The 144,179-nt window shown below is 39.6% G+C and overlaps 7 protein-coding genes and 1 non-coding gene across 13 annotated transcripts in view; 4 read left to right on the plus strand and 4 right to left on the minus strand.

Moving 5' to 3' along the window:
- Positions 1-1,232: 1,232 nt before the first annotated feature.
- On the minus strand, positions 1,233-35,100 carry gucy1a2 (guanylate cyclase 1 soluble subunit alpha 2). Its single transcript, XM_022748522.1, has 9 exons — positions 34,654-35,100; positions 27,929-27,990; positions 26,511-26,635; positions 23,540-24,441; positions 11,331-11,543; positions 10,112-10,384; positions 8,027-8,170; positions 1,899-2,053; positions 1,233-1,573 (listed from the first exon to the last, which is right to left on the minus strand). The coding sequence occupies exons 1-9, from the start codon at positions 34,972-34,974 to the stop codon at positions 1,354-1,356; spliced, it is 2,415 nt and encodes an 804-aa protein (XP_022604243.1). The 5' UTR covers positions 34,975-35,100; the 3' UTR covers positions 1,233-1,353.
- Positions 35,101-41,802: 6,702 nt separating this feature from the next.
- On the minus strand, positions 41,803-63,375 carry cwf19l2 (CWF19 like 2, cell cycle control (S. pombe)). Its single transcript, XM_022748422.1, has 20 exons — positions 63,274-63,375; positions 61,484-61,591; positions 60,874-60,999; positions 60,588-60,710; positions 60,123-60,242; positions 59,921-60,014; positions 58,180-58,295; positions 57,094-57,327; positions 56,754-56,895; positions 56,223-56,457; positions 54,223-54,349; positions 52,735-52,836; positions 50,217-50,345; positions 49,409-49,546; positions 43,923-44,135; positions 43,388-43,504; positions 43,048-43,203; positions 42,832-42,912; positions 42,524-42,625; positions 41,803-42,076 (listed from the first exon to the last, which is right to left on the minus strand). The coding sequence occupies exons 1-20, from the start codon at positions 63,364-63,366 to the stop codon at positions 41,936-41,938; spliced, it is 2,697 nt and encodes an 898-aa protein (XP_022604143.1). The 5' UTR covers positions 63,367-63,375; the 3' UTR covers positions 41,803-41,935.
- Positions 63,376-65,687: 2,312 nt separating this feature from the next.
- Positions 65,688-77,386, minus strand: alkbh8 (alkB homolog 8, tRNA methyltransferase). The gene is made up of 12 exons (XM_022748476.1): positions 77,249-77,386; positions 76,039-76,172; positions 75,803-75,903; positions 75,458-75,589; positions 75,058-75,153; positions 74,577-74,681; positions 73,790-73,860; positions 70,418-70,524; positions 69,988-70,148; positions 69,314-69,594; positions 67,351-67,500; positions 65,688-66,631 (listed from the first exon to the last, which is right to left on the minus strand). The coding sequence occupies exons 1-12, from the start codon at positions 77,384-77,386 to the stop codon at positions 65,852-65,854; spliced, it is 2,256 nt and encodes a 751-aa protein (XP_022604197.1). The 3' UTR covers positions 65,688-65,851.
- Positions 77,387-83,662: 6,276 nt separating this feature from the next.
- sln (sarcolipin) lies at positions 83,663-85,298 on the plus strand. Of its 3 annotated transcripts, none has more exons than XM_022748551.1 (2): positions 83,663-83,871; positions 84,482-85,298. In XM_022748551.1, exon 2 carries the CDS (start codon positions 84,620-84,622, stop codon positions 84,713-84,715), a length of 96 nt encoding a protein of 31 aa, XP_022604272.1. In that variant the 5' UTR covers positions 83,663-83,871; positions 84,482-84,619; the 3' UTR covers positions 84,716-85,298. The 3 variants fall into 3 exon arrangements, with proteins under 3 accessions (XP_022604272.1, XP_022604274.1, XP_022604273.1); XM_022748553.1 differs by having other exon boundaries at positions 84,562-85,298; XM_022748552.1 differs by having other exon boundaries at positions 83,664-83,871; positions 84,565-85,298.
- Positions 85,299-85,392: 94 nt separating this feature from the next.
- Positions 85,393-91,477, minus strand: kbtbd3 (kelch repeat and BTB domain containing 3). The gene is made up of 10 exons (XM_022748550.1): positions 91,370-91,477; positions 90,719-91,004; positions 90,434-90,599; positions 89,544-89,726; positions 88,949-89,122; positions 88,554-88,844; positions 87,836-88,078; positions 87,457-87,747; positions 87,168-87,317; positions 85,393-86,697 (listed from the first exon to the last, which is right to left on the minus strand). Exons 1-10 carry the CDS (start codon positions 91,434-91,436, stop codon positions 86,575-86,577), a joined length of 1,974 nt encoding a protein of 657 aa, XP_022604271.1. The 5' UTR covers positions 91,437-91,477; the 3' UTR covers positions 85,393-86,574.
- A 1,618-nt stretch (positions 91,478-93,095) lies between these two features.
- On the plus strand, positions 93,096-120,268 carry fam168a (family with sequence similarity 168 member A). Of its 2 annotated transcripts, XM_022748508.1 has the most exons (8): positions 93,096-93,223; positions 109,564-109,671; positions 110,372-110,463; positions 113,729-113,809; positions 117,504-117,649; positions 118,574-118,760; positions 119,433-119,559; positions 119,791-120,268. In XM_022748508.1, exons 2-7 carry the CDS (start codon positions 109,610-109,612, stop codon positions 119,543-119,545), a joined length of 681 nt encoding a protein of 226 aa, XP_022604229.1. In that variant the 5' UTR covers positions 93,096-93,223; positions 109,564-109,609; the 3' UTR covers positions 119,546-119,559; positions 119,791-120,268. The 2 variants fall into 2 exon arrangements, with proteins under 2 accessions (XP_022604229.1, XP_022604230.1); XM_022748509.1 differs by lacking the exon at positions 109,564-109,671.
- Positions 120,269-132,809: 12,541 nt separating this feature from the next.
- Positions 132,810-144,179, plus strand: part of p2ry6 (pyrimidinergic receptor P2Y6) — a 13,927-nt gene continuing 2,557 nt past the window's right edge. The window contains exons 1-4 of one of the 3 annotated variants that reach the window (XM_022748511.1): positions 132,810-132,898; positions 133,033-133,123; positions 141,740-142,176; positions 143,101-144,179. The exon at positions 143,101-144,179 is cut by the window's right edge and continues 2,557 nt beyond it. In XM_022748511.1, the coding sequence (XP_022604232.1) occupies positions 133,121-133,123; positions 141,740-142,176; positions 143,101-143,773 (1,113 nt within the window). In that variant the 5' untranslated portion in view covers positions 132,810-132,898; positions 133,033-133,120 and the 3' untranslated portion in view covers positions 143,774-144,179. Of the gene's footprint in view, positions 132,899-133,032; positions 133,124-138,288; positions 138,335-139,164; positions 139,237-141,739; positions 142,177-143,100 lie in introns of those variants that run through there. The other 2 variants (XM_022748510.1, XM_022748512.1) reach the window with 2 other exon arrangements.
- Positions 138,027-138,099, plus strand: trnaa-agc. The gene has a single exon. It is a non-coding gene; the product is annotated as a tRNA-Ala (tRNA).

Raw genomic sequence — 144,179 nt, forward strand, 5'->3', positions numbered from 1 at the left:
GTTACTATAGTACTATATTATCAGTACTGTATTGTGTGAATTATTGGTTGATCTGGACAAAACAGATGTATTGAATTTCAAATATTTGAAGAGCACTTGATTTATTTTTTGCTAGCCACTTATGACTGTCTCAAAATGAAGTACACAACTAGTCGGTACTGCGGGCGGCTCGCTGGGATAAGGTTCCCCTGACTTGCAGGATCCTGGGTTCAAATGTGGCTTATAAACTTTGGCACATGTCATTTCCTCATTCAAATCCTTCACTCTCTAGTGTAGATAATGGCACAGAAATGTCTTCAAACAAGTGGAGACATAAGATAAATGAAGCGCTCTTTTTCTTTTTTTTCAAATATTTAAAATGAATCCATCTTGTATTTGTCCTGATTTGAGCAGTAAAAAGGCACTGAGCTGGGAATAATTTTCAGTCCTAAACATATTACCTGCAATGAAATGGCTGGATTGTTGTTGGTTATAGTTTGCTGTGGGTTAGAAGCAGGAAAGGCTCTAAGATCAGCTTAGCATTTTTGGCATTTGTCCTAAAATGACCCCTTTTCAAACCTTATCTGTGCCTCTCATTTATCTCTCCCCACCCCAACTGGTCCTAGACTTGATGTATGAATGTAACAAGCATCAGATGTTTAGTAAAGCATGATGTGATTTTGGGACAGTTGGAAGGGGAGGAAGGGGGAGTTGTATTGTTCTTCAGTAGTGGTCTTCCGTGTACAAGAGGCCATGATGCACAGCAAACATTTGCGTCAATGTTGCCATCTTTCAAAAGTTCATACAACTTCATTCCTCAGCATCCACTTTGTTAATGGAAAGTGGATTTGTTCTATTTGCGCAATTCCATTGCTAATGAGTGCAACACTGGTCGTGTAAATGGTCTCTCTCCAGGTTTGCTCCAAGCATTGTTGCCTCTAAACCCAGGTCAGGGTGCCCTTTGGGAGAGAGGACCACTTGAGAGAGCTGGACACCAGGTACAGAGCTGAGGAATCCAGCTAGATATTAAGTTTTAAATTAAGATTTCTCGACTAATTGCCCCAACAGTACACTTCCTTGGGGAAGGGTCCATGTGAGACTAGGACAGTTGCTGTTCCTCAGGTCTTTTGAACCATATCCTCCTTGCACAGGGGAGATGAGGGCATGTTGTTCTTTTACACCTGTGATGAAAGCATTTTTGTTTTTCAAATTTGATTGATACAGGCCATCCCACAGGCCTGAATCCAAGTTTTCACATAATGCATTTGCATATCCAAAGATCCGAGTGATCGTTTCCCTGCATGTTCCCCAGGTTCAAATCCAGCCTCTCACTTAATGAATATGTACCTGTGCATCCTAGTCTGTGTATGGGACCTACAAACTTGTTTCTCTTAGAAACATGGTCCCAATGCTGTAGGAGACTTTCCTCATAGAGGCCGGGGGAGCGGAGCGAGAGCTGGTCAGCGAGGCATGACTGTGAGACGTCCCTGCCTCCAGGAAGTAACATGTCCCTGGGATCTCTTTGGGAAAATTCTCAGGGAGCTCCAGTCGTGAACGAGGTACAAATGAAAAAGAACGGTCATCTTTCAGCAACCTGTTGAGAAGAGAAGAGAAGAGAAGAGAAGAGAAGAGAAGAGAAGAGAAGAGAAGAGAAGAGAAGAGAAGAAATGTTATTAAAGAATAAGGTTGAAAAAATAAACAGAGAAAATTAGATAAAATGAGACAAGATCCATTACAGCAAACATAAGTAGTCATGAGACGTGCACACACACACACACACACACACACACACACACACACACACACACAGTTGGAGTGCTATGCAAAGTCAGGGGTGATCACAGAAATTTCTAATATCAAGTGATGTACACATAATTATATACAGTCTGTATATTTGTATGCATACTGCAGTCACTTACTGGTAAGTTGTGGGACTAACATTGATACACCTCGGATGGCTCCCTGATTCAAACTTGCTGGCCAGTGTCACATTGTTCCCGAACAGGCAATAACGTGGCATTTTAACCCCGACCACTCCTGCCAGCACTGAGCCCGTGTGGATTCCTATCCTTAGCTAGGAGAGAAAGGGAGGAGGAGGAAGGTGGTGGGAGACGATTGTGGAGAATTAGAAGGGAGAAAGAGAGATTAGGGTAATAACATAATCAACAGGACTCAAAAAGGGCAAAGAGTCTAAATAGTGTTTCATGTATATTCCTTGAAAAGGCAAAGGCAACTGGCCTGACAATCGGAGCTGATGTTGTGTCTTTACTAAAATCTGTGTTTTTATTAATTTCTTTACAATGTATGTGCATGCAGCTTGGCTGGTATGTAGCCATGCTAGTCAAAGTTTGACCTGGAGCTGAAAAGATTAGCCGTGTTTTGTGCATGACTTTAATCCATCCCGGCATGTAAGATGACCTGTGCTACGACAACATACCCGACAATGTTGTGAATGTTATTGAATTAGATCTCCCTGCGGAACTAATGTCTATTCATTCACGTGCTGCCTATCCTGCGGCATTAAGGCCATCCTCTGCAGAACCAGAAGTGCATTGATCCACTAAGTGAAAAATGTACCGCAGCAATCATACTTATAAATTTGTGGAGCTGTTCTTATCTAATCTGATATCCTGTGGTGGCAGATTTTCAGTGTTGAAAGTCCTAAAATAGCAAGGGTGAGAATAGGAAATTGATCAAATAAATAATTGCTTTCATCTCCTCTTGGTAACGAATATAGGACAGCAACATGGTGCTCATATTATAGTCTGGCTGAAATATGAATCTATAAATGGCTGGAGGCAGAGTGAAAGCTATCTAGCCATCATTCCAGTTTGACCATCCCACTTCATGTCCACTCGACCAACTATTGATTTCTTCCACTTGGATCATCACAAACATACACACACACACACACACACACATACACATATAATATGCACACACAAAAGCCAGTGGAACCCAGTAGATTTCTAATGATCTACTTGAGCATCTCATCACCTTGGTAACCAACGCCACTATGTGCATGCCAGCACACTGCAAGGTAGTCATGGCAACAACAGGCGATGGGGTAGTGAGGTAGAAAGAGCACAGACAGACAGAAAGACAGAAAGGAAGACAATGGAGAAAGAGAGAGAGAAAGACAGACAGAGAGAGAATGAGAGAGAGCGAGAGAAAGAGAGAGGCAAAAATAAATGTATAATTAGATGGCAAAATCTTGACACCACCGGAGGAGAGATAAAGAAAACGAGAGACAGAAAGCGAGAGCGAACGGGCTGATAGGTGCACTACTGTGACCTATTTTTCAGTTATCCTTCTTACAGATGGCCATAGACTTGTCTGTCTGTCTGTCTCTACAACAGACAACCACTCACAGACACACACAAACAAATCTGTATCCAGCGCCCACTCTCCTCTTTATTTCTTAGTCTCAAAACACAGACACAGTAACACTCATACACTCCTCCCCTCCTTTTTGCTGTGAGTCAGCATCCACAGCACATGGCCCTCAGCGAGCCAATGAGCAAGCGCCGTGGCAGCACAGACAACCAATCGCATTCTAGCCTCAGGCCAAGCTGACAAAGGTATACAGGGATGGAGATAGACTGAAACCAAGAGAGGAAGGAGTTGTTAAAGAGTCAGTGTCAGGTACCAGTTTATTAGGTATACCGAGCTAAAACTAAGGTGGGCAATACAACAGTCTGTGTGGTCATTTTGCAAGATGTAGTTTGTGCTACTGATGAACAGTATTACATTATGCAGAGAGATACAAACTCTCATCAAGCTAAATGAGGTGGACAAAACACCTGCCCATACAACGCAAACTGAACATAATAATAATAAAAAAAATAAATAAAAAAAATAAAATAATAAAAAAAAAATAATAATAATAATAATAATAATAATGATTATAATAATAACCATAATAATCATAATCTTAATCATAATCATAATCATAATCATAATAACTTAATTAAAACAGAGTTACACAGTGCTGTACATACAGAGAAACAAAACAAAGCAATAAAACACACAGAGAAGAGAGGCAAAGTGTCAAGTATTAAGGCAAGTATGACAGGGAGAATTATAAATATGTTATGTTAAAACAAAAAAATCAATAAAACAGACAAAATAAAATAAAAACCAAAAGTAAAAATCAAAATAAAAACCAAAGATGAAAGCATTGAAATCAAGAATTAAAAGCTGCTTTATACAAGTATGTTTTGAGTAGTGATTTAAACGATTCAGCACGCCTCAATAATATACCTTCATAACCTTCATCAAGGTAGGATTTATTGCAGTACTGTTGTATCAGACTGCATTAAGTTTAGCTAAATGTACTTAAGCTGTTGTAAACAAATTATAACACACACAAAAGCATTGGTAGAATTTTGTCAAAGGGAAAAGTCGTTTTACGGTTTTCAATTAAAATTGTCATAAATGCTGGTTCTCACCTCTCAAATACAAGACTCTGCAGCTAACACTGCATGCAGAGGGTCTAGAAAAGAGCACGTATAGAGGATGCTATAGTTTTTACAAAGGTTATTATGGTAAGAAAACCATAACAATATTAGCACCATGTCCCTGATATCGACACCCACTCACCTACTCATACACCCACTCATACACACAAGCACACACAGATGCAAAGATCATGCTACAAGCCTCAAATTGAAGCAGTATTATAAAAATGAAAACAACTAACAGTTTTTGGTTTGTATATGTGTTTCTCTCTTGACATCTAACTCTTCTGTATATTTATCTCTGTGTCCCTGGATCACTCTGTTTCTCTCCCGCTAAACAGTTTCTCTCAGTTCTCTCTCACAGCTCTCATGCTAGTTTGCATAACAGTGCAACACTGGCTGGAGCTGAGTGCACTCACTGACCAGCATTTATCATGCTGAAGTGTTGAATCCCTATAACTCTCCTTTATACCAACATGAAGTGAAGAGAGATAAGAAAGAAGAGAGCATAACAGAGATCGCAATGTATATAAAAACAGTACAAGAATAAAGAGTGGGAGAAAAATCGAGTAAGAAACTGCGGAGGAAAATGAAAGGGGTGGGTTGGAGAGAGGCTGCAGAGGAAAGAGTGAGGGAGGAGAGGACAGGGGGAAGGGGGGATAGAGGGGTAGAGGAAAAAAAAAGAGAGAAAGTGGAAGAGCAAGAGAGCAGGCCAAAAACGCTTGGCAAGGCCTTTCTATTTTGAGACGAATGGACAATGTTGGGAGCACAGCAGTACACAGAACAGTGTCATGACTGTTATTCAGCAGCTATCTGTCTCAGCCTCTCGCTCACATTTTGTTCCAGTCTGTGTCATTCTCTATTCATATTTTTATACAAGTCAAAACCAAATGTGCTCAATAGCAAAAAACATCATTTGTCTCATTATCAACAAATTTCATGAAAAGACCAAAAGCAACATCTTGAACAATGTCTTAACACTTTCTAAATCATCTTGTCTAAGACATTCAGCTCCAAGCCCATTTCATGCTTCTGTAAATATAAAAACAAGTAACAAATATACAGTTTCTTCTTCTTTCTTTTTAAATATACAGTTTCTTCTTCTTTCTTTAAAAAAAATTCATTTCCTTAAACAACAGACCATTGTAGTTTTTATCTAATGTTACTCAAACAGAAGTAATCAGAGAACTTACTAGAAGCTACTTCTATTTCAACGGAGTTTTCCACCGTAAGACAGAGCATGACAACAATGAAACCGTTCCAAATGTCTTTCATTGTTTCACCTGTGGGTTCTGTTTCATAAATGATCTGTGCCGAACCAGAACTAAAATGCAATTTCTTGTATGACTTTGATTCATATTTATATCATTGCAAGTAAGCACCCTGGCCTGCAAAGCTGCCAAGGCAACCTGAGAATCATGGGTGACCATGACAGAGACTGAACTGAGGATAGACATAAATAAATGATATCCTGTGTCCCCTTTTCATTTTACTGAATTAGCAGGAGAGATTTAAATTCAGTTGAGTCTCTTGCCTTCTCTCCATACTTAATCATCTTTTCTCTGGCTCTCTCTCTGAAGTCATACACCATTCAGTTGGTTTTTAACTAGATATCATATGTTATATCAACCATTACTCCATAAATACATAAATTATTGTTAAATGCAATTCCACAACTGACATTGATTTTGTGTTAATTTTGTCTCTACAATGATAGTACCTGCTGAAGGTGGACTCCACACTCACAGGACCAGCTACAATGCATGTGATGAAAAACAGACAGTTCTACTGTTAAAACTTAACATAACATAAGCGATTTACGTGTCCCATTGCCAACACGCAAAAATAAACCATGATGGTAAAAATAAGATAAACCAAGAGGAGCTTGTTATATTGTATACTGTCCAGGTCCAGAGTAAAATACAGCAAATTTATGTGCAACACAAAACATAAACTACAGAAAAGAGTAAACCATTAGAAAATGTGTTTCCTGCAACAATGTCAAGCAACCATTGGGAGGTTGAGTAAGGTGAATACACTGTAAGCACAGCGAAACCATGTCATCATATCTCATCTTTATACAGTGCAAAATGGAGAAAGAGGAAGAAAATAAGTACAAAATTAAGAAAAAGAATTGAGTGACGCAGAGAGAGGAAGAGAGAGAGATGGAGAGAGAGTAGACTAGAGTAACAAAGCTTAGACAGCTGACAACCAACACACACACATACACACACACACACACACACACACACACCACGATCAGAAACTTATGGTACATACAGTAAATAGCACACAACATCACATACATACACCCACTCAGCACACATAGGCACATATAAGCATGTGTCCACTGTAAACACAAATGCATGTACATTAAGAAACATCCATGGAGACAAACACGGCAGCATGCTGTGTGTAGACCTACTGTTGATTTTATAGTGTTTCTTGTTGAATGGCACATGCAGCTGGCTGGTAGAAAATGAGTGTAACTCAAACACAGACACACACTATTAAGGTGCACCATGTCTCTTGCCTCATTTCATGAAAACACACTCCATGAACCATTAGCACCCAAGACTAAAATAACTATTCTGTTACACAGCATCTCTTACCATTATATTCATCTATTCTCCTACCTTAACCCTTAACACTACAGGAAATGCAATTTACTTTATTAAAAATAAAATAAAAGATTGATTATAGTACTGAGAGTTTTCTGGGTTTTGTCATGCAAGTCCAAACACTGGGATGACAATTCACAAGTCACATTTAAAGTGGAATTACAGCATGTGGTTTTGTGTTGAATGCTCAGTAAAATGTGCACTGCATATAAATACCCCTGTTGTTGTTCCAAAAGGTTTTGAACATTTTAATCAGTCTGTTAATAAGTTGTAATCCCTAAACACTAAGTCGCTGATGAAAAATTTTAATCACTAACTAAGCACTTAGAGAGTGCAGCTCAACACTTTGCTATTTTTATTAATGTAAAACATTTCAATACTTTTTAATCTGGCTCTGAATCAGGTTTTCCCTGAGAAAACACAGAGTGGTGTTTAATAATGAGCTACATATGCCAGATATTTTTCATCAAAGAAACAGTAGGGAAACGCCGAATAATTGTTGACAATATTTGTAGGAGCATCTGAAACGGCCACCCCATAACACAAGTAAGTTTCCTACACATATAATCTAAATGTGTTACAGCAGTGTCATCATGGGATCAGGAAGGATTGGGTAAACATGTTAAATACAGGAAGGGAGAAATGCAGGAATATGAAATGGAATGTAAGCACAGATGAAGAAAACACTGCAAAAAAACAGGGAGACAGTATAAGCTAGTTTCTGTGTGCTGACAGCAGAGAGGTGTTACAAAAATAGCCATCAGGCTTTTTAGAGCAGATTCCCATGAAGGCTCCAAAATTGGCAGGTTCAGGGTGGCTCTAACGTCCCTGCATGTTTCTCTCAATGATCACAGCAGCTTTAAAGAATAAAGAGAAATCTCACAGACCTTTGTCACTACCCAGCCAGCCTTATGCCAGTTAGACCTGCCTCAGACACTGCATCGTGGGGAATGAATGAAAACTCACCTTGATAGGTTTTCCATCAGGTGTCAGCACTTCTTCGGAAAGTTCCATCATCTTCAAAGCCATGTGTGCAATTGGCCTCGCATGACTATCAACCTTCTTGTGAAGTCCTCCTGCCACACAGTAGGCATCACCTATTGTCTCGATCTGTATGAGAAATGGTGGAGGAGGGGTGGAAATTAAATTAATAAGTGCGGTTGTGAATATAATGCTGACGTGTGAAACTAAGTAGCAATTGAACAACTCATGCCATCTCCACTGAGGAACAGAAATTAAAAGCACTCTTTCACTCCTCTTGTAATATGAGAACTACAGTATCTGTCTGTTTCTCTCTCTTGGCCTACATCATTCACATCAGAGTTAGTGAGTGTTTGGAGAGGACCTTGGTAAAGCCACTTCTGACGCCTTGTGCTGCTTCTGACCCAGTCTGAGAAGTCAAAAAAACCTAACCATAAAAAAATTGCCAATTTGCAGAACATCCCCTACATCACCCATACCGAGGTTTACTGAAATGGCGCTTCGCCTTTACCATATATTGTCACATATAGAACCCAAAATTGCCAGTGAAATGCTCACACAATCTCCCAGTGGTTGCTCAGAGGGTACTGATCTCCCAGGATATTTTAACTGTTTAAATTATAGTATTAATCAGTCAAAATTCTTATTGGTGGTTAACAGTTTAGTGGGTCATTATGAAAAACACTAGTTCCCACCAAAAACTGTCTTTTTTGTATCTATTCCTTTCAAACATATTTGTGGAAATACAGCTGACAGCTGAGAAAAAATGTTGGAAATTCTACCTCTGTGGTGAATAGCTGTGTTTCCATATTATTGATTGGCTACAACACTAAGGGATGCTTTATTCTCAATACATATTCTTGTACATGACAGTAAACAATAGCTGCATACATGAACTAAGATTTAAGACATGAAGATAAGTCATTCCTAGTACTTGTTGGGCTTACTATCCCAGAGATTACAGTTGTAGGAAATCTTCCTTGTTTTAAGAAATTACTTCCCGAAGCCAAATTAGCAAATGTGAATGAAGCAAACAATGAGTACCACTTTCACTTCCAGGTGAACGAGTGAGCTAGGTGACATGACAGTTGACACAGTCTTTATAAAGAAAAAAACAGAAGGCACAGGGGGAGAAAGGGAGGGAAAAAGAAAAACTAGGAGACAAACTGCTCTCATTTAGGCCTGCCTCCAGCTAAATCATTTCGACAGTAACCATGACAATGGTAACATATGGGTGCCTCAATCTTCTCGCCATGTCCTCCTGTTTCTGTTTTCTCATACACACACACACACACACACACACACACACACACACACACACACACACACACACACACACACACACACACACACTCACTCACTCACTCTTCCACAGCTATACACATAAATCCTCTTACATACAGTCAATCTGTCTGCCTATCTGCATCTCTTCCTCCTTTTCTCCAGACATCTGATACATCCTTGAGAGAAAACACTGAGGAAAAGCATGTTTTTATGGGAAAGTGACAAGTATGTTGTCGTCACAGGGACTAAGGTAATGAGATAGAGAGGAAAGATGCTGGCAAAGGTGACGACAGAGAGAAGCAAGTGCGGAAAGAGTGAAGAGGAAAAAGTGATCTGATGGTAGAAGGTAAGGATGAAGAGGGGGAAAGACAGCAGACAACAGTGATGACTGTAACTAGGCCCAAAGCCACACTGTCAGATGGACAATATTGACACATCTTTGTTAAGCTCCCACAGACGGGCCATTAATCAGTTACTTTTTCCACAACACACACACACACACACACACACACACACACACACACACACACACACACACACACACAATCTAACTGAAGTGCTAACACTTTAAAGACCCCAAGTAATGAGGGGTGGGACACTGTCACTTCCTGGAAATACAATTAATCTTTGATGATGACAGTCTGCACAGGTTTCCACATGAACCAATAAAGCTATTACATTTTTTTGAGGCAATCCCAGCTTGTTTCACAGTCTAGAAAACCTCCCCATGTCAACAGGTATTACTGCATCACATAAGCAAATGTGTGCATCTTTCCGTCTACTGACCTTATAAACATCCAGAATGCCACACTGGTAGTCGAAGCGTGTGTAAAGCTCGTTCAGCATGGAGATAACCTGCATAGGTGTGCACTGGGCGCACACAGCAGTAAAGCCCACGATGTCTGAGAACAGCATGGTGACGTCATCGAATTTGCGAGCGGGCACCGGTTGACCCTGCCACAGTTTCTGTGCCACATCACCTGGAAATATGGAGTAAAGGAGATCCACGGTTCTCCTCTTTTCCTCTTCCAGTGCCTGGTGAGTCCGTTCTAATGTGGCCTGGGGGAGGAGAGAAGAGAAGGAGATTAAGAGGTTTTGTTCAGTGTGTTTTGCGTTGATGACAACGATGCTGAGATGTGGGAGTACTGCACCAAACTTAAACTGCTGGTGTGTGCGAAAGAATTTGTGTATTAGTTTGATTTTTTTTTTGATTGTGTGCATCTGCATATGCTTATTTGTGTCCGCGGGTGAGCTTCTTAATGCAAAGTCTGTCTGCTGTGGTGCTATACCATTGTTCAAGCAGGCATGTCGACTAAGATATCGCTATTTTTAACAGTGGCCTGGGGGAGTAGCTGCAGTGAGGGAGTGATGCAGCGAGCAGATGCACAGGACTGGGTCAAGACTCAGTGACTTGCTCAATGGTACTTTGAAAGACAATTATAAGAACAAGTCCCAGGAGTCACAATCTCTTCAGCCAGAATGGATTTACCATCGGTGAGTGGTCTCGCACATGATGGAAAACTAAAATAAACACCTGCAAAACATACTGACACACATTTTTGTGTATTTTCACTATTTTAGTGTCATGGTCACAGGTTCTCACCATAGATCTCAATGGACCATGACTGTTATCACTCATCCTCTAAGTATTTGGTTTGATTTCTGTCTGCATCTGCTCTTAACCTATGAGCTGAACCACTGCAGAGCTCCAGGCATGATTGGCAACACAACAAGAGGATGCTGAGGAGCATTCGGTGTATGTTGTGGCCTGTTAGTAGCTGGTAAAGCTTAGTGGTAATAAAATCTTGTAGACCTTACAATTACACTGGTAAATCATTTTACCAGTACTACCTGTGCTGTGACACAAGCTAGTGCTTATTTATGCTGGTCAAATAGCCAGTTATTGACAAGCCTATTTTTTCACAATGAAAAACTGGTCCAATGAACTGAAATTTTCTTATCTGTAAATACGGAAAGACACCGATTTAACAATCGACCATTCTACCTTAAGTTTGTCCATTCTCTTCTTCAGGCCATCCTGGGCCTTGGCCTGCTCCCCCACTAGGATAACATCCCGCGTAGCATCATGGATGGGGATATCTGACAGGTGGAGGCCCCTGCCCATCAGCTCCTCCAACTTATCAACACGTGGTGAGCCCAGAAACATCAGGGAGCAGGACTCGGGAACGTGGATCATCTGACCCTTCAGTTCCATGACCTGGCAGGGAGAGCGATCAAATGGGAAAGAAAAGGTAAATTAAAGGCCAGGTCTAATATATTATGCATGCTGACCTGTATGGACAGAGCCTGTAAAAACTGGGTAAACTGCTGACCTAGATATTAGGGAGACAATCCATCCAAATCTCCTTGAACAAGTATTTGAGTGGGTATAAAACAAATGAAGAAGCAAACCTGTCAGCTGAAGTACAGCTATTTTTGTCAGAAGGCGTGCTATTTTTGAATGAACACCAACAAGCAGGTCAAACAAACAATTGTAGCATTATTGCCAATAGTATCTGCAAAATATGAATAAGAATTTGTTTCACTAGCTTCTTGACATTTTGCTCACAAGCACTTACACATGATAACAAATATGTGCAGGGCCCGCTCAACACAGGTGTGAGGAGCACAAACAAAACAAGACTACCTCTTATTCCTGGCAGATATAGAAGAGAGAGATTGAAATGGGCATGGCTGGCATTTTACCCAAGGAGATGTTGAGGAAAGACATTACTGCCCGTTCGAATATGACTCTTGGCTGTTTCACAGTGCTAACTACCTCTGCTTGAGGCCCTGTGGATAAGCCACTGCTCTCCTTTTCCCTCAGCACAATTTCTCTCTCTCTCTCTCTCTCTCTCTCTCTCTCGCTAGGTCCTTGCCGCTGTTCCTTTCTTTTCTTTAGTTTCTCTTTTCCCTTCTCCCTCCATCTTCACCTGTCTTACATTCCTGCCCCTCTCTCTCTCCAAGCTCCTCTTCTTCCTGTCTCCCCCATTCCTGCTCTCTCTCTTTTTCTCCATAGTGTCAGATAGATTATTCCGCCAGTGAACACACTGCAGCCCTGTTTTATTTATAGCACAAGGCTCTCCTAGGTCTGCATAATGCATACAGTCTACATCTACACACACACACACACACACACACACACACACACACACACACACACACACACAGTATTTCCCTACACACAAAACACACAATACATCCAGCAGGGAGACACACACACTGCCTCTGACTATCTGTTTCTCAGAAACACTGACATACATATATATAAACACACATGCAAACATATACACATATGCAGCCTACAATCCAGAGGGTCCAAGTTCAAAACACACCCATCCCCTGAAACACAACTTGGTGTGATTTAGTATATATACCGTGTATGTATATACATATATATATATATATATATATTATCTATATGGAAGAACGTGAGCTTACTATCAACCATCTCCATGGAGACTGTAAAAGGGAAGCCAGATGCAAAATGAATAAAAGACTCCAATGCTGCTTGTACAAATGTACTACTCTCTCTGTCGCCTCTACTCTGTTTCTCATGTCTATGAACTCAATAAACAAAATATTAGAAGTTTACTCTTTAAACAATAAGGTGGTTTCAGGTAAAGCTGAAATTACAAATTGATCCCCCACATTAAAGAAAAATTGCGATTTAATAAAACTTTGATGTAATTTTTGTCATTTTGGCCATCATTTATGACAAAAGTGTACTCACAGTAATTACTAAGATCTGGAAACAAGTAAATATGCTTCAAGTTAAGTCTGACTGTTCATCATAGGGCTTTACTAGTTTCACTGTATGACTTTGTTTCACCATTTCCATCTCAGCCATTACCTTAGTGTATAATGATATTAATAATGGTAAGAATGATGAAAATAAGAGCTGTAAAGTTGTTACAGGATCGAGGGCCAAACAATCCTACATATGTCTGTCAGAACTAGGTTATTATCTGGATCTGCTCCACATTGTACAAAATCATAGATGTCAACACCATAAATATGTCTATTTTTTTTACATCAAGATCCATACATTATTTCCTAAGAAATAGACGGCAGAACCAACATTTAACGGGTTCTTCCTTGGATCATGTCCCTTCTATCCACCAAGTTTGGTTCAAATCAGTTCAGTACTTTCTGAACAAATAACAAACAGACATGGTTGAAAACACAACCTCCTTGGCAGAGGTAACAATGGAGAGTGGTTTGTTTTATTCTTTGAAAGTACTGATTCATAGATTGTAGAAAATGGGTTGCAGCTCACTATCAGGAGGACTATCTCATTTGTACATTCAGCGTGTTTATCTGATGGCAACATAAATGTGACATGTTGTGGAATGAGATTGCTACAGTTACAGGTTAGGTACTTTTAATTATTTGTTACAAGTCTTTTTTTTTTACAGTAGTAGCAGTATGAGCAATAATAAAGATTGTGCAGCTAGTGCAACTTGCAATTCCCATGAAAAATCACAACTGTAGGTGCACTCTTACTTAATATAAACTTACTTATAATGCCTCATGAGGTCAAGCTTAAAGCAAAGGTCACTACACTATGAAGTCCAGACTTAGTCAGTGTCCTGTGTGAACTGTAATGCCTCCAATGTGGATTGCCCTGCATCGCAGCATCAGGAGACGGATCCTGCCAGAGGCCAGCGACTTCATTAAATCATCCTGCGTCTCCTCTTGAATGTTGTGCTGTTTTGTTTTCCTGTAAGTGTTTTACTGCTTTACTGCTACAAAATGAAGGTTTTGAATTTTTATCCAACAGCTGTTGTTGTGGCTTTTTTGATCATGTACAGTAGGTGTAATTATACCAGTGTCTCACTACCTTACTCTCTGTGTCTGTCTCTGTTTCTCTATCACTCTCATTTTCTGTCTTTCTCTGCCACACACACACACACACACACACACACACGCATGGATACAAACATGGGCACACACATTCGCACATCCCTGGAGGCAGTTGTGTTGGCCTAGTTGTGCGTCTCTGTTTAACTCAGCACTCTCCTCTCCTTCTGCCTGCATCTCTGTCATCTCAGCGCTGAGAAGGAGGAGGTGAGTGAAGGAAGGGCAAAAGGATTGTGGCTAGGAAAAAGAAAGCAACACAGACAGACGGGAGACAGAGAAAGTGAGTTGAAGAAGGCTGGATGAAAAGAAGAGAATTCTCTGGAAGAGAATGGGTAAAACTATTTAGAGATAGTAGCACTGTAGACGTGATGAAATCCCGATGAGATGGTAAAAACATGATAAAAACATTCAGAAAGAAACAAAAATACAACAAGCAGGTTTGACTGATCTTGAGGGAGGCCATAAAGAAGTCATGTAAATTTTTTTTTTTTTTATAAAACACAGCAAACTGCGAGAAGAGGCCAGTTGCTGTGTCCCAGTCCAGTATGTAGTGGTGATTATCATTATTATAGCAGGTTATTACACATTTACACTGCACACTTGTTCAAGGTCACTGCATTGTCACCACAAGGAGATAACATGTTTTTTTTTTTTTTTTTTAAGTAATTTTTTTTGGGCTTTTATGCCTTTAATGGACAGCACAGTGGAGAGTGACAGGAAACGGGGAGGCAGAGAGAGGGGGAATGACATGCAGTGAAAGGCCGTCCGATGCGGGATTCGAACCGGGGCCGACTGCAGCGAGGACTGTAGCCTCTACACATGGGGCGCCTGCTTAAACCACTACGCTACACGACGCCCCAGGAGATAACATGTTTAACATGTTTTTGTAACTATGAGAAATCTTCACAGATAAGCTGCTTGTTAGAATGTTAATAATGCTACATATCAGGACATGAAAACATCTTGTATTGACAGCTTGTGCAGTAAAAAGAAAACCATTATATCCTTTATGTCCTTGGTAGCCTGGTTAAAAAAAACAAGTTTCATCAATATTTTTTCTGCACAAAACTACTAGATACACATAGTATCGAGCATTTAAACCCTATATTGGTACTGTTTGTAATGAAATTAACAAGTGAAAATTAAGATTAGAACTTTGTTCACACAAATACTGTATCCACTTAAACAACACCAAAACAAGGCATCTAATTCAGCATCAACTGGTTTTCCAAAGCTTGACAGGTCAGCAGGGAACTGACCTAACAGTTCTTTTTTTTCCTTTCTTTATCAAATTACACTAAAGCAAATTTTTATTATGATCAAACCTACTGTAAGTATTATTGATCGCTGTCCTGAAGCATTGTGAATTTCTTTTCTCCCATATGATTCCTAGTTTGTGTATTTTGTGTTTATGCATGCTTGAGGTTTGTGCCGTAATGCACAAGTCTGTGTAAATTTTTTTGTGCCTTGTAATCGTAAGAAGTGAGCAGCAGCACACACTGTGATGCGCACATTTCACAGATTACAGATTATCCAAATGTACAGATTCAGGTTACTGTCGCCACAGGCAACAGGGAGCTGAAGGTAGATGAAAGGGGGAGAGGAGGGAGGGGAAACGGCCAGAGATGGAAATAGAGGCAGAAAGAGAGGGGGAGTAAGGAGAGGGGGAGAAAAGAGAGAGACGCACACAAGAAGAAGGAGACGCACTGGACTTGAAAAATAGAAGAAAGGTACGAAAGACAGAGAGAGAGAGAGAGAGAGAGAGAGAGGAGGATATCGAGAGGTGGAACAGACAGCTAATGGATTGTCTTTTGTGAGCAGACTCTGCATGTCAACAGACTCTCATTTGCATGAACAAGCACTGAGCAGCAAAGAGTCAATGAGTCAGCCTCTCTCATCCCTCTCTCTCTCTCTCTCTCTCTCTCTCTCACACACACACACACACACACACACACACGCACACACGCACACACGCACGCACGCACGCACGCACGCACGCACGCACGCACGCACGCACGCACGCACGCACGCACGCACGCACGCACGCACGCACGCACGCACGCACGCACGCACGCACGCACGCACGCACGCACGCACGCACGCACGCACAAAATGCTGCAATGCTCTTATCTTGTCAAACCCTGGCTATATTGTGCAGTACAGTACTTGTTACAGTACATCCAACTCTCACAATAATAAAACATGTACGCAACCACAAACACACTCAAAGCATGTAACCTAGATAAATACCACCGAACAAAAAAAAAGGAAGGAAACACACACACACACACAAGGTGCAAGGTACAAGGACATGAGGTGTCTTTGGACTTTGCTGTTTCGGATGAAAAAGTCAGCAGAAGCTCAAAAATGCTGATTCCATATTAAAAAGAAAATCACACCTGTATGGTAAATTCATTTTACACTTGATTCAGAGGTTGATGTGAGTCTTCGTGAAATAAGCGCAGAAATGTCATAAAGCAGGATCTTTGCAAGCAAATGCTAAACATATCTAAGAGATTCATCTACACTTATTATATACATGTTTTGCTAATTATGACCTAAAGGTATCCTCCAGAAATGTATGATTTTGGCCTCTGTGCGTACCAAAATCAAAGTCAAGTTGCTGGCATCTTAAATAAATGCTAAACACTGTAGCATGACCAAGAGGCCAAGAGTTAAGTTTTGAAAAGCAAGAATGGACAACTACATTAAGCAGGTTTGACCCAAGTATTTTATATGATCAGTAACTGATCAGTAACCCAAAGTTATGACTGATAATGGATGGTCCACACCTCACCCTTAATTTCTGCTTTCTGGCTAGTGTGATCCCTCCAATAAATTGAAACTCAAATCACCATCTAATAATTACTCCATGTTTTTAACTACCTATACCGAATCTTCCTAGTAACAGTAACAGACCATGGGCATTTTTAGCATTTTTAGGACATATCACCCTGTCAGGAACAGTGCACTCTGATCAACATCACTGTAAATGCACCAGTTGGCCAAGTGTTGCTGTTTAATCTGTCTCTATGCCCAATGTTGAAGTTGGCATTAATCAAATGGACTTTTGCAAGTGAGTGGAAATCTATTTTGTCTTTTTTCATGATCACTTTTTCTACCAACTGAAGTGGTATGCCTGAGAGAGTGAAGTAAAAAAGTAAAAGTATGAAGTCACCAAACATTGTCATGTTCATTACTCGTGGTTTTCGTCTTTTTGCCTCTTTTTTGTCCTCCCTTGTATTTTCATTTACCCTGTTTTATAAATTCATCAAGAGTAGACAGGGGCAGGGAGGGCAATGATTTTCAAAGCACCCTCCACTGAACAAACAAACCATCATGGCAGTGATTTATCTCGAAACAGATCAAAGGTGGTGCTAATGTCAAGATTCTCTTTGTTCTCAGACACGCAGGTGCACACATGCACACAAAAACAAACCTGATTCAGACACCCCTACAAATACAATACAGTAGCATTTGTTAAATATCAAGTATGACATTGCATATTTGATGGTTTCTTAAGCAAGTACTTGTTGGCCTTCATAGTCTTTTTTGTTGTCAATCTCCATTTTTAACTAGCCTGTTACATGGGGTATACAAACATCATAGAAAGGGGCAGGATTTGTATTTGAATACTCAAAGCATGTCAACAACCGCTCAAAATCAGCTGAAGCCACAGCAGCTGCAGGTTTAGGCTCCAGCTCCTGCTACATGTTTGCACTAACATATAACACTCCACACATACTGTTCACTTAGATTTAGACTTTCAGGACCTAATAATGCACTGACTCATCCTAACCAGAATTATGACTCTTTGACCCAAAGAGTCTGGGAACTTTTGGGTATTTACAGAAACAGCATCACTACTGTGGAGGCAGGTGTTGTGATTCATGGATTCTCTGACTTATTCACCCTTTTATTTTTAAGAGACAGAAAATATCAGCATCCAAGTAAACCTACATCCACACCTTGGCTCAAACGCATGGCATCAACGTTTATGTTTTCCCTGTTATACATCGAGCAGGCTAAATTCTTCATACTTCATGTATTATGGCTGACAATCAATAAAACACAGAAAAGGTGAGTCAATGCTGATATCTGAACTCAGCTCTGTGCCATGCTTCAAACTCATATAAGAAAATGATTAACTTCCACCACCAAGTAAGTGGGGCTGAAGATTGTAAATCACTGATTCTGGGTTTGTTCAAACAACTCAGCACTTGATCATGTCATGATGAAACTACTTTTGCAGGCATTTACTCTTAAGTCCCATGTATCTTTTAAACTCTGATGAATTATACTAAAACTTGGCTACGGTATGCCAAAGCCAAGTCAGCAAGAGATATATAAAGATATCAGAAAGTGCAGTGCGAAGGAAACATGATGAATAAGAAGATGTGGTGGTTGGTAGAGAGTTTTTGACAGTGCACCCTGTGTACACTCCCCCATGTGCTGACCACAGCACTCACACCAAGCAGAGACACAGAGAGAGAAGCGATTTGACCTTTTCAGTAGGTCTTTGGATGTCTCTTGCACAGCCCATGGCCCTGGGCGAAGAAAAACTGAAAATCCACTACAGGCCACTCAAACACACACACACACACACACACACACACACACACACACACACACACACACACACACACACACACACACAGTGCAGCACAGCGGAGAGTGGCCTCTTTACCTTGGCCTGTCGCCTTCTCTCGCTGCCCTTTCTAGTGAAAATGTCAGCCCTTCCTTCTCTTTCTCTCTCTCCTTTTTCTGCTTCTCTGCCCAGGTGACACAAGATTCATACGGCAAAAATGAAGAAAAACAATGTCCACCCACCCTGCTCCACAAACACACACTGTACCACAAATGTTTCAAGCGTCTAGTTGATGGTGTTTGGAGCTTGCAGGCAGTGTCTAACTTAAACTTCAGCAGTGCAAGGCATGATCACTGCTGACACACAAAATGGAATAGAAAAGGCAGCTACACTGACTCAGTGAAACCAGCATGAATGTGCTGAAGTACCTTTCTGACCAGTGGGCAGTAGATGAGACGGACATGATTATGAGACCACTGTACAGAACCAGAAAACAGATAACCCTGAGCTGAAACACACACACTAACTCACACACATTGCCAATGCCACTCATCTGGCATCTACAAAAGCTAGAAATCAAATCTTATAAATGTTTTTAGTTTTTTTTAAACAGTGTTACAGCCACTAATGCATACTGTTTTCATTCACAAGTCCTTGCAAAACAAAAGTAAACTCTTCAAATAAAAAAACCTTAGCTTCACTAATGCATTCATCTTCCTGAAATATGAAGGATTACACAAAAAGTACAACAGCACTTCATCTGATCCTCAAAACACAGAACAGATATAATTGAAAACACTGTCATTTTAAAATAAGAGATACTGTTCCATCATAACCTGAAAATGCTTAGCAACAGCTACAGTATATTTGTGAGTGATCTGCTCTGTTGCAACTACCCCAAAATGTAACACAAGGCGAAACAGAAAACAGACTAAAGTCTGTCTTATCAGGGAACTCTAATAGAGAAGTGGAAACAGGAGAAAGGAGAAGACTCATTAAAGAGAAAGCATTTTTGAGCAGCTCTCATTGCCTTTCCATTTATTGAGCAGCTGTAAACTCTTTTAAAATTAATTTATAGCCTGAACACATAAGAGGGAGAAAATTAAAAACCTGGAAATATGTAAAAAGAGAAACAAGAAGGCTTTGTGAGGAAAGAAAATTTAAATTGGTAAACAGGAGAGAGGTAGAGAGAATATAGGGAATTTATGAGAGACACTGGCAAAGACAAGATGAAAGCTAGAGAGGAGGTGTACTGTGGTGTTAGTCAAGGTCAGACTGTGAAGAGGGGAATCCTACTGCTACTCCTGAGGGCATGTGGACCGTGGACATTGTGGTGTGTTATTATGTGCATCTGCATGCATGTAAGGTGGATCTGTGAAACTACTTTTTGTTGTCATCTATTAAGATAAATGCGCAAAACTCTGGGATTGATTTATTTGGCCAAAGCAAGACCTAAATTATCCAATTACAGCTCTGTGTACACAAAGCTGAAACACACTATATTTCAAACATCTTTCATGAGAGGAGTCCATATGAATGAGCCCATTGTGGTGTTCACTCAAATATACATTTTGTCATAGCTTAAGTTCAAATGTTGTGCCACACTGACTACTACTCCTAATTATGATTACAAACAACCATGGGCAATGTATGTTGTACAATAAAATGTTTCCAAATTATAATCATAGCAGAGCTGCAACATTGATTGATATTAAATCAATTAGTCATTGGACAGAAAATAAATTGGCAACTATTTTATAGCTGAATCATAATGTCATTTTTCAAGCAAAAATAACCAAACATTTGTTTCTCAAATGTGAGAATAAGATGCTTTTCTTTGCTTTTCCATGCATGATAATACACTGAATATCTTTGGATTTAGGTGAAGACATTTAAATACATCATCTCAGGCTGTGAGAAATTTTAACAGATATTATTCACTAGTACTAATAATCGTTAGTTGCCATCCTAGATAATAGATAAGGGCAGTAGTCCTTTACAGCACGTGCTCAAATACAATATACAAGATGTATTGCCCCCTGTAATCCTTTGAACATAAAACAATCTCTACAGCGTTGACATGACATGAATTAAAATGGAGCCGCAGCACACCCCAATCTTCTTGCATCTTGCAGCAAACTGAAACAAATTACTTGACATAATCTGCAAATGCTAACCGACCATGAGTGCAGTGTGAGGATGCTAGCTGTCTGCGGGTTCTATTTTCATGCCAGGGTAAAAGCTAGAGCAAACAGCGCTATGACAAGGAAGCAAAAAAAATGACATGGCATGCCTTTGTCTTTGACTCCAGATCTGCGGTGTAGTTTATTCACACTTTGCCGCTATGTATGAAAATAATAACATTTTCCTATTTAAAGAAGCCATCTCTCTATTTTGGTAAGTCGTTTTTGTCACGCTCCACTGTGACTGGCACAGCTGTTTAAAGAGTATGAGACAAGTGAAATAACTTGCTTTACTACCATACCCTCCAATTCTTATGCCATTTGTATTAACCCCTCCCCACTTTTTGCTCATAGTTCTCCTTTGCCTGCATGAGCAAAAATAGCAGGTGTGCATAGAAACAGTCAAACAGTTCTCGTATGTAAGACCTAGCTCTGCACACTGTTCATTCTCATAGAACTCCTTATCTCATCTTGCTCACGCATAGAACTAGCCTCGAGCTAGACAAGGTACCTCTAAGACAATGCATGGTATAAGAACAGAAGAAATAAAGTCTTTGAATGCTTCAGTTGAGGAATTGTGTTAAACAATGGCTGAGAACTGCCTCAGAATCCGTGGCACGTACACTATACAAAATTGCAGATACTAAATATTATTGATAAACCTACCTCATTTTTATTTGCTTGTTTTTTTTTTATTAGAGCAGTCACACAACTGGGGAGGGGGTATAGGAGTTGCTAGGGGCAGGGACATGGTCCCTCCAGCTTCCCACCCACCAACTGCATCACTACAGTCTTTGCAGAAGTAGAAAAGTGCCTTTTCCCCTGTCAGTGTGCTTCCTCAATAACTCTATAGTTCAGGATTGTGTTTTCAAATTTGTAACCAAAACCAGAGACTCCTTTGTGATGGATAAAAGAGTACACATCTACTCTCATGGGGCCCCATTATGTGCCTACAAAGACAGCACTTTTTTTTTTTAGTTCAAACATACTCCACACTATTTTTGAGTGAGACTTAAGCTCAAGACCTAGCTCACTCACACAAACACAAAGACACACAGCAGAGCACTGCGGCTGGGCTGATCAATCTCCTCTCTGTCAGTCCTGTTTAGCATCAGGATGTTTGGTGCTGTCACTGACAGCCTGCAGAGACCATCCAATCAATAAAGAACTGGATATAGCATACAACTCCAATTGATTAATTGTTTCTGGCAAATTGGAACCAATTCAAACCTCACTCCTGCAAAAACATCACTGGCCTGCGGTCGTGATGCAACATGTATGACGTACTATACACAACTGTCAGACTTTTATTGAAGATGGTACAGTCAAACTTTACAAACAGGCAACAACACTGAAACCCCCCCTACAAGACTGAGAGCTTCAGCAAATAACTGATATATTCAACTACAGCAAACTAAGATACTACACTCTGTCTTGACATTCATCATCCCGGGGATAACACTCTGGAAACCAGTGTGTTAGCATCCAGTGGCAATATTTGTAACAAACTGGAAATTGAATCAAACTGTGTCCTTCTAGTGCTCCAGTTATTCCAAATGAAACACTGCAAACTCTCATTTGGTAACGTAACAGCACACAGATGATGAGATGCTTCAGGACGCTATTTTTATGTTTTTTTTTTCCAGCACAGAGCGTTCTGTGCTTGACTGTGACACAATGAATAAATCATACATGAAAAAAAGGGCAGTTATAATACAAATGACCAATTAATTAAAGCTGCAATAAAATTGGTGTATTTCACCATGAATTTATCATATTTTACATTTATATTATCAATAATCCAATAAAATGACATAAGCCAACAAAGAATTATCCTGCTTGTCAGGATCATGTGTGTAGCCAAAGTCTGATACCGACCTAAACTAGCTTGCAAGTCTAGAACTTCATTGCTGTCCACAAACAATGAAAAACACACAGAGAAGCGCCATACCACATCATTGGGTGGTATATTTCTCTATTACAATAAACACAGAACAGTCCTTTCAACATTGATCTACTCTGCAGTTATCTAAAAAATTCTTTGGCCATGATCATTTTAATCATGATTAATGATCAGTGTGTCACCCACTGCAACAATATCACTTTTTTGATTTTGTTTTACCAACCCGTTAAAGGGCCAGGACACAGTTGGATTGATTGGATTGCTTTGGAACCCCCCCACTGTTCTGATGTCAGGTGATGGGGGTGTGTGTGTTCAGCCATTTCTGTGACTTTTCAAAACCCACACTGCATCATTCACACCAACTTCACATAAATGAAACACTACAATCTAGTGCAGCACGAAAGCCTTCCTAGAGTGACTGTCTGAATATGTGCAACATTATCACCATTTCTAAACAATATCATGACCACTCTCTACAAAAGCCGGCTTTTCACCCTGCATTTGAGTGTAGCCATTTGGATCAAGTATAAATACTTTTGATTTCCAAAGTGGTTGGACAGCCCATCATACAAACCACCTCTTTTAGTATAACACGGCCCTTACTATTCCTGCATAATTCTCTATAATATGTGGTAAAAAGTAGGGTCTGAATGACCTGTAATGCATGATATCGTTACCTTCTCCTTGGTGCCAGCCTGTGTGGTATCGGGCCTGGTACGAATGGTAAATGGGGATGCAAGCCTCAGCAGGATTCCCTGGAACGAAGGCTCCATCTTGGGAGAGACAATCTCAAAACAGTCCCTGAATGAGAGGCTCCGGTGAGGCTCAATGCGAGCCTGCCTCCTCAGTCCTTCTCCGAGCTGCAGTAGCTCCATGCGAGGCCCCAGGACAAGGTGGAATGGAAAGGCACGGCAAAACGTGGCCAGGCCAATGCGCAGATCACTGGGGTTGGTGGAGAGTGAGGTGGGGGGCCGTTTGGTGCTCGCTGAGGCAGCATTTGGGAGGGAGGAGAGGGAAGGAGGGCACGTCTCCTGGATTTGGAAGGACAGGCAAACTGTGGGAACAGAGGTTGGAAAAGGAGAGGGAGGGGACGGGGACGAAGAGGGTGAGGCGGTGGGGGACGCAGTTGGAGTTGGGGTTGCAGAGTCACCATCTGTGTGTTCTGCATCTTCATTGGGCAATAAAGGAGTTAGAGGTGGCACCTCTTCCACCTCAACCTCTGAATGAAAGATACGCCTGGCAACAGCTCTGATTAAACCTGGCATGACCAATCCAACAACAGGAGCAGGGTTGAAACAATGAAGAAGCAACACTTTCCCTCTTCCACCTCGTTCTCCAATCTTGTCCAATTTTCTTCGCCCTTTCTCCTCCTCATGGGGATCCTTGCACTGGAAGGAGGGGCTCTCAGATGATGCACGGCGCCCCGTGGAGGTGCGAATGTGTTCCAAAATGGCGTCAAAGCCATTGAAGAAGTCCTGGAGGTTGCCACCTACGGCCCGAAGCACTCGTTCATTTTCTTCAAAACAGAGGCCAAAGAACTCCTCTCCAAAATGTTCTCGCAGCTCACAGAATGGTACTCCTGGGAGAGAGGGGATGCAAAATACCAATTTCAGCAATGCAGAATTATACTCTACTGAGGATACACACAAATTATCAACATAACAGAGAGAGATACACAACAAACCCAACAAAAACCAAGACTTGCATCTTGGTTCACTGTCTCTCAGTATATTTCTAAATGCAGAAATCTGCACTTGAACCCATAAGTATGTATAATAATGTCTTGTTACAGTTGCCTTCTAAATTAAACCTAATGTTACCTCAGCTCCAAGATTTAAATTCAGCAAAAAAAATTGAGCATATCAACCACAGAAAATCAAAGTAATCAAAGATCAAAGCCTTGCTAAAATAATGAATATTGATAAGATAAAATAATCATGTCACATGCCTACTGACTGAATAATACATAAAAAAAAAATGGGATTAAAGGATTACAGCAACATTAAAAATGACATTAAATATAAATAAAAATTCCAAAAATGTGCTTGAATATAAACAAAATTTGGGACGCGCTCATGTAGACATCACAGGACAGGACTACACAAACTGCCTGTGTCTGTTCAAAACGGAACTCATAAACTCATAAACACATAAACTATAATGATTTTAACATGGCACACAGTATTTACAACAGCACATACATGGGTGATAGATTTATGATATTGACAGCCAGATCATTGTGGCATCAGCAGTGACGTTGGGCAGTGACTGAAAAAAATGAAATCGCAAATACAAGGGGCCAAACAGTTTTTTTTTTTTTTTTTTTTTTTTTTTACATGACGACTGACTTCAACTTTGGAGACAAATTGGAGAAGAACTGCTGCTTTTCGAATTGAAAGCAGTCAGCTGAGGAGGTAGGGGAGGGACAGATGCCTTCCTTGGCACTAAGGCCTCCAGGACGCCTCCCGCTGGATGTATTTCAGGCATATCCAACTGGGAGGAGATCCCGGGGCAGATCCAGAACATGCTGCAGGGACTGTATATCCCATCTGGCCAGGGAACACTTCGGGATCCCGAGAGCTGGAGGATGTGGCTGGGGAGAAGGATGTCTGCTACCACGACTAGAACCCAGATCAGCGGCATAAAATGGATGGATAAATGGATACAATGCACCAAGTCAGATCCGTTTTACTCATGGAAGGCTGTCCCAGTTGCTGATTGTGTAACAAAACACTATAATTATACATAGACTGCGCGAACAAATTGAATGGACAGCATACCACAAATTTGCTCTACGCTTTTATTTATTTAAATGTAGCCTTTTTTTATTTTTGTCACAACCCAGAGAGATTGAGAGGAGAAAAATTAGATTTAAAAGAACAAGGTAGAAAGAAATGGAGAGAGGAGAGGATGATCTGTAGGCAAAAGCAGATGGAGACTAAGAGAGGGGAGGAAAAGCATGGCAGAAAGCTGAGAAAGCAAGAGATGGAGATGGATAAGAAGTTGACTGAGGGACAGAGGAGTTAACAAATACTGTGGCAGTTTACAGTTAATGCAGTGGCGGTATCTCAGCACAACAAAAAGACAGGACAGAGGAGGAGGACTAGGCAGATAGAGGCAGGACGAGATCTTAGATGGTACAGAGGGAGGACGAAGCTGTACCGGGTGACTCACCGGGACAGTGTGTGTGTGAATTGTTTTTTCATATTAGGCCATGGAGACAGTAGAAGCCTCCAGAGTGAGTCATCCAATGTGTGTGTGTTTTTGCATGTCTAAATAGTTGTATAGTTGTGTCTATTTGCGCACTACCTAGGCCATGATACTGTATCTCTATTCTTTTTGACTACAATGTGTTTTAGAGCCCTGGGGGTGGTTTCGTGTGTGTGTGTGTGTGTGTGTGTGTGTGTGTGTGTGTGTGTGTGTGTGTGTGTGTGTGTGTGTGTAGAATTGTCCACACACACATAAACAAACAATATTAATACTGAGGACATGCATAGGGGGAAAAAGAGAGAAGCATAGCTATTTGTGTCTTGGCATGAAAAATCTGAGTACAGTACAATCGATCCGAAGCAATAACATAAAAACAATACAGCCTGAATCAATGGGATGGGAAGTATATACTAAATATATACATAAACACATACTCACCCAGTATGGTGGCCATGTATTGTAGGATTTGCAGGACATCTTCCTCTGAACCAGAATTTTCTAGAAATGGACACTTGTCCTCTCTCTTCTCTCGTCGCCTCTCCTCACTGCCAACTTCCTGACACCTGTGAAAAACACAAACCCAACACATACATACACATACACACACAGGATACGCCATGAGATCAGCAAATAAGAAAAGCTAATGAGGTGTTCTTTAGGTAATGTCAAGATGAACGTCCATCTTATCGCATCAAGATGTACCATGGGCTTTTTCGTTTTAGTTGTTTTATGCCAACAGCCATCAGGCTGTATCACCTCACTACAAACTGTACTGTCACCTATTCTTCAGGACTGTTTTCTGTGATGTCTGCTGATGAGATTTGTTGTGGTGGTGGCAAAAATCTCAAAGATACTATCTGTGTGGATAAATACCACTAAGGTTAAGTGAGAATTTATACATTTTTTTGTGATCTGACACTTTGATTAGCCTGTGTAGGTTCATATTTGTTGGTCACTAAGCAGATCCAGCAATGCAGTGGGATGACAGAAAGACAGGGAAATGTGCTTAAATGTCATCTCAACAATGGTAATCAAGGAGGAGCAAGCAATGCTCTTTCACTTCCCCAGACAGATTTATTAAACACACATTTGTCCAACAGAAGGAATATTATTTGTTTTCAAGTTTATAGAGATACTGTATCTCACAATAACATTGGCCAAGATAATCATGCCATTAAATGTTTCTATTAGCTTAAAACACACACACCCATTATGAAGTATCACTTCACTCAATCACATCCCCAATAAGACAAACAGAAACCAGTGTAACAAAGTTACAATTCTGAAGGCCAGCTCAGACCAGTGTTTTTCAAACAAGGGCATAGTTGCATTGTACATGAATCAAGCAGAGAAAAAAAATGAGTGACAGGAAAATCATCACAGAAAAACAAAAAACCAGAAAGGTCCCGATCCAATGTTTATATTTGTATGCAGTATGTACTTCACGGACAGTGTTACAACATGTTGTGCCTGGTGGAGGGTTTTACTGTTTTGACAGGGAGGGATAGTAAAAAGAGAGAGGGAGAGACAAGAGGTGAAGGATTGTTGTCTATACAGTATGTCTGTCTGTCTCTCTGACTGGCTGAAAAAGACAGGGAGACAGGGAGAACGAGGGGTAGCAGAGACAGTGACAGGCTCACGGAGACTGAACAGGTGTGTGCATGTGCATGTGTGACAGACAGACTGACTGAGAAGTGAGAAAAATATTGGAAAAAGCGGAGAAAATGGGTGATGTGAGACGCCAAGACAAGACAGCAGGTAGACAGCAAGACACAGAGAGAGAAACTGAGTATGGAGATTGATGAAAGAGGACAAGAGTCAGAGAGGCAGACGGCAAGCGAGGAAGACAGTCTTACCTGATCTCTTGTTGTCTGTAGAATTGTAGAGTTCGCTGTAGGGCCTCCTGAACAGTCTGTGTCTGTGGGAAGGAGTGAATACATCAGACAAGTATATGTGTGTTTTTGTATGTATGTGCATTTATAGCACTTCAAAGCTTCAATATTGCATATATTCAGCAAATCCCTAGTAATAAAATTACACTGAAATTGGTTGCCTCCTTTATTTGTGTTGCGAATGGCTCCCATCACATCAGTGTTCATGAGGACACATTCTAAATCCATAACACAGTAAACACATGGTATTTATTTGGTTATGGATTCCATAATTATTGCAATTAAGACTTAGGCAAGCATGACAAACATCTAAGCAGACAAACGTGTCATCTGTAGTGTTATTGCAGGAAAAACACAGAAGACATTTTGACATGTCAAACTAAGAACTTCCATTTCGCTGTTTCAATTTCATGGTCCTGGTGTTGTGGATTCAGGCCCACAGTCACACTGTCATGTCTTACTGGGACACTTGTATAGAACACAGCCATCTGTTATTATTAACACCTGTGCTTTTCCTACTATGACAAGTAAAATATTTATTGTGAAAAAAGCTTATCTGTAAGAACACAGACTTCTAATGAAAAGTAAACATGGAAAACATACAGTACATTATATACAAATATATTTTCTACTTTGCTTGAGTATAGGTTGGTTCCACAGTGTAATTACTGGAAAAAAAACACAATTGCTCTAGTTAATTAATTTTTTTTAATTTTTGTATTTAATATTTACATCTTTCAAAGGTCTGGAAAAAGTTTTCAAAATTGCCAGTAATAATAATAATTTATAAATGACTAAAATAAATATACTCCTGGATTGTCTGTGCGTCTGTGTGTATGTGCATCTGTTTGCATCTCTGTGTGTGTGTGTGTGTGTGTGTGTGTGTGTGTGTGTGTGTGTGTGTGTGTGTGCAGCTGGCGTATTTTGCGTTACTGACAATCTAAGCTTGAGAGGGCGGGTCCAATGTGATTATCTGTGATGCGGCTCGAATGCTGGGCTGTAGTGACAATACTAGAACACAGTGTGCCAGCTGGAGAGGTCATTCTAGGGCCTCCGCCCATTCCGGACAGATACAGGAGCGATTTGGTGTATGTGTGTATGTGTGTGTGTGTGTGTGTGTGTGAAGGGACAGCGAGGGAGTGAGACAGATTGTAGAGCAAAAACATGGGAGGAAAGAGAGACAGTATGTACAGTCAGGGAACAAATATTAATGTTTTAAAGGTTAATACAGTTCATAATACAGGTGTCATATTGTCTCTAACCAACTGGACAAATACAAATGTTTTTTCTTTATGCTGCATTTACTGTACATATGTTTAACAACATCTGAAACAACACCTGCTGATAGAAAAATATTGTCTCTACAGCGAGCCACATGTCAACTTAGCAACAACAGGGACAAGATGGGCATTTTATACAAGCAACTGTGTAGACCCATAAATACGTAGAAGGCCATACCTTTACAAACTATTTATGAGAAAAAAACTTTTACTCCCTGTTAGCACTCTGTTCCCCAGTTACACATTTGTGTTAATGTCTACAGTATATGTGTGCGTGCATGTGTAACAATAGAAATGGTGTATTCTCATGACTGTCCCCTCTAACTGCATCCTTGATTCAGCTACTCATTTACCACTGAACACGCACATTGTAGTGTGTGCACACAAGATTCTACAACATGACCAAACACACTGTCACAAATTGTTATCAGCCACACACGAACACACACACACGAACACACATACACACACACATGCACACGTACACATGTGCAAACATACTATACACATACATCATCATTAGTCTGCATTGTTACAATCACTGGCATGTTTACTGTACACACCCCGTCACACATTAATCTCACTCAGTCGCGCACACAAGCGTGCTTAGATGGTAGGATATGGTTAGCAGCTAGTAGACTAATCAAGATCGCCTGGTCGTTGGGATAAGTTTCTCACACAATATCTATTCAGAAACAGAATCATGCTGATAAAGTGAATGTATCTGAACTGAATTAAAATCTTAAAAAGATAAATTATTGCAATGATGACAGCGTGTAGACTGGTGAAAATTGTGTTCAGCAAATATTGGGGTATAAACTCTCAAAAGCTCCCTTCTTTCCCCTTATACTTTATGTTTATCCTTTCTTTCTCTAGTTCCCATCATCTTTATCCAAACCACTCTGCCTTTCTTGTTTACTCTGTTTCTTTACTTTGGGAGGGGAGCAGAACCTGACCGATGTTCTCCATTCCTCTTGCTCTGTTGCTCTGCATTGCTTTCTTTCCATGTGAGGCTCAGTTATACTTCTCTCGACTGTAGGTGAATCTGCCTTCCCTGTCTGTCTGTGTGACTGATTCCCTCCAGCACAAATATACACACACACACACACACACACACACACACACACACACACACACACACACACACACACACAGTGCAGTGGACCAGCTCTTTGTTTCCTCCTCTTATTGTATCTTCCTCCTCCAAATTTCTATTAGCATGAACTGCTGTGGTCTATGGTCACAGAGCAGTAGATACTGGTGCTTCAGCACAGTTGGAAAGCTGTCACCAGTACTAAAGAAAATAGAAACTCATACACCAGATGAGACCTCGCAAGATAAATCCCAGCATGAGACGCATCAGGCCTCTCTGTCAGAGAGCAGGCAAGTAATAAAGCTGGTACAAAGAAAACAGTTGCTGTCGCAATCTGCTTTAAATGGTTAGAATGCAGCCAGTGCATCGGACATGGCAGTGGTAAATATTTTGCCCTGGCTGGGATAAATGATATGATATAATATCTGGCTGTTAGTCCCTGCAAAGGTTGAATGTACTTACTCTAAATTGCTTTGGACAAACAGGAATGTGAATGAATGTAAATTCTGACAAGTTGAAGAGACAATGATGTATTTTTAAAAATCAGTTTTTTTCAGTTGTTACTGAAATTTATACAGTGTACTGTATCAGTGCTTCTGAAAGTAAAGCATAGACCGACTGAATAATAAAGACTGAAAAAAAAGGAGCACCGTCTTGTTCTTTTCTTCTAAGGTTTAGGGTCATTATCTTGCTGTAGGATAAAGCCCTGACCAAACAGTATGTCTTCCTTTGATAGTTGTCTTTTTATCACCATTCTGATAGCAATATACAGTACTGCTTCCTGCAGTACAGTGTTGTCTTAATAATGGACCGTGAATGTCAAAAAACTTACATGATTCCAAAATCTGTACTGCTATGTTGTTTTCATTATTATTATTGTGAATGAAAAATGGCCATTGGAGTTATGAATGGTTAGAGACCATCTCATGATGAGATCACACCAGCCGATCACAGCAACCAGTACTCATGGGTCAGACTACACCCATTTTCAAACTTGGCCTTCATTTTGATATCAACTACACACCTGTAAGGTTTCAAGACTGTATCTTACACGATTGTGACGCCATTGTGTTAACAGACATGAAAAAAACCTGCCAAAGTACTCAAAATCACCTCTGTGGTAGTTCCCTCTACAGTAGGTGTCTCCAGGACCACACATACACACAGACTCACAAGGTGAAAACAATACCAACCACATGCTGTTGCTGGGGGTAAATATCCTTTTCTGGTGGGAATCAAATCAGTGGAGGATGCAGAGATCAACATGTCTTTTCCCCATTTTAAGAAACCAGCCCCATTTGTGGAAAGCATACAAAAAACAGAGACATGTGGATCCTGTGGATCCCACCAAACAGCCACCTTCATCTGGTAAACTCATACAATGTGGAGTAAAGACATTTCGGTGGAAACAGCCAACACGTGTACACACGAAGCAATGACTTAACTCTATATCCATCTCCTTAATAAAATTGTTTCCTTATAGGGAAGATGAAACCACAAATTTACAATGTGGATTTACCAGAATACACACATCAGCACACTAACACACTTTTCATATTTGTGGCCAACACTTGGGCCCTTTTGATCAACATCATGGGTGACTAAGCTAATGGCCACCTTCCATGTGTATACACAAAACTGAGAGAAGGAGAGAGAAAATTAATGTTTGCACATGTGTGTGTGTGTGTGTGTGTGTGTGTGTGTGCGTTGTTGCTTCTGGGTCAGTGTGGTCAGGGTGAAGACAACCACAGAGAGCATGCTCTGTTCTCTCTGTCATGGTCCATTGCAGTCAACAACAGACACTGCCACTGCACGCAGCCTGTCTGTGTGTGTGTGTGTGTGTGTGTGAGTGTGAAGTGAATCAAAAAGATAAGGAACTGTGAGTGAGTGAGTGAGTGAGTGAGTGAGTGAGTGAGTGAGTGAGTGAGTGAGTGAGTGAGTGAGTGAGTATATTTGTGTCTGTTGGCTACTTTGCTTCTGTATGTTCCTACTTACGGCAGCAGTTAAATGTTTTGATGGAACAGTCATTATTAATGTATTCAGACACTGTAAAAAGACCTAGGACATTTACCTTTTCCCTGTCCTTGTGACCAAAGCACATTAACATAACGGCCCTGACATATTTACATTTTAAAAAGGTTCTATTTATGCCCAGCTGATACCTGTAATTGCACTTACATGTAAACAAACAGATGTTTTCATGCAGATAGACACACACTCACACACATCCACAATTGCCCACATGTAAATGCTGGATATCATCACAATAGAGTGTGATACTAATGTGTCTTTAAGTGTTCCCTCTACCGTATTTTTTCACAGCTCTATTAAAGATCAGGGCCAGTAAGAGCTGCAGCTGAGAGCTGAAGTTGCCTCTCACTGGCAATCTCCAATATACACTAACTTCAGATTTTTAACTGTTTAATTTCATTATTCTGCAAGGTTGTGCCTGGGCAGCAAAAAGACTGACAATCACTGCTCTCTTATATTGATTTAATCTGCAACATGTATTTCTCCCTGGAAAGGGACCACAGGGTCTGAGCATTTGCAGTTTGGAGAAACCTATTCCCACAACTTCCTGTAGTATAATGAAAACACAGCAGTACTCCTATTATCTGGGGAACCAACGTAAATAGACCTGGAACATATGTGAGATCACTCTTTGATCAGAAGCAAAGACTAGAGCACTAAATGTTTATTTATCCATCCATTTATTATCAATCCTTCAACCTGTTCATAAACCCATCTCAAAATGTGGACTAGCCTATGTAAATTCAAACAAGATGTGACTGTGGGCTACTGGAGTTTCCTCTGTGAAGTTGAGTAAGGGGCACAATCTATGCTTGGCTGCAAAAGACTGAGAAACCTGTCAGTCAAGCAAGCAATACCCCAAAACATTCTTCTCTTTAATCCTTAATATCTCAACAATGGTGAAATCAAAACTAAAATATGCATTAGATGTGAATCAGGCAATATTTTTATATCAACATTGAGTCAAATGGCTCACAGTAACGTATACTGATTGCTAGTACTGCGGTTAACACTGAGAATCAAAACCATATTTTACACTTTCAGCTCTTGCTTTGGTTACCTGGACTGACAAAACTAAAACAGTGCCACCTCATATTGAACCGTGGGCAACTTATCACAGCTGACTCTGGTTTATAATGAGCCACATGCCCAGTATGAAATTGCAGACAGCACAAATTTACAACTGATTGGCGTAGAACATTAAGGAGGCCAGCAAGGCGATTACAGTGAGATGCTCATGTTGCTGTTTGTGTTATAATGTGTAAGTAAGCTTAATAACACTTTACTATGTAGCTGCTTTAAGATTATGGTATGATTTGTTCATCCAAAGTTTACGTCCTATCTCAAATGGCAATTCTGTTTTGTCTACATCTTGAACATCTGTCTATCTGTCTACTTCCCGGTATATTTTATTGTTGAGCACCTACATAGCTGGGGCCACATTACAGGAGATGCAATCAAATTTCAACTATGCAATAGCAAATGCCCTAATCACATGCCATCTATCACAACTGCGCTCAGTTTTAATAGCTACTTTATTACATTACAGCCTGTAATACAACTGAGACACAGATAGAACCGAGACACACAAACACAGAAACAGGCTCATTCGTCACACTCCTCACATCATTACATATACACAGACATGGCATGGGCATCTCTCTGTCTCTTTTCCTCACAACAACATACTTATTATATAATCTGCCAGATGATTCAGGCTATCAGAGGTGAAGGATGAAAAGGAGTTTTTTTTTTTGTCTTTTCATAGAAGGCACAGCACACATCATATCATAATATGAGACATCGTCTGGGATTTTGAAGAATCATACTGTGTGGGAATAGTTTGAATGTTGCCTTTTCCCATGGCTGTGTTTCTCTGAACTCTGGAGACAGCTTCAGCCTCTGGCTGTTTGGTCATCACAGTGACTGTTTACTACTGTGTATCATCTGAAGACCAACAGTCATTGATTTGGTCAATAATGCCCACTATTAATTGTACACAGCATGACAGACAAAATAGACTTCAACATTATCATTTTAACAGATTTAAGAAGAATGCTCCTCAACTTTTTGGGGAAAAAAACTAATTTAGTTAGGTTATAAGGTATAGGATATTCCCATAAATGTCACTATTTAGAAGCCTAACCGCTGGCTAAGTCCCTACTACTGAAGTAGTTGAGGTAAGATGCCTAAATGAATACAGCACTACAACTTTCTATAGGAATATTTAATGACATTTCTTGAAGGCACAGTCAAGCTCTTCAAGACCTGAGCTGGAGGCCTACCGTGGGTGAGGTCAGTCGCCTCAGGCTCTCTCCCAGCGAGTCCAGGTTCACCCGTCTCCTTCTGGTGACCCTCTTGTGGGGTCCACCGGGTCCTTGCTGCTCCTCGCCCGCCGGGCACGCCGACCTCTCGGCGAGGCTGCGGCCGTTCCAGAGCACCGCTCTGTGGGAGGAGGGGAAGGAAGAGAAGGGGCAGCCTCGGCTCTCCTCCGCCGGCTCCAAACCGCCGTCCCCTCCATCTCCCCCGGGGCTTTCGAGCCCGCAGTCCGAGCCCACCGAGCTGCTGAACGACTCGGAGGAGATCTTGCGCGACGACGAGGACATGGTGATGGTGAGGAAGAGGAGGAGGAGGATGGTGATGATGGCAGTGGTAGTGTTGAGGACGGTGATGGTGATGATGATGGTGATGATGATGATGCTACAGCCGGTTCCGTACCACGTCCACCTCTACGCCGGGGAGTCATCAGATTGTGAGGGGGGGTAAGAGGGTTGGTGGAGGGTTGGGTGGGTGAGGGGGGTAAGGTCTGTCTATATAATTATGTATGCATATGAGTTGTGTATATGTAAGTGCGCGTGAGATAATAGGTCTGTCTGTGTCTATGTGTGCATGAGATGCGTCCGTCTGCGTGTGAGACTCAGCAACCTATTCAGAGGGAGAAGGGGGGTCGACGAGAACTAGAGCACTAACGGCACGCAAACATTTATGTAAGGGGGAGGAGGTGGCGGGGGTATCGCCTCTTAAAAACCGTCCTCCTTTGCCCCTTAAACAAATCCAACCTGCTCCCTGGGAGGCCAAACACTCTCCAAGAGGATGCTTCAAATAAAAAAAATATAGGCTATCAAAACTATTTTGAAGCAGACGTTGTTTTAAGTGGCGAAATTGTAAAACAGAAAAATGACAAAGGTCGCCAAAATCGACAACATGTTGGTCCACCACGGTAATTCCGACACATGTTAATTATTCCTCTCGCACATTGTCAATGTTGGCATCCGACGAACGTGGCGTCTCCCCGTTTTCACTTCACTTCTGCCGGAGAGAAATCCCCAAAGTCACGGCAGATGTGTCAGCTTCTCTCTCCTCCGTCCCTTCTCCTCCTGCCTCTGTCCTCTGCGACAGCGGTTCTCCTGTCTGTCTGCCAACTAACGGTCCTCTCATCATTCGTCCATCTTTCACTTATATTCCCTCACCGCTGGCCCCTCGGCTTTAGACGTGTCGTCTCTTTTGGTAGTGGCGCGGTCGGAGCGTGCGTGCTGGGCGAAGAGGTGGCTCGAGATGGGGGAAGAGGGAGAGAAAGCGAGCGCGCGCGGTCAGCCAACAGCAGCACGCACCGCTGGTCTGAGGATGAGAACGGTCTGCCGAGCTCGCGCTGTTCTAGATAGATAGATAGATAGATAGATAGATAGATAGATAGATAGATAGATAGATAGATAGATAGATAGATAATGCATTAAGGGGCCCCTTTGCGAAAAAAATATTGGGCAATACATCAAGCCCTGTGCAACCTCAACTCCTGTATGAAGCAATTTACATATAATTGCTTTTGTAATGTAAATGATGATTGTAACATAACTTCTTCCAGGAGATCCACTGCACATGGCCAACTGTGTGCATCACTAGCTCATGTTAGAGTTGGAGAGCTGGAGTCCGCTAACATCAACAAATTACACAATACAAACTCTTCAAACACAAATAAATGTACATGCAAGTTATATTTTCCTTTGATGGTCTAAATGCTGTTAGTTCCTCTGCACTACTGAACCCCCCCCCCCCACCGCTGGCCGCCCAAAGTCTCACATTCACTGCATGTCAGCCATGTCTTGGGGAAACATCAAGTTTGTTTCAAAAAATCGATTAAATTAAATTATAGCAGTTTGGTTATATACAGTACCAGACAGAGGTTTGGACACACTTTAAAAGTGTAGGCAAGTGTAAGTTTGACATGTAGGCCTACTGGTATACAGCAGTAAATGACACTATATCCTACATAGTCTCATTTAGTGACATCTTGGCAGGCAACATACAGATGATTGTTCCTCAATTAACAAACTGGAAACACAACATCTGATAGTAATCAAATAACAGTCAGTTGTTGGCAATGTGCCAGATGTGTTCAACATGGGTATACAAGGACAAATATGGCTCCACAGGAAGATAATGGAGCTGGCAGCAGTGGTGCATGCTTGTTGCCTCCCATCAGAGAGCAGGATGATGCTCATGTCTGGCACTAATCACAGCCATGACCTTGACCTTGATTGGCAGAGCATGTCTGTTCATTAAGGCCCCCAAAGGGACAAGCAGAGAGACACTGAAACAGACTTGATGCATCATGCAAGTGCATGCATGTGCGCACACACACATACACCACAGTGCAATTTCCTGGAGGTGCCTACTAATTCATTTGACTTTCTGGAGCAGCATGACCCCAATACATTGCATAGAATTTTGTTCCCTCTCTCTCTCTCTCTCTCTCTCTCTCTCTATAACACACACCCACACACTCTCTCATTCTCTCACACATGCACTAACACATGCACTAACACACACTCTAACACAGTCTCCATCTCCCTTTCCTTATCTGGTCGCTTGCTCTTAACAATCACTCTGCCATCCATCGGTTATAATGTGGGCATTTAATAAAGCTAACCCTACAATGGAATAAATAATGTTCCAGAGAAGATAAGGCCACTAGCTGAGGGACTGCCCTGAGCTGGCAGCCTGCCAGCTACAGCTGAGTACAGACAGGGCAAAAGCTTAGCAACTGTGCTATCAGGGAATTTGAACAGATAGTGAGGGTATACCATCTGGTGTTATATTCAATACATACATCTAACATGGATGGCCTCAAATTTACATTATTATCTCAAATGAACATTATATTGGTGATGAAGTACACAATCCTACCCTTACCCTCAGTGATAAGGTAATGTGGTCACCCTTATAATTTTGCTTACATAACAAATAATATTTCCTAATTATGAGGGTCAAAAAGATACAAATGTCAATTCATTATTGGTCAAATTAAACTTTTCCCACAGAATCATCCTATGCACACATTTCCAACCTTTGTTTTCATAATATAGGCAGGCATCATGCTTTGACTGCTCTAAAAAATCAATGTGAATGTAAATATGCAATTACATGTGCTGAAGAGTTGAGGAATTTTCTCTTATTCTTGTTGGTTGTGAATATAGATTCACATCCAGCCAACATAAGACATTGTATGACACTACTTTACTTTAAGCCAGACACATTATTAATTTAGAATAAATTAATAAAGTATCAGGCAATGCAGTTTACAGTATTACAGTAAATAGGCCCATAAAAAGTAAGAAAATGAGAAGAGAAAGGAGGGAATGACTAGCATATTTTCCAGACAGATTTACACTGTCATTTCAGCCTAGAACACACACAGAAACACACAGGTATTTCAAAGAGATGCATGAAAAAAAGAGGGGAAAAACCATATATAGACAAAAACATCCAGAAACTCACTCTTACACATACACACACACACATAAACACACACACACACACACACTAAGGAGAGTTTACTCTGTCAAAATCTGAAATATGTGTAGGTGTGGAATGCAGGAAGATAAGAAGAGGTTCAGCCCCATGACACACCAGCGAGTCCAACGGGAAAGGTGTCTTTCCCAAGATATAAGCAGACAGTTGTGCAGACACACTGAGACATAAAACACAAATCTACATTTATCCCTGTGTCTGTCACACCACACACACAGACACACAATAAGAGCATTTCCTTGCTTTGTGCACTAGTCACTACAGTTTAGATCTTTTATTTCTCCTGTGTGTGTGTCAAGTGTTTTAGCAGGCATGTCAGCTTCAATTTTGTGACACAGAAGACATTTTATTATTGCCTCATCTTTCTGTCAGATATATGACCCCTGCTTGCTAATCATGCAGAATGACTGTGTAAAGTGTAAAACTGAACGTGAAAGAATTAAAAAAGAGAGGAAATCAGAGAATCTGAGGCAGAGAGTGCGAATGAATGAATGAAACAAAGCTACAGAGGACGAAACAGCATGGTGTGTATGTGTGTGTGTGTGTGTGTGTGCATGAGAAACAGAGACAGGGAAAGAGAAACGGCTGTCTCAGTCATAAATCTGCCCCCAGCCAATCTAATTGGCCATAACCATACATCACTCCACGCCACTCTGCTGCTATTAACCATGAACCCGGGCCTCTCTGTCAGTTGCGCAATATAAATAACCTACTGTCCTATCCCAGGGGATGGTTTCTACTGAACAAACAGGGTTAAAGAGTAGCTAATTGCATGTTGTGGTGTTACACTGAAAATGCATTACAGATTCAGCTGAATTTCCTGAAAATGATGACATTAGGATCTGTCCGTTTAATACACATTGTCATTGTGGGATGTGTTTTTTGGCAATTACATTATATTCAAGTGGCGGGCAATAGAGCTGACAAACTGAATTACTGCTGATTTACGATGGAATTGGCCCATTGATACACATTTGAACGATGCATAATCCACAGTGCAGAGACTGTCCAGCAGCAGAGACACTATTGTGGCTATGGCTTGCAGATCTTTGCAACAAAACAGGTCTTACCAAGTTGGTATTATAAGAATGATAAATAACAACAATGCACAGTACTTCCTCCTTGGGGAAATTAATTTTCTCCATGTCCCTGTGTCCTTGCTGACAGGGAGTTTACTTTTAGCAAACTCTAAAAATTCTTGTTTCAGTGTGACTTGAAATAATTGCAAGCTGAGGAGTGAGGTGATTTCAGGTAAAGTGTTTTTGGCAAATCACACTTCAGACCATAACATTTTGTCCAGTCCACATAAAGCGATGGGGTTTTTTTTCACTACAACAGTTCCTCCTCAACCTGCCTACAGTGAAATAAAATTGTAGAAATGAATTCCAAACAAGTTCTATCGACATAAACTGCACTCTCTTTTGTGGGAGTGTAACTTTCTGGTTGAGTGAGACAATTACTTTAACTTTAAAACTTATCATGCATGTGAGCAAACAATGCAAAAATATTTTTTCACATATCTCTGTCTAATAATAATTTTATCCATACTTATAGTGTTCAGTAGTCAAATACACTGCTACTGAAAAGCTAACCAGGAAACAACATAGTAGTTTAAATGCTTGACAGTCAACTGTAAAAAGTGATTAATTTCCTTCCATTAAATGCTGGAATATTGTCATTTGATTAAGAAATAATCAGAAAATAACTTCAAAACTTGTTTAAAAGGGTCTTGTCTTAATGATATATCTTTTTGTACATTTGATCAGTTTATCTAACACTGTTAGATGAAGTGACAGTGCTTCAAATCCGCTCAGAATATATACAGTGTTTTAGTATATTTGAAGATAATAATTGTAACTGGATTATTTTAAAATAAAATTTAGATTACTGTTTATTAATTGCTTCAATGCCAACCTTCATGATACCAAGAGCATTTTGTTGCAGCCTGTTCACCATTTGCTGGGTGAGGTGGTTTTAAATAGGGTGATGGATCTTTTTCCTACTATGACATTTAGAAATACTTACCCATTTATATTCAAATCACAAGAGACAGAAAGTAATTAAATTGTACTCATAGGGGGTTTAGAATGTACCACACGCGACGATTATAGACACAGATTATCCTACATTAACAATCTACCGACTACAGAATCTACCTATGGGATCTATTCCTATGACTCTCTCTCACAGTGTCTCCCTCAGGTTTCTGAAAAGAGGGATTGATTCATCAAGGAGAGAACTGTCTCTAATAACTGCAGAGCATGTAAGAGCGAGAAAATCCTCTTTTCCCCGTGTGACCACATATACAAACAGTGAAATAAAAACCAATTCAAATCTTCATTTTTTTTTTTTTGATTCACAAAGATTCACCACATGACGTCTGAGGTGAAACCTGGAAATAAGGTGGGTGTCTGAAGTGATGAGCTAATCAAAGAGCCAATAGCATAGATGAAAAAAAAAAGATGAGGTCACATGCCAGGGCAAGGTGGCTGATTACTCATGAGAGGAGTGTATGCGTGTCAGACTAGGTGTGAGGGCTGTGATGCTGCAACATGTTTGCTTGTGTGTACACTCGCCTGTGTGGCCTCTGACGACACTGAAACCTCTTAGAATTAAGTGACAGCTGCAAAGGATCACGAGGCCACAGAGGAAGAAATTAAATCCCTGGGCCAGAGAGCAGGGGAGGGCCGTTTTGGCAAGAGATGCTAGAAAAATAGGGTTTATGACACATAGATACCATGGCTCCAATTCAAGTCTTGGCTGAGAGAAACTTCATAGATGTTCCACTATCAACCAGCCCAGCTGTGCATGTGGCATAAAGTGATGCTGATTAATAAGTAGTGTGTTTTTTTGTTTTTTTGTTTGTTTTCTCTTGCTCCAAAAAAACAAAACAAACAACAAAAGACTCCTGTACCCATATACACAGCAGGCAGAACAACATAATGTGGTTTGACTATACCTATATGTTGTCAATTTCATGTTTGAGTATTTATTTCATTCAGAGTATAACCTAACCCCAGAGTAAAACCTGTTGTTTAGGGGATGTATCCAAGGGGAGATGCTATTTTTTCTTGTTTGCCAATGAGTGCTGACAGAGTTACATCTGCCTGTTACTGTAAAGTTCATCTGGCAAACAATGTTGACAAATTTATGCTTTGTGTTGCACTGTGACACTGAAACTGTAATTGTCAGGTTATCTACACTCAATCAACAGATCTGTTCCATTTATGGTTGAATGGAAATACTGTTGTTACTGTTTCCTTAGAGAAATATCTTTCTATCAGCACACAACTTCTATTAGACTACCGTTTGTGTTTGATATTTAAAACACAGATATTATGTGTTCATTTACACTGTCACCCACAGTAGATTTCTGAAAAATTATGATACATTTTGATGTAAACTATGAACATTTTAATACTGAAATGCCTTCAAAACAAACAAATTCCAATGTTTTTACTTTAAAATTTAGTATTAATACATGATGGGGGAATAAGATTTTGGTGTTGAGGCTTTTCATTGTGAAAAGTGATAAGAAACCATTTAACATACAAATAACAGCTAATACATGAATCAAATTTTTATTATTATTTTTTATTTATTATTTAAGTAAAAATGTTCTCACAATAACATCTTCTAAATTTTACATAAAAACTGAATTTGTAGGCGCAACAGTGTCATCACCAGACTGACCAAACGTGACTCCTGCACAGTGTGTGCATGTAAGTGAGTGTGTTGTCTTCCCTAGTGTGTGTCCAGCTAGCCCTCAGTCTTGGTACAGTCATACGGTTTCCACCATTTCGCGAACTGCAAGACTTTTTTCCTCTGATCGTCAAAGTTCTCTCTGATCAACTTCCTCCAACGTCGCGGCTCCAAGTCCATCATGCCACCGACCACTTCCTATGAGGTAAAGGAGGGATTGATCACATATTGCTGTAAAATTAGCTGGAATTTATTTGTTATTGTAGAAAAACATAATCAAATAAAGAATAGCCTTAGAAGTATAGCTCCTGTAGGTTGCAAGTACAACTTGGTTGTAAATTGTGACTATTCCAATGCTGCTACAGTGGAACATATAATTTATCAATAAAAATGTTCTTTAGTTTTTGTTGCACAATGTCATGTCTGCACTAAAGTGACTAAGCATGATATGGCAAACCTATGCATTGATTAAAATTACAGTGACATGGAAATCAGGCTCAGAGTCCAGTTGTAGCAGCAACCCACACATGCACAGTAAAGTTTCATGATTCTTGGAACCAAACGACAGTGACTTAAACAAGCTAAAAAAAAATAAAAACAGTATAATGATGCATGAGGTGCAACAGCCTTAATATACAAACTGACCTTGCCAAAGTAATGGGGGAACTTCTGTTCATTCTCAATGACATGAGCAAACCCTCCCTGGAGTCCAAAGTCTACAGCAAAGTATGGCAGACCTCGAGGAACCTAGGAGGGCGACAGCAAAAAATTAAAAACAATTAACAAGGACAAGAGAATACAAGAACAGAGAGGTGAGGAAAGACAGAAGAAAGGAAAGTCAAGACAGAGGGCAAGAAATAAAGAAAAAGTAAGAAAAACCAAAGAAAATTATAGAAAAGACTGGAGTTCAAGATAGAGTGATAAAAAGATAGACAAAGACAATGACAACATACAGCTCGGCGGATGTCTTTTGAAGAGAGGTCAACAATCTTCTTGTTCATGGCCCATTCCTCATCACACTCCATGATAGCTTTCTGGAGACACGCAGAAAACAGCTGTAGTACTACACTTGACATGATAAACTCAACTTATGCCTACAATACTCCTTCCTAGTGTATGACAGGACAAACTGTGCTTAATCAGAATGATGCGACAATACACGCACAGACCTTAAAGTATATGGGTGCCATATCGCCCAGCTCACGGGGCAATGGGATACACTCTAGGACCATGTGTTGTCTTCTGCGTGGGTTCATATGTGTTTCCATGAACACACAATCCAGCTCCTGGGATTCAAACATGCGCACCAAAGCACGCCGGAACAGCTGAGGACAGCAAAACAGCACAGAAGTGAACTCAGTTACATTTTAATCATTCTTGTTTGAAGGAAACACTGAAAATGAAAGCAGTATTTAGTTCTGATTTTATGTATCACCGCTGTAAAACAACAGTCAAAGGAGTTGTCACTTTAGCCTGGAGTGAAAGGACTTGGAGCACTGATTGGCTAACCTGCATTTCAGACCAGACATCCTCGTCCAGTCCGGTGGCAGAGCAGTGATGCTGGAGAGGACAAATGAGACAGTGGCCCTCTGTCATCGACACTCCCGCAGGCAGGCTCAGGTACACCTGGACACAAGCACAAACACATATCACCAGACGAAATTTAGAAATGCATATATTAATCTTTTTTTTGCTTGTTTTACTAACCAACAGTTCAAGAAAGTTTTTCAACATAGACCTACAACGATATGTCAATTAATTTATCTACTGATTGACAGAAAATGAATAATAAAAAATTTTAATAACAAATTGATGGTTTTGAATCATCTTTCAAGAAAAAAAAAGAAATCAAAATTATGTTTTGGTTTCCTTATTCTTTTATAATAGTAAACTGAATGTATTTGGGATTTGGACTGTTGGTCTGACAAAACAAGACACTGAAACACAGCACCTTTGGGAAATCATGGATCAGTTAAGCAACTAATCATTTCAGCACAAATTCCTTCGTACCGTCTCAAAACAGCCCACATTCATGATCCCTTACCTTGCTCCCTAATGCCACTACGAGATGCTTCTGGAGCTCTTGGCTGCTGAAGCAGTGCTGGCATTTCTCCATAGAGGCAGCCAGCCTCCTACTCTCCCCGATGGCTCTGTTCCTCATCCTCTCCTCCTCCCTCCCCTCACCCTCCCGCTGCGCTGCACTCGACACAAACATGTCATCCAGCGTGTAGTTGTCGCCGTCTGTCTTCCCCATCATCTGGAGAATCGAGTGGAGTAAAAGTGGTGGTGGTGAAGACGACGGGCACGACAGATGAGATGGAGAAGAGATGTGGAAGAGGAGATGTAGTGGAGAAGAGAGGAAGAGAGAGATTGTGAACAGTCTTGAACATGAGTGTGGTCATTATTGGCCAAATCATTATAGGACAAATCTATTCAACAAAAAATGATGAGAGAACATGCTAAAGTATAAATACTCACACTCTTTGCTAAAGTAAATTCATTTTGTGAAGTATTTATGTAAATTATAGACATGTTAAATGATAACATCACTTCTTAAAAGAGGAAACTAAGTAATGGTAATCTTTCAGAACTACTGTAGAGACGACTGTCCTTAGAAAGTGGCTGGTAGCCTCACTAATTATTGTATGTAGGTTCTAACGCAATATTACCCTCAGTGCCATTTCCACAGTATATTCTGTGTGTGTGTGTGTGTGTGTGTGTGTGTGTGTGTGTGTGTGTGTGTGTGTGTGTGTGTGTGTGTGTGTGTGTGATCTGTCTGAACTGCCTTGTATGCAAGTTGGTTGCGGCAGGATACCGAGTATCGACTCTGGTGTTTCTACGTCTGAGTCTTGTCACCATGGCGACTGGGCAACAGGTTGGAATCTGTGTGTATGTAAGAGAGCGAGAGGCAAGCATGGCTGAAGTGTGTGTGCATGACTCGCTGTGTAGGAGAGTGTGTGAGTGAGAGTGAAAATTGGATTAGTTTAGTGACAGTGTGGGAGGGAGTGTGTGTGGGTGTGTGTGTGTGTGTGCGTGTGTGTGTGTGTGTGGGTGTGTGTGTGTGTGTGCGCACACACACACACACACACACACACACACACACCCCATAACAGGTACTCTCACACACTTACATGCAGACTAATTAGACATAATACAGTAGTAATAAATTAACATCCATTCTGTCAGCTTTCAGGTTCACTGCTCATGTTTGTTTTTTTTTACATAGGTCTCAGCTAATGATAAATGGACACATTCCTGATGCAATTTAAATTATAGATTGTGAATACATCATGTAGCAGTTGAGTGGAAGAGATTAACATATGTCTGGCACACTAGTCATGTATTATTGAAAATGCACCGCATCAAATCTCCAGACAATGCTAGTCTGCTAATGTAACACACTTTGTATCTGACCAATGGATAAAAGGATTTGCTGTGTTCCCTGAAAACAAGGTGTAATCCTTCACTAAATTACAACAGTACAGAAACCTGCTGGTTCTTCACTCTGAGGGGAAACACTGAGATAAAGAGATGGTAAAGAAAAATCTATTTATAAAAATTCTCTATTTTGTGTCTCCACAATCAGCAGCCATTAGAGGCACACAGAGCTGCACGTTTCTGTTTCTGGATACACATTCATTATTGATAAATGTCAGTGGTTTTAGCTGCCAGAATAAAAGCAGAGAGCAACAAACTGGCAAAAGTACATGAACTTGTAAACCTGATTGTGTCAACCGGTGATGGTGTGTTTAGGTGATTAATTTCTGCAATATAAAATGAAACATTTGTTCTTCTTACTTCAGTGTCGGCTTTGTCTGAACATACCAACGTCAAATTGAAACTGCAGCCTTACATAGTGCACAGAGGAAACACCATTACAACCAATCTGGCTACTGTTATCATGAGATATGTACAAAAGAAAAAATAATGACGAGAGACCGGTCTCTGGACCAAGAAACTGTAGAGGAGAGGGTTGAAAGAAATTGAGAAAGGCACAATAGCAAAGTAAGAGGAGATGAGAAGTAAAGACACAATATAAATGCAATATCATTAAGGATTAAAGAAGAAACAGAAGAAGGGACGGAGCAATGGAATAGAAACACAACAAATCTCAAGGCGATGTCAAAAGGAAGTGTGGAAGAAAGGACATAGTTTGGGATGTTTAAGTGGTGAGTGAAAGGGAGTAGGGATGTCACGAGAACTGATACTTTGGTACCAAGTTGGTGCCAAAGTTCTGAAAATGTGACATGGTCATTTTTCTATAATACTATAGGTACTGTAGATGTCATAGGTACTGGAGATGAGATTCTCCTGGGACTGACGAGGGCAGTATAATAACCCTACAAGCCTGACAGTCTGACATCAAACTCGAAGAGAAGAAGAAAGCAGGCACAGTGAATAATAACAACACATGAAATGACAGCAGCAAGTGCAGGTGCAGCAACAGGTTCACCGCGACTTAAGGAAATGTTATAGACAACCAAAGGCCAGTAAACAAAAGGTGCCACAGAGCTTTTCAAATGAAAGGAGGAAACACCACCAGTTTATCAAAGCACCTCAAAGATAGGCTCTTGGATCTGTACAGAGAATTCAAAGTGAGTGAGTTTTAGTTGTTAACTTTATATTAACAACATGTCATCAACATGTTCATGTCCTGAGATGTTATCGTTTGAGAATTGCGATAGCTGGCATCTGTTGTAGCACAACATTCACAAAGGCTGACGTTAGCTTGTTTAGACTAGCATAGTTAGCGACAAATTATAATATGAGCTGGATGCTCACATCATTAGTAGGCTACCATCATTACTGATCAGTCTGTCAAAATGTAACGCTGACGTTTTAAATGAATATTTTCACACCATGGGTCTGTCACCATCTTAGTCCATTTAAACTACTGCTTTCACACTGACTATATGGAGATGTGTGTATGTGTGTGGGTGTGCACGTACATGTCCACATGTGTTAGCACACTGTGTGTGATGGTATTGTGACATCCTCAAAAAGGGAGTGAGCTTAGATGCTGGAGAATTTAAAAAAAACAGAAAGAGAAAGACAGCAGGTGAAAGATGGATGAATGACATGGAAGAGGGGAAAGAGAGGAAGAAGGGAAAATGAACAGCCACTCTATGTAACTTAATGTGTCCATGATGATTACTGACAAAAAATATAAGAAAACCGAAAAGTGAACTAACATTTGATGTCATGAGTGCAAGACATCCAGCATTTATCTTATTAAAATAAACTTCAACAAGACACTGAGTTGAGCAAAAAGAATAGTAAATGTGTATTTAAGAAAACATGCAAAATGTCTAAATTAAAGATAAATTCCCACCAGACCGGGAGCTGAACTGTTGTCATTAAAATAAAAAATAAAAAATATCCCCCAGAGAGCATGAACATGTTTGGCAACTCTAACAGCAATCAGGATATTAATTTAAGAGATAGGTTGTATGCTCATGTAGTGTCATCCTTTGAGGAGTATTAATCTGTTCAGTGAGGATCCTGACCATCTGCTCTATAAACAGTATATATATATTTATATATTTTTTTTCTATTTCAAGATTAATTTCATGGTACTCTGGTCAGCAGCTGGTCAGTAGCTGTGGAGATATCTTGCTCTGGACCAAACACATGGTCGAACAGTTACACTGACATCTGGGCAGCTTGACATCACCATATTTTAGCCCTATTGCTTGCATTACAAAAACCCAAATTTACAAATCAAGCACTTCCAAAAATGGTCAACATTGTAATCATATTATTCCTTTTCAAATGTCTGATCAATAATTGTTAACCATTTTATTTTGTTACATGATACAGAACAGATGGAAGAAGAGAAAAGAAGTAGAGAAGAAAGATTAATAAAAGAGAATAAAATGGACATACACATAAAAGTATTAAAGAGATAATTATAGAAGGAGCAAAAGAAATAGGGAGGAACGGCCAAATAGAGTAGTGTAGTGTGATGCAGAGATGAGAGGGAGCTGCTGGGACAAAATACAGTTTTCTCTCTCTCTCTTGCAGATTATAAATCTATAGCTGTGATTAGAAGGGATATTTATAGATGCCCTGCCATGGTAACTGTAGATGTATTTTTAGTGTCACTCTTTGCAGGTGCAGAACGTGTGTGCGTGTTTTTATATACACATGCAAGTGTAATGAATTTATGAGTGAGGGCCAGTGATTGTTTGTTTGTGTGTTTGTGTGTGTGTGTGTGTGTGTGTGTGTGTGTGTGTGTGTGTGTGTGTGTGTGTGGGAAAGTGAGTGAGTGAAAGTCAGAAAAGGAAAAAAACATGGACTGAGCTAAAGCATTTGTCTTTTTTTAATCGTCATGGAAACTCCTCTATCCTTTTGTTGTTCATTAATGCTTCCTTTTCATATTTTCGCACGCTCGCACGCACGCACGCACGCACGAACGCACGCAGTGTCACGCACGCACGCACGCACGCACACACACACACACGCACACACACACACACACACACACACCTGTCAACAAGTGGAAAAGAGAAGACGGAAGAAGGAAAATGTCTCTCGGCTCATGGAAATGTGCAGTCACATGAACCACAACCTGCCAGTACACATCTGCTGCTGTATGTCTGTTTCAAGCACACAACGGAGGAGAGAGTCACAGAGACAGACGAGTACATGCAAAAGTAGTAGTGGAGAGAAATGGACAACAGCACAGAGCCAAATGCCTACCTAACATCTGTCCTTTCCCTCTACCTAAGGGTAAGTATGACAGTGATCTTTGTCATCAACACACATCCATATTGCTCCTTTGCCTTGCCATACGTTTATGTCAACCTTCATCTACTCGCTCATATTACTATGAGTATTGGTGAAGCAATATAATTTGGATATCTGCTGGGCGTCAGTCCCACCATCCAGCTATCAGAACCCATCCCTACCTACAGGCAGTAATTATTAGAGACGTTTATGCGGCTATTTTTGTTTTTTTACTGTTAATTTGGTTGTTTCATAAATTAACTTATCATCAATATTAACTGCCAATAAAAAAACACCAATATGTGAATGGCTGTGTATATGTGGAACAAGGAGAAAGTTCTCAAATGACTCAGACCTACTGCTCTTATTCTTAAAAAAGAACCAGTACGTCTTAATCTATTGTCTACCATCAATAAAATGCTCTTGTTGCTCTCTCAAGAAGTGTTAACATATCTGTATACAGATGTGTATAGACAAACAAGTGAAGGAAAAAAAAAAAAAAAAGTTTCTGCACATAGTCAAGGGACCGTAAGCTTTGACAGTGTCCTGCAACTTGTTTTGTTTTTTTAGGCTTTTGAAATCAATTATAGAAACTGTTTAAAATTTGCATGTTCATACTAGATCTGAAATCAGCAGCAGCTCTAAAATCTGCTGAATTGGTATTTCTCATGGTCTACAGTCAATAACTTTATTATGGGTCACACTCTTCATTCTGGTAATAATTATCGGTATCCAAAGTTGTTGTCCATGTTGCCAAGTTGTGCTCAGCACTGCCAACTGGTAAAACTATAGCTCTCTTACCTTGGCAGCCATGCGAGAATAGAGGGCATTCTGATCCTGTGCAGAGCTCATCTTCTCCCTCCTCACCATTTCCTGCAGACCAACATTGTCATCATCTTGGAAATAGCGCACACGCTGCCCCTCAACATGGGTCTCAATCTGAAAAGAAAGGCAAAGAGGCATGGAGAGGTAAGGTGAAGAAAACACTCTGGAAATTGGAAGTGAAAAAAGGATGCTATTAAAATCAATTGAAAAGGAGGGATGAGAAAATGTGAGACAAAGGACAGAGGAGAGTTGAGAGGGAGAAGAGGATGAGTGTATGAAGGGTGGAAACCGACTGGTAAGATAAACTCAGACAGAAACGGACAGATCATAGAGAGAGAGAGAGAGACTGACCATGAGGGAGACAGGGGGCAAGACAGACAGTGAAGGAGACGAGGCCACTCACTGCATTTATAATAACCACAAACAGAGAATGGACTGGAGAGCTTTGTTTACATTACAAATGTTTCAACTCAGAGTCAGGTAGAGTCCCTGCTCTCATTACACACTCTGATGAATACCAAATGACAAGGAACAAATAGCAGGACACAAACATCTCATTTGCTCATTTGCTCCTCAATATCTCCATCTGATAATTGCAGTAGTGTGCAGGCTCCTCTCTGTCTCCCTAAGTGGTGGCTTTCTGATGCAGTTCAGGATTTTTTTTTTTCCATGCGCGCAGCAGTAGATTTTAATATTTTATTGCTCTGAAGAAAACTTCCCTCCCTGCTATCCTGTAATTTTATTCCTCCTGCTTTCATACCACCCCCCATCCCTTTCTCTTTACCTGTTTCTTTTTCCGTCGTCCTCCATGGGGCTCCTGAGGTCCAGAGGAGGCCTTGACTGGCCAGGCCCGACCTGAGTGATCTGTTCTAAACAGCAGGACCTCCTGGTCTTCAGTGGAGCGACCCGGGACCTGGCAAACCAAAACACAGCCAGGTCATTATCATTTTTATTTGTTTTTGTATGTCATTCCCAGAAGTTTGAAACATTCTTTTGAGTCTCTGATGCATCAAACCTCAGGATGAAACCACAAAATGAATGCCAGAAATAGTCAACTGCCTCAAACAAATGTCACATCAGACATGCAGCATTTTACTACCAAGCACAGAATTCCATCATGAAGGTTCAATCAAAACAAACATTTCACCTGCAATTAATTTACAAAGTCTAAAACACATAAAGCAGAGTTTTTAATTAGTCTTGTAACATACTATCAATTGAACTATCTTGTCAGTCGCAGGATGGACTGCATCCATGATTGTGAATTTAACAATAAGCATTTGCCAAGGCTTTAGATCACGCCTGCTCCCAGATGTGTGTCAGGGAGCGGGAGGGGAAAACACAGGCTGCCATCTATCTTGATGCAGTCCAGCCTCGATATACAATATTATTGTATATCTTATATTCGATATTATTGAATATCAGCCCCAGCTCATTCCAAAGAATGTCATTAGTTTTGAGAAGGCTGGGTTTGTTCTGTCATTATCAAACTACTCAATTTTCTAAATAAATGTATACTTCCTGTGTATGATCACCTAGTTGGATTATAAATAACAGAGTAGTGCGTTTTTTTTTTTTTAAGGGAACCTTTGAATAAAGGATTATACTGGGATTAAGGTAGGAAAAACAGGAGACCTGCCTTCTGTTCCAAACCTCCAGCAGCACAATATTCTGATAAAACTGCTCCTTTAGTGACAATTTAGTGCTCAACACAAGTCTGTGTTTTTCAAAGATCAAAAAGTTTGCTTGCTATGAGGAGCTTGAATCTGAGTCACAAATGTAAAAAAGGACACTTTATCTCATGATTTTATGTAACACTCAATTAAATACTTTGTTGGGAGATTGACCACATTCAGGAAAAAATAGTCTTATGTAACCACAGCCAGTGTCTTATTAGAGAGCCTATAAAAGACTGGACATCGACAGAAACAAGAATGAGGTGGGAGTAGCAGTCAAAGGAAATTGAAACAGACAGTAAGACAGGTTGTCGGAAAAACTATGATAGAAGAGAATATTTCCTTTGCTCCAGACGGTACAGTTAGGCTTCTCAAGGCTCCACATGCAGTGAAAACACAAAATATGAGCTAGAGAGGCAACAAGAGTCAAAACACTGAGTGGTGAAGATAAGCCAAAAGTCTTCCATAACAAGATAGACTGGAAGGTTCTCGAATGAGTACAAATCAACGGCACTCCATCTTTAAGAGGGCTGAAGTACCTCTCAGTTGATAAGTGCACTAAAACCTAAGAATTATGACATTTTCTCTGAAACCTTACAGAGGATTTCACCCTAGTCTTTTAATTTGAACAGGGCAGCCTTACTGGGTATGAATCTGGCCTAACTTACAAATGATAATATACAGATTTTAAAAATAATCACTGCTGTGTACAATGCCAGTGAGAGGGGATAAAGCAGGACTGAGGTGTCAGGGCACAGCCATTGCTCTCTGTTGATTGCCTATACTACAAACGCTTACAGGATGGTACATATACGCTCTCTGCCTCCTTCTCCCTCTGTTGCGTGCTTTTACAAATACACACACATTAACACAGGGCACACTCTGAACGACCTCTGGTAGGAGAGTGTCGTCAGCACTAAAAGACATTTGTTCCCATTAGGGTCTGCTAAAATGCAGAACAGGAGCCGTTTCCACATAGAGAGCAAGACGTAAGAGCCATGCAGCAAGGAGACTTCAAACAAACAAATTCCTCTTAAAAGCAGTCAGATGTGACAGCAGAGAGTTTGTTTTCATCTGAAGACAAGTGTGTGTGAGGCGCTTTTCTTGCCTGCTGTATGGTGAGAGATGGTGAGTGTGCGCATATCTTTCTACGGTTTGTGGACAAATTTTGGTTTGAAACCATCGTTGTGAGGACATTTTGTCCAGTCTTCAAAACTTCAAAGGGTTGTCTGAGGGTTAAGACTTGGTTTTATATAGCCTCAAGTGTTTGGATTTGCATTTAGACTATAGGAGAGGAAAAAGAAAGAGCCAGCAGATAAATCTGACACAGGAAGATTCAGAGAGTGTGTGCGAGTGTGTGTCAAGGAAAGGGTAGATACACATATCTATCTATTCCTGTGTGTGCATGTGTTTATATCTGTGTATGTTTTGAGAGTTTATTCATATATCCAATTCAGGATGTCGTGTCTGTGAATTTATGAAATTATACATCTGAAAATTTGCAGTGTGCCTGATGCACACAGTGAAGTGTTACACTGAGAGAAGTGTCTCTAATATTTGGTCTCTCCTCCTGGACACAAGTCACATTAGTTAGACAACGACAATATATAGATAGTATCTACAGACCTGGTTTGAATTAGCTGCTTCTTGTAGCTTTTTTCTGGCAGCGAAGTTCTCTTTGGCTTTCCGTGCTGCGTCCAGCTGTGATCTCAGCTTCTCAACCAAGGCCTGCAACACGCACACACACATTTATTATATATATGTATTGCACATATTTGCCTTTAAAAAAGTCTGCACAGTCAGTACAGTTTTTTCGGTGACACCCAGTGTGTTTACACAGTGTTAAAGGAAATATAAAAATGAAGATTCTTGGCATATTTAAGCATATACAAGCAGATTAAAGTGAATTAACAATTGATACTGGATTATCATATTAATATCATATGGGTATAAATATTGGCAGATACTGTATGTAAACAGAAGTGACAGTATGTAGATTATATATAGGCTGCATTTTAATATACAGCTGACTATTTTTCCTAATTAAAGTTTAGAATATTTTTTCTGTGTGTTGTGTTTTTCAGCACTCGTCAGATGGCTGAACACGGTAAAACAGAAAAAACACAGAAGTCAGAGAAAAAACATCTGTCTCTAGCACACATACACACACAGAACCTCTTACGCCATACTGCCATGAGAAATACTGATACCTTTATGTACAGGGCATAAAAGTGCACGACAGTTAAAGGCACTTAACGCGCACTAATACATACTAACACACACACACACACACAAGAGGTTTGGGAATATTGGTTTGATTGCTTTATCGTGTAGGGAGATGCTGGCTGTCAGGCTGATAACACTTAGGATTATAGGTGTGACCGTGTGTCTATCTGTGTGTGCGTCAGTGTGTGCACGTCAGTGTGTGCGCAAGTGTGCCTGAGTTTTGAAAGACAGCCTTTTAACATTGTCTATAAGAGTTCCCAATACCACTCTTAGCATTGACACAAGAAGAAAGAGGGGGGAGTTAAGTGCACAGATCAATGAATGCTTTAAATTAATGGATCCCCTGATGTGCTCTTAAATCTATCCAAAGGAGGAAGGATGTGTGCTGAGAAAAATCAAATCAGGTGCCTGTTCACCCATAAAGCTAAAGCTAGTTTAATGCAGGTCCACCCTTAAAAAAGAATTAAATATAAAAAGTGATTGAAAGACATTTATTTTATTGCCTGTGTGTGTGTGTGTATATATATATATATCACAGTCTGTAAAAGCTGAATAAACACTTGTAATTGTCACACTTGTCTTATTATGTTTTATTTATGAACTGTAAATTTCCTCTGTGTTTACTTTAGTATCTTTGCAGCTTGTATCCAACCAGCCAGTCAAAACTATCACACTCTAAAAGTAAATAAAAGTGATCAGTAAATGAAATATGAAAATAGCATACTGGCACAATACAAAACACTGTTTTTAGGGTTTTATGTTTGAAAAAGTTGTGGTGATATAAAAGTTTTTCTTCCAAAAACAGGTGCTGGGAAACTTATAATCAGCCAGAGTAATTTCCATTGGAAGTCAAGTGGACTGAAAGTAACATAATGATAGCCTACTCACTGTTTTGCCTCTGATCTCTGCCTTCACCAACTCGCTTCCCAGTCTGTTCATCTCCTCTTCTGACAGCAGAGGGACCTCCTCTTCCTCCTCCTCCTCCTCCTCTTCTTCTTCACTTTCACTCTCACTCCTAAGAAGAGAGTTTGAAGAGCAGAAACCAAGGAAAACCAAGGAAAACCAAGAAGGGAGAAAAGGAAATATAAAAATTAGAGGAGGAGAACATTTCCTAAATTTCAATCACAATATGCAACCAATTTTTGATATAAAAAATTCAATATCTTAACAAGAAAACCTTTAAAACACATCTGTCCAGTTGGTTCGGACATTTCACACCCACATTATAATAGCAGTGATACACCGATCCTGTTCTTCAGAACTTTCCCATAACTCACCTTCTGAACAACAGAATTCAATGACTTAATTAGCTGTAGTCATAAATCTTTTAAAAGGAAACTTATTTGGGAAGTTTTTTTTATTCTAACCATCTAGTTGTTTTCTTCTGATCTCTCGCAGTGTTTATCTGTTATGATTCATTTGAGTCTCTGTGCCTCCCAGAGATCATTACAGCTTTGCCTGGGAGGATCTGAACTGCAGCCTGGGAAGCATCGTTCTAGGCTATTACACTTCCCATAGCCTCATTTCCTTCTGCTGCCACACTGCAGACTCATTTCATGCTGCAGGGGTTCTGGGTGCTGGTTTACCCAAACAACTTAGCCTAATGAGGCAAACCACAGAACTAAGAAGGCTTTACAAAGCAGTAATACTCCAACATCTGGCCTACAATGCTGCTATATGCTGGATTGCCATGAAAACATGTAAGCTTATGATGCAATCACTTGGCTCAGTTTGACTTTCACAGACTTTTTGTGGCACTAAGTGTTGTTAATAAATAAATGAGACAGCATATTCATGTGTGTTCCAGATAGAGCATGGAGAAATGCATAATAACGGTAGCAATGGAAGAGATTAACATAAAAGAGGAATGATGAGAGAGATAGAAATTCAATTGTAAGAAAGGAAGACTAGGGGAGTATGGTGAAATCAGCAATGAGCTATGTTAACGGTACAGCTATTAAGTCAGAAATATGACAGATAATATCTGAGTTACAGGATCAGAGCTCAGATACTGAGGGGATTTCCTGGGACTATAAGGACGAATGTTCAAAAGCAGATAAGGACTTTAAGAGTTCTTGCAGGTCCTTTGAAAATAATGAAGTACATATGTGAAGACAGAGCCAGGTTTAATGGAGGGGATTACTGTGGGAACATCTCTGGTAAGGCTGTAATTTGAAAACATTAACATGATATCACATGCATGGATACTTTTATCCACTGTCTCTTAAAAGTCTCATGAGTGCCTGTAGTTTATGTTGGTGTGTGTGTGGGCCCCCATTACAAATAAAACTTGCAACCCAACATCTACACAGGCTGCATTAAGCCAACAGGTCATAAGCAGTATATCCATGTCCACACTGTTTTCAAGGCCCCAGACTTGAAATGCAAAAGAAGTAAGAGAGAATACACAACTGAATTATTAAAAACTTTACACTTCTTATTCAAACGATGTAATGAGATATGTACTCCCATTCAGTTAGCTGTGTATCAGACATACTGCAGAAATCCCGCTGTAACAGAGATGTACCAAAGTATATTGGGCTATGTGTAAATATAAATAGGAATGTTCACTTGTCAGTCTGTTAATTCTATCTTGTACTGAACTAAATGGAAAAACAAATATTTTGCCAGATGACACTGTGGCATGATTCTACCCTTTTAAATTAGTCTTGTTGGAACAGAGAAAAAGTATATGTATGTTTTAAACAAGCTATACTAGTGGTTATAACACAAATAACAACAATCATTAAACTGAATAAATTGTAATGTCCACCCAACACCACCAAAACACAAATAAAACTGGAATATTCAGACTATACAGCAACATTAAAGGTCACATACAGTAGCTAACCTTGTTTTTGAAACTAAGAAAATAAAAACTTTAAAACCTTGATGTCGTCACAGCAGCTTTGTCTCCACGTGGAGCATCTTGAGCAGCAGTTACAGTTTTCCCAAGATCCCTCTCTTGCTCCTGTTGTGGTTTTTCCAAGCTGTCAGATTCCTGGGCGGTATTGCTGCTCTTCATCCTGGTTGGAACACTGGTGTTATGTGGACCAGAGTCTTCATCATCAGAGCTGGGTTTCAGAAATCTTATGGAGGGCCGAGGTGGAGGGCGCTCTGCAGCTGCATAGCAAAAGCATTACATATCATGTTCTGGTTTCCAAAACTCGTGGGAATGTTAGACTATGTGTAACATATGACAAAATAAGCTTTGTTTCCTGATTTAAGATAGAAATTAAGCAGATGTGACCTATGTGTGATCTAATTAAAGGAAAAAGAGCACAATGTTTAACACACATGATCAAAATATGTTACTTAATGCAGCCTTTACTACTTAAATAAGATTTAAATGCTGCTCATTTCACTTGTGCAAAATTTGGCTCAGACATCTATTAGAAAAGGCTTTGACATCAACCCACCTTCACCACTGTCATCATCTTCTGAGGGTTTGAGGAAGCGGCCTTTTAGTGACCCAAGAGAGAGGGAATGTTGACTCCAACTTTCCCGAGATGATGATGATGATGATGATGATGATGATGATGCAGCACTGGGCCGATCTCTTTCTCTATTTCTTTCTCTATCTCCATCCCTCTCTCTGTCTCTGTCTCTGTCCCTCTCTCTGTCTCTTCTTCCATCCCTTTCCCTGTCTCCATCTCTTCCCCTGTTTCTTTCTCTGTCTCGATCCTTCTCTCTATACCTGTCTCCATCTCGACCTCTCTCCTCCCCTCCCCCTCGATGCCCTCCCCTCTCCTCTCCTCTTTCAGCATGGTATCTCTCTCTGTCTCGGGGTGATGAGTCTCTTTCTCTTTCATTTTTTCTCCACCGACCTCCATCTTCACCATCTCCCTCTTTTCTCCTCCATCTCTCACTGGTGTCATTCTCTCCTTTCCTCCAACCGCCTCTTGATGGGCCGTCTCCTTCTCTGTCTCCTCTCCTCTGTCCATACACAGCTTTTTCTGCTTCGGCAAGTCTCTCCTGAAATTCTTCCATCGACTATAAAAAAAGAAACACAACACGTATTAAAACACTTAAACCTTTTCTCAGGTTCTGCAGCTCAGATCTCTCTCAGATGTCCAAACAATGAACCGATAGCACTTCACTGGAGGTCCAGGGGAAAATGTACCGGCAATATGTGTAAAATCCAAGGCTAAAAGCAGTAACTGATGCAGTGGTCTGTAGATTGGATGTAGATTTTTTTCATAATTTCTATCCAATTACTGGAAATTACCATTATGCCATCTGAATGCTCCTACCTGATCACAAGTGATGCACCCAAAAAAAAAAAAAGAAAGAAAAAAAACACCAGAGGGACTCAAAAGCATACAACTACATATATGCCCTAAAGATTATACAGTGCTAAACAAATACCAAAAGACTCAAGAATATATTGTTAATGATAACGTACAATGACTTTATAAAGGGTGTCTCTGCTTTACTAGAAGACACAAATGAGGTGCACCGCTGCGATGGGCTGAGTGAAGGCACAAATGCTGACACTGTTGAAATTGACTTGACAAAGAGAATGCGCACTGTGTGTGTGTGTGTGTGTGTGTGTGTGTGTGTGTGTGTGTGTGTGTATGACTTATAACAAAACAAGGTACCAAGATGAACATACCTCACTCAGTAGTGCGAGTGTGGGGACGTGCATTTGTGTAAATCCTGTACCTTGAATTGTAAATCAGAGTAAGTCGGAATCAATAGTATTATATACAAATCTCATTTACAATAAACTGCATATTATGCAATGCCCTCATCTCCGCTGTGGCTTTTTTGTGTAACCGTATGTGCCTGCTAAATCATGCGTGTGAATGTGTGAGCCGCTGCCAGAGTTGCATCAGTTCTCACTCCGTATCTCTCAGCGACCACATCATTGAGGCTGCGCTGCTCCCTCTCTGCCTGCTCCTTCATCCTCTGGTAGCTCTTCCTCAGCCAGCTCAGACCTCCATCATTAACTACTGGGCCTGCAGGAACAGGGGGAGGAAAATGAATTAGAAAAACATGAATAAGAAAGAGGAAAGGCAGGAAGGTAGTGATAACAGAGAATTAAAGTTCTTAAATCCAAGGGAAATAAATATTTGAGCAGAGTTTGAACAAGTGTGAATAAATGCATTCAGTGAGTGTGACTGAACTGCTGATGAGCAAAGAGGGTAACGATGACGTAAAAGTTTGACTGCTGGAGGAATTCAAAAACAAAAAATAAGATACTCCTGACATGTTTGCCTCTTCTATTCAGTTTAGAAAAGCTATTCAATGTATAAAATATGAGTCTGTTTAGTTAAATCAAAAAATAATCTGTTCTACTGTCAAACACAGATGGCTTTTGAATTGCTTTGCTCTTGTTACACCACTTCAAGCTGCATATCACCTTTTTAAAAATTATCCTGGGGGCGACCACATGTCACTGGATCATTTATCAGCAAGTGTTTCCTTGACTTTTTTCTCTGAACAAAAAAAAAAAAAAAAAAAAGGTGTACCTCCTGCGACCCCATTATTATAACCCAAGATGAAGTAAATAACATTCCCATCTGGCACACAGTTTGAAGGAGAGAGTAAGCAAGTGTGTGTGTGTGTGTGTGTGTGTGTGTGTGTGTGTGTGTGTGTGTGTGTGTGTGTGTGTGTGTGAGCTTATTCTGCCTTGCTGTTAAAATAAATCTTACAGCAGAGAGAGAGAGCATGCCAACTCTAGAGGGAACTGTACTGACTGAGTCGAGATAAGAAACACATGTGTATGTGCATATACTTGCATTTGCATGTCAGCTTAACACAGCTTATTCTCTGTCTGTCTGTCTCTTTCTGTCTCCCTCTAGCTCTCTCTTTCTCTAAATCTCTAACACAGAAGCCCTTTGTGCTCTCTGTCCTCTCACTCTTCCGTCAAATGTCCATGACTACTTTTCTGCATATATAATTGTTATCAAATCATTAACTTGACCTTAACCTAACGTTTTAAGCATCTGCAATTTCATGACAGGTGAGTGACCTGAGGAAAACTGTGTGATACAGACAGTACGGCAACTAAATTAACCCTTTTTTTAATATATTTATTATACATGTACATTTTAAGCTTCTTTCTCTACAGCCACTATTTCAATCACCATTTCATTTACTTTATAGAAAAAAAATGAAGCCAGCATGAGCGAAGGAGAGGAGAAAATGAGGCAGACAAGGCCTGGAGTTGAGGGAAGGACAGGAAGTGAGAAAAAATTGGGAATGAGGTAATGATGAGGTATGAAGTGCTGTAAGTAAATGTGGGAGTGTAGCCGGAGGACCATTTCAATTCCACACTGTTTTTAACAAGATTTTCCTTTGATAGAGGTAGTAAGACAATGGTTAGGTAACAAAATGCGCAGTATTGCAGCTGCATTGTGGTCTACCGAGGCAACTTTCACTGGAGAAACACATTTCTCTGCTTCTTCTACAATGGATTTCTGCTTGTGCTTGAATGTTAGTGAAAATAACATTAATAATAAAAAAAAAAAAAATCTGGAGTGCAACAACCATGCCACGTTGAAACCAAAATTGTTTATGGTATATTTTACATAGCTGGAAAATGTCTTGATAGAGACTAGTGATCTCAAATGAGTATTACCTTTCTTTGCTGCAGTACTAGCCCTCTCCTCTGGGGGCAGACCACTTCCTCCGTCCTTCCAGTACGGGTTTAGCTCCAGTTTGTGTAAACCAGCCTGATGGAGCCACAAACAAACATACAATAACAAAACAGGGAACAAATGCTAAAAGAACCCAAGCAGAGGGGAACTGAACTTTAAAAAGTGGATAAAACAGACACACACCTGTTCAATGGCCTGAGCCTTTGCCCTCTCCTCCTCTTTCTGTCGTTCTTTCTCAGCCCTCCTCTCTGCCGTGGACGAGGTCTTCATTGCCAGGAAGTCAAAGCTCATCCACTCGTCTCTCTATAGGACAGACATAGACAGTGAGGGGAGTTAAACAAAGAAAAAGCAAGGCGTAAAGATTAAGAAAAGATAAATGACCATGGAACAGCAACTTAACAAGTAACAACTTTGCTCTCATACACACACACACTGCACACATGCGCAAAAGAAAAACAAATTCGCAAATTCATAGTGATGAAGAATGGCCCCACAAGTGAGGCCTCGTATACACCATTATTTCTTGACACCTACGCTCTATATTCAGATTGCTTTTTCTTCTCCATTGTGGAAAAGAGACATTACCATTGTCTTGAAGTTACTATTAAGAGGAAAAGAGAGGACTCTGTCAAAGATGGCAACTTTTACCTGGACATTCTGGGCTGGGCTGAGGTTGCTCTCTGAAGGCTTGGACTCATCAGAAACCTGCCAGGGTTTAGCAGCTTGTGTCTGAGGCTGTGCCTGAGCCTCAACCCATTCATCCTCTGAGCCCTGACACACACAGAGAGAGAGACGGAAAAGTGTAGAAAAGAGAAAAATAATGAAGAAGTGAAACAGTATGAGATTATTATGTTAAGACAAAAGGGTGGAAAATGAGTAAATGAATGAATGATTTAACTTTACAACTCACTGACAATGGCAGACTAATACCTACCTCTGAGCTGTCACTAGAGCCATCTCTTGCTTCAGCTGTCTTCTTCTCCTTCTTGGCCTTCTTCTTCTTCTCCTTTTTCTTTTTAGATTTCTTCTCTTTCTTCTTCTTCGTCTTCAAAGATCCCTCCTGCAGGGGGTTCAGATTCCATTAATTACATTTTTTTTCATTAATTGTGTCATTGTTTGTTACTAAGATATCTAGAACGTATTCACAATATATCCCGGAATAATCATTTGTCTCCTTTTTTCTGGCTAATCTGTCTCCATCACGGCAGACCATGTTGTGTTAAGTATAACTGACTACATCAGAAGACATCATAGTGTTAGATCAGCATTATCATCAAGGTCCTCCCCTTTCTCCTTTGGATAATTGTTTCAATATAAATCATAATGGCAGTGAATGTGTAAATAAATGTTTAATACAATTACACAATACGGTAATGAACATCAGTGATCGCACTTTAAAATTGTGGAACTACTGTATCAGTAGCACTGTCACCACAGTTTTGAGATATAGTACAGTCATCGTTGTTATTAGCTGCTAAATGCACTCTCTGTTGGTTTCTCTATATGCACAACTTTAAGTGAACAAAACGTTGCATCTTACGTACCTCTATCTGCTGCAGCCTCTGGTTGATCTCAGGGAGCATCCAGGTGTCCTCTCCTCTCTGCCTCTTCAGCTCCTTCCTCCTCTCTTCTCTGTCATACTGTTGCTTTGCCTGAATGACAGGACAGAAATAAAAGAGATAATTAGAATTTAAAAAAAAAAAAAAAATCAAAGTAAGGGTACACCAGATTCTGTGGTTTGAAATAAAAATCTTGATATAAAATTCAGATAAGAGTGTCTTCTGTTCAATGTATTTTTTTACATTTGTCTTTTTATTAAAAAAACATTTAGGTACATTATGAGCAATTTAAAACTAAAAGCGGAAAGGGAAAAATAATCAACAAAAATGTCCTCATTCATCTTTCATTTTTCCACTCATCTAAAGAAACCTCCTTCCCACTCTGAGCAGAGAAAACCGTCAGACAAAACATGTTTACAGCCATTTATACATTTATACCAGAGACAGGTTACATACCAACTACAATCTCCAATCAATACATTTGTTAATTAGAGCAAATACTTACAATCACATTATGGACAAGTCTTAGAAAAGAGAACAACAATTATAAAGGTAAAGAGGAAAGTAAAGAAATAAAATTGTGTTTTTAAAAAGAGCGGGGGGCTTAACTAAAAGACACAAAAAAATATATACATTTTAGGTGGATGGCAGAATTTGTTTTTTTTTTTTTTTAAAAAGAGGGTAATAAAGGCTATCATTTAGAAGAAATAGCCATCCAATGAGCCATCCAAAGAAATTAGATTTTTAACAATTTAATGAAAACGAAAATGAAAACAGCTGTTAAGGCTTGTTCACCTTTTTTTTTTAAAAGGAGATTTGAACAAATGTAGAATACTGAAAATAACAATGAACAAAAAAGAGCTTCCATTTTTCAGTTATGCACAGGTTGAAAATACAACACAGTCAAAAAATGACTATTATGACATTCATGGGCATGGCAGAAAGTCCACAGAGAGATTTTCTCCTCATCAAGAAAGTAATGACAGTCTTCACATTGCCATGATACTGCTGAGGAGAGTTATGACTTCCAAATATTTGCAGATTTATGTGCCTTTAGCTTCACATTTATGTGTTTTGGATGCAACTAGTGACACTAAAATCATTATGAGCCAATTGCTCTTCAAACACATGTAGAATAAATCAGACCCTGCTACACTCTTTGCTTTGGCCAGTTCAAGCACAGGTGAGCCGGACAGATAATGTCTTTACAGCCTTTATTGCTCATCTACGGGAGACATCGTGCGCTAGTCTGTGTACCTGGCAACAGTGCAAACAAAGCTGCACAGCAAAGGGATAACGCACAATTGGAAAACTGTGTGCATATGTGATAACAACAACGAAGCCTGTCCTAATCTTCATGGTGGGCACAGTGTATAGCTGCGACCATGACATAAAAGCTGTATAAACACTGGTGCAGGTCTCCTATCTGCCTCACTCAGTGTTTGTCCTATAACTCACTAGCTCCGGTTTAACCGTGTCCGCCAGTCCAGACACATATTGTCAGTCTAATGTGAACACGCACGGGTACTCTGAGCTTTCCGAGTCACATGAAGAGATGGAAAGCGACAAGAAGATAACAATTTATATCACTGATATCCGCGAAAATTTGCTCGGCTCATCCGCACCTAACGATAGCGTTCCCTGTTGTTAGCCTTCGTAGCTTGTTAGCTTTCATTCCGGCCGAGCAGTATTCACTTACACCATTAAACCAAAGCAATTTTTTTTAAATACTAAGATTATATAGAATTGTTGTTTCCCTTCCCCACAGTTCATACCTTTTCTAGCACCTCTTGTCGGGCCTGTCGTTTACTTTCCTTTCTTTTATCGATGCTGCTTGAACTCTCAAAACTCACTCCGTGCGCCGCCATGATACTGTCGTCAATGGTTTTGTTAAATGTCGCAAAGCACTGCCATTCACGCCAACCGTTGATTTGTGGTTTTTGTAGTCCAGAAAACGTATACAATTTGTGCAGGCTAGTCAAGTTCTGCTACGCCAAACCCAATATTTTTTCATTTGTTTTTGTGCACAGGGGCACTGACATATTGAAACATTAAACAAAAAAAGAAAATAATAAATAAATAAATAAATAAATAAATAAATAAAATAAAATTATATATATATATATAGATATATATATATATATATATATATACATATCCCATCTCTTGAAAAATAGCCCCAGACAAAAAGTAGAAAAAACATGAGGACAAGGTTATTCACATACTTTTGGTTTTTATAAACCCACACTTACTTCTCTGCAGTATTACATCTCACACTGGAATTATTTCCTTTTCAACACAGCACATCACTAATCCACAGGGAAAGAATTGTTACAAATTATTTCAGTATAAATGTCTCTTGACTCCTGTGAGTGAGCTCAAGGATTTAAATGTCTTGTAGCCTGTCAAATCAATGGGCTATACCTGGGGGAGGTACACCTTTAAATTGTAATTATCTGTCCAAATGTCAGGCACAAGTCTGCTGACAGACTCAACAACAACACATGCACATTAACACTACTCTCACGCATACGTTATTGTGCATGATACTACTAAAGAAATCTCTCGCTTTCTCTCTCACACATACACAAAGTCTGCCTCACCTTAATCAATAAACCACTGTCAATAAAAGCCACCAAACCATCTCCTGCCTCATCACCACAATGTGTTTGTTTATATGTGTGTGCAGGTCACAGAGGATTGAGGAGCCACAGGGGTAATTTACAAGGAGCTGGTGACCCATTACCAACCTGCCACAGAGGGACCACAACAAATTACTGTGCTCTGCTCCGCTGCCATCAATACTCCATTATCCCACATTTCATTCTGTCTCTACAGCCGTCTAGTAAAACTTGCAAATAGGATATAGTGTAGACATACTGTATGTGTGAGTGCAAGAGAGACAGAGTGATGAAGTCATAGTTCAGTATTACTACATTATATAAAATAACAAGCTAATACTGATTCTATTCAGTATTAGCTTATTCTTTAAATGCAGTATTCATTACTCATCAGTTGATCCAATTAAGTTCTTTTCAGTTTTATTTGATCCTAATTTAATTCAAAGAATCAATTCTGCCTCCACATTTTAAGTTGTGCGCAACATTTTCAATAAAATTGTACTTAGATTAGCAACTGTATGGTTCAAGGGCACTGAGCTGGCTAAAAATGATGTAAGTTGCAACAATGTTCAACTCTTTCTACTAAACAGCCCAAACAAATGACACTTTCGTGACCAGGACAGAGTGAAAAAAATGTTTTAAATGTGTTGCCAAATTGGCTCATTGCTAGTACTTGAGGGGACACTTCAGGTGCTCCAAAAGAGGACGTGTTTTGTCATTATCAATTGACATTATCAATCTGAACTCCTTATTCAGCAACAGCACTCACTACATGTCTGGCTAAAGGTAAAGTTATCTGCTTTTCGGCTGTTATACCCAAATTTTGGACGTTTATGCCTCATCTATTCATATATAAACAACTTTAACACTATCTATGATGCAGTACATTGATTTTATTAATCAATGTTCAAATACATGGTTTGAAAAATGACTCATGACTATGAGGTGCTACCTCTGTCACGAACATTTTTAAGAAAAAGAAAATGTATATTTTGCTTTTTGAATACAAGCAAATCCCCCACAGCCTGAAATGCCATGTTACACCTTGGCCCTTTAACTTGAAAAGGTCGAGCACACACTGCTACCAGCTTAATCACATCTCAGTGAATCCAGAGCAGACACTGAGGTCAAAGACAGTGCAAAAAGCAAAGCAGTGAAATAAAGATTATTACTGGTAGTCTTCTGTATAGTACATGGACACTGGCCTTTCATATACTATTGCATTACACAGGAGTAGTCAGAGTGTACTTATTAATTCTTTGTCTTCACCCCGAACACTACCTCTTGGTTTGATTTAGCCACATGAAATGGATTTTCTGCTTCAGGATTGAGGCAAAATCCTCTTCCCTGACATGTCCGACACATCTCTTTCCAAAGTAATATGTAGTAATATTTCAAAGAAATGCTACGATTTCCCAATGGTCTCATATTTGCTTGCTTTTAAACCTAAATATAAGAATATGTTGGTGGCCTTGTACAGTTCCAACTTCACCCATTGTCAAAAAATGATGCAAGAAGTACACAACAATGGCAGACATTTTAGAAACTCATTACATTTATTTTTGCAGCACTTTTCTGGTCATTCTTCTCTTCAGCATTTAAACAAATGAAAGACTTTTCAATTTACATTGCATCAATTGTCATAGTTCAATGCAGAATGTGTATCGTCTCTCAATATATATTTGTAGCAAAATGATCATAAATTATGTGCGTGTCAGTCAGTTCATCTCCCTCATTCTTTCTCTAATACAGCGCACCAGTTTCCCTGGTCGTGGTAGCTGCTCTGCACTTTGACTCCAGCCACCTGAACACACAGCTGCTCCAGCTCCCCCTGCTGGAACACGTGGTAATAACGGTGGAAGACAGGCACTGGACCGCTCTCAGACTCAGACTTTAGAATAGAGCTGGACTTCTTTATAGTGTCACCACTTGACTTGGGTTTAAAATCTGGCCCTTGAGTGGCATCACTGGTGTCAAGACCCGATCCAGAGGACATGCTGGAGTCAAAAACTGGGCTGGGGTCACGGTTACAGTCTAATCTGGTTTTGGAACTCACACTAGAGGGTGAAGAGGAGTTACCTGAAGTCTTTTTAGACTTCTCTTTCCTTTTGTCCTTCTTCCCACTCTCTCCTGATTCTTCACCCCCCTGTCTTTTTCCCTCCTTCAGATGCCAGGGAACCAAAAGGTCCTGGGTGTTGAAGGCTGTGCGGTTAGTGTGCACACTAAGTTTGCCATCAATCACTTTGCTAACATCTTGCACGCTGTCACCAGGCCTGTAGTTGTCTTCCAAATGTCTACTGGTATGCATTCTGGCTTTCCCATGAGGCTCTTGTATGCCGTCTGATGTGTCGTTGATGGGGCTGAGGTTCCCAGGATGCTCTTTGTTCTGTTCTTTGAGGTATTTCGACCTCTGCTTGTTGTACTCTTGTTCAAAAGCCCAAACGTAGATGAGCGCTCGACCTCCAGGCCTCAAAAGTCTCACCAGCTCCCTCACTGCTGCCAGCCGACGTTCCTACAACACACACACACAACAAAAAACACACACACACACACACACACACACACACACACACACACACACACACACACACACACACACACAAACAAAACTTGTTCAAATGTTTGTTCTACTGTACTTCAAGACAAATTTGACTGATGAAGGGGTAAAAGTGATGGTGGCTTGATTTGAAGCATATGTTTTCAAACAATGAGACTCTTCTGTGACTGTGGTGTAATACTGGAAAGGAGGCTGCAGAGATGGAAAGGGAGTCTCCTGAAAGACTAGATGTCTGTCTCCACAGTACAGTGAAAAAGATCTACAGAGTGTTTTGTTTTTTGTTAGTTTTAATTTCTCTCAGTCTCTCTCTTTTAGACTATCAGGGAAGTTATGTTTGTTGTGTTTGTCGTTGTGTCACATGTGTTTAAATATCCATCACAATGCTTTAATATCAGCATTAAAAAAGTCCTTATTGTTGCACTACAACTAATGTTTCAGTGTCACCAACCACCAATGAGTAACGTTTAGTCTCTGACTAGAGTAGATCCTTGAGAGCAAAAGCTTTTTAGTTAACACGAACCAAAAGTTGAAATGGAGCTTAAAATTCCTAAAATGATTCCACTGATGCATTGCGGTCATGTGTTGGGTGTTTATATGTAGGTCGGTCGAAAGTGATACAATGCTGATGGAGATGTCACCTGATGTTCTTTGTGTGTGCATGTACTGTACTGTACCTGTGTGGAAAAGTGGTGTATGACAGCTATGGAGATACAGGCGTCACAGGAGGCTGTTCGCAGAGGGACGCTGAGAGCATCAGATACAAACGCCTGGAAACCTCTCTCTGCACAGATTTGGACAAGAGCACTGCTACGATCACAGCCAACCTGAAGAGAGGAACACACACACACACACACACACACACACACACACACACACACACACACACACACACACACACACACATAAAAAATAAAATAAAAAAATCATTCACAAAAAGGAACAGTATTAACATGTACAAAGTCTGAACAAAACCACCGATCAAAGTCTTGTTCTCAGCTGAATTTACACATGCACTCCTCATTTATAATGTCAACCAATTAACAATGTACGACAAAATCACACAGAGCAGCAGAAAAGTATAGAGACAGAATGGGAAATAATAAACAAGGAATGAAATATGAGCAAAAAACATAAATAAAAGGAAGAGAAGAAAAGACTGAGGGTATTGGATGGCAGTTATAATAATTTTCAACACATTTTGTGTAAAGGAGAAATTCAATCAGGCTTCACGAGTCATATGGTCCATTCCCAAAAGAGACAGAGGTGATAAGCGATAGTGAGAAATACTACACACATTCACAAATAGACACACAGGCTAAATCTGTTACTGACTTGCAAACACAAAAAAGGTCAAGTCTCTTTCATTTCAATTAACACGGGGAAGGTTAACAGCGTTAATCTACAACAAGAAGGGAAGATGGAGAGGGTAAATATAGAGAAGACAAAAATAAAGTGCAGAGGGAATGAAATAAATTCAGGAGAGAAAAACGGATGGAGAAAACCCAGAAGACTCAGCTCTGAAAGTTTATGTGCGACCTGATCACAGTGTTCTCAGTAATGATTTATCACGGTTACGGTCTGAGTCAGGATAAGCTGCTTACACGCACATCCAAATCCCAAACATCCCGCACATCCCATGTGCATACGTAAACAGAAAATTTAGGATATTACCATGGAAACTGAGCTAATGCAAACAAGCAAAACCAGCAGAAATCAGAGTGAGAGGAGCACAGGGCTCAGCAGCAAGGATTATCATTCCTGGGTATATTATTTAGCTCATTAAAATGTTGAGACAGCTTTGCACTGTCTTTTTCACTCCAAACTAACTACTAACTGATTAAAGATATTTCCCTTCATGTGAACAATATGACTTGCTGTAGCACTAAAGCAGTACCCATATTACCATCCTGACTCACACGTGGGGAGTAAATAAGTAAGCAGCAGCATAATGATGCAAACCTTTGTCTTCTCCCTCACTTCACTCTGGGGCAAACAGAGGTCTGGCTTATGCAACACCCGTAACAGGGCACTGAGGATTTCAAACAGCTACTCCTTTTCATTTTACATTTAGGGCAATGCTGAGCACCGAAGGCTGTGACCTTTCCGGTGGCTTTTTCACTGCAACCGACTGTTGTTTGCTGGGAAATCGTTCCAGCAGGTAACCAACCCCTAAAACCATAAAATGTCATTTTTTTCCCTTTGGATAGAATCAGACTAGCTGTTTTCCCCTGTTTCCAGTCTTTACGCTAAGCTAGGCTAAACAAGTCCTGGCTCCATCTCAGTATTTAATCCACTGACCGCCTTTTCCAAGTAAAATTAAGAGGCTCATCACCATCAAACTGGTCTAAACCCTGAGAAGCCCCTACTTGTATCTGTGAAGTAGCAGCAGAGTTGTTTGACCTCAGACGATTCATTGTTTGCCGTCTTTGCTTCAACTGATTTGCTGACTGCGTATGTGACATCTGATGAGACACTTCTGCACATAAATGACTGTTATGAAAATGTGTGGTATTTCACAGCGATGATCATCTAAGACACAGTGGCAATAAAAATGTAATGAAAAAGGAAATTTCCCTACAGGGATCACTAAAGTATTGCAAAATTACAGACATTAATATAATATATAATGACACTCACTGCAATCAGCTCTGGGTTGACACCCAGGTATTTCCCATTTCCACAGCCCACATCAGCCAGCACGCTGCCAGGAGAGAGCGAGGACAGGAAGTGGCAGACACGAGGCCAGGGCGAGTGGCGTGTACTGCTGAAGTGGGAGGCGATGGCGTCGTACACCCGGTGCACATACTCCTCCTCCAGACGGGTTGCGTCGGCATGGCAACAGGGAATCGAGGGGGCAGATGGCGGAGAGGGCGAGGGTGCTGAGGCAGCTCCCTGACTGTCACAGGTAGAAGGAAAGGCTGGAGTGAGAGAGAGAAAGAGAGAGAGAGAGAGAGAGAGAGAGATGAAAGGAGAGGGTGGAATGGTGAGACAAAGGGTAGCACATACACACCCAAACACCCATTACATTCAACTGAAGCATGGCCACCTCAATTTTGACAAGCAGAAAATTGCTTTAAAATCGCATCACTTTTTTTTTTGCAGGAATTGGCAACTGGAATTGTCTTTCTGCTTAACTTTTATAATGTTAGTCAAACAAAAGAAGCAAATTGAAGACAATACTTTGGCTTCTGAGAAAATGTGAAAAGAACTGTTTGCAAATTGCAGATATTGGTTGTCTAGCATCACTCAAATAATGGTGGTAATGCAGTTTTCCGTTATCAAACACACAGAGTGTTTTACTTTGCACTCACCACAGCGGCAAAGTTCATGTCTGATCTTTCGGAAAGTGAAAGAGGTGCGGGTGCCCCTCTTGCTCAAGGTGAGATTTCTGTTAGGCCCAAGGTCAGAAGTTGTATGAGCAGGGGATTCTGGGTCGCAGGCTGGCACCACGTCGAACTTCCGGGGAGTTATCCTGAGAGAAGATAAGAGACGGTTATAGCAGTAGTTGACAATCAGACACAAACTGACAATAACTAATCTAAACAGCTGTTGTGTGTAATGTGAACACCAGCAGATGTGAATGAGACCAAACCCTGAACCTGACATTGGTTTTATGTTCACGTGAAGGGATTAAAATAAGGATCCACACACAGACTGACACAGGGAGGAAAGAAACTGTCACTGAATCAACCTTAAGTTCATATCAAGATAAATGGACCCATCTGACACAGTCCAGCTCACCCATGGGTCCAGAGGTATCTGCTCTCTCCCTTCATCACCAGGAGGCTGCGTCCTGGCAACACCACGGGAACAAGACGACCATCGGGATGCCGGAATTCCATCACCGTCTGTAATTAAACACAAAAAGCATGTACAAGCATTCAATAAGATTTTCAGACCATTCATATGAACACTGAGCAAGGTACTCTCTCACTCACACACAGACACACACAGACACACACACACACACGCACGCACACGCACACACACACACACACACACACACACACAGACACAGGATACAATTATCCATTTAAAACACAGCAGAAAAAGCTGGAAAACCATGGAGAGGCAAAGAATTTGTCATTTGTCTGACGCAGCAGTGGGGTTGCGCAGATTATCACAGATGCACTGATATGACTTTTCCTCTGCTAATACCAATTCTGTGATCTCAGTGCGGGGTCCTGATCCAAAACACCTCACTGTGTATAACTCTTTTGAATTTTTCTGTGAGGTAACATGAGGTCAGGGATTGCTGTGGCACTAAAACCGAGTCAGCAGCCTGCCGTGACTAAATGAATGCACTGTAACTGATAGAGCAAACACAGAATCACTCCGCTTGATAAGATATTAGCACCGATACCGACTCAGCAGATTGGATCTCTGCATCCATACTTAGTATTCTGTAGCTGCTTCAGCCATGTAACTGTTGGTAATGAGTGTCAACACTTTGATTCTTTAGTACCAATCAAATTGTGTCCATATTTCAAATACTGAAAAACAGTTAAGCATCGAATGCTTCATCAAATTCTCAGTCTTGTTTACTTAAACTCTCCAACAGGATATTGCCCGATTCTATTCAGTTTTGTTCATTTTCTTCTCTGTTTCATTTGAGCCATGTTGTTGTGCAGCTGTTTGAATTATGACAACATCGAAAAAGATTTTTCAGTGAAAAAAAAAATTATTTGGCAAGTTATGATCTTTTAGTACTGATAGTAAAACTCAGGCATCCAATTTACTTACTTCGACTTTCAATAATCCAGTAATAATGTGCCAAATTTAGTATTCATAGATAGTGGTCAGACAGAATTAATGTATGTTTGTGCTAAATTACTTATTGAACAGATACTGGTTCAACAGAAGCAAATGTTTTTTTTTTGTTTTTTTTTGTTTTTTTTTATGAAAACCAACCACTATTATATTCTAACACCACGAATGAATGAAATACAAAAAACATTTTCCAAACCTAAAACCTTTTTTCCTTTTACTTTACTCAACAGTTGAGTTGAATGATGTCACCCGGAGAAAACTCTCTACTTGCTCTCTGACTAACAACCAGCAGAGGCATCTCAGTGTTTGATCCTAATGTTTCCTTACAATGCATAACAGCATGAGCTCTGCTGGGAAATTACATCTACACAATTTTAAATTGCATCTCTCCAACTTCTGACAGCAGGAAAATTGGATTTTGTGAAGTAGAGGTCCCTGCGTCTGTCTGTGTGTGTGTGTGTGTGTGTGTGGGGTATAGAGTGGGAGAGACAGATATGTTTGTGTATTATTGTGAGAGAGCGATGCCCCAGCAACACCAGCAAGTGATCAGATTTTCCCTCAAACCACAACTGAAATCTCTCCCTGTCTCTCACACACACACACACACACACACACACACACACACACACACACACACAGGACTGTGCTTTTCTTAGGAGTATTAGCCAATCAATGACACCAGAGGAAAGTGACTAAATCAATGGTGACGCTGGCAGCTGCACTTAACTACAAGACTATCCATCAAACTCACACACACACACGCACGCACACACACACGCACGCACGCACAAACGCGCACACACACACACACACACACACACACGCCTGCGCTTTTCTTAGGAGTATTAGCCAATCAATGACACCAGAGGAAAGTGACTAAATCAATGGTGACGCTGGCAGCTGCACTTAACTACAAGACTATCCATCAAACTCACACACACACACGCACACACACACACAGTATAGACAGCCAAATTACGTCTTTTCTCTCTCCATCTTTCAAATGCAAACACGAACTGGCTCAATAAACCTGGTAAGTGCAGATATATGTTTCACATAACAAAAGGAAACCAGTTTGCATGAAGTTTACTTGTGTTTAATCAATGATGACTGAATGCGTAAACCAAGTTAAATCAGGTGACGGGCTGAAAGTGAGATTTTATGATGTCTGCAAGAATCAAAACTGAATCAAATCGCAGTTGGATTGACTTGTTATACACACAGATTACCAAAAAAAAAATTATTTTTAACTTCTTCGAGTAATGCTAAGTCCTGTCTTTTGCCTGTTTTATATAATTTTCCAAAAAGTCTATTAAATATCATTTATCATATTGTCACCATATTCAGAGAAAATTTCTTTTAGGGGCTGAAATATTTAATTCCTATCAATCGATATGTACTTGATCTCTCTGGGTTTTGGCTTGTAAACGCCTTTCTTCGCAATATTGATTTCACCTTTTCCCCTCAGCACCTGACACAACATTTTTGTGGCACAGCAGTTGTAGAACAAAGAATACACCTCATTCACTCTCACTGTCTGTCAACCTGGGTGCGTGGCAGATGTTGTGACAGATGATAGTTGATTGCTAATAGAGCCCCTCAATCTCAGACAAGCAGGGACAGATGGGTGTTCATCTCCAGCAGCCACCCTGCAGAGACTGAACCAGCGTCCCAGCGCCAGGTCACATCATTTTGTCCCACCTGGAACAGTCGAGGACTTAACGCAACTACTGTTTAAAGGAAAATCTGTCTCTCTTTTGTTCATTCATTGTTTGCAAAAAGTGTTTCAAGCAGGGAGACTGTGACACCACTAAAAAAAGAGAAGGGCACAGTGAGCAAGAGAGTGTGACAGTATATAAGTGTGTTAGAGAGAAATAATGTAGCAAGGAAGGTGACAAAATGTTCTCACTAAAATCACAAGGACACACACACAAACACGCGCACTCATTTGTGACAGCTGTACCCCCCTGAGATGGATGAATCACACTGGTCAGTGAAGTGACGATTAACTTGATTGATCAAAGCAGGAAACAGAAATGCATAAAAACAGAGAGGAGTGTCTGAAAACACTAACTTTACATTTAAATCTGTCTTTCAACCGCAATATTGTTGTTTTATGCTAAAATGTGAAAACTGATTTCTTTAGACCAACACTTTTTTTTTTTATCTTTAAATGAGCAACTTTCATCTTAATTATGGATAAATGCACCTTGAGCACTACTGATCAATACTGGTGACCCAAGCTGATTGATGAGTTCTAGGGTTGGGTAAATTAACCAACTCAACGGTCTGTGGAGTAGCTCGTGCTGCTTCAATCATTAAATGACTGGACTGAGTTCTTACCTTTGCCCCCAGGCTCAGTGAGAGGATGGTGTCCTCAAAGGCAGAGTGGGTGTCCACATGAGGAGGAATGCCTGAAAACATTATAAAAACACATGTAGAATGAAAATCACTCAACAAAAGCTCAAGTTTCTCTGAAATATAAAAGTGTTCGGGGTTCAGTGTTTTTGAAGGATGCCTCTGGACATCTTTGACCCTTTTGTGATGTGTGAAACTCAACTCATTCTGACATTTAATAATAAATTTAAGTGAATGTGCTTGAGTTTAAAAAACAAGCATTATTAATAGTAATTCCTTCCTTCCAAAACCTTATTCGAGCCTTTAAAGGCCAAGGCTGTAATTCTGTTATCAAACAACAAACAGGAGGCAAGGGCTTTGAAATTCCTCATGGATGCATGTTGCAAAGGTTTCTGCTGCCATCTTGTGGTAGAAATCATTGAACTCTACTTGTGTGCTCCTTCTAATTATGTAAGAAAAATCAACAGAGTTATCACAGCTTAGTAATTACGTCTGAAAGACTAATTACTACACTTTTAGTTTCACTAGCATCTGGAATAAATAAACTATCCTTCTTTTAATATGTGAGTGGTTAGGTTTGAATTATTCAAGGGTGTATGTAATTACATTTTTAATGTAAAATTGCATCTTTTTGTGTTTTGTTGTCATTTTCTCAACATGTGGTCAGTCATTTTCACATAGCCTTACTGATAACATGAGATCTAAATGTATCTAAATCATCTTCTGAGCTTGTATGTGTAAGGTCAATAGAAACATGACGGGAATCACTCACCCTGTCCAGACTCATACTGGTTGACAGTCAGTTGGTCGGGCATGATATTGATGTGACCGTTCCTTACACACCGCTCCAGAACAGGCAGACAGTCCTCAGGAAGACCTGGATATACACACGCAAACACAAACACAAACGCAAACACAAACACACATCAGGTCCTCCGTTACTTCTTCCTAACTTTCTTCTGTAACATTTTCTCTGTTATTATAATGAGAAGCAGTCATAACGTGCTGTCTAATGACACACTGCCTAGTAAGAGTTATAAGTAAAAATAGAAATGCAATCATGCATTTTCTATGCAAAAAAAAAGGAAAAAAAAGAAAGGAAAGCATGTAGTGTCCCAAAATCTCAGCTTTGCAATCAACTAGTAAAATGTTATCATTACTGATAGAAATAATGGCCAAACATATGAAAATATGACCCATAAAACTCAGAAGGTAAGAAAAAAATATCTTGATTAAAAGAAGAGCAAGATTACCTGCAGGTAATGGCTTGTCCTTATCCACATTGTTGTTGTCGTAGCGAAATTCAAAGCCAAAATGTTTGACTCTTCTATGCTTCAGAGCTTTTTGAGCTAAAATACATTAGAATGAAGTTAGCAAACCAGTAGAATCATTTTGTACATTAAAATGATGCAGACGTACAGATGGTTATTCATAATCCATTCAGACTGATGGTAGACAATGTTACATTCACAGTCATTTCTCAACATAACTGTGCATTCCTGATTTGAAAGATGCATCATTGCCTTGCAAACAAAAAAAAAAAAAAAAGTATTTTCCGATTCAGTTTTTCCCATTAGTGCCGCTCTATTCTGCCTGTTGTTTACACAGGTGTTAAGTTCAGTGCTAAAGATTAAGACTGACACAGGTCCTCACCAGTGACATCATCATTAGTCGACGACCAGTCTATAGCGGCAAGTAACAGAGCCTCTTCCTCTGGAGACACAAAATCTTCCACCAAGAGTAATCCCTCCGGCAAAGGAACAGAGTTCTCCTCCTCACAGGTTACTGTACACGACACACACACAACACATACAGTAAGGATCAGACGACTGGCTGCAAAAATATGCTTCTTGTAGGACACACAAGCACACAAACAGATAAAATGGCTGTCTTTGATCATCTTCCAACTTTCTGCTAAAATGTGAATTTAACATTAATGGGTTTTTTTTTTCAAGTATCATAGTAATGTGTGTACGGGTCAGTGTTTAAGGTAAGCACCTGAGTCAACATAACTGAGGTAGAGTGTGACACTGTTCTCTCCACATTGCAGCTTTTGTCCATTAAGGTGGACATGGGCTCTCTGAGCACTCTCCTCAGATCTGGAAAGAGAATGACAATAAAAACAAAACAAGGTTTAAACTACAGTTTTCCAGAGACGATAAACAAAAAAGTACTAAAGTTCTAAAAAAAAAGGTTCTTGGTGTGAATAAGTGCTGTCCATGCACCAACTGTACCTGTATGTGACAAAGGCGTAAGGCTTCTGAGGGGGCATTAACAGGGTCTCCACCTCCCCCATCTCTTTCAGCACTGTAGAAAGCTCCTCTCGACCAACCCCGTTCCCCAAGCCGCCATTAGCCACCACCAAACTCTGCAGAAGGCACAGAGGTAGACTGGCTGATTTTATACAGGCAAGAAGACAACGTCCAAAACAGACTGAACATGTGAAAACATCACTGTTTAAGATATTGATAATCAATACACATCTTAATGAACAGATAATGTTTTACAACTGCAACTATTACTCAATTTATCGACTGGTTGATCGACAGAAATGTGTTTGGCAGCTATTTTGATAAACAATCATTTTCTGTTTAGAAAAAATGCAAAACACTGGCTTTTGCTTTTCTTTGTTATACATGACAGTGAAATGATTATTTTTGGGTTCTGGACTGTTAGTCAGACAAAGCAAGACATGTAACTGGCGGATTAATCGATAATGAAAATAATCGTTAGTTTTAGCCCTGTGTTTTATGTTTTTGTTGTTATGCTTCAAAGTTTTGCTGGTTTCATTCCATGATCCCAAGGAACTGTTATTTCATTATAAGTTAATTAGTTATTAGTATATTCATTATTTATCAACTTTATTTTTCACAGATGAAGAGAAATAAAATTAACTTGTAACTAAGTCGTAATTATTTTTTATTATACTGACTGCCTACAGTCCAAGATACATGTGCAAACATTTTTCATTTATTTTTCAGTTCGATACAGATTTCACTTGCTATCTTCTTATGTCATCTATTTCCTGACTTCACATTTTTGAATATCTTCTTATACCTTTTAAGATTGGCATTGTCATTATATTCAACGTGTGCATGAATACAACACACCAAAGTAAATTCCTTGTTATGAGATGCCACTGTTTCAACACTGCAGGTTTGAAAAATGACCTCAAGTCGGCTACAAAGACTGATATTATTTTTCTTTCACATGACTGATATCTGCAGATACAAGCTAATGTTAAAACAATGCCTGGAAATAAGGCGGGTAAATCAACGCACCTTCAGTATTAAAACTCGCATTAAAGTCACATGCACTGATGATCGCCTTGGAATTTGCGTCTAAAAAGTGTATATTTAAAGAAGAAGAAGGTACGTGTAGCTAGCTCTCTTCCCTGTCTGACAGCTGATATACTTCCTGTTTATAAAGATGATTTTTGTTTACCTTGGTCGGCTGCGGTGCCGTGCTGATACCTTCATGTTTCAGTAAAGTGTGACTCGCTTTTAATTGTTTTCGGAGAACTTTCTTCTCCTCTTTACTCCTTCTGACGGCCTTCACGCTGTTTTCCACACTAGGATCCATAGTTCGTCATTTTATTTTGTCCGGGTGCAACAAACGTTTAAGACCGGCGAGTTCCCGCCCGGCCTTGCATTTGGTTTCACAGCATTCTGGTTACATTCACTATATACAATTTGCATATAACTAAGCAATCCTTTAAATTATTTTAATAACTTTTGTTTTGTTTATTTATAGAAAAATTCCAGTATCATAGTGAAAATAGTGAATTGTTCTTTTTCAGTGGATCCATGGGAGATGATTATCACTTGTGAAACTCAGATGGGTCCATAACATTGCTCTGTATTTGCTGTAGATGAGTGAATATGCAGAAACCATAGTGGACAAAAATTGATTAAATACAGCTGTAACAGAATGGGAGCTGAAACAACCACTTCTGAGGCATTTCTATATGAAACAGAATAACAAATGTTTAGCACGAATAAAAGGACAAACATCAGGATCAGGATTTCATGATAAAATTCAAATATAGGTAATCAAATGTGCATTATTAACATCACAAATCAAAAACCTAAGACAAATGAATTTTCAAGAAACATACTGAAAAAATGTATAGTTACAATGAGAGCTTGAGGAAAAAAAATCCTCACGCCCATATCTTCAAAAGAAAAAGATGAGTAGAGTTCACAGGATTCATGAAAATCTATGTACAGTCGGGCATTTGTGGTTTCATGACTGAATCTGTTCATCTTACACTTTACCTGCATGTCATTTTGCTTTTCTGACTAAATCCTACTCACCTATAGATAGTCTTGCTAATGTTTCTTCATCACTCCCACATTAATATGATTCATGACATTTTCCAGAGCAGATATTTTGTTTGGTCGTAGCAGGAAAAGCACACGTGGAACTAATAACATTAACAATGGATGTGATCCAACAATTAGTCCAGTGCAATGCAACAGTTACTGTGTTTGGAAGTGTCAAATGTCTAGTGTGAAGAAGGTCTGTTCAACTCTTGTACACTCCTTGGTCATGTGTTTCTCCTATAATGTGTTTGAGGACTAATACACTAATACAGGGAAATAAATCTTTGTCACTCAGCAGTGTGTCTCCGGTGACACGGGTAATCCAGCTAGTTCCTACTGTATTATATTCCTGCTAGGACATATTGTTATTTTGTGGTATGTATGTGTAGTATCACTCTTGCTCTTTTTATCTAAGTGCTTCCCCTCTCTTCTGTTCTCATATCCAAGCCTTACTGACGACTGGTGTTTTGCCCTGTGGCTCCATTATATAGGACCTAAACCTTGGTGCCTCCCTAATCTCCCAACAACAGACAGACAAAAATGCTCCAGGGAGAATTTTATAGGCCCCGTTAACTTGATGCTACAGGGTAAAGTCTATAGTGAAACTATTTGTCATTCCGTTTCCATCCATTTCATTCATCAGATTCAACTCAAATTTTGGAAACTGAAGATAATCTTGTACGAAAAAGTATTATCACAATGGGCTAGTTAGCTTACTTCTTTTATATCCTGTTCAACAAAACACACTAGGTCAGATGGAAATCAGATACAAGCACTCAGTCACATTCATGGCATGAGTGCTAAATTGTAATTGATGAATTATGTGTATTGTGTTGTTCTTGGTGCAGTGTCTGTCCTGGACGCTGTTCTCTGTCTGCTTCCGCCCTCAAAGGAGCCAATTAGCTCAGATCCTGTGTATGAATTCCTCTACAGCCAGATTAATGACTCTACAGCCCCTCTGGGTGTGAGCGTATGTTCCAGCATGCATTTGCACATCTTTTTAGGGGTTTGTGAGAATGAAGCATTTGTGTGTGTGGATCAGTGTGTGCCTGTGTGTGTGTGTGTGTGTGTGTGTGTGTGTGTGTGTGTGTGTGTGTGTGTGTGTGTGTGTGTGTGTGTGTGCATTTATACATGGGTGTGTTGTGTAATGAAGCCCTCACCTGTCCTCAGCCATCTCAGTAATCACAGTGCCAGGCCGAGCTGCTGGCCAGTGGGCACCCTTCGTCGTCTTAACAGCACGCTCAGTTTAGTCTACAACAAACAACAGCTGGTCAGGCAGGAGAGCACACGGCTGCCCTCTCCGACATGAAAACAACACTCTGCTCCATCTTGTTTTTAAATACAGTCTAATTAAATCTTCACTCTTTTTATGAGCTTTGGGTGACACACCAAAATGCCAGTCAGGTTCATTTGAGGGGGGATTAATCAGGGCCAGTATCAGAAAGAATAACATTCACAATATTTAATAGAACATTTTTATCCAGTGTACTTGTAAAAACTGTGTTAAAACTGAGTACAGGGGCAAAATGGGACGATCAAATAGGCAAGATTCAGTTCTACTCATATTTTCTTGTATTTTCTATCATCGTAAACCAATGACTGATATCACACAGTCTTCCTCAGCACATGGAGCAGTTTCTTGTGCTTAAACATTATTCAAAATTTGTATTTTTCCTGAGTGCTTTAAGCACTTCTGTGTCCATGTTGTCTGAAAAGATGAGATTTAAAGTTCATTTTTGACAATGGTGAGCAAACTATGTCACTACAAAGTCGATTTAGTGGATGATGAGTGATCCATCTACTAATCGAGATCATGTGACGTGATCAACAGCTGGACCTTGTAGTGAGATTTGTTACGGAAGTGCTGTTTCCAGGGGGTAAGACAAACTTTGAACTTCATCTGAGTAGCCTATAATTTTAACAATCCAATTCAAAGTTGGTCAGCCATTCATGAACACATGAAGGATGAATGCAAATGACTGAATCAATGTTGTACCAAGTGGAAATGTCACCTCAAGGCTATGAACAGTAGATTAGGAAGATATTTCCCTTGCCAGTGCTCAAGGACAGCTTCACCTCACACATCAGCCAAGCTCTGAAAAAGCGGCGTAATGGTGAGAACTTGAGTGGAACCACTTGTGTACCCTGCGGCATGCCATCACCCTTTGAAATGCTGGGCCAGTAGCCAGAGGCCAAACTCCTGTTGCTGGCATCTTTGTATTCTAATTGCTGGAGACTGCAGGACAGAGATGCACGGATAAAGAAACCAGATCCTGCTTTTTAAAATAGTGGTTCTGATCACTACTGCTCTCTGGGGAGTCTGTGCAATCAGATATCCATCTGTTCTTGGAGAAAGATGAGAGTCATAAAAAGGTGAGATTATGAAACAGGCAGGTAAAAGTGCAGAAATCTGTCTGTGTTCTTTTTTCCATAGAGATGATGAAGCATGAGACAGGAGGAGTTGAAATGAAATGGTAAAATAAATAATAAAGACACTTGTGTATTTCTGAAATCTACTTTGAATTTAAAAAAAGTGTGACTACACGCATATATATGCACCAATTATCAGTTTACTGTCCATGGCCTCTTTCCAGAGACCGAAATGTATGAAATATTTTTGCTACATGATCTTTTCTAGGGCCAATTTAATTCAAAATGAAATATAGCTGATATGCAACCTGGGTATTTTTAAAAAATTTGTGGCAGCAAAATGTAAACAGCCAAAGTTTTGTTTTGCATTTACACAGATATCAAAAAGAGAAGACTGCATTATACTGTAGCACTGAAGAAAATAAAAGTTTATTCATTGACTAGTAGGCAGCTTTTAATGAATATAAGATGAAATACAGAGAAGTTACTTGTAGAAGTCTTGGCAACACATCTGACGTTCAAATATATCAACTGGCCAAAATATTAACAGAGCTGAGTATTGTGTTTGGTGGTGTGTGTATATCATCTCTCAGTCAGCTGAGATGAATTCCTCTTTGCCAATCACTGTTGCCAGTGGAAAAGGTTTTGTCACTTTAAGTGAGCAAAGCTGTGGGCTAAATAATTTTTCAGTGCCAGCCATTTGTAGACTAACGTGCAGGCTAAAGTGCAGGACATTGGTGTTTATTGCAGGAGGAAATAATTTCCTTACAAGGGCATTTTGACCCTTAAATGATGGATTTCAGTATAAGCTTCATGTCTGTATGCTAAGCATGAGGCTACAACCAGCCCCTTAGTTGAGCATGAAGACTAAAAATTACTGAACTTTAGAGGTGCTGGTGTACATTGATCTTTTGACAGAGCCAGGCAAGCTTCTTGTCTTTCTTGTCTTTATAGTAAGCTAAGCTGCCTCCTGACTCAAGCCAAGTGTTCCAACATAAGAGTCACTGTCTATTTAAATAACTTTTATTCTCCCTTGAATGACTAAATTGAATAAATCTTGATGTACAATTTGCATCAAAAACATACAATTAATCAACGTATGCAATACGTGTGTTGTCAACATATGGTTGCAAAGTTTTGTAGAGAAATATTATTGATGATCTCTTTTTTTTCTGGCAAGTATCTTGGCAATAAACAGTAGGCACATATGCACGTACACACACACACACACACACGCACACACATGCACATGCACACACACACGCGCGTGCACACACACACACACACACACACACAGAATGTGAGGAATGGTGTCTCTGAGGCCTTGTTGACACCCTCTCTGTCTCTCCACTGATTTAGAAGGTAACCCTGCCAGCACTGTTCTATCCTGAACATACACACACACACACATACACACACACACACACACACACACACACACACACACACAGCTGTCTGAGTGGGCCGTGGTCCACCCTGGACATAGATGCCTGTACCCCTCACCCTGCTTTATTCAATCACCACAGCATTAGATCTCTGTGACAATGGGAATCCCTGGGTGAAATAACTTTTGGTCTGACACTGGCAGAGCAGCAGGGTGATAAAATGGCAGCCTTTTTGATCTGTTAAATCCTCTGGGAATGACCTTGGAATCTGGTGATGGAAAGCTTCAAGGGAATTTTTCTTATACACACTTTGTCCTGCAGTGACCCTTCTGTCTGTACAAGAGAAGGTGTGTGTCAAGGGGGTTTAACACTAGTTCAGAGATAACACTGTTCTAAGCAGCTGTCAAGTGAGAGATGAGCTGAGAGGGTCACTGTCACTGTTTTCTTAGCGTCAGCAGATCATAGAGGAAAGCAAAGGTAAAGATACAATGGGTGTACGCAACCATAAAAATTCACCACGTAAGTTTTTTTTTTTTTTTTGGATATTCTTTTGCTTTCTTGCTGAGAGTTAGAGGAGAAAATCAATACCCCACCACTTTCATGTCTGCTAAATATGAAGCAAGCTACAGCAAGCAGGTGGTTAGCTTAGTCTAGCATAAAGAGTGGAAACAGTGGGAAATTTGAAAGGCAGTTGACAACAGAGCTGCCTTAAAGCACCTCTAAAGCTAACTAATTCATATGTTATATATTGTTGTTATGAATTGTTTCGTTAATCCATACAAAAACCTAAGTGTGACTGTTTAGCAAACAGTCCAGAGAGTGGTAACTCTAAGCAAGAAAGCAGACAAGTATATTTTGCAAAATGTTGAACTACAAAATATATTGAACAGTATGTCTGCCGATGGAGATTGATTGAAGTGTAATATAAACTTTGAACAGGAAACGTTGTTACATTTTCAGCTTTTCCAACATCAGAGCTATAAAAAAGACATAATCTACACTTACCCAATGGTGCTTATACTGTACAGTATATTTGCCCCTCTTTGCCCATCAGCCTGTCTTCACTCCACTAAATGGAATTAGATTCATCCTGGCTGCCTGTGTATGTTCATCCATCAGTCAAGTCAAACTCAGTCCTCTCTGACTTCTCTGTAACCTATGTATCCTTTTATTGTCATTAATGACTAGCAGATGTCGTCCAACAGCTAGAAAAAACATTCAAAGTGAGTGTCGCGCAGTGGCAAAAGGTATTGCATTGTATATGTCATCATACTTTTGTTTGGACCCTACAAGTCCCTCTGCTTGCATATAAGGCATGACCTGACAGAGCAGACAGCATGATGAATTGTGGCATCAGCTGGTTTAAACCCTACTCGCCTACTATTTTTTATTTTTTTGGAAAGGTTGCTCTGTTATTTGTCTCTGTTCATGTTTGTTCCACAGATACTGAGTGATACTATTACATTTTGCTATATTCATTAGACGATGTGAATATTGTGTTTGGAATAATTGTAATCCACCTAGTATCTGTAATAATGTTTTATAAATAACCCTTAGTCCCTCCTCTTTTGTGCATGTGTGTGTGTGTGTGTGCGTGCGTGCGCGCGTGCGAGACTGAGAGAGGGAGAGAAAGAGAGAGACTCTGTATGGTTTTGGAACACTCCAGTGGACAAGATTGTGGAAAATAACACAGTCTATTGGTCAGTTAGTTGGTGTGTGACATCAGTCTGTGTGTATGTGAACCGTGGGCGGTCCACTGAGGGATGGCTACTTTAGGAGTGGGTCCTGCCCCTGATGACCAGAGAAAGCTGGACAACAGCAGGATCAGCTGCTACTGGATGCTTCAGAGAAGAAGAGCCACAACAGGGAAGTTTCCCGTGAGAAGACAAGCTGCTGTATCAAAGGTCAAGATAAAGAAAGGAGCAGACAAAAACATCTGATTTCTCCTCATCCAGTTCGTTCTGAGATCACAGCCAAAAGAGGAAAGGTAACAGCTCGCTAACGGGATCTGGTTTGGGTTATCATTCTGAGTAACGGTGTCATTATTTCAGTAATAATGGAGGCTACCAATCCAATCCAAATATCTGCAACTGACAACTAAGAAATGAAAAAAAAAATCAATGCGTTTAAAAGGACTTGCTCAATGTATGTCAAATAATGTAAGGTTCAAAAATAGTATCTTTTTGATCATCAACTACTTTTCCTTACAGTCACTTCTATCCTTATTGTATTTATGTTAGTCTATTATTGTTATTGGTGTTTGTGTGTGTGTATGTGTGTGTATGTGTGTGTGTGTGTGTGTGTGTGTGTGTGTGTGTGTGTGTGTGTGTGAGTGTGCGTGTGCGTGTGTGTGTAAGGGGATATATTGGCCCTGTTCCCTGTTGAGTGATGGTAACTGTGAACAGATGTAGCAACCCAACTGAGAAGTGACTGATCCCTTTAATCTATGATAAGAGAGGCGACATACATGCACACGCAAATACAGGTCACATACATACACGCTTATATTCAAATACCTATAGGCTTTGCTCACCCTCTATTGTGTTATTTCTGCTTTTTTCCACCTCTTCACCACCACTAACCCTAACCCTCTCAAGTTGTGGATCAGTGTCCAGAAAGGAGCCACACCCATCTGCAACCTTCCACAAATCTCCTTTTGTCCCTCCCCTCTTCTCAGCAGCAGGACCCTCTGCTCCTCGCCAGTCTCGCCCAACCTCTCAACCTGTGATACGACCATGGATCGCTCAACACAGGAGCTGTTCCTCAACTTCATGATTGTCTTAATCACTGTGCTGCTGATGTGGCTGCTGGTGAAAGCTTACCAGGACTGAACCACGGTGCAAGAAGTGAGGAGATCAATGGGAGGCAGAGGGGATGGAGATATAGGTGTGGAGGGATGCCAGCATGGTTACTGTAGGACTTTGCGCACAGTGTTTACATCTTTTCATTCTTTTAGACTACGCTCACTGGTCCGATCCAGCCCTCTAGTATTCATATGAGGTCAAAAACCATGTGATTGCTAAAGCCAAGGCAGGCTGTCAAAGACAAACTAGCCTTGGATCCAAACTTGTATTCTGAGATGTTGATGAATGCAGCCTTGAAATTCTGGCAAGAGACAGAAGGTTAAATCATAGTACAAATGGAAGGTGAATAAAAATAACTGAACTGATTTGAAACCTTTAAAGTGACTGCTAGAAAACAATCCAATGTTACTATAGATAGTAGTATATACAGTAACCCATGTCACTGTCATTCATGTGACCTTCCATACATCAAACTATGCTATTATGTCTATTGTTCTGTTTCTACTAAAGTGATGAATATGTCAAATGCAGACACTGTATTTAGACATCGACACAAATAATGAAGCATTGTGTTTATGCTCACTTCTTGCCATAAAGCAGTCTTTCATTTGTTGGATTCTTTTTCTTTTTCACAACACAAACTTATTATGCATTCATGATTTACAGTATGAGGCCCATATTTTTCTCCTTGCATTTCCTGAAACTTTAAGTTATTGCATGCTTTGAAGCTACAGTGTTTCTCTATGATAGGCAGGTACAGATAAAGCTGCACATTTGCATCAAACAAGCATTTACTGAAGAAGCTCAGGTGATTTAGCTATTGGTCAGATGCAGAAATGCCATATGTAGTCTAGCATGTGAGAGTAAACAGGGCATGCATGTATACATGACAGTCTGAAAGAGAACAAAGGCAAGTGGAAATCCATCTAGATAATTTACACAGTATTGCCATGAAACCATTTTAGCTGAATTGTAAATTGTGTAATATACATGAGCAGCTCTCTATCAGCTAGAAAAACAGAATTAAGAGAGGGCAATCAGGAAAATAATATGGAAAAGCCCAGATATAGGGCCAATTTCTGAAAATATTACAAAATAAAGTGTCTTTTCTAATCTTTGCTATCAAATAAAATCAGATATAGCACATTTAGTTGAAAGGCCTTCCAAATAGTCCACTATACATTCATATCATGAGTTTTTCTTACATGGCAAAGTGCCTACAGGGACCCTTGTGGCTGATACCATATTTTGTGCACTGGTGCCATAACAAAAATAATCTAATCCATTCAGGCTGCAAAATCACCAAATTTGGAAAAAAGTCAAGGAGGCTGAATTCTTTGGGCTGTAAATGGGGCCTCAAAGGTATTACATAATAAAGTCTTCTTTTCTGTCTTCTATCTGTAAGAGAGCTGATAAATTTACAGATACCGTGAGTTCTTCTTTGAGTGGATTCTCCATTTGAAACATATTAAACAGACAAGAAAAATATTCATGTACTAAAATAGGATTTCTAAAATAGTCTTCTGCTCAATAGGGTTCCTCCATGGGAGGGACCATATTTAGATTGACACAACAAAGAGCCTATGACGGCAGGTGTTTCACAAATACAATTTTAAGGATCAATTCATTCAAATAAAAAAATAAATAAATCATTTGGCTCAGGTGCTCTCATGTTATGATGATCTGTAAGAGGAGATGTGGTTGTTAGTTGAAGACAAACTCTTGATTGTCATTCTCTCTTGAGGTGTTAGCTTTGTCCATCATGCGCACAGGTTTGAAAGGCAAGGGAGACTCATCATGGGTAGTTGCTTACATCATGTAACACACATGTACATCCACTCCCATGTTTGGTGCGTGGTTGTGCATGGTTGTGTGTCTGCTGCGTATCATGCTGTGTCACCCCACGGGTCTCTGTATCTGTTGAAGCTGACGAGTTGGCAGTGGAACTCAGTGAGCGCTCTGGGCATGGGCGCCACTTCCTCCCATTGACTTCTCCCACTGTAGTACACCTGCACAGGTAATAAGAAAAACACACCAATTGTACAAATAATATAGGAGTATGAATCACCTGTCAAGCCTACTCATACCTGGTTAACCCATTAACCCAATGGGTCCCCAGTGCTTAGTCTCCTCTTTCCTGGTCTCCATTACATCTGTCCCAGACCAGACTAATACAATGACTTCCCCATCTTATTCACTTTCTCACATCCACCAATACTCAACCTTAAATCACATACTGTTGTGGTGTGGTAGAATGGATTAATATCTTGTGTCAATTTTAATATCAAATGTTGTAAGTTGCAATTTTTGTCTTTTTCAGTGGGATAATTTTCATGCCAGTGTTTCTCTGATCACTTCCTCCAGCAAATTTGCCATTTTGCCATTAGAAAACCTGTCACTGCATCAGATAGGCTCCACCATTAGCTCATGAAATAATGACTTAGAACACTAGCTTAAATAAAAAAAATATCTTTCCTACCTGAACTTCATCAGTGATCTCGTCAGGGGAATAATCTCCACCCAGGATGTAGATTCTGTCTCTCATACCAACTGCTCCAGCATTGAACCCTGCACACTCAAATGACCCTTGACCCTTCCACACGCAGGTCTCTGGACAAAAACTATAGACCTGGATGGGAAAAAAGAGACACTTTTAAACTTTTCTGTGCAAGAGGGTCTTAAACTAAATGATCCTTTTTAATGCTTTTAGACTGCAAAGCAATGACTGATCGACTCATTCACTCATCCGTGCCCATCTGATAGCCAACCTTATAAGTGGACAGGTCACAGAGGTGGAGTGTATGATGAATTGACACTGCCTTGACCAGTGTCGCGTGGAAGAACTGGCCAAACTCTGCCACCAGACGGCTCCACTGGTCCTGCTGGGCGTCATAGCTGAAGAAGCAGTCCAGTGAGGGGTTGAAGGAGTCTGTGATTTCCACCTCTGATCCAAGAGTATAGATAACGCTGCCACAAGCACTGGCCTCAGGATAGAAGATGGCTGTGGGCAGTGGGCTTACTGAAGACCAGGTCTGGTTCAGAGGGTTATAATATTCCACCTAGATTAGGATAGAAAAGAACAGAATTTGTCCTGTGTATTTCAAACAACAATTTGGTCTCGATCATATGTAGAGGACACACCATTACCTCCAGCAGACTGGGAGCCCCCCCTCTGGATCCCTTGGTCCGTCCCCCGATGACATACACTCGGTCCAGGCAGGTCACAGCTGTATGCATGGTACGGGGCTTCAGCATGACTGGTGCAGGTGTGCAGGTTAGGGTCACAGGACAGAAGCACCAAACCTCATCGGTGGCATCGTGAAACGGTTCTGCCACATGGAGACGTATTGCCCGGCAACAGTTTCCACGACAGCCACCTGTTACAAACATCTTATATCCAGTGGAAAGAGGATAAGATGGTGAAAATATTCAAACTCTAATTGAGACCATGATGACAACACATTTAGTTAGAAATTTTGTTCCAAAACACTGTAAATTCATTGATCTTACTCAGTACTGTATGTTGATTCCCTGAGTTTGGGAAAATACAGTCATGTGAAAAAATAAGTACATCCCATGGAATTTTGACAGACAGGTTCCACCTTCCACTCCCTAAGGATGTTCTAATCATTGCAAACTAATCTGGAACACCTGATTCTAATTTTAAGGGTTTGAAAGTGTGATGTATGATTGATAATCACTTTTTCCACGTGACTGATTTTTTTTTTGTGTTAAATTATGAAAATGAGTACAAATGGCCTATTTTTATGTCTTATTTCTTTGAGTATATCACCTTTATTAATAGGCACTGTTTCAAAGGGCTTCAGATTGTTTAATTTTAAAGCATCACAAGCCCAAACTGTACCTTCTCAGCATAGCCGGTCAGGTATGATCCCGGTGGGTCTGGCAATGTGGTTGTCCCCTCCCCATTCCCCGTTTCTAACTCTTTCCACTGGTCTGTTTCTAGACAGTAGCAGAAGGTGTGGCGGATCTCTCCGTTCTCCTCCGTCTTGTGGATGTAGATGTAGCTCTGCGCAGTTGCTGGCCTGGCATCGGTGAGGAGGCCGTTGTACTGAGTCTGTCTGCTCTGGGCCTCTGACAGAAGGACGAGACAGGACTCATCGTCACAGATCAGAGTGTCTGAATCATGAAGACTCTGAAAGAGAAGGTAAGGGGTGAGTTGCACATGGAAGGATGAGACAATCACAAGACTGCTGACTGCATGAAATCCTAAATCCAAGACATGCAGTGTGATTATACCTTTAGTGCAGATGCAGGTAGATGGTGCAGTCTGGTTAGAGACAACAATCCTGGCAACAACTTCTGCCTTCCTGGGAGATCGTGCCGTATCCATCTAAGAAGTGACATAACCACCGCCTCCTCACTGGGCATGTTTAAAACGTCACACTTTAGGCATGCCTCCAACACATTTACCTATAAGAAACAATTGAAATAGTAAATACTGAGTGAGTCCTTTTAACCATTTTGTCACACTTTTCCAAGTGAGCAGGATGATAATAATGTCACTTGTCAAATCAAAAACATTTTTTATACTATTATTGCTAATTTTACACAACAAAAGCCTTTTGGAAGAAAGGTCACACCCTACACTGTCAGAGCTAGATTTTTATGATTTTCTTTAATGTAACTGAAGGAACAATGTTGTGTCCTGTATCTAGAAATTAAATGATTTCGGCACATAATGCTGTTTAGTGCTGCATACTCTGCATACATAATACATAATTAAGGTGTGAAGTAATTAAAGGAACATATGGATTTATTAACAAATATTCTATATTCATCAATGTATAAACCTAAGCCTCTCTGATAAAAGGGTTTTGTTCTTAAGCAGCACCTGCATATCCAGAAAGTCCTGGGTTTTGGAAAGTTCAGAGAAGTTCTGAAACACAAACTCATTGGCACTTTTGAGGAGGGAGGCCGAGCCGTAGCCCTCAGCGACGGACAAGAGGGACAGACAGTTACAAAGATCCATGGTTCCTATCAGGAAGTCACTGCATGCTTTGGACAGGACTGATACCTGGAGAAACAACAACAATGGGGAAAACATACACATGACATCTTGTACAGAGATAAAAAAAAATGCTTAGAGATAATTTAATTAATCAATTTAAAGATGAAAACCACTGACAAATACAGTGCAAACACAAGTACTGCATTAAGCACCTTAAAATTGTTTACACTTTTGTTTTCAGTACATATTGTTATCATTGGCTTAGCAGAGTTTTATTTAAGTAAAGTTACTAAATTCACAGAAGCCTCATAATAACCATTCTGAATTGACATTTTATTTCCACTTCAATTATCAATATTTGAACTGATGACAAAATGGCAGATGAGTGCCAGTTTAAAGATATGCTACTTATGATACAAACTCAAATAATATGAAACAAATGACACACACAATATAACTGCACAATCTGGTCCAAAATTTATTGAGATGTTGTGACGAATCCTTACCAGATGCAGCATTTGTCTAGATGACATCCTGAAATGTTAAAATACATTTTTGGACCAGAGTATGTAGTTTTGTGTCTTTTTTTTTTTGATGTTGAAGTTCTTCTCTTTAAACCATTTACTCAGCAACTGCAGTGCCCCCACCGGTTACATGAGGCTGAAATCAATTCACACACAGCATTTTCTCTTGCAGACATGATGCACGTTTCAGAGAAAGAAAAGGGAAAGAATGCAGAGATGTTTAGTGGGCGCTAATGGTTGTATTTCTACCTGCAGAAAGGAGGCAAGCTGGTACAGCATGTCTACATTGCTCTCAGTGATGAGTGCCTCTCCAGAGTAGGCAAAGTCCAAGAAAGAACCCACTGCCACCGGACACAGGTTACCCAGAGTCACGGAACCATCACCACGCTCTCGCATGTCCACCTCGAACATAGCCCTAAACACAGAGCAGTTACATATGATACTGATGTAACAGATAGATAGATAGATAGATAGATAGATAGATAGATAGATAGATAGATAGATAGATAGATAGATAGATAGATAGATAGATACCTGAAGAAATCACTGCATGCAGCAAGAACACAACGATGACAAAGAAAACTGCGTTCCTGGACCTTAATGGTGAAGTCAAACAGCAAACCTCGCTCCCTCAAGGATCTGAGCACGCCCAGAAGCTGCAGTCCATGGGACTCAGACACCCGCAGCAGGGTCCGGTGCTCTGGGACCCCGTTGCATTGTGGAGCGCTGCCAGGTTCACTACTGGGAGGGCTGTTGCTGGAGTTGTGGGCGTTGGTGATACAAGAGGATGACTCTTGATTTTCATCCATTTTCCCAAATTCTGACAATATGAGACAAATATAATAAAATCCATTAATAAATCCAAAGGTCATAATGTATTTTCAAAGAATGTGGTGAGTCTGAGCCTGTCCTCTTCTGTGAATTTATGTGTCTGTGAGAGAGTTGAGTAGCATAAAATGCATGAATGCATTCACTTCAACACAGTAACACAGTCCCACTCTACAGTACAAGCATATTACTGAGAACAGTTTAAGAAAAGAGCTTGGCTTGTATAAAGCACATTCAGCATTATATCACAATTGCTCAGATCTAAATGAAAAGATTTAGCACACTCACTTAAATGATGCATTGCTGTTAAAAGTCAACCATATACATATATAGGAATACATTAAAAATATAACCTACCGGTATGGTCTGAGGCAGAGTAAGCACTACTCACAGTGTCAGCACCTCGGACAGCTCTCTTTCTCATGCCATTCCCACTTCCGGAGAGCTGAAATCACGCGAGGATTCGGACAGCTTTTTGTTTTTTGCGGTGATCCTTGTCGCTAACATCATCTTTGCTAAAAGTGCGCTGTTTTACCAATAACAATTCGATAATTTTCTCGTTTATATACCCCCTCGAGCTATATGCGTGTATACAGTTCTTTGTTTGCGGTAGAGATAGGCGCAATGACAGCTGGGAGCTGTAGTTCTCTCTTATTGGTTAGCTTAAAGCTCAAAACTCGGTGCCCAATTCATATCTACGGTCTAGTTGTCAGTGGTTACAAATATTAACAATTTTCAGTTGCAAATGGAATAATTGAGGGTTCACAAATACTATAGGCTGGAATAGGCAGTTACCTAGTAAAATGTTTACTAGTAAACCCTCTGGGTTTGCTGGCTGTAACTGTTAATGTTTACATTTGTTCTGCAGATAGCCATAGTGTTTATTTATTTATTTAGACCCTAAATGCAGCAATCATGACACAGCACTTGATACGTAATTGAAAAAATAATGACTATTAATGGGTAAATTCACACGTAATAGCACAAGAGACAGGCTAAGTAAGGAAACATAAATAATTACATTAAAATACATAAATAAAAATAATATAACTACATTCATATACACTCAGTTGGCAGTTTTTTTAGACACACACACACACACACGCACGCACACGCGCGCGCGCACACACACGAAAAAAAAATCCTTTGCGGACACTGAAAGTTTGCCTGGTTTGGATATCACAGGCATAGATCTCTGCTTTGTGTATATCCAGATAATTGAGGCAATGTGGTGCAATGCATTTACTCGTCACTGGATGGTGCTGCCTTGCTGTGAAGCAAGATTTGTGGTTGTGCTTTTGCATCAGGCACAAACACTGAATCTGAATCAGTGAAAGTAAGCGTCCAGTTATGCTGCAGTACCGTTTCACCACCACAATGTTGCTGCTGACCAAATAACACTCTCCTGCCTGGAAATGTTGATTACAAAAGAAGATGCATAACAGCAGGCTTTTGTAGACATGGACTAAAACTACTACAACGTGTTACCTCAAGTACTAACGATAATAATAATACGCATGCAACGACATAACGACATATTACTACTCATCTCTCAACAACACACAAACCATGGAGTCAATCCTGGATAAAGTGCACAAAACACATACAAAATAGAACAAAGAACTAACAACGTGATTACACGATATAATGTAAATTATACTTCTTTCTTCATTTCCATCGTAGACCAACCTACAGTAGGCGATTTACACTGACCAGCTGGCGCTTCATTATTGAATGATTAAGAGGTCCTGCAATATTAGTGAAAACAAAAACTAAGGCCATTCCTTCAATCATTAACTGTTTTCAGTTGGTTATACCGCGGCGTCTCTTATTATTATTATTATTATTATTATTGTTTTTATCATCATCATTATTATTATTATTATTATTATTATTATTATTATTATTATTATTATTAAAGCCTCTACAATGTATGTTATCGGTGGGTCGGGCCCCCTCCTCTCTTCTTGCATCCCTGCATCCCTCCCTCCCTCTCCCTCTCTCCCTCCCTCCCTCCCTCCCTCCCGGCAGTGCATCCCCATCCCCCACACGGTGGCCGTCTCTTTGGGTGAAAGCTGTCTTCCCAACGCCACTGGCCCAACAAAACGCTGCTGTAGCAGAGCCAGTCCGCACCGACCTGAGCAGAGCAGATACACGGGAGAGAGCACGTACACACACGGGGAATCTTTTTTGTTCGACCGAGTGGCTTTGGTGAGTCTTATCCGCTGTTTATTATGAAGGGCAGGAATGTCCATGTGTCGACTTGCTAGTTGTTCGTTTTTTTTCTGTCTTTTTTTTCTCCTCCGTATCCCTTCAATTGTCCTCCGTGGTAGTGGCTACAGTGGGGAACTAGCGAGCTAAGCTAAACGAGCTAGCTCAAATAGCGGAATCAAACTGAAACGAGTTGTCCTGTTGGTAAAGCTTTTAACGTTAGTGGTTTGCGGCCAGATGGTAACAAATACCCGCAGTTGTGACGGTGCAGTCTGCTCTGACCTCCTGTGAGTATTTTTCATTCTTATTTGCTAATCTTGCTCCAGCTAGCTCGCTAATTAGCAATTTGGGCAGCGTGTGTAGAGGGATGCGGGGATGCTACGGCGGGTTAGCGGTTGTCTTTTCAGGCTAGCAAGCGAGCTAAGCTAACGTTAGTATTATGTGACCCACACGGATTCCTACACGGGGTGCTTCGGAATGGTTGAACGGCCATGCTAACGGTAGCTAATCTGGTGATAATTGGCAAGATGGCATCTTGGAGTTGTTATCTAGATTTCGGTGGATTTTCAAAATGGTGTCTTAAGCTTGTTTGAGTGTGACCATTTTTGTCCAACCATGGCTGTTTTGGCGTTGCTGGCTATCTGTGGAATGCAGTGCACCGCCAGTGCATGCCATACTATGATGGACATAACTACATATTAACCACTGATGCGGTGGTAAATACAAATGCTTCCATACTATGCCGAGTCCTCCAGGCTACAGTCCATGTTATGAACAAAGTGGAACTAATTTGTTTTTAACTGAGTTTTGTAATGCATCTGTGTCGTACTAGATAAATGTCACAAATGCTGTCTGCTCAAAATGAGGGATAACGTCTATTCTGCGTATGTAAATATTTGCAAATGGAATTTAGGTGGTCAATTACATCAATGCCCATCACTTATTCCTAAATTCAGAACAAACATGGGGTTTTTCACCAAAGGTTCAGTTTCAGTTACATGAGGATCCCAGCTACTGCAAGAGGAAGTATTATCAATGCAAAAGTGCACAGAGATTTACCATGGTGTGATGGTCTGCTAATGGTGATTGTCATAATTGATTAATATGTATAATATTCTATGTTTAATTTAGTAATCTTTCAGTCCGTAATATGTCAGAAAATAGTGAACATGCCCACCTCATGTTCATAAAGCCCATGGTGTTATTTTCAAATAGTATGTTTTGCTCAACCAGCTTTCCCAAAACATATTTATAGTGAAATAAAACAGAGAAAAGCGACAATGGTTGGTAAAGAAATTGTTTTTTCAAATTTCTTAGTTATTTTCTGTCAACTTATTTCAGCATTAGAGGAGATGCAGCAGTCTGACAGGGTATCGCTCTACTATCTAACTGTCATAATACGGGTGCTAAATGCAGCCTCACATAGTGCCAAAGAGACAGGATTACACACTATGCTAAAGGCATATTTTCTTCTTTTCTCCTATGACTAGTCTTATCAATGAAATGAATCCTCTTTGCGATCATCTCTTTTTTCGGGTTGGGGGATTACCTGCTTTAGTCATTGACTACAAATCCCATTTAATTCAAGAAGCCTTATCAGTCTAAAGGGATTTGAGATACTACTGTTCTTGGCCCTCAGCAGAGCAACACAGGATAAGTAAACTGTATACAGTTCAGAAATTATTCTGCAGAGACTGGAAGTAGCCACTACTCCATATATGGTAAACATTCGCAGATGTGGTATTTTGATTTAAGTTGTGCTAAAATAAGTTACTTTTTGTTGTTATAAAATCTAATAGGAACCCCTCCTGTCACAGGGCTGAACAACATAAGAGTCATATGGATTCTACCCAATGAAATAACAACACTCAGTCTTAATTATAATGACTGTGCACAATCTTTGTCAGACTCTTGTGAAATCAAGATGCATCTGGCAGAATTGCATCCCCTAGATGAAGGCATATTAAATGCAAGGACAATGCTCAACCTTGAAATCCACTCACAAATTAGAGTATTCTGGTTGCATTTTAAGTAAATGTGTATTTTTGCAGAGAAAAAATAGTTATTTAAAAAAAAAAAATCAAATGATGCTGAACTGAGCTAAATATCTGTTTGCCAGTTTAATTTAATCTTCAGTCTAAGGTGACCCCTGTTTGCCATGCTACAGGAAAGGGGGTGGCCATTTGGGTTTTGGCATACGTTGAGTGCAGACTCATGTGTATGAATGGTGGGCTGCACAATGCAACCATAAAGCTGTCATGCTATTGAAAGCTAGAGTCACTTAATGTTACGAGACTCAGTGGTTCTATAACAGACTGTTGTCTTTCGAGCACTTCATTCTTGTGTGGCTCGAACCTCTTAATGAGTTGCTCATCACAGTTCAATGAACGAACCCTGTACAGACAACCGCTTCCAGATTTACCCTCCCCTCTTGTACCTTGTCCGTCAATTAATCCCTCAACTTGATGACCAACATGTTTTTTTGTGGAGGCTAGCAGATGCAAACATCTGTGTGGTTTCACTAGCTGGAAAGTCTATGATCAACAATGAGGTTGCTACATTTGAAGGTTAATAGTGCTGTAACTGTTAATTATTGTAGTTCATTGCTATTACTATGGCTATAACTAATTATTTTAAATCTCCAGTTATCAATCTAATAATTATCTTTTTAATTAAGAAGTTAATTGTTTTAACTATCAAATGTCAGAATAGTAAAAAAAAAAAGTTTCCTAGAGCACAAGGTGAACTGCTCATATTGTGCATTTTGTCCAACGAACAGTCTAAATTCCAAAGATATTTAATTTACAATAATCAAACAGGGGTTTTCCTGTCTGAAAATTTGGCGGGGGTGGTACTAAGCCGTACGACCGATGGGATGTCAAGTTAATTTAGGGAAACTTTTCGAGAAGCTAGGTGTGCTTGGATGTAAAAGAGATAATATTCATCTGTAGGGTTGCCACCTTTTATGTGAAAAAGGATGGCAACTGGTTTGGTTTTACTTGACATTACATTATTCACAGCACTTTGAGGACATAACATAAATGAAAAATCAGGTCACCGCCTCCTTCCGCAGGCAGAAAATCCAGCGCGTTCGTATTCTTCTTTAGCAATTTCGAATGGCTCTGCCTGATGCACGGATTACGATACAGCGCCATTACATTGCTGTAGTGGCATACAGCCGCAAATGCAGTTACAAACGTCAGATCCACGAGTACCGAGAAAACAAGTACTAGGATTTTGTCGGGGGGCGGAGGCGGCATGAAATTTGACGGAGGCGGCCACCTCCCAATTCTCTATGCAGGAAAAACCCTGCAAACATATAAGCAGGAAATGCAGATATCGAAGATGAAACCAGTGAGTGTTTTGCATTTTTGCTTGATAAATGATGTTAAAGATTAACAGATTATCAGAATTGTTGCAGGTCCATTTTCTGCTGATTAACTAGTTGATTAATTGACAATGTTGCTGTTTATGGCTAGTCTTAAACAAATCCACAAGAAAATATGAATAACATCATAACTGATGGATAGGGGTCTCACAACACCAGAAATTTGGTAGTTGGTACCAATGAAATTCTGATTCTTGATACCAAATTTGATACCACAGCAAATCACAGGCTGCTCTGCACACACCCATATGGTCATTGTGCAAGCAGTAGTTTAAATTGACTAACAAGATGACCCGTGGTGTGAAAATATTCATTTAAAAAGTGGCTGTTGCTATGCTAGCCTAAACAAGCTAATTTTAGCCGTTTAACATTGTGTGTGTGGAGTGTTTCTACAACAGCTGTTGCAATTCAAAAACAATACTGGTAACATTTCAGGATATGAACATTTTTGGAAATATGTTGATAAAAAGTTAAAAACTTTCTTTGAGGTTCTTAACTAAGTTTGAGGTATTTCTTCCTTCTTCTTTTTGAAATGCTGTGTGGCAGTGCTTGCTTTAGGTTGTATATAACTTGTCCCTGAAGACCCATGTCAAACACAAAATATCTCCATACACCAGTCTTGCCGCTTTGTAAAAAAGTTTTTTAAAAAATTTCCAAAAGTCGCCACAGACCTTTGTACTCACACGTGTCACTGCCATTCTCTGTGTTGTTATTTTTTACTGTGCCTGCCTTGTTCTCTTCAAGTTTGATGTCAGACTAGCACTTGTAGGGTTATTATACTGCCAGTAGTCAGTCCCAGAAGAATCACAGCTCAAGTACCCACACCTTTTACAGTGCCAATAGCAGCACCAATAGTGTTAAATTTTCATCAGATCAATAGATAATATACTCATGTTTATATTTTCTGGTTGTGACCTTTTCACTGCATACCAATAACCAAGTTTCTAATCAGCTTTTTATTTTTGCTGAACATTTGAGTATTTGTCATATCTGGAGAAATTTGGATACTGACATGCTGCATGTATACATGGATTTACACAAACCAGGTTATTACCTGAGGAACCTGGTTACCTATGAGCATGTGAACAAATTGATTGTAAAATAATATTTAATTATTTTTTTAGTAAATGAAATAATGGAATTATCCTGTAGCAGCATTATACTTTTATTTGCGCTGTACCACTCTAGTAACCTAAAATCAGTTTGTAGCGTAAGTCTATCACATTTGTGTTGAGATGGAACAAGATGAGCTCATTGTTGGGAAAGATTGATTCTCTAACATGTACCCAAACAGATTCCTGATTGGTGTTGCCTGTATACATAATAACTGGGTGGTGTGTGCATGCGTGCGGTGTGTAGGCATGTGTATGAGCATGTGTACAGGTGAGAGATGTCACTGGGAATAAAGGACCAGGATAAAAGGTTGAACTGATTCCTCAAGGCAGTGTTGTAATGCATTCAGCCGTCAGTCATGTTAGGAGGTCTGCGACTGTGTACAGTGTGATCCAAAAGTCTGAGGCTATACACAAGTCAAGTGACTATACACATGGACACAAATGTCTGTGCTGCAAGCTCTTGTTTCATTAGTGATACCTACGGTTATGATCAATGACGAAAGGTGTAAAATATGGGACCTTTAAGTTTTTATAGTGGTGTTAATGGGCATCATTGCACCACAACACTGTGCTTAAATGATAACACAAAAAAACAAAAGAAAGTTACACCATGACATCTGTCAGCACACATCTTGGATCAAATGCCGTCACTACAAAAAGGTACTGCACATTAGTGTCTTGTATACTAGTATGGAATTGGGACACTTTTTTGTTTTGATTCTCCACACCCAGAACCCTGCTGTATCTAATCAAAAGCTAGTTTACACCTGGGACTCTATTTGAATAGGCTCTTTTTATGGTTGTCATTTTGACATGTGATGGTATAAAAAACATCTGAAAATAATTAAATTAACGATTGCTATATTTCTTTTAGCTTTTTCAGTTTCAGGGTTGTGTTATGGTGCATAGCTCACTGTCAAACTGTTTTGGCTTACTGGGACCAAAGTTAATGTCACTGGTAACACCTGTGCTTTTCCTACTATGACTATTTGTTGAACCACAGCAATAGTGTAATATTTATTTATCATTTAAGCTGCCGTTGCTATTTTGACCACCAGAGGAAAGAACGGCTCCAAAACAAAACAGAACGAAAAACAAACCTGCTATACAGTTGGCTTATGAAGTTGTCTTGGCTGTTAGCAAATAGTTGGCTACTTGTGCATCCAGCAGACATGGAGCAACAAGAGCTCTGAGTTCTGTATGTTTAGAAAGCTTGGAATATCTGCAGCCACTAGGTGGGTCTCCTTTTTTTTCCCCCTTTTTTTTCATCAAAACAATCTTGACATTTTGCAAAAAAAAATGCTCAGGTGTAAAAGTTCATGTTGGCTTAAAAGCAAAATGCGACCAAGGGAAATGGACAAAGATTCGGCAAATTAATCATGATGTACATGAAGCATGTGACTTAAATGCCCAGTGAAGAGACAAAAAATTGCAGAAGACAAAAACAGATCTGTGTAGAAGGACGAGGAGTTTTTAACATTCTATAATGAATGTTCAAAACAAACAGAACCCTCATTGTTGGAGGTTTGACTGGCACTCCTTTAAATTATGTCATCTTGTTTCCCCATTTTCTTCTGCAATGGTTAAATGCTACCCGACTGGAGAATTTCCACCAAGGGCTGATTATCTTGATAAACCAAGTCTTAATAGCCGCATAATGGAAAGAGGAGAACGGATTAGTTCACATATTCTTTTGCTGTTTTCCCCAAAATTTGGTTACAATTTGCATCATATTTGGATGGCAACTCGCCTAAGGCAACAGAGTGACTGGCATTGATCAGTAATACTTAAAAGCCTCTGCTCATTAATTATGTTGATTTGTGTAAAGACAGGAAAATCTTTTCTCCTTTATTTGCCATGTCCTACCTCTACTGTGGGCAATAATGCCTGTCTGCTGTTAATATCGCCTAGTGGTATTGATTGTTTATCATGGGTTTAACTGCCCAGACCTAGGTCATAAAGCTATCTGCTCTCTTTGTCTGTGTATGTTTGTGTGTGCGTGTGATAGAGTCCAAGAGCAGATGTGTTTACTTATGCATTTATGTCTGTACATGTTTTTTTTCTGTTATTCTTTTAGAACTAGCTAATTACAGGAGCTAATTTTTAGTATATTTCTTTTAAAGCAAAAGCTTAATTAAGTGTTAAATTGTTATCCCTAATTTTCTGCTAGTTTATGGCCTACACTAATGATATGGGTAACTAATAATTATAAATTTTCCAAAGCTATATTAAAAATGTTTAAATGACTGTTAAAATTCAAAATCCAGCTCATTACCAGCTTTGGCCTTGCCCTATAGCTCATTATCTCCTTTCCTAACTTTGTCATTTTTAAGTAATAAGTGGTAGCCAGTGATTTGGAGCACCTTTTTAAGCTTTATGCTTTCAGTCAGTGTTCTTTGTATTCAAGCATACTGAAAGTTACTGCAACAGGCTAGGGATGCACAAGTGTTTTATTATATTGTTATTAGCAATTACACAGTGTTGCGGATACATTTGTAGCATGTATGAACATGGTGGGATCAGATTTTTCTTTAGTAAATGTTTATGGGTTCATTTGCTTGCAGCTGCACTAAACTGAGAGAGAGCAAGTTTTAGGCATATTGCTAGCATTTGTATCTAGACAAGCAAGCCGCACAGCTGCTGAAATTTTACTTGGTTCATTAATATTCATGACGAAACAACCACCACAACTTGTGCTTTCTAAACTGTGCACAGCTCTCTGGGTGAAACAAAGAGGATCCTACCACACACCCAAAAACAAATACACAAACATACAGTAACAGAAAAACATTGATTGTTAGCTGCTGGTCATTTCAGTCGAGAGAAGCAGAATATGGTGACATGGTAGACCTACCTACCTGCCCTAAAGGAAAGTCATTTACTTCATCTAGGCAAAGACTGTAGAAATATAAGAGAATATGACAGTACCAGAATTTAGTTAAATAAAAGTGACTTTTTCCAAATATCCACAGCAAATTAACTGTTACAAGCCAAGGTCAATGGTTACTAATTGATCCTGTTAGGCTGCACATTAGCACCATTACACAGCCTTTTCTGAACTCTGTAATACCTGTACATTTCATGTTAATGACTCAGGTAGGGCATCTAATTAACTGGATACTATGACTGAATGACATTTGTAGGGAATACAGCTGACCCTGTACAAGCATTGCACCTCTGAGGGTGGAACCCCATGTTATTAGGATATGAATAAAACAGTTGCAATTTGTTTGTGTAAACAAAATAAACATTTGTGCTTGAACCATTTTCTATAACTTAAATCTTAAAATTTTAAGCATAGGCCTATTTTGTCAGCACCCCATTAATGCCCAAGTGATCCCGAGGTGCTCTCATCTGTTCTACATTCGTGGGTACGAACTGGCTCATTAAGTTGGTTATCTTTTTATATTTGTGTTAAATAAAAAAATTAAAGTTTCTGTGTTGAGGCATTTCATTCTTAGATATTTATTATTACAGCTATATGGGCTTGTCAAAAACTCCAGGAAAATTAACACATGACAGGACAAACTGTATGTATGATGATTCTAAGGTCACTCTAATTCCTCCACCTGCATGCGTAAATATGACTCCAGCATTGTGCACCTGTGGCCCCCACACAACGGCACCACTGCTGAAAAAACTAGGGGAAATACTACACTACCATACGTTAGTCTGTAAAATATCCCTTTGATAATCTTGTACATCTTTTCAGCTAATTAAGTACAACAGTAGAATTTTACAATCAACATAGACTGCTGTAGAATATGAACACCATGTTTTCAAGGGCTTTTAAAAGTTCTCTTGGTTGGCAATGATGGACTTTTATATAATGTTCCACCATAGTTCTTTCATGATGGCTCTTCTGAGTAAATATTAGCATGGTATCTATAGCTATCTCTAGGAAAACTTTCCTCTCCGTTTGTCATCCATGCAACAGTTTCCTTGTCTGGCGTGTAATGACTGTCAGAACCTCACTTAAGACCAATATGGCTGTAGACTTCTAGGCTTGTTTCCAGTATCGTTCAGTCCTACTATCAGTGTTGTAATTCCCTAGTTGCAGTGAGAACTCATTAAAAGCCACATTACTTGATGCTCCCCTTTAAGAAACTTAGACACAACCCTCTAATTAACTCTTTTTAAAAAGAATCTTTTTGTTGAGGACAACCTTTTCACCACCACATCTATTCCTTTTAACCTCAGTGAAGGTAATGCTATTAACTTTATACATCTATGGGTACTTTTGGATTTCTTAATGCATCAAATCATACATTTTAATTCAAAGCTGTATCGACAGAAATATTGCAGTGTTAGTATTAGGTGCTAAGACTAAATAATCACTGATCTTAAATCGTCAGTTTACTTATATTGTCTTATATTCTCATTTGGACCTTCAAAAGGTAGAGCTTTGTTGTCCAAAATGTGCAACAGAGACTTTCATCATTCTGACCTCCGTGGCAAAACCTAAGAAAACTTTCCATTTTATTTACCATAATGTAGCGCCTCTAAATGTGTGTTACTAACCAAGGACGACAGCATGGGTAGAAATCTCCATAAACGGATAATGTTGAAGGGTATTTCTTTCACGGTATAGGCACTCTGTGTATGAAAAACATTTCCATTTTCAGTGGGCCGGCACAATATTGTCACATAATCCAAGGATGCAGACCCATGAGGTGTGTGACTGATGAGATGATTTTGGAAAGGAGAATAGAGGAGGAGGAGGAAGTCAGCTCAGAGAAAAGGGGAGATGCTGTCCCAAAGTGTATAGTGCTGTCCTAGATCTAAAATAGCCCAGAGCTGTTTGAAGCTCATTGCTATGGGGCAGAACTGATTGTGTGGAGGGTGGGGGGGGGGTCTGATTCCATCACAGTGGCTTTCAATATTGTTGTAGGATGGATGTTGTCCTGGACTTATTATAATTGTGGATGTCAGCTCTGTTTGTGAGAAAGGGCACTATTAGTCTGTCACTTAGGCCTGTCCTTCGTTAGATATGATTCTGTAAACTTTTTTTTTTTTTTTTTTTAAATCTGCTTTGCAATGTGAGTAATCGGGACCTACATAAGCCAAATTATAAAACATTTTTGGTTAGTTCACAGGAGAGATTACTGTTTTTCTGTATTTTTGTCTGTGCTTTCATCACTGGCTTGGGCATGAAGTGGGCATGCTTTGATTGGAAGGTGATGTTACAAACATCTGATAACCAATCAAATTTTAGCAAAAAATTTGAATCTAATGACAGTTGTTGGTTACTTACTGCCAGGTAGCTGTCAACCACACACAGTCCTAATGAAAGAAATTAGCTGAGTTGTTGTGTGTGAAACCTTTAATAATAATATCTAAATAAAATTATATGTATATGCCATGAATATTTAGTGTTATAGAGAAATACTTAAAGTGTCCATATCATGCTTTTTGGATTTTTCCTTTTCTTTTAGTATGTTATTGCCTTGTGCATTTAAATTCCAGTTACAGAGCCCAAAGTCCATGGCAAATGGAGCTATTCTCTCCCACAGAAAACACTGCTCCTGAAGTGTCTGAAATACCTCAGTTGTTGGCAGCATTTTAGCACATTTCCCATGTACAATTCTTAAGAGACAGCATATATAGAAAGAAAATGAAGAGTAGCCGATTCCTGCACATGAATCCTGCTTTGGCAGGATCGTTTAACACGAACAACAGGAAGTAAACACAGACTTGTGAATGTGTTTGAGGTTTTAGTTGGGTAGGGAAACATAATGGCAGAAGTGGAGTTTAGTGGTGGAGGACATTTATTGAACCACATTTTGTTTTGAGGTTGGTGAATAATGTCATGGAAATTCTTGGGCAAATGTCTGCGCTGATAACACAGACATTGATGAGGTTTCAGGGGCTTTAATGCAGATTTATTGTTGGTGGTCAGTAGTACAGTACAGTACGGCTCCAGCTAACCTATTGTCAGTAAGCTGCCAATTATTTTCTCAATTAACTGATTGGTCTACAAAATGTACTGTAAAGATGAAATCATTAATGATTCATTTTTTTCTGACAATCAGTCAATCCAACAATAATATGCAATAGAATAAAATCAACAAATATGAAAAGATCCTCCTAATATAATATATTAAATGTGACTCATTGTCTAAGTAGGTATTTTAAATATTAATCAGTCTGTAAGAGAAAAAATACTATTGACGCACCACTTTACACTCAGCAGTTTATTGTCTTATGGTTTTTCTTACCCTTTCCTTCTCATATGACCCAAGTGAAATGCTTTCCTCCTGGAGGATTTAAAAAAAAGCTGTTCAGTTCTATTCTCTCCTGTGCTGAAGTGTGATAACGCCCACCGGTTTTGATTTGTAGCTTAAAGAGTAGATGCCTGGTGAGGTATTATGTGGGAGGATAGAGTCGGTGTGGGGGTTGTGTTGTATTGTACATGTTCTCCAGGAATGGTAGCTCTTTGTGTGTGTGTGTGTGTGTGTGTGTGTGCGCACGGTTTATTCTTTCACAATCCTTCCCTCCTTCCTCATTATTACCTCTTCTGCTCCCCCTAGGCAACAAGAATCTTCCATTTATGGGAGATTGGAATGGAATCAACATCATTATTGTATTGAAACACACATATTTATATTAACATGAACTTTGAAGATCTTAAACAATGCAAGACTTTGTCACATTTCTACAATTACACAAAACATTAAAAGACATGCACTCCAACAACAATGCCCCATCTCTGTTAGCATGCAGGATAGCAGGCTGTATTTTTTGTACCATGGCCTTGAGGCTATAGCTTATTAGTTCAGCTCAAAATGAAGTCCCACTAATAGAGTTTAAGCTTAACGAAGTTCTGAAAAATAGCTCAGGTTAAGCCAGAGAGCAGTAAGGTCTCCTTAATAATGTCAGTCAGTGGTGAATGAATCCCTGCTCTGTGTGTTCATGTGTGAAACGGAGAGTGACCTCCCAATACAAATACTGACAGTATTTGGGGTAGCAGTAATGGCTGAAATGATTTGTTGATTGCCAGAAAAATAACCAGCAACTGATTATTTTGTTAATAATTTAATCATTTCAGACATCTACCAAACAAGAAAAGCCATATTTTCTGGCTGCATCGTCTCAAACGTGAGGATTTGATGCTTGTTTTTGGTATTTATGAAGGTAAACTTGATATCTTTAGATGTAGGACTATTTGATGTTTAAAACAAGGAATAAATCATTATTTGGATTTTTCACAATTTTTTTGACATTTTAAAGACAAAACTCTTAAGTAAATTGATCAAGAAAATAGATGGCAGATTAATCTATAATGAAAATACTTGCTAGTTGCAACCCTAGGTGTGATGTACTTCATACAGCATCATGCAATATCTTCAGGCAATTTATACAATGTTTTTTTTTATGTCTGTTTGGACTAGATATCAAATTGATACAAAATAGTTTTTCATCTTCATGAGAATGGAGTAGGGGAGCCTTGTCTTTTTCTGGTGAGGAGAATTTTGAATGAAAACTGTAATTTAGTATTTGATCAGTGATGTAGTTATAAGGTTGCTACCAAAAGTACTACACTATGCAAATCAAAATTTCACACATCATCGACTAGACAGTGCACAGCACTTTTTGGTTGCTATGTAGCAGCATCAGTTTTCAGAGCAAATCCAATTTTCTGATAAATGTTTTTCATCATCGCAGTGTCAGACAGGTAGCAGAAAAAAATGAAGCGAGACTCAGTTCCATGTTGAGGATGGCAGGCTGTTATAGAGCCAAACATGGTCACTGCTTTGATTGTCATAACCTACAGAGAGGTGTAATAGCTGTCAGCAGATAAGTGAAAACGTTTCCAATCACATGCAGTTTTATCATCGCTGCCAGAGTCCCTGTAAGCAGCTGTCCTTTGACTGATGGAGGGGTGCTACACTGCTGCTAGTCCTGCTGTCTTTGAAGTCAGGTGTGTTTGTCTCAAGGGTTGAAAAGACAGATAAATCAATTTTTACAAAAAGAAGAGAGACTGTGACAAAGTGTGTGCTATGACTTTGTCATGAACTGTAATGTAGGTGATTTAAAAAAAGAGCCAATTAATCAATGAATTATTCAAGTCATTTTTCTTGAAAAAATGCCAAACACTCCCTAGTTTCAATTTGGAGGATTTGCTCTTTTTCTTTACTGTGTTATAATAATCAGAGTGTCTTTTTGTTCTCGAGTGAAGTTGGGTTGAAACGAGACATTTGCGGAATCTGGGAAATAAGGATTTTGAAAAATTGTGTGTTTTATAGATGGTCTAACTCCAGTGTGAATGGTGTGTAAGTGTATTTCCCAAAATGGCAGATCGTTCCTTTTTATGGGTTTGTTTTTGATGTTTTCAGACAACCAACAGTATACTGTGTCATTTTAAGTTCTTTTCTCTTTGAAGTGTGCTTTATAAATGCTTCCAGACCCTGAAGGAGACGTGTGGACTCCTTTACACTCTGTCCTACAAATAAATGTACAATCTCTCTCTGTCTCTGTATGGTGAATATCCTCTAGAGAATGGGCTTTTACAATCAGAGTAGTCTGTTGAACAGAAGGTCTTCTGGTTAGAAACAAGCTTTTTTTTTTCTTTTCTTTTTTTTAAGCAATAGAGAGCCTGAAGCACCACATCACCACTAACCACACACCAACTCCCCCTGAAAACAAAGGGAGTTTTGGTTAGACACTCCTACTCATCACATGCGTTTCTGTCATCCTCTGTTTCTCACACACACCTTCATTACACACATTGTGGTGCCCGTCTTTTTTCCTCACCCATTTACTTTTCATCACCTTTGTGCGCACGCACACACACACACACACACACACACACACACACTCTTGCTGAGACAAACAGATGAACACGCGTCTCTCTCTACTCTATTCATTCACAGCTGTAATTGGGTATTTGTGTGTTTGCAGCACAAGACCTCAAGGTTATCTTAGCCACCTGTCCGTGTGTTAATGGGCATTGTTGTCTCATTCTACACATTTACAATTTAGCTCATGGAAAAATCACCAGATTAAGATAAAAGATTGAAGATTAAGATAATATTTTGATCAGAGCTCTTACATGGCTGATTGTAACTTTATTTTGTTGATTGTGTTTAATAATCAACGCATGTTAAGATTGGGAGGAGATTTAAAAAGTGCCACAAAATAATTACATTTAAAGATGAAGTCAGTTAGTGGTCATATAATTTCTTCATCTAAATGATCACAATTATGGTGACTTAATTTTTTTTTTTTTTTTAATATATCAAACAGTTTTGAGCCATGCTCATGGTATTGGGTTTAGCAATGGCAATGTTGTTTGATCTGTTCGACCACCACTTTGGTTCAGGCTTAAATAGCTCAAGAATTATTGGACGAATTGCCATGACATTCATGGTCCCCATGTGATGAACCCTGATGATTTTGATGATCTTCTGATTTTTCCTCTGACTGCCATTGTGGTTTTGAGTGAACTGTCTTAACGACCATTGGATGGATTGTGTGAGATTTTGTGCTGACATTCATGTTCCCCTCATGATGAAGTGTAATAACTAAAGTCACTAAGTCATTAAACTTGCAGCATTATTTTTATTTAAACTGGCTGGCTAATGGCATACAAAATTAAAATAGTGGACATGGTATCCAGGCTAATGACCATGAAAACATTGTCATTGTGAGCATTTTAGCATGCTAAAGTTAGCTTTTATGCCCCACAGAGTCATTAGCATGGAAGTATACTACTGTTGCCATTTACACCTTGAATTAAAATGCGACATGTATCTGGATAAGGAAAAAAACGCACATTTATGTCACATGCACACGGTGGCCACATTTTTAAGAGAAAAAAAATGCTCGGCAAGTTAAAAGTTCAGTTCTGACTCCAAAAGCTACAAGTAGTAGCAATAGGTAACACGTCTTTCCCAAAAAATGAACAATGCTCCTCCATGGCATTGCTTCCCTCGACCTTGAACGCACCATGTTTGAGATCCACTCACAATGCTGGCAGAATGGAGATAACGAGAATGCATTTTAATACCAGTTGTAAATGCAAAGGCCCATGGATTGGATGTCATTATCCAGATAATGTAACCTGATACACATGTTAATACCAGTTATAGTATTATGGTCCTTGCACAGATGCAGATCAACTGTGGTGAAATTTAAAAACTTGCACCATGAGCTTGCAAAATCAGGGATTATATTGTTAAAATGTTCTTTTATGTGGCATTTGCAGTAATCTTTGAGTTTGCTTTAATCTGGGTATAATCAAACTGTTAGTTTGCATGTAGAGATGCCGATTAACTGAGGTGGAGAAAGCTAATGCTAAATTAATTGAAGAAGAGCAGCAGAGAGAAATTAAAGGTGGGAGGCAGAGACGCTAGAGGGAGGTATTAAAGCAGAGCAGTTGCGGTAGATTAATAAAGAATGTACTGTGAGGTGTGTTCAGCAATAGGTTAATCAATTCCCTTGGGGCATTCTTTTGTTATGAGATATGAATTTTAGCAATGAACCAGAGTTGACATATCACCACTCTTGTTGTGTTACACACCCACAAACACACACAGGTTCATCTTTTTATTCATGTTTTGGGGCATGCATATGTGTGTTTTAAGGAATTCATGCACAAAATGACTCAAAAGCAACTGCACCCACGTGTTGGTGCTCGCATTCAGCTGTCAAGTGTCTCTGGGCGTTTGACGTCAGTGTTCCTGGACGGCGCATCGAAATGCTTCCTTGCTTAATTTGAAGTGTCACTTGGTGCCGTTTGGCATCACCACGGTACAGTGTATGCCCAGGCATTATGACAGTGAGGCTGTAATCATGTAAAGAATTTAACTGGCTGTGAAGTACAAGCCCAGGATGGATCAGTTCAGATTTAAGCTGGAAATTCATCCTTTCCTAACAATCCAGTTCACAAATGTACATTTGTATAATAAGCAGAATTGGACAAATGAGTTTGGATATTCTGTACATGGTGAATGACTGGGTGATGTGCTTTGTACAGAGAGCTTGCCACAACATATTTCACACAGACTTACACATTAACACAAAGAGCTCCACTTAAAACCAGACAGATCACTGCCACACCAAGTCCCATCTCTTCCAAAAGCTGAAGTAAAAATCAACCCACAAATGAACTCAAATAACACAAAGCGCTCTCTCGCTCACACACACACACACACACACACACACTTTTCAACTTTATTTCTCAGCCGTTCCGCTCTGTGTTTGTGCAACGCTCCTGTGGTTCTGGCTCATGTATGTACTGGATCATGCTTACTCACGGCTCGGTGCAAGACTCGGCCTATTTTTACTATATTTTGTTCTCCGTCCTTTTGTTTTGCTCTCGTCACTTTCCCGCTCACTGGGTGTGTTCTGCTTTTTCATTGGCTGTCTAGATTTTTGCTTTGCTGCTTGTATTCAATATTTTGTACAGCACATTTATATAGACACACACTCATGAATGCTTCACTCTCCCTTGGATGCACCCGCAATAGATGAATAAAATACTATCGCAATCCTTTTTGATCAGCAAGTATTGCTAGAATAAAGCTTGTCACATACACTGTAGATGGTATAATTTAACTTAAATAACTAGTTTTATCCATGCACTGTTTTGTATTTAGCACGGTTATTAAATGTATTTATTGATGACTAAAGACACAGCAGTTACCACAACCACTCACTCAGACATGCTGTCCTAATCACTGTCTGCCTGCTGCTATCACTAACCATTTGCTGTTGCACTGGTGCTTGCTTTTTTGCTGTTTTTTTTGTTTTTTTTCTTCTTTTAATTTTCAATTTATTTTTTTCCTTTTTCCTGTGTTCGTTGTAATCATGACCTCTCGCTGTTTTAATTTCAGATTTGCATATCCACTTCCACTTCTTCCTCATTTGCATACAGCAAGAATGGCGAGCGGGCATCCCACAGACAAATTCAGTTTCATGTATCAACCAGACACGCACAAGAGGTACGGGGCACGCATGCACACACACTCACACACAAATATACAGTTTCCCATGCCCATATTCTCACTGATCAGGTAAGTTGAGAAAAGAGGAGCACTTGATGTCCTTTCATCCACATTGTGAGGCCGGTGGTGAAAGATGCCTTATGGGAGATGTAGTGTAATGGCTCTGTTATTAGGCATCTTCAATTCAACCATTTCTACCACCTTACATTTATAGTGGCCACTCCTCTGTTCAGTCCTGCAGTGGAAACCAGGCCGATAGAGCTCGCCCTGCCTTTTTTTGGTGCAGTAGTAAAAATAAGACAGATGTGCAACATTTGGCTAGCTGTATTTAATGCCACACAGGAAAGCAAACCATTATTTTCAGTGGATCCATGCGTTCTTGTGCTTTTCTGTCAGTACTTGTGCCTTTTTTATTCCAACAGTGTCTGTTTTTAAATACATGCTTATGTTGAGCCTACTTGAGGGTGAGGATTCATGAGGCTGGATTTTTGTTGCATGCTGGCAAAATCCTTCAGCTGGATGTCGCCTTAAGAATCTGAGTTTGGGATTAATGTGTGTGATGAGTGTGTGCATATGCTTGATAATCGTAACAATTTTCTTTCCAATTTACATGGCTTACGTCTCTCTCCCCTCTATTTTTCTTCTGTCTCCTCTTACACCCCTCCCCTCTCTGTCACACTTTCTATTTTTCTTTCAGTAAGAACAGGTTATCTTCAGCTATGAATCCAGTCTACAGCCCTGTGCAGCCTGGCACCCCATATGGAAACCCCAAGAACATGGCTTTTACAGGTAAAACTAATGGGCACATACACATTTATTATCCTCTATGCGACTCTTAAATTTTTTTTTTAATGCTGGCTGCTGTTGCGAAACATTACTGAGTTTTGAGCCAATGAAGAAATGCCTAAAAGATGGTTCTGCTAATGGCCTCTCGTTGCTCTTACAAGAATGAAAATTGTTAAGAATTGTGTTGAAGTCAGTGAGAAACCTAATTTCACATTCTCACACTTAAGGAGAAAATTGTTGTTCCAGTAGGAAAATATCAAGGTCAAAAGAGTTAGGAGCATGTGTTAGCTTTGACTAACAGGTCTCTCATGCTGTAGATTCTCCTCATTTGTTCCCTCTCAGTTTCTACATGTTGAATGAGTGAGCTCTGCTGATCTTTTTTTTCTTGATCTAATAACTTGAGGTGAAGTTAAACCTAACTCAAGCTTCACAGTGTACCTTTTAGAAACCAGTTACAATGCTAACACTAACAGAAGAACAGGTTAGCTGTGTTGCACCAACATACTCATCATCACTACTGGCAAAATAGGTGTTTGATACATTATTACTTTCAAGACTTACTACCAAGACATTTTGTATCTCGTTTGCTAAATTTGGACAAGAATGATGCCAGTCTACCCAGAATTATGCTGAGAACCTAGACCTATACATGATTTTCCACAGTCAACAGAGTCTGTTTCAGATTCTGGTTTCACATTCTTGACTAAAACAATATGGGTTTGCTGCAAGAGTGGAGACGGTTTAAAAAAATAGGTCACCAAAATCTCAATATATGATAGAAATGTATGATAGAAAAGTGATACAATAGAAACTAGTGAATAAATGTTTTAGCAATGCAGAAAAAAATGAGCCTTTCTGGCATTTTCAGTAAAAGTGGCAGTTGTTGCAGAATAGAGGGTTTTGGATAAAGAGAAAGGAAGGTACAAGATATTAGTCACAAAGTGTTGACTGAGGTTACAAGTTGAAGAAGCGGGAACAACACAGGGTACAAGATGTTGTACAAAGAGCTGGTCAATCTCTAGTGAGGAATGGTTTCACATGGCAGATTACAGAACTCTACTCTGGGTCATTTTGGGCCTTGAACATCAGCTGTTTGCAGAGGACAAGATTTGACAGGGAAGAACAACAGCTTGGTTATTAAGGTTATGTTCATCGTGATGTGCTGACATCTAAGTAAAAACATCCTCTACAAAGCTAGAGAAACAAACCCTCTTGTGTGCATTTTCTGCAGCTGCTTGACATTTTGACATCCAAATAAGTTGGTTAGATTTGTTACGCAATACTGTAATATGCCACAAAAGATGGTTTATTTTGTCTCCTCTGGCATCTTTTTAACCTGATGCAGAACCATGCGGCTGGGATAATTGGACTGCTCCATGATATCATTTAAGCAGCTACTCTGTGCTTTTGTTAATATGTTCCTCACTCTTCACACTCAGTGCCCCCCTCTCTCTTTCTTTGAATATGTTGTTTTTGTTTTTTTATTTTTACAAAAGAGTGCAGAATTTGAACTGTAGGCCAAAGGTGACTCCAACAATGACGAATATTTAGATTAAAAAGTTGGCACATGAATTTAAAAAAGGAGACTTGGTGCAGTAGAATGTTCTTTCTTGTGTGTTTAGTTTATGTCTGCATGAAAGATAGCAGCTCGACGTGACAAAGTCTGAGGAGCAGCAAGTTTTTGAGGAATGAATGTCAGTAAAAAGTCTTCATATGTGTCATGTGGTGTGAAATACTCAACACACACACATTTAAACAATAAAAATGCTCCATAAATGTTGATTTGCATCAATGCAAAACTAACTGTTGAATATAGGAAAATGATTCTCGGTACCTCTAAACTGCAGACTGTGAGCCGGCATCACCAGGACTAGTGTAACGGGGCAATAATGAAACATAATGGTTGGTAATTTTAACATGGATCTTAAAAAATTTGGTGATAGTTTCATTAACAAAATCACCTTCAGAATAACCAATACCTAAGTTGTTCTGGGAGTGATAGACTCTCTCCATTCTTATGCTCATTCTTTTTATACTTTTTAATGGCTCTGGCGGCCTACGTTTCAAACATTCAAGCAGAAAAGTGAAAACAATAGAACTATATAAAATAACACACTGTTTTCCATCAGATTATTTCCAAATCCTTGAGTTGGCAGGCAGCAATTACACATGGTCAACTGTCAGCCCGAGTTCATGTATTAAATGCTGCCAAAGACTCACCAACCATGCAACACGGTGGGTCAAGTTCAGAGATGTTAAATGTTGCTCAGGTCAGCTGATGAGATAATTGTAAAAAAAAATATTGTTGGATGTTAAAAGATATTTAAAACATACACAACTTGGCCTTGTCTTAAGTGTGTAAATCAGTTAACAATGACAACTAACAGTTTATTTGTGAGGTAAAGAAAAAAAATTTGGTGATTTGCTTATTATGACTATTATAGTTTATAGTGTTTTATAGAGGTGTAATAACAAGAGTGTGTTACTGTATCATGTAATGCAAGCATCTGGATTATTGCATGTGATGAATTCAACAAATAACCAGACATTTGTTCAAAGCCACTGCCTACATTAAAATCACATTAAATTAAAACTGAATTGAGTCCTAAATGTGTAGAAAAACACGAACAACCTTAACTCTGCAGCAGCATAGATTGATGCAGATATTTATTAGACCTGTTACATCTGACTGTAGCTCCAGCAGACAGCAGCCAAAGCTAGATATAGCAAAGGCTCAAGGCTACAGAACAGATAGTCTGAGAGACTCACTGCCAATAATAGCGAGCGGTGAACAGCACTTCGCTCATGTACATTCGTTGTCTTAACCCTCTTGCCTCTCTCCTCCCTTCCTCCCTCTTTATCTCGGTCTGTCGGACTCGCACCTCTTTATCAGTGAAAGCTTTTTTTCAGGTCAAAATCTGCTTTGTTTGCTTGACATGTAATTGATGACGCACAGCAGTATATGTGGTGCGTGCATGCAACCCCCTTGCACGTGTCTGTGTGCGTTGCTAATGTTTCTGAATTTATCTCCACCCTCACCATATTGGCAGGTGTGCCCCGTCTGCCAGATTGGTGTATGTAAGAGGCATTCAACCGACTATGTTATTGGTGCAGACATGTTTTTTAATGAGTGCCATCTGTGCACATCCTGCTCTGAACCAAATATTGCTCTACCTGTGAGTGTGTATGGGGGTATCTTTCTTGTCTGTATCTGTGGGGCTTTGTTAAACTAGTTTCTAATATTTTATTCCCCCCTCTGTGATGTCAGGCTATCCAGGAGGGTATCCTGCCACCGCCCCCACCTATACACCCAACCTCTATCAAACAGGCAGTCCTGGGTATCCACCAGGTGAGCTGTAAAACGCAAACACAGACACACACAGACCATTTGATGACTTTGTTTATATTTTAAAAGGTAATATCTAGGGAGACATGCTGTCATTTCAGCCCAACTTGTTTGGAGTTAATTAGTGGGATGTTTCTTTTTTTTTTCTCCTAAGGAACGAAAATCAGAAATAAACAAACCATCAAGTGTAAAAAGAGTGTTGTGGATCCTTTTGAAGTGTGATTTAAAGGATGTCACACACATTTTTATTATTTACAGGCTATTAAACTACAAAGATATGTGTTGCCCATTGTTTGTTTGTTTATTTGCAGAGCGCAAAAATAAAAAAAATGTAAAAATATAGCTCTTAATCATGGGGTAATATATATGGAAAGAATCATACAGAGAAAAAAAATGCAAACAGAGACTAAAAACCAAGAACATTATTGTGTGGCTCCCATTGAGAAGTAAACTTCACATTTCAGGGGCAAAATAACTATAGACAACAATAATGCAACCATCATCTGTGAAAACCTGACTCTGCAATGTTGTAAAATAAATTCAAAACACTGTCGCGCATTGAGCAGTTTATTTACAGTTTTTTCTTTCTAATTGGATTTCAGATTCAGGGACCCTAATAAGAAATTTGAAGTTTGGCATTTGAAGTTCTTGAAAATGATGACTGTTCTAGTTTTGCAAATTTGAATGTTAAGTCTGCTGAAATAATATTAATAAAAAAACAGTAGGCAGAATGTTTTTAAGTAACTATAAACTAAACAACCTCACAACCAACCTGTAACTGTGCCACCAATTTCTCTTGAGTAATTTTCAGAAATATTTTAATCCCACTGATGAGTAACCAGTGAATACCAGTTCTCACTCTGAAAAGCAGCTGAGTAATGTGTTGGTGTGAAATGAAAGTTAGTCACTGTTTAGGTTAAGGTTGGAGCAATGCACGATGTGCTGAATAAATTGCACACTGATGGAAATTTTATTTCAAGTCAGAGGATCCATTACTGCTGCTGCTCTATGTTGCTGTATTGAATGTATGTTTACTATGCATACTTAAACTAAAGCAAATATTGTTTTCCTACATATTGGATAATTGTTTGAGCCATGTGTAGTTAACATTTTGTTGTAAATCAAATGATGTTGGTAAAATTTAAGTAATAATCACTAATGCAATCTGCTTACTGCATAGGTTGCACTAATGTGAAGGCAGTATGGATTAAGAGGTGATCTCAGCCTAAAGGGCGCTGATGGTGAATTAATGGGAAGCTAGCCAGTAACAGCTGCCGGCGGCCATATAGCAGCAGATACATACTCTGCTGGGGTCCAGTGCTTTGTCCCCACAGCAGATGGGGAATAACAGTTGTCTCTGTGCTTTCCAGATATGGTGTTTCTGTATAGATATAGTTTAGTGTGACGGGGTCTTAAACTTTCCAGCCTGGAAACCCAGACTGAGTCCAGTACGGTCTCACTCAGGCTCATTGTCTTGTGACACGAACGCTGTTATTTGGGGATATTCAGACACATCAGAATGAGACGGTTTGATTATTTTGATTTAATTTTTCTCTACAGATATGCTTGAGACAGGTATATAAAATAATTGTTTTCCAGTACATTGCAAATATCAGTGGAGAATCTTGTAATCATTTGCAGTACAATAAAAATCTACAGAAAATGTATGTGAGGGAGGATGGAACGTACGCAAGACACAAAACAACAAACACACAATAAAGAATAAGTTAATATGAGGAGCTTGAAACTAAGCAATCAATATTTAAGTAGTAATTTTATTTTGTTCTGTCAACAAGATGATTTTATTAAATTGGGTTGAGGCCATGTATTGAAAATCATGGCTTTTTAACAATGATTTTAGGGAGTGGGGACTTTACGTTTCAATAACAAGAATAAAGAAAACAAAGTCCTTTGAAGCTCTGGTAGAGTATGAGTGGATGTCTCAATGTATTAAGAATGTTTTTCTTGGAAAGCATTAAGTAGACTATCACCTAAATAACAACACACTTGGAAAGTATCAATTACTATAAATAGATAAAAGATTACATTTTCTGAAGAGGAGGGCAAGTCCTTACTTGAATTGTTCGCTATTCTCCTGAATTTTAAGTATCTTAACAAGGCAGGATGGGTTTGTAGATTTCATCTGTGCTGCTTTTGAAGCCCCTCTCCTCTCATCCCCTCCCCCAGTTTGGTTTTATCTTTTGGAAATCTAACAAAATATCAGGTATGCTCTGGCAAAGCTCGCACAGCTTTGTTCCAGCAGAAGACCAGAACCTCATTATTGAGGCTGTTGTTGTTTGACTGCAAATTTCATTCTGTGCGTTCTGCAGTGCTTAATGTATGATGAAATTAAAATGTTTAGGTTTTCCAGACAAGCCGGCTATGGTCTGATTAGAAACGTGTCTTGGTCAATGTCATTATGTCTCAAGACCATTGAATAGACAAACTGTTTTCTATCAGCAGGGCTTTTGTGTAATTGTCACACTCCATTGTCCTCTAATGCCATGCATGCATGTTAGAGCAAAGAATGTGTGTGAGAGTATGCACACTCACTCACACACACACACACACACACACACACACACACACACACACACACACACACACTTTTAGACACACACAGAGCAGCTCCAGCATCTCTTTGTTCCCTTGTCCTTGTGTGAGAGAAGCGCTTTCATAAGCTCTGCAGCAGCAGCTAGCTAGTAGCATGTTTGACCTTCAGGCTCCTCCAGGTGGCCGTTCAGAGGTACTGCACTCCAGAGAGCAGAGAGCCCAGTTAACAGCAGACATGAATGCAGTGAGTGTGAGCCAGATGCTTTCCCTGTATGACAGTAGACCTCATACTTTCAACCTTTTTGATGTAGTGGCAGTTAAATGATGACTACACTTTGATCATGTTTGACAGGTATCTTTCTGTGCCTCATAGGTTGGTTGGCTTCTTTATTGTATACAGTCTATAAAAATATATGTACTCTATTTACACTGACTACTTGTACAAATCAAATATGCTTTTTTTCCAAAGCTCCTTTTCAAGACCAGCTAAATGAGGCATTTTAAGACTCACAAACCCCTTAGCTGTATTGTTTTGAGACTTCCATCTAAAGGCAGCACCAGTCCCCCATCTGGTGGATTGTGTAGGAAATGCAAGTGACAAAATAGACAGTTGAAAGTTGAAATAATCTGTTTACATGTGGATATTTTAACCCAACCTTTATGATGTTTACAGTTCATTGATAGAAGAGTGGAAAGATTTGTAAAACACACAGTATTGTAGGCTCACATCCTCCATTCACCTAGCTGTATCTAAAGACAATAGTGTTTCATTGTCTTAAAGTTCACTGTTTTGGTTCTGCTTCAACATTTTAGTTCCCTCTCACCACTGTGATAACACATTAGGAAGTTGTTTTCAGTGAAAAAAACTCAACAAACCTTGTGCAATACCTGGAGCATTTAGCAACTAAAGAGGTAAATATTTTGTTGGATGTGTCATTAAAATAATTTAATATATGTGATACAAATAATATGTCAGCAATGTTTTTACAGCTTGTTTCACTGTCCCCATGTGGCCAAAAAAGTCAGTTATTGCAGATTTAAAAAACTAACAAAATCCCAATCAATTAATAGTAGTTTTCTCTGGTCTAATTTTTTTCTTGCCCCTTTCCTTTCTCCCCTTTTATTTTCTCTTGACTCTGTTTAGGATATACTCAAGCAGGCACCCCATACAAAGTGCCACCCACTCAGTCAAATGGAGCACCCCCTCCCTACACCCCAACCCCCACCCCATACCCGACAGCTATGTACCCCATCCGCAGTGCCTACCCTCAGCAGAACATATACGCACAGGTAAGGATACTGAGACTTGTGTTACTCTGCTACTGAAAAAGTTGATCAGGTTCATCATGTTGCACTTGTTCTGTAGTTTCACCAGAAGAAGTGTTTTGATTTTCAGCTTTTAACAAAAATTTAACATCGACTTTGTGTCAGATATCTTCTGTTCTGCAGAATTTATTGTTTAAATGACATTTCATTCCTACTTGCTGCAAGAACATAGCTTTGATACAGACCTAGCACAATGTTATATAAAGGGTGGTGACTAAAAAGAGAATTCCCTCTTGAGGAATCAGAGATTAGTCAGATTCAAAAACAAAGGTACTATCAGTTTTGTCTCATGTTCAGATATTATTAAATGTTAGTGCTTTAGTTCAATCAAGAATGAAGAATTCTTAGAATGTAGGGGGGTCGGTTTTATGTTGTTTGCAATGTACATATGATTTATACCAAAGAATCAGTTTGGTTAACATTGTCAATAAGCTTCAGAAATTAAACACACAAGCTGTATCAATAGCTGAAAGTTAGCTTTAACATATCATGTTTACACTTCCCCCGAAGAACCCAGAAGACTAGGCAAATTTAGATTGACAACGGATTAAAATGCTGCATTTTTCTTTAGGATGCAGTTACACACAACAACAGAGCCATCATTTTGTTCTTTAATAATTTGGTGCTGTACTGCTTTGTAATGGTTAAATGGGCATTTGATAAGAAGTGGAGAGGTGAGAGGGATAGAAAATGTTAGAAAGGCAACATGCCCATCTCCAAGGTGGTGTGTATGTTTTCAGTCTACTTCTCTTGTTCCTGCTGTGGACGATAACCTTGAGATTTCTTTAAATAAAATAAACATTGAAATTTCTTAATAAGCTTTATACATCATACACAAGCACACACACCCTCAGCTTCACCAACCCTTTCCGGTGTTCATCCTGACAGGGAGCGTACTATACCCAGCCAGTGTATGCGGCTCAGCCACATGTGATCCATCACACCACCGTGGTGCAGCCCAACAGCATCCCCTCCACAGCCCTGTACCCTGCCCCCGTCCCTGTACCTGCTCCTCGCAACAACGGCATGGCTGCCATGGGAATGGTAGCTGGGACAACCATGGCTATGAGTGCAGGTAGGGCCAGAACCAAGGACTTTAGTTATTTGCTTATTTCAGTTGTCATACATGACATGCTGGATTAAGGCATCGACATGCTGACTTACAAGAAATTTGAGTGTAAGTCATTTATTCATGCTGAAGATGGTTTCTTGCACTTGCACAGACATGTTTACTCATTGAATGTGGGTGTAAGTGTTTTGGTGAGACTTGCATATGTCATAGACCTTGTGTGCTTGGCAGGGTCTGGTCAGAAGATCATAAAACTACACAAGATAAATTAGAGCTGAAATTATTAAAAAATCTTGGATTCCAGTTTATTCATGATGGGCAGTTTTTGCTATTTGTCAGCTAATTTAGTTACAGCTCTAGTAGAAAATGATTTATTACATTTATTCAGCCATCTCATCAGCTTCCTTCCGGATTACTTTTATGTGTACAAGGTGGGTAGTTAAGTGGTTTATTTTATTTAGGGCTGAAGTAAATGCCACAGCTCCTAAATGCTTGAAACCAGGGAAAAAATAAACCATGCTGGAGTTAATAAAAAAGAAATGTAATGCATGCTGACATAGCATGCAAGTCTGTGTGTGCAATAACCCACAACTATAGTAACAAGCCCTCATAGCTGTTTATCAGATGAAGATTCATAAATGGGTAAAGCTCATTAATGGTGTTGTGAACTTCCTGTAGGGACCCTGCTGACAACGCCCCAGCATCCCCCGATTGGAGCACACCCAGTTACTGTGCCAACCTACAGGCCCCAAGGGACACCTGGGTACAGCTATGTACCACCTCACTGGTAGAGCCCACCCATCATGTGAGTGTCTGCCCTCCTGCCCCCACTCTTTGAGATGCTCCTTGCTCCTGCAATTTTCTCTCCTCCATCTGCTTCCTCCTTCTTCCCCCCTCCTCCTCTCCTCCTTTTGTTCCTCTGTTTGTGTCTGTCTGACTGGAACAAACTGTGCTGCCTCACAGTTCTTTCTGATGGTCTGATGCAGTCTTTAAATCAATCGCTAATGTATACGTCTGCTCTTTTTTTCCCCACCAGATCTGGAGTCCACCATCGTATGCAACTGCTCAAATCTTACACGGGCTCCCACTGGTAACCATGGGAACTCGGCACCTGTCTGCAAGAACAAAACTAAAGTGCAACAGCCACTTTACTATTATTGTTATTGTTATTATGCGACATTCTCTAACGTTTTTACAAAAGCTGCTTTTATTTTTTATTTTTTCTCTCTTCATTTGCCAACCAGTCATTACTTTATTTTGTATGGTTTTTATTTTATTTTCTCAATTTCTTTTGCTGTGTCTGTCATTGGAACTCCAGAAGGACTCTTGACCAATCACGGGTGTCGGTCGCTCCTGTTTCTGTGTTGTGCTGGTGTGTGTGCTCCTGCCTGCTGCTGCTCAGTTGGCTGGAAAATATTGGGCACTTATTCCTCATTATCATCTCCATCATTCACTACAAAGACTTACTGACTTATGCTGCCAAATTTTCTAACGACTAGATATCAGCACAAGGTTTTAACATAATTAGGATGTTTTTTTTTTTGGTTTTTTTTTTTTTGGGTTATTTAATTTTTTAATAATCTTTATTACCACACTCAGCTGAATTACTTAACCTTTTCCAGTAGACTTTTTTTTTTTCTTCCTATGTTTTTCCTTCCTCTTCATCCTTTTTATGTTTTAATCTCCTTTTGTTTCATTTTGAGTTTAATCTCAGTCGTCTTCCAGCACGTAGATGTCTGTCCGGCAGTAGTCTGTCAGTCATCCCTGTCGTTTCGTCTCCATGTAAGTTGCTGTGTCGCTATGAGCAGAGCACTTACCGACCATCACCCATCATGCTGCGTGTGCCGCCCTGTCCACATTAGCATAAAAATAGTACACACTTAAGAAAAGATCACCTTCTTCATGCTACATACTATGCAGGCTAGTATGTTGTGACACTATTGAAATCTTAACCTAGCTAGAGAACATTTCGGGGTCATTCAGGTCCTGTCAGCTTTTTTTTTATGTGTTTAGCGTAGGTCAATACATAAAGAAAATGTAAAAATATTTATACTAACCGTTTCAACAGCATGGGTGGTCGTGCACACTTTCTCACATGTACACACAAGCGCACACATTCGTGTGCACTCTCTCTCACACACACACACACACACACACACACACACACACACACACACACACACACGCTCCTGTGATGTGTTGGAAAACACATAATCACTTAGTGGCACTTACTGTACAGTAACTCCCAGTTCTGTTTTTAACTGATCAACACACATACACACTAGCAAACACACACATGGATTTCTAGGGGTGTGCATGGCAGACACAGCCAGCAGAGAAGGAGTTTAAAGGGATTGTGTTGGCACTAGGCGAGGAGAGCAGGACGAGACGGGGAGAGCAGAAGGAAGGGGGAGGAGATGACATATTCGCAGACGTTCATTTCATTTCAAGGTACAAGACATTTGAGTTTGAGATCTTACCTGCAAGAAACTGCACTCATACTCTGCTATTTCTGCACTATATGTGTTGTACATTGATTTCTCTCTGTTATTATATCGTCTCCTCCTCGTTCCTTCTTCCAGACCAGGACTAATAACCAAACACTCCACAAAGAAAAACCCAGACTCTTGAGTATACAGTTAATAATGGACCCGTCAAATAGATGTGCTGATAGATGGATTCAGTCCCATGGTCAATTTCTCAGTGCTGTGAGTGATGAAAAGACCAAACAAATGATGCGGATGCTTGTGCACCACATTTAGGAAGGAAATGTGTCTAGTCAGAAGGTTGTAATGTGTATGCGACTGGTCCATGTCATAATAACAGCTTGTAATTGTCAGAATTTAGGTCAAAATTTTAACTTAATTGGTAATCCCTTGTGAGTTTGCAAGAGTAAAAACAGACCCAAAGTAAAAAAAAAATGTTTTTTTGTGCTCATGGCAGGAGTGCAGAGCTGTGATGACAGTGTCTCTCAGCTACTAGGTTTTAAACTAGTTCAGTTCTTTTGGTGGAGAGGAAACGAGCAGCACCATCTCCAAGGGCCAGTAAGAGGCTTTTAGACTTCTCAGCAGTATTATGAGAGAGGAATCATCCATTTGTTTACTGTGCTTTCTGCAAGAGTCAGAGATTTTACACATTTGCTTTTACTAACTGCATTTCGACGTTCTCCATTTTCAAAAATCCAGCCTGAACTTTTATTTTAATAAAAGTCAAAAAGTAATTTGGTAATGATAATATTTTAGCCAGTGAGCCATGGAGCATATACTGTTGCTTCTTTGCATTATGCTTCTACATGCAAAGGTATTTACATCCGCAGTATGATTCATCTTAATCACTGAGTCTTTGTTTATTGGTCCTTGGCTGGAAAAAAAAAATGGGGGTGTGGGGTGGTGGTTGTGGTGGTGGGGTTTAATATTTAGGGTAAGGCCCGTGGCATTTTTCAGGATTTACAAAAAAAAAAAAAGACTCAAATCACAACTTCATGATCTGTAGAGTACCGGTTGGGTGTAATGAAAAGCATTTACTGCGCGGGTATGTAGTTGAAGTGATTTGATATTGCAATAAAACAAGAGGGAATGCCTCCAACTGTTAACATACAGTAATTATTTTATCAGCGTTTTGAATTGATTTAAAAAAAAAAATAAAAAAAAATGCTTATTGTTGTAATCTCTAAATATGGATCACAGGCTCTGTAAGCAGCCTACATTCAATAATTATTACAGTTACTGCTAAGAAGAGTAGAACATATCAAAAAAAAATTGGGGTATTGAGTAATTTTGTGAGGAAATATTGCACAACATAAGAACTTGATGACTACAATTTAATGCTAAGTAACAGGTACCTAGGCTTTGTAGTGCAAGAGGGAGGAAGAAGCAATTTATATTGTAATTAAAAATAAAACAATAAGGTCGAGTGTTTGAGGTATTCTTAGTCCAGATGTTTGTACACTAGTAGGTTAATTCTCAAGAAAATATTGCATAATGCCGCTGTCGGATGAAAACCGTATATATTTGAGCCTTATTTTTAAAATGACCCCTGTATTTTAGAAGATATCAAGTGGATGTTATTGGCATGAGGGTCATAAAATTGTTCCCACCACGTAAGGATCTGAAAAAATACAGAAACTAGATTTTCTTGCGACAGCAGTGATGTTACTCGTTATTAGGATTTATTTAACCAACCACTACTTCTGTCAGTATTTCTCAATTAAATCTTATGGGTTTTTTTGTTTTGTTTTGTTTTTCTTTCTTCTTTCCCTCTGGTCAATTAAGCATAATGGGTATGCATAATATTCAGGTGTATTTCACTATAGCATTGGATCTCTAAGTTTAAAAAAATGCAGTATATTTATACAGCAAGTGGTACAGTAATGTATTTCTAGCTAAGCATGGTTGCATCAGTGTGGCAGCTACTGTTTGTGCTTTTAATATTTTTTTTTTTGACCTCCTCTTCTGCATCTCTGTCCTCTACATCTGTTGCTGAGGGGGGAGAAGTTAACACAAGGTCTGTAAATAAAGTTAGGACTTGTGGAAATTCCCGTCACCAAATTCCCACATTTTTTTTTTAAATTTTTTTCTTATTATTGCCTGAATTGACAGACCTTGAGGAAGTAGAGGATGAATGACAGAGCTCCAATGGATAGCATTATTCTGGCTGAAAGAGAGAGGTTACCACGATGCTCTTGGAGGCCATATTCGCTGTCCATTTCTGTTCTGTGGGTGCAAAGATATATCGAATGATGTCTTGAAAACCCTCAGCCTCCATGCCCTTTGTTCTGTGCCATATTTCACCAACTGTTGTTCAGTAAATATTAGTTTCTTCTCCTAAGTAAATGGTGAATTCTGAGTCTTTGTTATGTCTAGCTTCCTGTGAATCTGTGTTTTCCTACTGCTGTCCTGTTTCTCACTATGGTGTTAATGCATATTGTCTGTCTCACTTTTATCTTTCTTCCTGATTCCTCTGTTTATCCTGTTTTCACTTTGTGTCACAACTCCCTTCAAAGGCCATTTTGCATCCCTTCAAACATTCATCTAATTTTGCTACATTCAGGGATGCAAAATGATGTTAGGTCGTATGTTCTGCTTCCTCCCTTCTCCACTCTCCCTCTCCTTTAACCTTCTGCTCTCACACCTTCATGTTTCTGGCTTTTGTGTGCTTACAATCCGACCTTTGCTACCCTCACCACCCCTGTCTGAATAGCAGTAATGCTGAATTATATGATGGCCATTAAATTGGTGTTATTAATAGTGTGATGATCTACTCTATTTTGGCATTTGTGATATTCCACTGAGCCTTTTTAAACACTAGATGTCACTAGTGACAAACTCTAGAAGTGGCATTTGAGCCAGCATGATAAATTAATCATTTATCAGCGTCCTTTACATTTTAGAATCACAATCGGGGGTCACATTTTCAGCACTGAGATTATTTTGGGGGGGGGTTCTTTTCCAGATTAAATGTCTTTCTTTTTTTCTTTTTTTCAATTTCAGAAAAACCATTTCAGACAAGACACCAAATAAGGTTTTATTTGTTGTTCTTCTAGGTGGAGTTGATTTATTTTAGGTTAATGAGAGAAATCTTTTCTTTAATGAGCTGTGGACCAATGCTCTTTAAAAACTAACACTGTTTTAATGTGCTGGCTCTGTAGAGAGGCAGACCCACAGAGCATTTGGGATAGTTGAATGGAAAACGACTCCCACAGAGCAGGTTTTAGTTTTTCAGGGTGGTGAAACTGCTTCCTGATTTCACTCCATTCCTTGCCTCTCATTTATTTCAATTTGCACTTAAGTGAAAACAGTTGAACACTTCGCTGTGTTTTAGGAGGGGAAATGCAAAGTTGTCTTAATCATGGGTCTTTTATCATCATTTTACTCTGTGACATTTCCATTGAAAGGTGGTAACTTTACTGAGGATGACTCAGTGCTTCTTTTTTGTTTTTCCAGTATATTTCATTCTTGCGCCTCTTCACCTTGATGGTGAAAATGCGTCCAGAACCATTCACCAACACCTCTACTCTCCTTCTATCTTTCCTCTCCCCTCTCTCTTCTTTTTGCCTTGCAGTTGGTAAGTCTTAGTTTTTTTTCATGAGTATAAATTAAAACACTACTATCACAGTGAATAGTAGGCTCTTAAATGTCTTTGATGTTCTGCCGCAGCTTTTTAATTTCAATTTGTCGGAGATATCTCTTAGTTTAATTTGACACTAAATGTGATGCAAAAAGTGGAAATTCCTTGTCTTCCAAAAAAAGCATACTTGTATCCCCCCGGATCAAGTATTAGGAACAACCCCATCTTTGGAAGTTTTAGTTTGGTACCCAGTTTGCACATGCTATGGTATATCTGTTACCGTAAGGTTGTGTTTGAAACTGAAGCCCAACGTCTGTTCAGCGTTGAGAGAAGTGAATTGTATGTTAGCTATTTGGTCCAGAGTGAAGGACCTGCGTCAGGCTTGTGATATGAAGTGTAAATCTGTTTTTAATTTTTGTTTTTTTATGTTTATTTTTTTTCTTTATTTTATTTTATTTTATTTTTGTTGTTGAGGGTTTTTTTTTTTTTTTTTTAAGATCAGTTAGTGATCTTAGTACTATAACTAAGCCAAGTTTGTAATTGTATATTTACTGTAAAATGTAGAACATTGAATAACTATTAAAATTTTCCTATAAAAGGACGATTGTCTTGTGTGACCTTATTACTGAATAAAGGCTGTCATCATATTTCTTTGTGCAGTAAATCTGATAAAAACTGAATACATTTCTGCACAGTTGCCCTCAGGGGTTCATTAAAAATATTTATCTGTATGTCAGTAAAGCTCCACACAAACGCACACATTTTCTGTTACGTACCTCTGATACCAAACTAAGTTTCTCTGGAAACTGAAAACGCTAACGGTTAAGTCAGAACCTCACCCGTTAAAACACAGCTCCTTCCCTAGTCAAGGGGCATGACTGTTCATCTGAGTCACAAATCACACCAGATTTATTATAATACCAATGAATCCTGCCCTAAAACAGACTCCAATTTTACTGCTTACTTTATATTTTTAATTTGAATTAACATTGAATTTAAATTCTTACAATTTAAGCAACTCCTCAAAGTGAAAATGACAAACACCTAGACTGTAGTGACAATGTCATGCAAACTAAACTAAAAAAAAAAAACAAGTAGAAATGAGTGATATCAGAAGTGCAAGTGAGTGGATGTTGGTGAGGAAAAAAAAATAAACACAATGCATGGAGGGTCTCACAAAGGGGACTGAGCTGGCAGCTTTTATCACAGCTGGGCGTGTTGAGACCAGTTATCCAGTACCCACCTGTTGTTTACCTGCAATAGCAGAAACAAACTGCCAGTTACACCTAAGCATGACGGAGTCCCATCACAATACTGGCTTCCTGCGCCAAAGTCATTTCCACAGTGCATTGTAAATTCTATTGTAGAGTGGATTTTTCTCCACATCAGCATTGCAGTTTTTCCTTTTTCTATGTTCCCTTTTAAGAAGCAGTAAATGTGAAAACACAAACATTGACAAAGTGTGCGGTACTTTCTCAGAAGTAAAATCTGGAAACAGACGAACCAGGATGGATTATTTCCCTTTGGCTGATGGCAAAACACTCACACTCACTCTTTCACTTCTCTCTGGATCCATCACGAGACATCTGACTAGGTTGAGCAACAGCAACCACCAGTCATACAGACACGCACTACTACTGAACAAACACTGACACACACCTCTTTAACGCACAATGCCCCACCAAACACACACATAGCCTCACATCTTTATTCTCATGTGCAGTGGTAATGATATGTCTAAATGCGACACTGCAGATTCAAATTCTAATTTATCATTAAGTCTTTGAGGATATATCAGCAGTGTTTCCTAGTTACCCGCTTTAAATCTCAGTACTGCAGTTTTTAGCATTTTAAGATTATTGTGTCTTGACTGAGCGATCCTGACTTCATAATTGTGTTGTTGCATAAGCAGTTTTTATTCTGAAATGACAACATGTTTGTTTCAGAGGTTTTAATCACACGTTAAGTCCTTGCAAAAAAAAAATGCAAAATGCAAATCTTATGTTTATTCTCATCATCTTCTGCCTTTCTCTTAGGTCTGAATGCGTCAAAAGAAGGAAACAAGCACCACAAAAAGACTAATACAAATTAAAAAGAGATGTCTGGGGGGGGGGAAGCAAAGTAAGTTTTTTATTTTCACCAATAAGAGCACAAACAGAAGGCCATCGGAAAAGGAGGCAAGTGTCAAAATGTAGTAAAGTCAATGACCGTTATTATATTTATAATAATGACCGCAGAGCCCACAGAAGTCTATTACTGACTAAGTAATGACTTAATTTGGCATCTTGTTTCCTTCGTCCTCCGCTGGGATCTTGCAGGCCAGATCACACAGCAACACATGGCCTCTCAGCGCGAGATCAAACCCTCATCCAGCAGAAAGAGAAAGTGGAAAAAAAGTAAGTATTCTGATCACCGTACAGACTCAGCTTTAATGAATCACAGTAAATAATAGTTTTTTATGCTATATTGAAATACTTTACAAATGTATTCTATAGTTATATTAATAAGTACATATTATGCTGTCGCCCCAGCCTTTTTCTACACGTTACTGCCATCTGCTCAGGGTTTTGCTTCCTATCTCTAATAATATGCAATACACATGGAGAAAAAACCGCATTCTGCAGACTCACACCTGATATTTAAAAGAACTGAAAACCATTTTTTTTAATAAAAAAAAACCAACACTCTTGCTAAGAATGACTCAGGCTGACACTATCTTCAAATCCTCTGTGTCCATTAAAGAAACCCCCCTTTAATGAGAACTAGTTAATAATTAGAGAGGATAGACTCCATGCTGTACAGATTATACATGTTTAATCTGTTAATGTCTGTTACAACCCGGCTCACAGGGGAAAAGGGAAGCAACACAAAACCCAGTTGGTATTAGGTATAAGGTTGTTTATTGTAACATAGATTGTAAAAAGAATGGTTTATATGGACACAAAACACAAACCAAGGAATGGGGCCGGTGGGTGCTGTCCAAATCAAAAACAGAATATAACAAAAGGAGGACTCTCTATGAGCTAAACAGTAAAATCAGTTACCCAATTGAAAGTAAAAGGAAAAACAAAACTGGCTACCAAGGCCGACTAAAGAACAAAAACACACCAGGAACAGCACCCCTGCACCTAGTGTGTGTAACAAAACAAATTGCTACAAGTGGAGGAACCAGTAAAATCAGTTTAAGTATAAAATCTAAACCTGACCCCACTTCCAGGCTTCCAAGATTACCATCAGTAAAATACCACAAACAAAACTGTCGCAAAACAAGCGACCACTCTCTGCTATCTCACTGTTCACACACAAGACAAATATTCTTTCCACAAAGAGGCGAGCTGCCACTAACAGTCAGCTGCCACGACTGACAGATGGGCCGGAGCTTTATAGCTGGGTGTTCCTGATTGGGCGGCAGGGATTGGCCAGCTGCAAACAAACCGCACCAATTAGGCAAGAGAGGGTGGAGCATCCGTGGGGACAGGAGCAGGCCGCTCGGCAGGCAGCCTGGCAAACAGAAAAATGAAACACAACAAAAGTGGCCAGAGTAGCGGCCGTAACAATGTCATTTGTGTATTCAGTTTACATGAACAAAACACAAACTACTCTTTAAGCAGTCATCAGGTAAATCATAACATCCTGCTGCAGATGACTCTCAAACATGCTTGCATTAAACACTGAGCAATGTGTACACACACACATAATCACACGCAATTTGATTTTACATTAGTCGCTTGTATCAGGGATTTTAAATTGAAGTGACAGGGGACGCTCAATCCAGAAAAACCAGATGCAGGTTGTAAAAACATTCTCAAATTCTCGATGAACTGAACCCTGACGGTTTTTATTACTGGCAGTCACACACCACAAAGTCTGCAATGAAGAAAACTTAAAGAAAAGATTTAGCTCAAGTTGTACAGATGGACCGGACCTCGGGGTCAGATGTGGGAAACCACACATGACTGTTTGGTTTGGCTTTGGATTGCTGGAGTAAGTTTCAGTGAAACTGTCACACTGCTGCCAGGAAGACCAGTCCAATAGTGAGCACTGAAAAAAAAACATGTTTGTGGTGTGATCTAATCAAAACTATGTGAGATGGCTAAAGTGTGAATGCAGAGATGCTTCTGTGACAGAATTCAGACTGAGCTGGTAGGATTTGCCACATGGTTACACAACTGGCATTCCTGAAATGCAACACAATACTTCTGATGTAGTTTCCCACTGCAACTTCACACTTAAGATTTCACTGCCACTGAAGACGGCCCTTTAAGGTTGACTTATTGCAGCTACCCCTTCATTAGGACGTCTTTGTAAAGCTATTGCAGATGGGTGTAGGCTGTAAATGAAGTGTGTTTTTGGATCAGAGAGGCTCTTACCACAATCATTATGAAATATGCTGATTAAGCTTTGAGCAACTTCTTTCTGAAGTGAAATAGAATCTATACTTCCCTGTCTGCACACGTCTCTGTTTCAACATGACAAATGAGCTAATTCAGAAAAAGAGGTCTGCTGGATGTTGGTCAACTGTCAGCATGATCTCGCTGAGTATTTAGAAATGTAATCATCTAAGTGACTATACCCTCTTTCGTTTATTAATTTCCTCTATCAGTGGCAGAAATAAGATAGTGATGGATTTATTTCCCTTTATGTGCTTTCACTGTTCTTGTACTACCTGTGTTACAGTTGGCATCTTGTCTTATTTATCCTAAAAAATCATTTTCATATTTATGTTTCAAACCTGCTGACTACTTTTCTGTTTATTCTGAAAAATCTTTTCACTGTCTTGTGAAAGATTTTGTGTCACATCAAATTATGTGTGGTCGGGAACAATGGCGGCCAATTTTCTAGTCTAGTGTTTACTGAATGCAAGCATGAGCTGATAATCAAACATCTTTTTATTGTTTACTTTCTGCGAATTCCTGTGAACACTAAAGTTCACTTGAATTGAAAGTCATAAACACTGCCGTTTATTATTTTTTATCTCTGTCTCCCACACACACTCTCATAAAGGGGCTTGTCAGCTGGCGGCCTCTTAGGATTTGTTAATACAAATGCTGAAATCTGGCTTCTCAAACTCTCCTCACACACAGTCAGCAAAACATTGATAACTTCAATGACATCTGGAGCGTTGATAGTAACAATACAATATTTTACAGCAGTTCAACACAATATTTGAAGACTAACATGAGTAATCAGGCTGTAAATTATTTTCTTTTCAAACATGCAAGACCAAAAACCGCTAGTTTCACTCCACATAAGAGTTTTGTTTTCTTTCACTTTTCCAACTGTTGAGGAAGATCCAAATTCTAATGTCACAGCTTGTACTCTAATGTTTCAGGCTTAGCATTGCACAGCTGCAGGGAGAGACGTCTGTTTAAATCAATCATTCATATTCAATAAGTCATTAGTGAAATGCAGACGGGGGTGACTCAAGAACAGACAGTTCTACTTCCATCTGATATTGATACATCTATAGATATTAAATGATTATACTATGAAGGATGGGTTCATTGTGAAGGACAAGGCCAACACAAATTCGTGGTCATGCAGTTAACACTCACTGGCCACAACACTGAGGACAAAAGCAAAAGTACTACTACAAGAACTACAAAACAAAACTATTACTTCTGTTGTCAGTTTCCACAAGAATAGTCTATGTTGACATGTTTTCCACATTTCTTTTTTCAAGTATCTGGACCAGGGCATTGGCCTGGATCAAAAGGCAAAAATAGCACATCCGTCAGTCAAGTATGTGAACAAAAGTTCATGTCCAGATGATTAGAGATCAGAATCTGTAAACAGAACTTTGACACTTGCTGTAAGAACATGGTTTCATTACTAATAATGTGTTTTTATAAATGCACGGGCCTTCAGCTCAGTCTACCCTTTAGAATGATACTCATTAACCCAATGAGGACAATGATGGACTGAAGGTATGTAAGACAGGCAGAAACATCTACTTACTTCCATTAGATAGTAGTTCAACCTAACCTCTTGTGAATGTAACTGACAGTAATTTGTAGTTGATCAATAATGCTGTGCTGTCCAACACTGTATTTATGGAATATGTTCCCAAAATAAAAGAAACTCTGTTGTGGCCACAGCTTATCAGATGTATTCTGATTGAAACCGGATTCTGAGCAGGAAACACAATGTTGTCAAATCAAATAAGAGTGCAATAAAAGTCTCATAAAATCCCAGTGAGCAGAGACATAGTCACACATGAGGTCGAGTTCTGTCGCTCTCTGTAATGTTTAAAAAGGTTGCCAGTGTTTTATGTCAATTAGCTGCCAACAGATACTAATCAGACTCTAAGATGCTGGAACATGGCAGGTGGTGTGCTCTGTAATTAGAGTGATAGCCACTCATGGCCTTATGTTTAGCACATGTCATCAATTTGCTGTGGAGGCTGTATTGGGCCCAGGACCACTGCTGTAAGCTTACACTCCACTCACACAGGGTAAATACATAGAAGCTTGACAGCTCTCTACCAGTATCTTGTTGTTTCTGTTGAGACACTTCAGATATTATCATGTTTATACCACTGGCTGTAGCTAACACTGAGCACACCAAGGTCTTGTCTCCATTTTTTCATTCTTCTCCTGTTGAATGTGCACATTTTACAGACTGACAGTATTTCTAAACTCATGCATTTAAAATTGGTATAAAAGTTATAAAGTAAAAGTATAAACAAGCAATTATCTGAATTGGAAAACTTTGCAGACTTTTGTGGCATCCAGTCAAAGGAGGTCTTGAACTAATAACTAATACACCTTAGTCACTTACCAAAGGGAAAAAAAGAAGCTGTTTAAGTACTGATTCACTTTTTTAAGTTTGTTTTTAACCAGTTTAACTAATATGTTGGTTCAATTTCAACTGGTAGCAGCATGAAGCACAAATGTTTAGTTGAATATTCCTTCCATTCTGATTCAGAATGAAATTGTTGACTGGAACTATGTTTGAGGGATGGAAGGGTTACTGAACAAGTCTACTGGGCACAGGCATTAGTCAAAAGGGTTATCATGCCCCTGGGCTAGAGTTTCTATCCGAACGACTGACATTTCTTGTTAAGAAGTCAATAAAACAACTATAAAGAGACACAAAATGACCACTAAGAGACACCAAACGATTACAAAAAAGATGCAACAGGACCATGAAGATTAAAAATAAACACTAAGAGACACAAAATGACAACAAAAAGATACAAAACTACAACAAAAATACACAAACTGACTACTTAGCGACTCAAGGCAACTACAAAGAGATGGAAAACAACCACAAACAGACTCAAAACAACCTCAAACAGATTCAAAACTACCACAAATTTATTACAAAGACATGCAAAACAACCACAAAGAGATGCAAACGACCACAAGAAACATAAAATGAACACGAGAGATGCAAAATTACCAAAAAGAGATGATAAGCAACCATAAAGAGATGCAAAACTACAAGAAAGAGACACCACATGGCTACACAAACAGATGCAAAACAACCACAAAGATATGCTATACTACATCAAGGAGAAACGACAACAAAGTCTTAGACTACAAAGAGAAACAAAACACCCACAAACGACATGTTTGCATCGTTCATCCATCCATCTTTCTGCCACTGCAGCCACAACAGTCACTTCTATTCTCATTCAGCCTGACGGTCTTGCTCCTGTGTAGGGGGGGCGGTGGGGGCCCTTTAGCATGCTTGCCCACAGCAGCCCATTGTCTCATAATCCGTCCATGGTTTGATGTACTTCTAAAGTAGCTACACCTGCCAGCCAACCATTCATACAAACAAGTGTTACTCGTGATAATGGTGTAATTATTTAAAACGTTGACAGCTCTGGTTAAAACAGCGACATAAAAGCGCTCAGACATTACTTCGACTGTATTTTGAATCGTTGCCTTTGCCCTTGTCATGCCGTGGAAGACTCATTGCGCGTGCGTGGTTCCCACTACCGCGCGCAGTTGTCCGGTGGAGCAGCAGCAGCAGCAGCAACAGGATCAGAGAAGAGTGTGTGAGTGTGTGTGTGTTTGTGTGTGTGTCTAGGAAGAGTGTGTGCAGCCACCGGAGCCGCTTCACAGCAGGTACGTCCGGGACAGTTGCAACCACACTTGTACTCAATGTTGGTGACTTAAAAACGCGTCGAGTGTGATTTCTTGACACTTGTTTTAACTCAGCGGGTTTTCCCTCCTCGCCGAACTGGTCTTTGTTTTTGCAGAGGAGAAGAAAGGAGCAGCACGAGTCTTTTCGCCATGGCTAAGTCGCCAACTTTTTGATGTTGCAACTGAAATTTATTGCAGTCATTCATGGTAAGTTTTATTTCTTTCTTTCCTTATTTGTTAATTGCCTCTCCTTTTCACCAAGCCCTAAAGGAATGTGAAGCTAAGGCATTTGAATCAAACTTAATAGGCTAACAACACAATATTCCCACTGGGCATAGCGTGGCTGTGTTCAATACCAATCTTGTCATACCAGCTATACATGGCATTTTAGCGCCAGTGGTATCATTTTGATATTCCTGTCACAGCTTTATAGTTTGTTTGTTTTTCCCAAGACATCTGAATCTTTTATTACGAAAATGTAGACACTGAACGAGATAAATCAGATAGAAAACACAGCAGGAAGCTTCAGGTATTAAGAGTACAAACCAAGCCTGGCAAATGTCTTTCTGTCATGGTGGAGGAAAAATTGCGTCATGTGTACGGTTGAAAACAAGTTATTGTACTTTTTCCTGTTTTGGTAAAATTCGTTGCATCCAGTTTCGAAAGTCACTTCACCTTAAATTTGGGAGTATAAACAACAAGAGCCAATTCGACCTCAGGCAAGACGCTAACCTGACGCAAATGAATTGTAGTCTGACTATTACGTACTGAGGTTTTATGGTGCATGTGTGAATTCTTGTGACAGCATCTGTGCTTGCAGAGCATTGCCTGTTGTTTGTGTCCTTCGTTCCCATTTGTGAATACTGTTATGAATCTTGCACCCTTGATGAATGGCTTTTTTCCCCCCAATACAACATCTTCAATATGGTCGTAGTTGTATGACAACGAGCAGTGTATCCACAGAACAGCCATCTGTCTCTATATCTGTATCAACCATCTGAGAATAGCCAGTACAATGTTTCTCAAGAGGAGATTAAGTTTATACTTAACTGAGAACAAATATTGACAGGACGAAGCATCTTCAAGAGACGCCATCAAAGCAGGTAGAGCAGGTGACAAAAAGATAAGAGTTAGGTGCAGGAAAGTGCAGGATGTATAAAATAGGCTATTATATATATGTATGTATGTATACTATTTACATGTATGTAGGGCTGCAACTAAGGATTCTTTTTTCATTATTGATTTATCTGCTGATTGTTTTCGTAATTAATCGATTAACTGTTGAGTTTGAATAGTGAAAAATAGGGTTAGGCTGAAAGTGATGTCTTCAGATTTCTTCATTTGTTCCAACAGCAGTCTAAAACCTCAAAAGTTTGAGTTTACTGCCACAGAAGACAAAGAAAAATAACAAATTTCCACAACTGAGAAATTGGAAATCTGTCATTTTGGTATTATTGCCTGAAAAATTACTTAAATTATTGATTCACAAATGATTCTCTTCAACAACTTATCAAATAATACCCTATTAGGCAGCTCATTCCTGTCCTTACACGAGTGGAAAAATACAGAAGTGAGATTTTTGCAAGATGCTCCTATTACACAAATTTTGTTTCCTTTGTCATTTTTATTGCACCAAAGGGACAGTAGCTAAGTCCAGTAAAAACAAGTTGTCACATCACAGACCTAATAACCCAAAGTCATTTAGATGGGCTGTCATGTGTAAAGACCTGGCACACTGGCCATGGGACTTTTGACAGTTACTGTGTTTTCAGAGGAGATTCCTTTCTGCCTGGCAGAGGTCAGGCTTCTGTAGGTTTTTTTGTCCGTCTGACGGGAACAGACTAATGTAACTCTGGTTTAGAGACTCGCAGACAGAGACAGAGAAGTGATAGCAGGGTAGAGAGAGAGAGAGAGACAGAAACAAGGTCAAAGTTGTTTACAGGACAAACTTAAGTGCATGGCATTATCTTACAGTGGCAGCTCACTGGCAGCCATCCCAAACATACCAGCCACGTGTCCTCTTAAAATTGGTAATTTAAGGTGAATGCCCTAAGATTAAACTGCCTTCTCCATTCTGAGTAGGATTTAGAGGGACAGCAGCAATAGTTTGTCTTAATTGGGAACCATAGTGACCAGAGCTGATGTTAAAAAAACTACAAGATTGCCAGAGATGCTCTGAGGAATCATTCAGTAAAGACAGTAAAGCCATTACATTTGATTTTGCCCTGTCTTTATGCTTTACTGACTCTTAAACTGGAGATGCATTCACATCCCTTCTGCACCACAAACCCATGACAACAGCCACCACAGGGCACATGCTAAGTGCTACTTGCTCCACTGTTGAGCTTTTGATGAGTTCTTTTTGCCTGACGAAAGGTGCGTTTCAAGCTGTTATGCTCATGTTAGCAAAAACATGTTTTGATTTTATTAACATTAGAGGTAAACCAGTAACAATTACCTTTCAAGAGGAGAAACAAGTGTCTAGACAGCAGCAAAAGTTGAAAATATTTGTGCGTCCCTGGGATATTTACGCATTATCAACAAGTCTTTATTATTCTAATGATAGACAGGTGTAGGACAGAGATGAGAGAGAAACTAATGTCTAGTAGTAAATATGTCTGTGTGGTTGTTCTTGCATCTGTGGTGATGCTGTGTATACGAACCAAATTAGCATTTACAAAAAAATGATCATTCTAGTAGGAACTTTGTGGTGTATCCGCATTTAGGTTTCAGTGACCGATGCCCCACTGTCCTGTCTCTGTATTTTACCTCTTTCATCTACATTCACTTCCCCTATGTTTTGCAACCACCCGCAAGGGCCTGAACATGCCGAAAGAAGTCTTCAGTCATAATCCATCCACAGCGACGTGCATCAACACGTATTTTTATACAAGTGTGGGCAAATTATTACAAACAGAACATTGCGTGTGCCTTGTGTGTGATTATATCACTGTTGAAGGCATTCCTGTCCATCTGGACTTTTTTAGTGGACTAGAAGTAACTGGTTTTTAACCTTTTGGTTTGGTTCTACCAGAAGAGGATTTTTTATGGTAGTGTAGTGATGCCCATATTTGTTAAGCTTTTACACATGCTCTGTGGAAATCATGAGAATGAGTACAAGCAGACATTTTTTAGCTCAAATATTTATGTTGCTTGCTGCTCTCCAAGTTGTTTATTAGTAATGCTGACTGGTTGCAGTTGAGTTCTCTTCATGAGCATATGGCAAGCAGTGTGCTTGTGTTGAACACCAGCCTTCCTCATCACCCTTGTATCTATTTATGGTGCAGCTGATTGGTTTAAAATGTCTCCTGTGTAATGGCCACAGTGCCTGTCCTCAGGATTGATAGACTCGTATTAGCCGGCACCATTCTAGCTAAGATAATTAGTAAAGTGTTTGGTTTTTTTTTCTTAATTAAGACAAAGAGCTTTCACATCTGTAGGATGCAATAGTGTGTGTTCTGCCACTGCAGCTGCATCTGTCTTTGCTGGGAAAATTAGATAATGTCTATTGTTTGTCAAATTAAAGAGGATGTTTATGCTTGTGATGTGTATATGTATATGTGCATTTTTTGTACATGTAAGTGCATGTCTGTGTATTTGTGTGTATGGCAGACAAATGTATATGTATGTCTGCAAACATGTGATTGTATTGTGTAGTGTGAAACTGATTTTAGTTTCCTTCTTGGGCATTTTGTGTGCCATTTTTCAAATTAATTATAATTAATTATAGGCAAAGCACAAGTGTGTGTGTGTGTGTGTGTGTGTGTGTGTGTGTGTGTGTGTGTGTGTTTGTGAATGAGCGTGTGTGTTGTATTTCAGCAGAGGGCCAGAGAGTGAGGAGGAACGGGCATGAATCATTGATTAGCGTGGCTGGGGACAATAGAGATCAGAGATGAGAAAGTAATTGGAGTGGAATTGTTCCCTGCTGTTTCTCCTCAACACAACATCTCTCTGTTTATTTACATTTCCAGCTCTGTGTATATTACAGATCGAATACAGTATATGTCTTTATGTGCCCTGATCTGCCATTTACCTGCTCTTTTTAGATCAGATTACCTGCAGGGGAAGAACTCTGTTGCCAGACTGCCACAGCTGATTTTTTTTTTTTTTCTGTTATATCTGTAAATTGATTATTTTTGGTTTTGAACCATTGGCTCATCAAAACAAATAATTTAAAGGTGTCGCCTTCAGGTCTTGAAAATTGTGATGACTTAACATTAAATCATGAAAGTAATCGACAGACAACAATTTTTGACCACTTGGGGCAGCAAAACGTGCTGTAAACACAACATTAACATATTATTAAAGCCTGACCAATATTGGATTTTTGGGGCCGATGCTGATACCAATATTAGGGAGTTAAAAAATTCCAATACCGATATATCTGCGATAAGCCAATATCGGCTGAGGCTCTACATATTATCTCCTTTTTAATGGCAAATTTGTTGGCAAACAATTTTTATTTACAGTGCACAGACACAGAGTAACATAAGCATTCACTTGGAGTTGGGTTTCTGTCCCAATGATGAATGTAGGTCCAATATTTTCTCATTTTAACTCTGTTTTGGTCTCCAGCAACTCTTGGGGGAAATATCTGGCTCTTCAGTGGGCTCATTTGGAGCTGGGAAAGTAGTGTATAGTGAATTAATACATGGTGTACATGATGCTGATGGTGAGCCAAAACAGTAAAGTTGTGGGTTCAAAAGTCCTGATGGTCACATGCCGAGTAATCATTAAAACTTAATGTGTGGTGTTAGATTTATAACCCTGCTGGGGTTATGTTTAGTTGTTAATCTTCTATATTTGACCTGAGCTGCAGTCACATTCAATCATGTTTTGTAAATAATCTTGCATCACCTTCAGCTGTGCCTTCTGGCAAGCCTGAGGGCAGAAAGTATGCAGCAGCGTCTCTCTTGTCAGCATGTGTGTGCGTGAAAGAGAGAGAGAGAGAGAGAATGAGAGAAAGAGGGAGAGAGAGAGATGACAGAGTGCAGAGGGAGTCAGTAGACCATGTCAGTAGCTGGTAACATTATTCCTGTTGCAGGACTGTGGGTGTGTACGTGTGTACTCATGCTGTCATTAAGTGTTTTTTTATGGCTGGGGTCAGACAGGGGAATTAGCTCAAATGGTAGAGCGCTCGCTTAGCATGCGAGAGGTAGCGGGATCGATGCCCGCATTCTCCAAAAGGCTTTTTGACCGTGGACTCAGGCAGTACAGTACTTTTAAGGAAAAGAGGATTTCTACAGACCATCAGATGCACCATGAAAACGGCACAAGAGTGTTGTCTTTGAGCACATTACTGAATAAGTGGCTGTCTTTCATTCCTGACAGTGTAGGTAGCCTGTCATCTCTGCTCATCCTAATATTTACACTAGCACTATGAAATATATTACAGCTCTCTTCTTTCTCACACAGATGGTAAGAAGTGATTAAGTCTAGATTACAACAACAAATGACCCAGTTTGTTTTGCATAAACTTGGTTATTGTGTAGTGAAAAAACATCGGGTTTAGTAGCAATGTTATATAAATGTCATTCTTACTTGTTTGATTTGTTTTTGACTGACAAATATGTTTAAGTTAATTAGTTCATTTTAAGAATGTGTAATCGAAATGGATCGAAATATATAGATCTTAAATATTAGGCTAAATATTTTTGAATGTATAACAACTTTCAAATAGTACAGTGGAATCAGTGTTTGTTTTCCCACAGAGGAAAGGAGAAGATGTATGGACATGTTTCAGAACATCTGCCAAATTTTACAACTATGTGGGCAGAAAAAGCTGCACTGAGTCATAGATCAAAAGTTTAACTGACTTCTTCACACCCATAATGAAACATTCGATCAGTTGCTGGAAAGGGCAGTGAGCAATGTTTTAATTGTTTGCCATCAGTGTCAGTCTTGGTGTCATTAAGTATCAGTACACACTTGTTTAATTTTTATGTTCAGAGAACCTTGTCTAAAAATAACTATTAACTAAGCTTACAAACTGATGCGTCGTTCATTTGCATATTTTATTTATGTTTAATTAATGTGTCATTTTGGAAACACCCCAGGTAGGAGGCATCTTTGTAAACACAGAATAAATTCATGTTATATGCTCTTTACACCTCAGCTTCGCTGACAACAAATATCTGGAGTCAATTTTGGTGAATCTTATGAAAAGTTTCGATTTCCAAAAGAAGCGTTTTCTTGGAGTTTTTTTCTGTGGGTTTGTGGTGTGGTGGGTCTGTCTGTATTTTCTTGATGTGCCTTATTGTGTCCATTAGGTGTTAACCATAAAAGATATTCAACTACAGCATGGCTGCTCATTTATAGCAGTGAGTTTTCAAATTACTAATGTTTTCATAATGTTTTTTAAACTGATAGGGTATGTTTGAGTTTAACAGTAACATGTTCATGTTTTTGATGATGCCCAGCCTCCCTAATTCAACCAGCTTTCTGACAGTTGTAGAAAGCCATCTTAAACCTGCAGTAAATTAAAATAGACTAGGTGATGGTGCAGATCTCTGTAAAATGTTACTACAGAATCAAATAGACCAGAAAGAGGTTTTATATATATTTTTTTACCCTTTTCCCTAAATGATTTAAAAAGAAAATTTCTTCATATGTGATAATCTCCACCACAGTCCTAATGAGGTGTGGATATTCAATATGCAAATCAGATCTGTGCCTGTTTCAGTTGGCAGATCTCAGCTGTTCTTCCTGCTTTGCATTGTAAACTGATGATTTGCTTGTAAGGCATGTAGGATCCAGGATGTGTGTATTTTCTTTTTTTTTTGTTCTCTTTAATGTAGGAAACCTTGTAGTGTAGACCTAGTTTAGGTCTTTAGTTCTTAAGTAAATAATACGTTTTGTTTCATGTCACTGCTCGCTCTTTGCTCTTTTCACTGCACAAGCATGATGACATTACGAATACCAAAAAGCACAAATTGACTTGACTTCACAAACAGGAGGCACGAGGCTCAGCTGTAGTATGAACATATGGAAACTATCTGTAGGGATTGGAGTTTTATTATTAACGTCTCACCAAAAAAAAGTGGTGTTCATCACACCACATGACGGGAAGTAGGGATTGGTGAGTCTTGCTAAAGGCAGGCCTAAACATATAGCTGCCTATAAGGGGCTTCCTTTACTGTCATAAAAAATAATAATTTTTGACAGACACTGCAATTTATAGAGTTAATCAGACATCACTCTGAAATGGAAAAAAAAACTTAATTTTTTGAATGAGTGTCGTGACATCATTGAGCTTTAAGATTACCCAGGAAGTTGGTTTCATGCCCTTTCGTAAGTCAAGACAGTGAATAAATCAAAACTCTGAACTGTAAAGTTAAGTGAGTCATCAGCAAATAAAGCCGACTGCAGTGCACTTTTCCGGAACCTTTGTTATTCCTCTGTGCCTGCCTTTTGGTTTTATGGTCTGCTGGCACTCTGCTCCTTCCACCCCCTCTCCTCCCTCCATTACTCTACAGGAATTATGAAATCATGTGTCACTGTTTCTGGCAGCAACCTGAATGACACACGCTCTTACAGGCACACAGTTTTTAAAACACAGCACATGTACACACTCATATACATATACACACACACACACACACACACACAAGCTTTTTGGCTGATGGAGTGTTAGTTGTGAAATGCCATGAGTCACACTCTGACAAGGCTATGGGGGAACTGGCTTAAGCCAATCACTCACTTGCCCACATGTTACTATGAAGGAAATGGATATTATTGATGTTGGTGGTGGGAGCAGCAATTAAGATTGTTGATTAATCTCTATGTGTAAAAGCCTGTTCCAGACAGTGTGAGTTGTGAGTGGGAGACCAGACAGTCTGCAGTGGTTTTCATTTCAAAACTCGCATCTGTCCAGTTTCCATTCATTAGAAAATTATGAAACGATTAGATTATCATAATCTAATTGGTTGGCTCTTATTTTATTACCATTATGTATTTTGATGCAGTTTTTCTAGCAGCTACTAAATAAATACTAAATACACTGTGGAGCCATATCTGGAGAGTAATTAAGTGCAATTACATAGAATCATGAAGTACTGGTACAATACTGAAGTATTTTTGTTTTTTGCAACTTAATTCTTCTTTTCCGCAACATCTCAGAGATGCTAACTGTTGTACTTTGGTGCTCCATTTTATTTGTTTCCATTTCATGACAGGGTTTTACCTGCCTAACGGTGAAACTAACAGGTATATGAGGTCTTTTGTTCCATTAGCTAATGGCTCTTTAAACAAAATGCTTATTGACTTATTATATCAACTGCTTCCCTTGCTTTAAGGATTCATCTTGCTGCTCTTTCTAGATTGTTCTTGAGGGCCATTGCATTTTGGCTAAACTGGGATTTTCCTACTCCAAAGCATTTGGGCTTTACTGGTATCAAATAGTAGTTAACTAAACAGTTAGCCTAGGGGATAAAAAATGTGTACTTAGTTCAGTTGATCCTAGACTAAATCCAGTGTTTGCAGGGCTCAAGGCAACTGCTTCACTGTGATTTTTGAGATATTGATGTTATGAATAAAAGAAACTGCTTATCTCTTGTGCCCTCTTGTGGAGAGGTTTTGGTTGTGTTTCTCTCTTTGTCAGCACTTGAACATCCATGAAATCCCTTATTTAATTTGTAATGGGAATATCTTCTAACACTTTAAATGCATTCACACACCCACCTGGAAAATAGCTCAAAATGACCACAAACAATTTCATTCAATCGTGCATATTCACATCACCACTCTTGTTTTTGTTTCAGTTAAAATATAGATTTTATTGTCATTGTAACAATGCCCTCGTCTCTCTCCCTGTCTCCCCTCCAGAATGTGAAGATGCCACTTTCTGACCCCACAGATACCCTCATCTCTAGAGCCTTCCCCTTGGACTTCTTTTCCACAAGTGTACACCCTACAGAGCCCTACACAGCGGACAGCTTTATCGCCAGTGCCAGTAACATCAGCAACACCAGCGGGATAGGCATCCTTCGCTGCACCTATAAGGAAGACTTTAAACGTATTTTACTCCCTGCTGTGTACACTTTTGTCTTCCTGCTCGGCCTTCCTCTCAATGCTGTTGTCATACTGAAAATATGGAGGACGAGGCCCAATCTGTCCAAAAACAACATCTATATGCTCAACTTGGCTATAGCCGACTTTCTGTATGTGATGTCACTGCCCTTGCTCATCTACAACTACGCCAGTCATGACTACTGGCCCTTTGGGGAGTTTGCCTGTAAGCTGGTCCGGTTTCAGTTCTACAGGTGAGCTACTTGACTGAATATTGCCTAACTATCTCTGTATGCAGCTCTGTGTTTAAAGTGTTCAATCATTTCACACGGTTGTAGACACGCAATATGCCTTATGTAACTGTGTGAAGAGAGAAGTTGAAACCCTGCCTACTTTCACGCATCAGCACACCAAGCCTCCGCCTTACACACAGCTCCTGCATTTAAGGAGCAGGCCCTGGTTTGTTTGGAAAGTCACAAAAATTGACAAAAAAAAAGCTCCCCCTGATTCAGCTGTGGGAAAGTTGTGGGGGAGGGGGTTTCAGATGCTAAAAGATGATCTGACAAGCACTTTGTTTGAAGCATACTGAGGTTCTTAGCAGTGCAATGTCAGCCTTGTTAGAGCTTCATAAATAGTGGGATGAAAGCTTTACACACTGACGTCTGAGGCTGAACAAAATTAGTTGTTGGTTTTTAATTCAAATTTTTTCACTTCTTCCCTCATCCGTTATCTTCAAATATATATTCCATTTGCATTCATGCATGGTGATACTTCAGTGAAAGAAGCTGGTCAGTCCCTATGTTTAGCATTTGTAAGCGGTAAATAAACGTAAATGTAGTTGTAAGCTGACACAAATGTTTATTAATGTATTTGTCAAACTAAGATAAAGATAAAATATGTGTTTATTGGATAAGTTATAATTGCTGACAAATACTGTACAGACACTTAAAATGGCATACAACCATGTTATAATGCATTTAAAACATTTGTTAAATGTTTATAGACTGCCATAAATATTTATATACTATACGGCTTAAAAAGGCAAAAGTGTCAGGTGTGTTTGACATAAGGTGACACCACCATATACAAATAATAGACACAGTACAATGCCGTATAAAAGAATCCAGCTTATAAAGATTTAACTTAACAGATTTTTCTTGTCTCTTTTCCTCTTTTAGTAATCTGCATGGCAGCATCCTCTTCCTCACCTGCATCAGTGTGCAGCGCTATGTTGGCATTTGCCATCCTTTTGCGATGTGGCACAAGCAGGGTGGTCGCAAGATGACGTGGTGTATCTGTGTAGGGGTTTGGCTGGTTGTCGCCATCCTATGTGCGCCAACGATTCACTTCGCTGCGACAGGAATCCAGCGCAACCGCACAGTGTGCTATGATTTAAGTCCACCAAAGCTTTCAGTAGACTACTATCCTTATGGCATGACTCTGACCTGCCTTGGCTTCTTGTTGCCTTTTATGGGTGTGATGGTGTGCTACTGCCGGATGGCCCAGATCCTCTGCCGCCCAGTGTCCTACCAGGGTGTCTCCATGGCGACTGGGGAGAAACGGGACAAGGCTGTGAGGATGATCATTGTGGTGGCGGCAGTGTTCTGCATAAGCTTCCTGCCATTTCACCTCACCAAGACCATGTACCTGGTCATACGCACTCTGCCCAGTGCGCCCTGCGAGACGAGGAACTTGTTTTCAATCATCTATAAGAGCACCAGGCCGTTCGCCAGCATGAACAGCTTCCTGGACCCTATTCTGTTTTACTTTACTCAGCCACAATACCGACAGAGCACCAGAAGGTTTGTACTTAGAGTCACCACTCTCAGGGACAAGGGCACCAGTGTGTGAGCAAACAGGAAATCATATTTTGCAACAGTGTTTCTTAAAGTCTTGTTGGTACACCAGTGACGGATCCCGCTGCAAAGTGGTACATGTATTGGTTGCTGAGTTCTTCAAACACTGTTCCTCATTTTATTGTACATGTATTGAAAGCTGCTCTTCAAGCTTTTAACTGTTACTCACTGTAACAAAGAATTGTACCTTCCTAAGAGGATCTAACAAAGATTTAGAGGGACTGGCATATCAAGAAGCCTTCTGAAATACAGCATGAAGGTCGTGATCTTGTAATGTGGAAGGTAAACAGACTGAAAAAAGTATGAGGTGAAAAATCATATCCTCCTCCTACTTACATTATCTTGAATTGGCCTTACCCAGCACAGACTATGGGTGAATTCATGCATTTTGGACACTTGTT

The sequence above is a fragment of the Seriola dumerili genome, unplaced genomic scaffold (assembly GCF_002260705.1).
Source record: "Seriola dumerili isolate Sdu_G_001 unplaced genomic scaffold, Sdu_1.0 BDQW01000122.1, whole genome shotgun sequence".
In the NCBI taxonomy this organism is placed as follows: Eukaryota; Metazoa; Chordata; class Actinopteri; order Carangiformes; family Carangidae; genus Seriola; species Seriola dumerili.

Bases quoted from the DNA above. Each gene is read 5' to 3' on its own strand.
- gucy1a2 (XM_022748522.1), bottom strand. From the start codon at position 34,974: ATGTCCTCGTCGTCGCGCAAGATCTCCTCCGAGTCGTTCAGCAGCTCG. The intron at 11,544-23,539 runs GTAACGATATCA...TCTCCCTGCCAG, and splicing joins AGGCTGGCACCAAGGAGAAG to GTCATGGAACTGAAGGGTCA. The intron at 10,385-11,330 runs GTAGAATGGTCG...CTCCTCCCCCAG, and splicing joins AGAGAATGGACAAACTTAAG to GCCACATTAGAACGGACTCA.
- cwf19l2 (XM_022748422.1), bottom strand. From the start codon at position 63,366: ATGGCGGCGCACGGAGTGAGTTTTGAGAGTTCAAGCAGCATCGATAAA. The intron at 60,015-60,122 runs GTGTGTGTCTGT...TGGCTCCATCAG, and splicing joins AGGCTCAGGCCATTGAACAG to GCTGGTTTACACAAACTGGA. The intron at 54,350-56,222 runs GTTTTAAAGTTT...CTCTCTTCTTAG, and splicing joins GCTGCTGTGACGACATCAAG to GAGTGAGAGTGAAAGTGAAG.
- alkbh8 (XM_022748476.1), bottom strand. From the start codon at position 77,386: ATGGATCCTAGTGTGGAAAACAGCGTGAAGGCCGTCAGAAGGAGTAAA. The intron at 75,590-75,802 runs GTGCTTACCTTA...TGTCGTGTACAG, and splicing joins CCTCAGTTATGTTGACTCAG to TAACCTGTGAGGAGGAGAAC. The intron at 73,861-74,576 runs GTGAGTGATTCC...TAATGTTTTCAG, and splicing joins CCAGTATGAGTCTGGACAGG to GCATTCCTCCTCATGTGGAC.
- sln (XM_022748551.1), top strand. From the start codon at position 84,620: ATGGATCGCTCAACACAGGAGCTGTTCCTCAACTTCATGATTGTCTTA.
- kbtbd3 (XM_022748550.1), bottom strand. From the start codon at position 91,436: ATGAGAAAGAGAGCTGTCCGAGGTGCTGACACTGTGAGTAGTGCTTAC. The intron at 91,005-91,369 runs GTAGGTTATATT...TCATATTGTCAG, and splicing joins CTCTGCCTCAGACCATACCG to AATTTGGGAAAATGGATGAA. The intron at 89,123-89,543 runs GTGCTGCTTAAG...TGTTTCTTATAG, and splicing joins AGGACTTTCTGGATATGCAG to GTAAATGTGTTGGAGGCATG.
- fam168a (XM_022748508.1), top strand. From the start codon at position 109,610: ATGGCGAGCGGGCATCCCACAGACAAATTCAGTTTCATGTATCAACCA. The intron at 109,672-110,371 runs GTACGGGGCACG...TTTTTCTTTCAG, and splicing joins CAACCAGACACGCACAAGAG to TAAGAACAGGTTATCTTCAG. The intron at 117,650-118,573 runs GTAAGGATACTG...TCATCCTGACAG, and splicing joins AGCAGAACATATACGCACAG to GGAGCGTACTATACCCAGCC.